The sequence below is a fragment of the Bombyx mandarina genome, chromosome 26, assembly GCF_030267445.1.
Source record: "Bombyx mandarina strain Sakado chromosome 26, ASM3026744v2".
Classification (NCBI taxonomy): domain Eukaryota; kingdom Metazoa; phylum Arthropoda; class Insecta; order Lepidoptera; family Bombycidae; genus Bombyx; species Bombyx mandarina.
The window spans coordinates 3,039,472-3,183,650 of NC_143232.1; the positions used below are offsets into that span (position 1 = coordinate 3,039,472).

General features: G+C 37.4%; 2 protein-coding genes across 2 annotated transcripts; one reads left to right on the forward strand and one right to left on the reverse strand.

Moving 5' to 3' along the window:
- Positions 1 to 7,269: 7,269 nt before the first annotated feature.
- Dopr1 (dopamine receptor-1) lies at positions 7,270 to 121,228 on the forward strand. The gene is made up of 9 exons (XM_028184779.2): positions 7,270 to 7,537; positions 79,772 to 79,910; positions 87,398 to 87,482; positions 92,935 to 93,115; positions 95,216 to 95,344; positions 104,129 to 104,374; positions 112,226 to 112,473; positions 117,402 to 117,613; positions 118,350 to 121,228. The coding sequence occupies exons 2-9, from the start codon at positions 79,881 to 79,883 to the stop codon at positions 118,443 to 118,445; spliced, it is 1,227 nt and encodes a 408-aa protein (XP_028040580.1). The 5' UTR covers positions 7,270 to 7,537; positions 79,772 to 79,880; the 3' UTR covers positions 118,446 to 121,228.
- Positions 61,875 to 62,219, reverse strand: LOC149499776 (uncharacterized). The gene has a single exon (XM_089738751.1). The coding sequence runs from the start codon at positions 62,217 to 62,219 to the stop codon at positions 61,875 to 61,877; it is 345 nt and encodes a 114-aa protein (XP_089594877.1).
- Positions 121,229 to 144,179: the final 22,951 nt, after the last annotated feature.

Consider the following 144,179-nt stretch of genomic DNA (forward strand, 5'->3'; position numbering starts at 1 on the left):
AACACTATGGGTACGGACTTCAAAAATATCCCTACCCTCATTACACTAATTGTTCTCATTCCTGTTGGAGTTTCCGCAGCAGGAAAATCCCTCCACAACTATGGTCTGAAATACTTCTAGACATGATTATGATGACATTACATTTGGATGATGTGCTTAAAGTGCAGTTGACTTTGATTCATTGAATCACCATACTTTTTTTTATTGCTTAGATGGGTGGACGAGCTCACAGCCCACCTGGTGTTAAGTGGTTACTGGAGCCCATAGACATTTACAACGTAAATGCGCCACCCATCTTGGGGTATAAGTTACAACGGCTGCCCCACCCTTCAAACCGAAACGTATTAATGCTTCACGGCAGAAATAGGCAGGGCGGTGATACCTACCCGTGCGGACTCACAAGATGTCCTACCACCAGTAAAAGTGTTTAGTTTGTTGATCCTTACGGTTCAGTTCGTTTAGACCACTATAAAACCACTATAAGCGCACGTGTAGAGGTAGTGGGAGAGAATACGGTAAGCTGTAGCTTAATCTTATGGTCACAATTCGTAGGCGCTACGATCGATTTTAAAGTTTCCTGTTGTTGCGTTTATTCTCTTCAACGTTTTGAGTAATTCATAATTTAAGTGGTTAAGGTGGTTTAATGGTGAATTACGAAACTTTTAAAAATGAAAAAAATCTTCTTTTAAGATTTGGTTCATTCCACAAAATATTCACGAGGCTTCGTGAAAGTTAAGCCAAAAATAGCAGGCCACAATCCAGTCCTTTAACAAGGATAAATCATTTTGAATCAGTAGGAGATTCTAAAGGTTATAAATGTAATCCATTATCTCAGAAAATAATTATTTTATTTTCAAATATAGGCATTTTTATCCATAATAAACCAGGCTGGTCGAATGATGAAGAATATTAGTTTTTGTCCCTTTTTAGTTTTTCCATAAAGTAAATAGACTGAATTGCTTTGTATCGAAGAGACAAAGAACTAAAATGATGTGACAGCTCTGACCTATTAACAGATATTACAGCCTTCAAAGAAAGCGTATTGTTTTTTTAATACATTTCACTTCCGTTCTCATATCTCTAACATTAAAATTTAATGAGTTTTGAAGATACCATATACTAAGGTGACCAACTATACTCATTTACTGAGTTTTGTACTCTTTTTTCGCAAACCGTACTCTTTTCAAATCCTGTACTCTGAAAGTACTCATTTGTATCATTTTATAATTTTTTTAGGTATTTTCACTAGAGAATGTTTAATTAATGGAGCAGTGAGAAGTCGCAATTTTCTGTAAAACATTACCTGCCGTCTTAACAGCCAAATTTAATATGCAAAATGAATGTTGTTCGGATGTGGCTGCATTATTAGACGAACATCCTCATTTTGCAAAAAAAAATCCACTCCGAAGAAAAATATGATTCTAAAAGAAAATAAAGAATTTATCGTTTTTTCTTAAAAAAAAATTTCACCTATGATATACTTGCAAAGTGTTACTCTTTTTGAACAAAAAAGAGTTGGTCACCTTACATATACATAAGTATACCATAATATGTTAACATGCTTAACAATAGACAATGTGAATTAAGAGCTTCAACTTCAGTCAAATGCGTGATTAAATTGAAAAGCAGCGAAACATCAAACGGTTTTTGTTCGAAGTTCACTGGTGCATATTCCCAACTTTCAGGGCTCTAGTGCTTTGAATTTTCCAATGGAACAAAGGTAGTCTCTCTGGACAATAATTTATGTGCATACATTATTTAAAACTTGCAACACTGGCGTTGACTTTGGCTTGCTCGATGCCTTTGGGTATTGTTGTTCTAATGTTCTAAGATAGATTTCGCTTCATTTAACTAATAAAAAGAGTTTTTATGTTACAGTCTAGTATCATTTTTATGATTATTTAGATATCGGTAATTTTCTGTTTTTCTATTTTTTTTTTTTTTTTATTGCCTTTGTAGGCAGACGGGCATACGGCCCACCTGATGGTGAGTGGTTACCGTCGCCCATGGACTTCAGCAATGCAAGGGGCAGAGCCAAGTCGCTGCCTACCGAAAGTGTGTGTGTGTGAAAATGTGAAAATGTATCTCCTCATGTGGTATTCTCTGTCATAAAATCGCAATCATTAAACAAGATCCTCTACTTTTATTTATTTACTATAGCCAAATTCTTGTGCTATCAATATTATATTTTTTTATACTTCTTAACAAATACCATGCAAACTTTTAGTCATTAGAAATTTTACGTCACCGATTTTTGATTACGTAATGATGTCATTTTTATCTTGTATTACCTTTTGGTATTCAGCATTCTGTCAATGTTTACCCCTGAAACGGATAGTATGATTTCTTAGTGACCGAAATAAGCGGGATTGTACGTTTTTTGAATGAGTGGTTACTGGTGGCCCAGAGACCTTTCCTGTTTCACCAGGACAGCTGGTGGGCGAGAAATTGCTCAGCCAGGAAGGGTCGAATTTGCTAACAGCTGCCCGAGCGCCTCCGAAGGAGAAACAAAGACAAAGGAGTCAGTCGCCTCTCATTACGAAAAGAAATAAGGTGGTACAATGTTGGTGGGCAAAATAAAAGTCTAATAAAAAAATCAAAAGTGAATCTTTGTTATCAGCTATCTTTACTATCTTTTGTTATCTATGAAAAGTTACTTGTGTACCAGATAGATTTTTTGATCTGTGAAATCACGACCCAACGAACACAGTGTATTTGTATTGTACCAAATATTTACATTTTTCCTTGGTTATTATTATACACTATATTTTATTGTATGCTAATCCAGGCTCCTAATTTATTTTACAAGTGGTAAGGCGTCTTGAGAGCCCATATTGGCAGGTACCACCGTCTCCCCTAATTCTGGCGTGAAGCAGTAAGGCGCTCCAGTTTCAAGGGTTAGGCGGCCGTTGTACCATAAAACTGACATTTAAAACTCATGTCTCAAGGTGGGTGGTCGCATATACGTTGTTATTGTTACGCGCTTAGGGTTCGGGATAAATAAAATTCTACCAAAGTAGAACTCTGCAAAAACTGTATTCAGCACTTAAAACAATTAAACACTTCACAAGCACTTTAAAACACTTTAAATCTCTCAATTCGCTTGTTCCGCTTCGCTTCAGGTGATCCGTTCGCTGTTTCGCTTTGAGTAGTTCCGATTACTGACTTACTGCGTGCCCTATCTACAATGCTTTAGCCGATACCTCATCCCTAAAATTATCGAGAAGATTCCACACCTCTCTAGTACTAGTTTCCGCTACCTGACAATAGATGGCGTTGTACCTTTCGAGCGTCCTAGGCGCTTCTAGATCCTTCGATATTCGTTCGACTATTCGGCGATAGATAGCGTTACTCTTACCGGCGTAACATTAATGCCTATGAGCTTCAGTAACCATTAACACCAGGTGGGCTGTTCGCTCGTCTACTTAAATAAGCAATTAAAAGAAAGCTTCAATATAAGAGAGAGAGAGAGTATTCTTTATTGTACACCAAAAAATAAATGAACAATGCGATACATTAAATACAAAAAAAAGTGAAATAGGTGATCTTATCGCTAAGAGCGATCTCTTCCAGACAACCATCAAGTGGACAAGAATCATTTGGAGCCGAATTAAAGGCGGTGTACCAATCCAATGAAATATACATACAAATACACAATGTAATATAATAACAATTATTAAAAATTAATAAAAAATATTATTATACTACATTTTCTCCGTGATTGATTAAGGAACAAACTTTCATATTTATAATAAATTTATAGCTATATTTTAGCAAATATTCTTTTGTGATATTTTTTTGATGTCAGTACTCTGAGCTCCCGAGGATATGTCCTACCACCCTGTCTATCTACGCCGCTAAGCACATGCGCTCCGATGTGAAGGTAACGACAGCAATTTAATGTTTTAATTTGTTTCTCAGCTTCGAATAATTAAATTAAAAATAGTCTTTTAAGCAAACAAGCCTCTGGGTCTGCGGTGGGACTTCGGTTCCCTCTGTATTTTGTACCGTATGTTCCATGGGGAGTGCTCTGAGGAATTGTTCGAGATGATACCAGCATCTCGTTTTTACCATCGCACCGCCCGCCACCGGAGTAGAGTTCATCCATACTACCTGGAGCCACTGCGGTCATCCACAGTGCGTTTCCAGAGATCTTTTTTGCCACGTACCATCCGGCTATGGAATGAGCTCCCCTCCACGGTGTTTCCCGAGCGCTATGACATGTCCTTCTTCAAACGAGGCTTATGGAGAGTATTGAGCGGTAGGCAGCGGCTTGGCTCTGCCCCTGGCATTGCTGAAGTCCATGGGCGACGGTAACCACTCACCATCAGGTGGGCCGTATGCCCGTCTGCCTACAAAGGCAATAAAAAAAAAAAAAAAAACAAAATAAAAGTCACAGAGCGCTTAACTTTGAAACTGAGCTGTTTGTTTACGCCACAACGTGAACTTTCACGTTTAAGTCCCGGGAAAGTGCGGGTAAGCCTTAAAATTTATATTCGAAGCAAAGTAGTAAGGTTAAGTTAGTTTAGAATTTTGAGTCGATTTAAAATTTCAAGACGCATACACTTATATAGTTGCATTGACGCTTTAAGTATTAAATTATGTATTTATTATTAATTTTTTATTCATATTGATCACTATTAGCTTAACGTTCCTAATTATTCTATTTATTTTTTATAACATTCCCTTTAATTTATAAATTTATAATATGTAACAGTTTTATTCAATTATAAAAAAAAAGAACACAATATTCCTAACCTAAAAGTACATGTTATTATCCGCAACATGCTTCGTCAGATTACAGAAATAAAGTTATCAGCAACAGGCTTCGTCAAATTAAATTATGTGTATGATAACTGTACTACTGGTAGTAGGACGTCTTGTGAGTCCGCATGGGTAGGTACTACCACCCCGCCTATTTCTGCCGTGTAGCAGTCATGCGTTTCGGTTTAAAGGACGGGACAGCCGCTGTAACTATACTGAGACCTTAGAACGTATATCTCGAGGTGGGTGGCGCATTTACGTTGTAGATGTCTATAGGCTCCAGTAACCACTTAACACCAGCTGGGCTGTGAGCTAGTCCACCCTAGAAGCAATAAAAAACTGTCGGCACTGCGATAATTTTCTTTTCTCGTGTTTGTTATTGAATATAGTTGATAGTATCTACGATACCATATCCGTAGGCTAGGCTTTAAGTTAGATGAGCTCTCCATCAACAACTTCAAATATCCAATAAATTGACTTTGAACAGTAGCTCTCTCTCTCCCAACTGGATAATTGTTTTGGGGTGAAAATTTATAATTTAAGTGCATAAAGGTCAATCGTGAAGACATTGTAATTAAATAATTACTTAAAAACAACCCTAGCTCCAGGATCGAATCGCCTAAATTCGTATTCGATCGTTTTCAATTCATGTACTGTATCTACCTAGTCAGGTCATAAATTCTGTCACATGTTTAATGTAAAATAATTGAAACAAGTTTATTCATTATGTAACCATTCATATACCAAAATGAACTTAACAAAACATAGATTCTTATGACACTAAAGTTTATTCAAAATGACCTCCGTGATTTTGAATACAGGCCTTCAATCTGCGCGGCCAGTCGTCTATCGCAGCACGAACGAGGTCCATGTCAATATCGGCGGCTGCCTTAATCAAGGATGTCTTGAGTGACTCCAAATTTGGATGAGACTTTGAGCACGCCTTTTCCTCCAAGTGTTGCCATATCTTGTAATCTAACGGATTCAAATCTGGACTGGAGGAGGGCCAGTCTTCGTGCCGGATGAAGTCGATTTTACGCGCCGCCAGCCAGTCTTGTGTGCTCTTCGCTCTATGAGCTGGCGCCGAATCTTGTTGGAATACCCAGTGCCTGTTATTGAACATGATATGAGAAACAGGTTCCACAAGGTTTGTCAGGACTGTATTTTGATACACAACTGCATTCGTTTTTACACCTTTCTCACAAAAATGTACCTCTGTTAAGCCCCAATAAGAAACTCCCAACCATACCATGAGCGAGGATGGAAAATGACCTCGTTGGACACGCGGAATACGGTTGCTCGCTTCTTCACTACTGTGTGCGTACATCTTATCATTTTGTTTGTTGTAGCTCTCTTCTTCGATAAAAATTTTTTCATCCGAAAAAAGAATTTCCCGATATTTTTTTCCCGCGTACCGCTTCAACAAAGTGCGGCATCTCTTCAGTCTCAGGTCCATTAGACGAGCATTTAAACGATGTCCTGTTTTTCTTCGATATGCCCGAAGCCCTAAATCTTCATTTAACACCCTTTTCACCGTGGTTCTGCTTAACCCCATCTGAAGGGCCAACAGTTTCTGCTTACGTTTGGGATTTCTCTGAATTCGCGCCTTCACAGCTTTTATCACTGCTGGAGTCCTAACAGACCGAGGGCGACCACTTCTTGACCTGTCATCTACACTAGAGTCTTCATTGTATCGTTTGATGGTACGATAAACGAATCTTTTGGTTATATTCATATTTTTCAGTATGTTAAAAATTTGAATTGGCGCGTAACCGCAACGATGCAACGCAATAACTGCAACACGGTCTTCTTTAAGCGTCCACTCCATATTTAAAAATGAGTACAACTTCTAAAAGTATACATTTTTATTTTCATGAACAATTCGAAATTCGAATTCAATAAACTTTTTTTGTGGCCAGCATTCTAAAAGAAAAGTTTTTACTGTGTGACAATACTTATGACCTGACTAGGTATATATTAATACGTGAAGCAAAAACTTTGTATCCCTTTTTACGAAAATTGCACGGACGGAGGAGTATGAAATTTTCCACACTTATAGAGAATATAGAGAAGAAGTGCACAATGCTAATATTTTTTTAATATAATGCATAAAAGATATAAATATAATAGATAAATAAAATAGATAAAAATATAAATATAATAAATATAATGCATTAAATCAATAAAGAAAACATTACACACACTACATAGCACGTATTTGACGCACACACGCATGCATACTATTTATTGTCAAACTTTTGCTCTTGTCTTCTGTTGTCAAATTGAGAATAGATTAAATATTGTTTGTCTCAGTTAATATTTTTTATAGTGTAGTCTTGGCGAAATTTGTGATTATAGAAGTATAAAATACAATCATAATAGCTTACTAACTTACAATTCCAATTAATTATAGTCGAATTTCGACTACTGCGGGACTTCTAGTTTAAATAATTCTTGAAGGTAGAACAGTCACTATGGGTTGAACATCGCAGAGCTGAACGCAAGTACGGGACGTGAATCCGCCCGGCAGTAGACTCTTGGGCGCCGATCGGATAGGCCACCAGTTGAGCCCGTCGAAGTTCAAGTTCGGAATTAAAAAAAAAAAAACCTACTTTCTTATCTAAACAAAAAAAAACATTATAAATAATTCTGAAAATACATTTCTCCGAAACAAACTAAGTTGAGAGCGGCTTTCGGTGAGTGAAAAAAAATTATCGAGTGAAAACTTTTGTTGTTAACTCTGAAGTTTTAAGAAGAAAGCGAAGGAGCTCAGGTAATGTTTCCGAAAAAATGTTTTTTGCGTTAATATTTAAATAGACTTAAAAGTGCTGGCGTGTTATCGGGTTGTGACTTAAAAGAATTCTTAAAAATAAACTAAAAGAATTTACGTTTTAAATTTAATTACTGTTGATAGCTAAAAATAAGCCTAAACTTTAAGAATAGTATTTATTTAGAGAGATACTAAAATACAATTTACATTCAAAAACAGTCAAAAAGCAGATAGATTTGTACAATAGGCTGTTTTATCGCTAAAAGCGATTTCTTCGAGACAACTGTTTAATTTAGAGAAATTCTGGAAAATATAAAAATATAGTAGGTATGTTATAATATATATAGTATGTATGATAATACATTATTTCATAAATTCAAGGGAGTCCGAACCTCCTCTTCCCTGAAGGTTTCAGGGCGGGAGCTAGGAACTAAATCGAGTCAAGAACTCGAGAGAAAATTATTATATAATTATTATTATATTATATAAACATTATTGTATTATTTAACTATTGACGAAACAGTCTAAGAAACATATTTGTTGTTATTATTACTTTTTCAGTTCATTTGACGTTTATAAATACCACTTAACATAAGGAGGAACGTGAGCTCATCCGCTTAGTAAAAAACAAAAAAAAGTTTGTATTTTTCAACCCAATGATAGATTTAGATGAAGGTTTTTAGAAACATTAAATGTTGAGGCTTGATTGGGACAAATAAGATTGACTAATTAAATTATTTTTGTTTATTCTCATTACAAAAGCTATTTTTAAAGGTATGATAGTTCAAGTTTTCCACCTCATTTTAACTTGAACATAGTTTTCGGCCCTCACAAGTTTATTCTTAATCATACCATACATAAATCAATTATACGACATTATTTTTAATGAAACTATTACATACTTAACTCGCTGTTAGCAGTCTACTGGCAGTTCTCTTCTAGTAATGGTGGAAAGATCAATATGTAATTTAATTATATTGTGACTTCGATATCTCAAGCCAGGTAGTGGTAGTTCCAAGTAGTTCTGACGGGCCCCGGGATCTACTTAATACCATTTTTACATTTGGGCCATTCGGAACATTAAAAAAATTATTAGCGATGTGGAATCGCTTAATTTTTTATTTTATTTTTTGCTTATATGGGTGTACGAGCTCACATCCCACCTGGTGTTAAGGGGTTTCTGGAGCCCATAGACATCTACAACTTAAATTCGCCACTCACCTTGAGATATAAGTTCTAAAGGCTCAGTATAGTTACAACGGCTGCCCTACCCATCAAACCGAAACGCATTACTGCTTCACGGCAGAAATAGGCAGGGTGGTGGTACCAAGGTGGTACATAAGCAGGATGGTGGTGGTCGCGCGGACTCACAAGACGTCCTACCACCAGTAATAAATAATAAATAAAAAAAGTCACTTTCAGCTAATTGCATATTTATCTTAAATAATGCCCCAGGGACCAAATTAAACCCACTCAAAAAGATTCATCAAAGTCCAGTGAGGTATTTAGGAAGAATTCAGCCACAATAAGACGTATAGAAGAATCGCTATGACAATTTTTTTGTGATGCTCTCTTCTTTTTCTTTTTTACAATCGCACCACCCCCTGCCATTGTAGCAAAGTTTATCCATACTACTTGGAAACGCTGTGTTCATTCGTAGGCCGTTTCCACAGATATTTTATGCCATTTTGGTTCTGGAATGAACTGCTCTAATGGGAGTCTCCCGAGCGCTAGGACGATACCTTCTTCAAACTAGATTTGCGGAGAGTTCCCGGAATAAGCAGTAGTTAGTGTCGCTTCTTGGCTCATAAATTACCAGCCTATTTTTAGATCTATTGCTCTATATTGTCACTAATTAGCATACACACAGCTTATTCTAGAAAATATACCCGGTATTGGCCTGGTCATGTTATTACATCACAATAGAAAATAACCTATGTTAAAGTATCTAGGCTATAAGCTACATATATTAAAACCCGTTCAGGCATTTTTGTGTGTTTTTTTCCTTCACCTAATCATTGGATGAAGATGAGAGAATTGCTAACACTGACTTTAGCAATGGCAGTGCTTCGCTGAATTTACCGCCGGATCCGAACTGTGAGCCACTGAGAAGATCCGGCAAGAAACTCAGTGGGTTTTGTGGTATTGTCTACCAACGAACCAAATATAAAAACTTTGATTTTGATATATTTGTAAAACAATATTAGTACAGAAGATTATTATCAAGTCCATTTGACACTTACATATTTATCTTTTATACAACTAGCTGTACCCATCCGCTTCACTGGGCATTTAAAAATAACATTATTATTCCTCACCCCCACAAAGATTTTTATCATTAACGCCCCCGCAACTGGTGTAGGGAGTCTAGCACTCATATAAATATTAGCCTATCCATTAAGTACATGTATTTTCTACATGGATACCAAGTTTCAAGTCAATCGGATGCATGGTTCAGTAGTTATAACGGAACATCCGTAAAAACCACTGTAGATTTATATATTAGTATAGATTTTAAACTACTTTTGTTCTACGATTAGATCATCCCTCTCCCTCATGTGTCATTTAGATCAGAAGATCTAAATGTCATTCATATTAAATGTCTAAATGAATAAATTTTTTGAATGTAGATCCCGGGGCCCGTCAGCACTGCATGCGTTGTAGTCTGAACGACAAAATATAGTCTGTAGTTCGATCTCATGTTATAAGCTTGGTGACGGCATTTATGTTGTGATCTGTATTTTTATATGTTTTGTATTTTTCTTCACATATTTTTTTTATATGGAATCGATTTTGTCCGTAATCTGTCGACCAGGGCGAGCTTCTTTGACATCAATATTTCCGGACTGAAAGCTCTTGAAACAACTTTGTGGTGGTTTTACTGACACTGTGCTAAATTTGTAACCGTCACAATTATGTTTGCAGTTTGCACCGCACGTTCCCTTTTTATTAATACGCTTTCATTAGCTTCATACGTACCTATATATGTAACGGAATCTTTGAACATGGTTTTGACCCCCTTCAAAACGTCGGTTTAACTCGAAATTTGGCATACTTATTATGGACCGATCACAATTCAATATTTAACAGTTTGATCCATTATCCTTACTAGGATAATCAGGATTAGCGATTTTTTGTTTTGTCTAGACCACGAAGGGAAACTTCCAGGCGCGCCGATCACCTATTTCTCAGATAAGTTACCGGCTGATTAAGATGAAATTTTTGAAAATTGAAAAAGAAAATGGAAAAAATTTAAATTCAACTATAAAATGAAAAATAAATGCACGGTATCAATAGTTATAAATATTCTGATAATATCCTGAAAAACAGCCCACGCTTTTTTTACAATAAAATTCCTTTTACTTACACTATTTTTAATTAAAATCTATTAAAACATATTTTCTTTTTTTTAGTTGGTTTTTTTTTCTATAAAAGTTTATTTTCTATAAATGCGTATTTTTTTAGTTTTTTTAAAACTTTTATTTAATGTAATAAAACTTCAAAACGTATCGAATTTCTTCGTTAAATTCACTAGTTTTGTTGAATTGAAAAATAGTATAAAATAGTGGGGAAACCTTTTGATTACTTTTTATTTGTCTATTTCACCTACGAATAAATATAGGTTTTCATCTATTTACTAGTATCAAAACGAGTCAGATATAAGCTGCACAACCGATAAGCTACAGCTTTTATTTAATAAATACGAAGAAAACTTTTTTCCCAATGTAATGAACCAAAGAAACAATTTAATACTAATAAAACAGCTAAAACCAATATTAATGAGAATTTTCTTTACCCAAAAAAAGAAACATGAGAAATATACTATTATAGTTAATCTCTATATATAAAAATGAATTGCTGTTCGTTAGTCTCGCTAAAACTAGAGAACGGCTGGACCGATTTGGCTAATTTTGGTCTTGAATTATTTGTGGAAGTCCAGAGAAGGTTTAAAAGGTAGATAAATATGAAAATGCTCGGAATTAAATAAAAATAACAACTTTGTTTTCTTTTTGACGTGTCCCCCGTCGGACAGATTCCTTTTGTTTGTTTTAAGTTTATTTTATACAAAAGTTTAAGTCTTTTATTTATCGAATGTGGCACTACGAAGTCTGCCGGGTCAGCTAGTTTATAATAAATATTATCTTTATTAATTTGAATTATGAATACAAAAGCGAGTTTGATTATTTGTTACACTTTGACATCCTAACTGCGCAATTGATAACCGTGAAATGTTGGTGCACTTGGTCAGGAGCAGAGAAAACGATATAGGATCCTCATCCAAATTTTTTTTATTGATTAGCTCACAGCCCACCTGATATTAAGTGGTTACTGAAGCCCATAGACATCTACAACGTAAATGCGCCACCCACCTTGAGAATAAGTTCTAAGGTCTCAAGTATAATTAGAAATCAGAAAATTCCGCGAGGGATCGATTTTTTTTCAGTAACCCAGGTGAAGACGCGAGTAAAAAGAGTGAGTTGTATATCTTGAACCCTATTAAGTTGCCAATAAGTTAGACAATTAATTAACGTCGTACACAGATTGGTTTTACAAAAGCTAGGTGAGCTAAGGAGATAATCTTGATAAATTAAAAAACGATACGAGTTCTTGTCACGCCAGTGTCAATGACACGGGTCAAGGCGATTTACCATTTGTTTTTGTACGAAACTAAAAAAATGATGGCTTGTCCCGGCTGTCTAACGTTCCCCGAGTATTTTATAATGTGCTTTTGATCAAAGGCATTTGACGACTCCTCAGATTTCTCGTGTTTCTTTGATCAAGATTTTTTGACATTTCGGTTCTCCGAAATCCTTGTAATGGGTTTAATTCCAACAAAACGGCGGATGACGTGATTTTGTAAACGATTTTGATTCCATATATTTAATTTCTACATGAACTATTTGACTAAATAAATTAATTTATTTTTCTTTTCTATGTGGGTAGTTTACGACTGTAAATCACAAGCTTCCACGCACGCGATGGAGCCTTATTCTTGTATTGTATTGGGTTTGATTGAAAAAACTGGATAAGAAATATTTCAATATTGTTTAGAAGCTATCAATTTATAGGTGACATACTAGTAGGCAGCGGCTTGGCTTTGCCCCTGGCATTGCTGAAGTCCATGGGCGACAGTAGCCACACGCCATCAGGCTAGCCGTGCGATTGTCTGCCAGGGAAAAAAAAAAAATTAAAAAATTAACTAACCGTGTGCCCGATGGAATTTCTCATCGACGTCATTATACTTCAAACTAATTCGGTGATTGTTGTTAACTGTGAATGGAAGAGTTAAACAGCTTCCGTCTTTCTTTCTTATTCGCTACGGAACTCTAAAAATATGCGTCATACATTTCCCAATAGCAAATGTCAAAACATCAATAAAGAAAATATTTTAAGATCTCGTAATTTAATAGAAAATCTCTATCAAACAAAATTAATGGATTTGTAATCACGTTCGCGTTCCTGCGACGCGGCAACAACGATTTTAACGTTCAAAATTAATTAACGGAATAACATAAAAGTGTTGCTAACAAAATGGAGGCAATTAAGAGGGTGTTTAACAAGAGGGCATCTTGTAATTATGTATCGTGGCATAAAGGCTTTGTTATAAAATTAACAATTAAAACGGAGACAAAATAGCGCACGAAAGACGATTTCAGTCCTTTTTAGTAGTTCGCTCCAGAGAATACATAGTTGGATGAACCAATTATGATCGTAACTCATACCGGTAGACTTTTCCAAAGTCAGTAATTTCAATATTTTTATTGCTTAGATGTGTCTATAATAATAATGATAAATAAAATAGTAAAATCATTTATTGCCTTTCACATAAAAAAAAAGAAAAAGGCAAAAGGATCTATAAGCTGTTGGCTCGCTGGAGCTTAGTGGTTATTTAATAATATTTTTTTTATATACTCGTAAATACAAATAAATGTAAAAAATACATATTTAGTTCTTTTATTTATTGAAAAAGAAAGCGAGGGAGGAAAGCTTTATTTTATACAAACGATGTTCAATTTGGTTTATGTTTTATTTATTGGACTAATTTAAATTTATAAATAGTAAATTCGTTCAAAATTCTACACAAAAATTAAATTTATATCTTCATATTCCACTTTTATACACATAATATATTTTATATTAAAGTATCTAATTAAGACTATTTTTAAGATTTAATCTTACGTTTTTTTCTTGTTTTATTTTTTCTTTTCACACACATTTACATTTCCCGACTATCCGAATACCTTACAAGTTTTTGTGGATACGGATCACTATCAGGCATACACCATCAATCGTCCACGAAAATGACAATAATACGTTCGAACCAGCGAAATTCAAAAATAAATTACTAAATTTTATTTTTTGCTGTTTCGATATTTTCCCATTACTCCTCAAATCACACCCCTAAAACGCTAGATTTTTTTTTTATTGCCCTTGTAGGCAAACGAGCATACGGCCCACCTGATGGTGAGTGGCTACCGTCGCCCATAGACTTCAGCAATGCCAGGGGCAGAGCCAAGCCGCTGCCTACCGTTTAATACTCTCCACAAGCCTCGTTTGAAGAAGGACATGTTATAGCGCTCGGGAAACACCGGCAATGACAATTTAAAAAATTTTCATTCAATCATAGTGACATATTACTACTGGTGACATTATTACTGGTGGTAGGACCTCTTGTGAGTCCGCGCGGGTAGGTACCACCACCCTGCCTATTTCTGTCGTGAAGCAGTAATGCGTTTCGGTTTGAAGGGTGGGGCAGCCGTTGTAACTATACTTGAGACCATAGAACTTGTATCTCAAGGTGGGTGGCGCATTTACGTTGTGGATGTCTATGGGCTCCAGTAACCACTTAACACTAGGTGGGCTGTGAGCTCGTCCACCCATCAAAGCAATAAAAAAAAAAAGTTTCAGTTAGATCGTTCTCAAGGTAAGAAGAAGAAAATGTCACAGAAACTAAAACGATATCATTAGGGAGGTGGTATTTGACATTCTAAGGAAAAGTTTACCCCGCGTATTGTGCGGGCTTGATCAATTTATAACAGAAAGGTCATATGTGAATTAATGCAGAACTAAAAATTATCGATTTAATATTGAAGAACCTAAATATGAATACGAATAAGAATATTTTCACCCGATTAATTATATGAATAGAATTTCAGTCCAAGGGATCTGAGGTTTTATTGAAGAACTAGCTGACCCGGCAGACTTCGTAGTGCCTCAATCGATAAATTTAATAAAAGACCTAAACTTTGTATAAAATAAACTTAAAACAAACAAAAGGAATCCGTCCGACGGGGGATACATCAAAGGAAAAACAAAATTGTTATTTTTATTTAATTCCGAGTATTTTCATATTTATCTACCTTTTAAACCTTCTCTGAACTTCCACAAATAATTCAAGACCAAAATTAGCCAAATCGGTCAAGGCGTTATCGAGTTTAAGCGAGACTAACGAACAGCAATTCATTTTTATATATATAGATACCTATGATTGACTTTGAAATGTATTCTTTCAAAATACCTACTGTTGAAATACAGTTTGGAGTAGGTACAAAAATATGTATACTAACGTTAGGTAATTTTACTAAAACGTATCCACCGTATTTCTAAAGATATTTGCATGCATGTGAGATTTTGGTTTTTCGTGTGTTATATGTATTTGGGGGACCAATTTGGTTTGGTTGTCGAATTTGAAACTAGTGATAAAGTAAACAGTAATAAAATAGTATTATTCACGTGGAGTTTTATTCCCTTCTGGGACATATAAATCATGATTTATTATGATTTATAACATTCACGAATGAAGCTATAACATCGTGTAATAAAAATTAAGCCCGAAAAATACAAATATTTTTGCGTAATTACTGGTGGTAGGTCTTGTGAGCTCACAAGGGTAGGTGCCACCACTCTGCTTATTTTGGCTGCAAAGCAGTAACACATTTCGGTTTCGGGGGTGGGGCAGCCACTGTACTGTAAAAACTGAGACCTAGAAATCATGTATAATTTTTTTTTTTTGTCTTTGTAGGCAGACAAGCATACGGCCCACCTGATGGTGAGTGGTTACCGACGCCCATGGACTTAAGCAATTCCAGGGGCAGAGCCAAGCCGCCGCCTTATTGCCCTTGTAGGCAGACGAGCATACGGCCCACCTGATGGTTAGTGGTTACCGTCGCCCATGGACTTCAGCAATGCCAGGGGCAGAGCCAATCCGCTGCCTACCGCTAAAATCGAAATTAATATCGTTGATATCTATGGGCTCCGGTAACTAATATACACCATGAAGGGTTGTGAGCTTGTCCACTCATCTAAGCAGTAGAAATAATAATTAAAACTGCTTTTGCCCATCGACATTGAGTTCCACTATTCTGCCGCTGTGTAATTAGAGGCTCTGACTTGATGACTGATTCAATCCGTGTTGTCTTTGGTCTCTGATGACAGCATGGTCAACCAAAAGTATTGTATGTAGAAAATACATTCAGAGATACGTCAGCAATACGCGTGGGAGTGATATCAATTGAGCAATTGTTTACATAACTTCTGTGGACTTTCTTGTCTAGTTTTTTGGAGCATACGATACACGTACCGTCTGGTCTTCTGATAGTTACGTCACGTCATTCACAATGTCAATACGCGGCCTACACCATTAGCAGCGTAGCAAACATTTCAAATTACGGATGGCGAAAGTATGAAATCAAACCGTTGTTCAGTAAAATACCTCTAATATATGAAAAAGAATATGATGAAGAATTCGGTTCCCTCTGTATTTTGTACCGTATGTTCCATGGGGAGTGCTCTGAGGAATTGTTCGAGATGATACCAGCATCTCGTTTTTACCATCGCACCGCCCGCCACCGGAGTAGAGTTCATCCATACTACCTGGAGCCACTGCGGTCATCCACAGTGCGTTTCCAGAGATCTTTTTTGCCACGTACTATCCGGCTATGGAATGAGTTCCCCTCCACGGCGTTTCCCGAGCGCTATGACATGTCCTACTTCAAACGAGGCTTGTGGAGAGTATTAAGCGGTAGGCAGCGGCTTGGCTCTGCCCCTGGCATTGCTGAAGTCCATGGGCGACGGTAACCACTCACGATCAGATGGGCTGTATGCCCATCTGCCTACAAAGGCAATAAAAAAAAAAAGATATTTTTGTGCTTAATAGTCTTATCGTCTGATGAAAAGTTATGGTTTCGGAACGTTTTGGAAATTACTTAGCATTAGCTGATCTGATCTAGTTTCGAAGCTTCCATTATACATATTCGTTTTCTCTTCTTCTTTTTCTCCACCTTATCCCACTAGGTGGGGTCGGCACAGCTAACTTTTCCTCTTCCATTCTCTTCTATCAGCCGTCATCTGAACACTCACTCCTCTCTATCGTCATTCACACACTCCATCCATGTCTTCTTCGGTCGACCTCTTCCCCCTCTTCTTTGCACTACCATTTCCATACATCTCCTATTGTACATATTCGTTTTCATGGTCGACTAAATAAATAGTAGGGACACAGTTTAGTAGCGTATGTAGTTTGTACATCGCTTGCATTAGTCAGTCGTACATAGCCCACCCGACACGTCAGACATTTGTGACAATATACTTTGTAAAATTTGGAACTAGCTTGTTTTATTAATAAAGGGCAGCTTACACCCGTTACCTTGCATCAGCAACCGTACATAAATTCATAATAGCTCAACTTTTTAAATAGGGATACAGCGTAAAAAAACTAGTAAATCATTTTTAAATTTTAAACACATTAGACCTTTCATGGTTTTGATATTTGAAAATCAAAATTTTAGTGTTATGCTCATAATGATAAATAATATGGAAATCATAAAACCAAAAACGTACGAAGCAAAATAGTTTCTCTCTATATAGCACGTTGAAACGGATATACTTCTTCATGTTTTCTGCCGTGAAGCAGTAATGCGTTTCGGTTTGAAGGGTGCGGCAACCGTTATCTTGTAAAAACTGAGAACTTAGAACTATATCTCAAGGTAGGTGGTGGCATTTACGTTGTAGATGTCTATGGGCTCCGGTAACCTCTTCACGCCAGGTGGGCCGTGAGCTCGTCAATCCATCTTAACAATGAAAAAAAAGAAAGATATATAATCTAATGAGGGTTGGAGTCAGGAAGGCGACTGGTCGTAAAACTCACGCCAAACCCTATGAAGCGTGATATAGGGACATGCTGTGCCGCCTCCGCATAATAACTATACTGAGATCTTAGAACTTATATCTTAAGGTGGCATTTATGTTGTAGATGTCTATGGGCTCCAGGAACCACTTAAAACCAGGTGGGCTGTGAGCTCGTCCACCCATCTAAGCAATAGAATAATAATAATAATGATGATGAAAATCTTTGTGATCATTCATGGATGAAATCCCTGGAAAGTCATAGGCTTAAAAATAATGTTTTGCCTTAGCTGAAACTTTTCTTTCAGTTTTATTTTTGTTTAGTTAATGCGTCTCAACGCTAAAAATAGCATTTTAAGATTGTGATCGAATTTCCTTTTGTACTAAACGAAAAGTTTACCTTGTTGTTTTAGCCTCCTTTGTTTATTCACTGTGATAAATATCTGATTCAGCAAACGTCTTGGGTTGAAACTGTATTTTAGGATTAAGGGGCTTCACTACCATCTCAAGAATGGTATCTTGATACACTTGTGCCGATGTTTTGATACCTTTTTCACAAAAGTATGGCCCAGTCACTCCTTCATAGCTAATACCCCACCAAACCATTACTGAAGTCGGATAGTGCCCACGTTGCACTCTGTCGACTGATTGGGAAAATTCCTTAGAGCTTTGAGCATAAATACGGTCATTTTGTTTGTTAAAATGTTGCTCAATTGTAAAAATTTTCTCATCCGTAAACAAAATTTTTCTATGACCTCCCTTTGCGTACCGCTTCGGTAGTTGTTTCGATTTTACCACCCTATTCTCTTTTAAATTATCAGTTAAGAAATGACCAGTACGTCTATTATAGGCTGCAAGTCCTAAGTTATCTTTTAAAATACGCGACATGGTTCTAGGTGCTATCTTCATCTCCTGAGTTAAAATCTTTTGCTTTTGGACAGGATTTCTTCGAATTCTTTCCCTTACTGCTTTGACCACCTTTTTCGTACGAACACTACGTGGACGGCCAGATCTTTTTCTGTCACAAACAGAGGAGGTCTCATTGCACCTATTAATAGCCCGGTACATAAACATTTTACTAATACCAAGCGTATGGAGAGTTTTAAAAATTGCATTTGGCTCCATACCTACTTTGTGTAATGCAATCACAGCGATTCGGTTCTCTTTATCACCCCACTCCATTTTAATATCGCAAAATATTGTACAATGTATTGGCGCCAAAATGAGAAAACGCAATGAGCAATCATATAAAAATGACAGATTCCAAATTCAAATGTAATATTTTGTTTATTTTTAATTGTATCATATAACGGAACGTAATTTCCGAACGTGCGACACCGCCCCCGCCGCCGCCTTACCGCCCGCTGAGACAGAGCTCTTTGAGCGCGAAAACACACGCCCTCAGCGCGCGCGACGACGACCAGTAAAATATTGCGAGTCTTAGTTTAACTGTACGATTCTCAACTCATTTTGTATTTTATGTTTTTTTTTTTTTTTTTTTTTCCTACCTATGCTGATAGCCTTGAGAGGCTATTTCAGCTTCACCCTAACGTTAGTAGGTGAGCTCGCGGGGCTCAACCGGAGAGTTGCTAACACTGACCCTAGCAAGAGCAGTGCTTCGCAGAATCTACCACCGGATCGGAAACGCGACCCACTGAGAAGATCCGGCGAGAAACTCAGTGGGCTGTGTCTATGGGTTAGTTCGCTCGTCGAGCCCTTCGTCGCAAGCGACGGGTTCGACGAGGACGGTGACCGGTGCTTGTGGTGCCTAAAAGCACCGTTAATGGATCAGGAGGATCCGTAATGACGTGCTTTGGGCGACGTCGACGGTTTACCATTCGGTCTACTGGGTCGGGTATGTAATTTCCAGCGGCTACGATGAGAGGGTTCTCATGTCGTGCCGCCTTCTCAAAATGGCGCAGCGATGCTGACTGTAGATACTTACTAAAAGAGTCGAGCTCCAGGTCGTCGTGGAGATCCACATTCCTAAGGAACCAAGGCGCTCCGACGGCTATCCTGCAGAATCGTGATTGAATAACCTGAAGGGATTTCAAGTGGGTGCGGGCTGCGTGAGCGAACACTACGCTTGCATACGTCATGACGGGGCGTATACAAGTTTTGTAGAGAGTTACCTTATTACGGAGGGACAGTTTGCTTCGACTACAAAGCATTGGATAGAGTCGTCCTAGAATAAACGCGGCGCGGTCGCGTACCGTTTTTATATGGGGACGGAATGTCATCCCTCTGTCGAGGGTGACGCCTAGATATTTGACCTTCGAGACCCACGGTATGGGCTGGCCAAAGAGAGTGATGGGATTTTATGTTAGTTATTGTGTCGCTTTTTATATTAAAACCACTTTTTTTTTTTTTTTTCCCTACCTATGATGATAGCCTTGAGAGGCTATTTCAGCTTCACCCTAACGTTTGTAGGTGAGCTCGCGGGGCTCAACCGGAGAGTTGCTAACACTGACCCTAGCAAGAGCAGTGCTTCGCAGAATCTACCACCGGATCGGAAACGCGACCCACTGAGAAGATCCGGCGAGAAACTCAGTGGGCTGTGTCTATGGGTTAGTTCGCTCGTCGAGCCCTTCGTCGCAAGCGACGGGTTCGACGAGGACGGTGACCGGTGCTTGTGGTGCCTAAAAGCACCGTTAATGGATCGGGAGGATCCGTAATGACGTGCTTTGGGCGACGTTGACGGTTTACCATTCGGTCTACTGGGTCGGGTATGTAATTTCCAGCGGCTACGATGAGAGGGTTCTCATGTCGTGCCGCCTTCTCAAAATGGCGCAGCGATGCCGACTGTAGATACTTACTAAATGAGTCGAGCTCCAGGTCATCGTGGAGATCCACATTCCTAAGGAACCATGGCGCTCCGACGGCTATCCTGCAGAATCGTGATTGAATAACCTGAAGGGATTTCAAGTGGGTGCGGACTGAGTGAGCGAACACTACGCTTGCATACGTCATGACGGGGCGTATACAAGTTTTGTAGAGAGTTACCTTATTGCGGAGGGACAGTTTGCTTCGACTACAAAGCATTGGATAGAGTCGTCCTAGTATAAACGCGGCGCGGTCGCGTACCGTTTTTATATGGGGACGGAATGTCATCCCTCTGTCGAGGGTGACGCCTAGATATTTGACCTTCGAGACCCACGGTATGGGCTGGCCAAAGAGAGTGATGGGACTAACGGCGGAGGTGTTTGCGCGCCTACTACGGAGTGGGATGCTCGAAGTGATGTTCGGAGGGCGACCCCTTTTGAAGAGCACCGCTGCGCTTTTCGTGGGGTTGATGTCAATTCGCCACTTCCGGAACCACTGTCCCATGGTGGCTACTGCGATCTGGAGTCGCCGATGAAGCAGCGACATCTTCCTACACGAGTAGTAGATAGCCGTGTCATCGGCGAAGAGCGCTAGATGGGTCTCCGGAGACCGGGGTATATCATTGATATACAAACTAAATAATAGCGGGGAGAGCGCGGAGCCTTGCGGGACTCCGGCAGTCAGTTGACGGGGACGAGAACGAGTTCCTTCTACTCGATATCGAAACGAACGGTTCGACAAGAAGTCTCGTATGATGAGCACGAGTCTGTCTGGCACTCCCATGTTGTACAAGTTTGTAAATTAAACCGTTGTGCCAGACTTTGTCGAACGCCTTCGCGATGTCGAAGAAGAGGGCGCCGGTCGGGATTTGTTTACGCCTATTTAGTCCTATCAGAATGTGCTCCGTGAGGCGGTGCACTTGTTGTACGCACGAGTGTTTTGAGCGGAATCCGAACTGTTCGTCTATGAGAATTTTGTTCGCGGTAACAAAATCCCAGAGGCGTTTCCTAAGGAGACGTTCGTAAATTTTTCCTATCGTCGAGAGGAGACTAATCGGACGGTAACTAGAAGTTTCGTTTCTCGGTTTGCCCGGCTTATGTATACCGATAACGTCCGCTTCTTTCCACACCGCGGGAAAGATGCAGTGCGTCATAGCGGCATTTAAAATTGTAGCCAACATAGGACTGGCAAAAATTTTACGCGCGGTTGTGGATGCCGTCGGAGCCTGGTGCCTTCCTAGGTTGGAGGTTGTGGATCGCGTCTCTAACTTCGTCAGTGGTAATGGGGGGTAACGCGTCCGAGGGCGGCAGGGAAGCTCTGCGCTCGACCTCCCTGTCGACTAACTCGGTGTGTTCGGGGTCCGCGTGTTGAGTGCTGGTGGTGCACTGCTCTTGCAGTGCATCGGCCAGCAGCTCAGCCTTGTCATCGTCATCGAATGCCGGTGGTTGGCCTGAAGGGTGTAAGAGGGGAGGCATAGTAGCGGTAGTTTCGGATTTGAGAGTCCTAGCTAGTCGCCAGTATGCTTGGTGGGAGGGCGCGAGTTGTTCTAAATAACTATGCCAATTATCGTTACGCGCGTCGCTTAAGCGGGAGTGGACTTCGCGTTGTAGACGACGCATCTGAATCCGGTTTGAATGCGTGGGAAGACGATCGTAGGCCCGGATTGCCGCGTTCCTAACTCTTAAGAGATTCCTAAGATCGGGGGACAGTCTGATGCGGTGGAAGCTGTCCTCCACATCGACTTCTTTTGAAGATCTAATGATCGCGGAAGAGATGTGATCGGTAATGATGTTTATGGATTCGACGGTGTCCTCGGGGGATGGATTCGAATCCGGGCCGTAAGGGAGGATTGGCGGAGCGGCGTCGGCTAGGCACGTGCCCAGCTTATTCCAATCCACCATGGTCCTCGTAACAGTGACTGGGTTGTGAGGGCGACCGAGCTGCATAACGACAGGTCGGTGGTCTGAGTCGAGCTCTGACATTGCTTCGATGGAACGCAAGCGCAGAGTTACGTTCCTAAGCAATGCCAGGTCTATAGTGCTCGGACGGAGCGCGATGTTATACGGATAACATGTTGGAGTTGGGGGACCGACTATTTCAAAGGTGAGGTCGTCTATAAACGCGTCGAGACGCCTACCGTTAACGTTTGTACGATGGCAGTTCCACCTAGTGTGGTGGCAATTTAAATCGCCTGCCAGGATGACGGAGTCTCCCATGCCGAACAGTGACTCGATGTCACTGCTCAGGAGGGGCTTGTCCGGGGGGAGATAAACGGATGCGATGACGATCGGCTGGTGTTCCGTCAGCGAGATACGGCACACTGACGCCTCGATATGTAAGAGCGAGGGAGTATCGAGAGGGACAACGTGCAGGGCCCGTCTATAGTAAATGGCAGTCCCGCCTTTCGAGGCGGTGAGTCTGTCATTCCTAACCATGACGTAGTTCGCGACTTTCGGGTCGCGACGCGAGGGCTTCAGACAGGTCTCCTGCACTAACAAGATATCTATAAGATTGTCGCGGAGGAATTCGAAAATTTGATCGCGTTGCCGCGCGAGTCCGTTAGCATTGTAGAATGCTAACGTAAGGGAACGTAAGGGAGTGCCACGCTTATGGGGGGCTTCGATGGAGACCCCGGATAAGCCGCAGACTGTCGAGAGGCATGAGATCTTCTTTTTGGCCTCCGGGGTTGGCTCCAACGCGACGAGTATCATGTTATAGGGCTGTTTGCCCCGCCCGCTGTGCATCCGGTGCACACTAACTATCGGGAGGGCCTGAGCGGTCAGATCCTCCTTAATGTAGTCTATTTCTAGCTCCTTAGGGACTCCGCGTATTACTACGTGGAGCTCGCGGTCCTCCTGAAGAGCATAGGTGTGGAAACCTATGTTCTCCTTTCGGAGGTATGCTGAGAGGGCCCTATGGTCGCCCGGCGTTGCGACCTTGATCTGAATCCCATGCGCGACGTTACGCGCATGGGTGTAGTTAATTTTATTTGCCTGAAGGGCCTGGGACACGCGATTCCACGCTGTCTTCTCTTGAAGTATCAGCGGGGGCGGGGCAGCTACTTTGGGAGCGGGCGCGGGCTTGGGACGCGGCGGTGGGGTTACGCGGCGCGCGGAGTCCGACTCCGGTGTAACTACTACTTTCGGTCGAGAGGCGGACGCGGATTTAGTCTGTTTCGTCGTGGAGCTCCGGGACTCCACGGCGCGAGTACGCTTTTTACCGCGCGTTACGGTTTGGAACCCATCCGAAGTTCCAGGCTGAGGGCTTGGCGCGGATTCGAAATCCATCTCCGATTCGGTATCGGAGCCTGAACTCGAAACGATCGAGGTCGCGACGGACGAAGCGCGCGATGACGTAAACGACGCGGGCGCGGGGGTGGGGGTAGCGCTAGGCGCTTCGTGAGTCGCATCGTCGGAACGTGCGCTCGAACTTAACGCGGCGGCGGGGGGCGCGCGGCGTGCCTCCGAGGCACGGTTGAAATACGCGGCGACGGACGCGGGGGGGGAGGGATTGCCACGGGAGACCCTATAAGCTAAGTACTCGGCCCTAATTGACGGGTACCTATCCCGGAGGAACCCGACAATGTCACTAGCACTTTCACTGACACTTTCTTCATGCTGCATTTTCGGTCTTCTTGCCCGGGGGGGGCGGCCCCGGGACTTTTGTTGAACTCGCCGAAAGGGGAGGCCCCGGATAGGATTTGTAACCCCCCTGTGCTGCAGGACAGCAAGGAGCAGGGGGGGGGGAATGCCTATGCCGTGAAAACGGCAATCGGCGGGGAAAAGGAAAGGAACCCGCTCGGGCTGTATAGTGCTACAGCAGGCAGAATCGCGAGCGGGGGTCTAGTCTTGAAAAAGACTGTTGTTTTGGGAAGGGTTAGGAAATCGCTAGCCTGTGATAGTGCCACAGGAAGCCTGATCGTAGCGATTGGTTTTGTCTTGAAAAAGACAGTTGGTAAAGGGTGGGTTCGCGGTTACAATACTTTAGCGCACAAAAATGGACTCCGAGACGCAAATCGCAAGCGACCAACGGATCGGCACGTCCGCACTACCGAATTGTAAGCACGATGTATTCACGGTCGAGCACAACTGTGAGTTCAGAGACGCAGCTCGCAAGCGGGCCACGGATCGGAAAGCACGTCCGCGCACAACCGAGTCGTGAGCGAGAATGTGAAACCTCATACCAAATCAGCGTAAACATTATTTCTATATCATCTTCGCCAACAGCCCGGAACAACGAACTCACAAAAACTCACAACAGTCCCGCCAGTCGGACTTGTAGTGTTAAAAATAGTATTTATGGCCAGACTAAGTATATTATATTGTTCATAAATGCTATGTAAGGTATATCTCAGTTTATTATTTTAATTAAGCATTTCTGTTTCAATGTAAACTGTGAATAAGACTAAGATAAGTCGACCCATTAAACATATTAATATACTAGTTTTACGCCCGTATTCGGCCGCGTGCTCGACGTTTTATATTGTGTAGGATGTAAGATAAAAAGTATATTCTTTCCCAGAACTTAAACTATTTTGATGCTAAATTTTGTCGAAAGCGGTCCAATTGTTTGCTTATGGAAATCAATATCCGTATCAGACGAACAGATTTATTTTCGTATTAATAAAATTATAAATCTAACTTCTAATCACATAAAAGAAAATTCAAAAAATCTTTTAAGTTTTCTAATTTCAATATACAGACACACCACATTCTTCTGTTTTATTATACGTATTGATTTGCTGAATGACTTAGGAGTTAAGTGGGCCAGATGTTCTTTTGACTTTGTAAGCTAATACCAAAAGAAAATGGATATTTTATTTTCTTATAAATCTTTGTCGCAATCTAATTTGTGATATCAAATTCGTTATTTTTAGTAAGCAGCTTAAGTGCCACCTAACTTTTCAAAGAAACAAAATATATTAGAGTAATTTGATAATTCTTTTAAGAGTTTTTTTGTAATACGTACCAGATTATTTGAGTTTAGTTAGATGTTTTTTTCTTAAACTATTTAAGTGATATTCACTTTATGGCGATGATAAAATAATAAGGTTAAGTTACTCAATGGATGTGGCGCACTGAGTATGAAATAGTTCGAACGAAATCGCATGCCTAAATAGCAGCACCACTGTTTCTGAAGGGTGATCTCGTGCGGACCAAGGCTCAATGAAGAAGTGTACATATAGTCATAGATGGTTTAACTTGTCGCCACGTAGACTGTCTGTTAGCCTATAAGATTCTGTCACTCATGTCATACATGATAATAATCGATCTAGCTACGATTTATTTTCAGAAATGTTGTTTTATTTACTGGTAGGACCTCTTGTGAGTCCGCACGGGTAGGTACCACCACCCCGCCTATTTCTGCCGTGAAGCAGTAATGCGTTTCGGTTTGAAGGGTGGGGCAGCCGTTGTAACTATACTTGAGAACTTAGAACTTATATCTCAAGGTGTGTGGCGCATTTGCGCTGTAGATGTCTATGGGCTCCAGTAACCACTTAACACCAGGTGGGCTGTGAGCTCGTCCACACATCTAAGCAATAAAAAAAAAAATATTCGTGTTTTCAATAATCAACTTTATCGATAATTTTGATTTTTTCTTTAAATAACCAGTTCATATTTTTTTAATTATTCTGTCGGTAAGATCCAAAAATATTATTCATATTTCATCATTTTATCAACATGTAATTCGTATTTAAATATAATTTCTAAATATCACAATTCGTCATTCAAAAAATCATTATCTAGTCATAGTAAAATATAAGAACGCGTTTAGGATGCTTGTAGGGCTGCCCCGCTTATATAGTGCATCAGCGATGGTCGTGGGTGTACGGGTAAGTTATTTTCAGACAATTTTAGGTAAAAGATGTACATCCCTGTGTTCAGGGTGCGGGGGGGTTCTGATAGCATTCTAAATTTGATTGTAAGGCGTTTGGAGTAAAAATACACGAATTTCTGCAGTGCTATGTAACTGTTTGGTGGTCTCAGCATGGTGTTATTCACTATAGCTTTCTCCGATCTGGTCAAGCAATAACGGCAGATAGCTACTGTGCCGAACTCCGTACATTGATAGCAAAGTTTGCAGTAAAACAGCTCCGATTCATGAATCGATTTCACCCTTATTGCTCCATGATAACGCGAGACCTCATACAGCACGAGAAACCGTTTTAACTCTACAGGAACTGCAATTAGAAACCATTCATCACCCTCCGTATTCGCCAAAGCTTGCTACAACGGACTACCAGTATTTTCGAGATTTGGAAAATTTTCTACGCGATAAAAAGTTTTCTTCCCAGGAGGCAGTACAAAATGCTTTCACACAGTTTGTAGTATCTAGATCATTAGAGTTCTATCGCAAAGGCATAAATGACCTTCCTGTTAGACGGCAGCAATGTATCGATAATAATGGAAGATATTTTGATTAAATAAATATTTTATGTTAAATGAATAAAAAAAGAACGAATTTCAATTTTTCAGTATAAATCGGCAATTTCATACTTTAACCCCTAATATAACATAATCAGCAATAACAGAGGCAAGCCCGCGCAAGCATTGTGGTTGAACACGACATTCGTGTTACAAGTTGCAGCATATGTCACCACAACACACCGCAGACCGCTGTCTGTTATGCTTGTTTATGATTTAGGTGCAGGACACACTAGCGGGAACTTGTGATGACACGTGAGCTTGAAAACTGACACGTATAATTTCATAATGTCGTTGCATGGAAAACATTAAGCTGAGTGAGTTAAAAATATTCCGAAAATATGTTTTTTATAGTATTTTGAATATTTAGTGGCGTGATATTTTACTGGTGGTAGGACCTCTTGTGAGTCCGCACGGGTAGGTACCACCACCCTGCTTATTTTTGCCGTGAAGCAGTAATGCGTTTCGGTTTCAAGGGTGGGGCAGCCATTGTAACTATACTTGAGACCTTAGAACTTATATCTCAAGGTGGGTGGTGCATTTACGTTGTAGATGTCTATGGGCTCCAGTAACCACTTAACACCAAGTGGGCTGTGAGCTCGTCCACCCATCTAAGCAATAAAAAAAAACACAAGAAATGCGAAAATTTCAACTGAAAATATAAGGTGCTTTTAAGGCGGCTCCTAAGCTTACAATGAAATTGTATTGTATTGTTACTGTATAATAAGATTGAAAGGCGCTCTGAATCCAAACGATCAATAATATTGCACAAAAATACGAATTGCTTAATGTTTTTGTTTTCAGTCAGCGCGTGCACTCCTTGTCAAGATAAATCAGACTGAAAAATATTGCGCAATAGTGACCCTACATGATGCAATGAAAAAGTATGGTGCCATAAAAATTAACTCAAACTTTCGTTCAATCATTGCGCAATCTTCTATATTAACCCTAAACAGTCAATAATATTGTCCAATTCCCAATATTATTGATCATCTAGACTAATTCAAAAGAAATTCACTAAATTTGGAAGAAGGTAAATAGTTTATTATATATTTTATGTTCAGAGATCAAATGAAATGTGATGTTTTACTAGAATAAACAAGAAGACGTTGGTTTATTTTTCTGTATCTGGTGGAACGGCATCTATGTGATGGGATGTAAATATGTGAATCATGTTATGATTGATGTGTTTACGGTTTGTAATTTTTATGCAAAAAGAGAAAATAAAGCGAAAGCCAACAAAAATACAAAACACATCAAGATTGATTCCTTAAGTCACACATCATTAAGAATATTTTGAAAATCCCAAAAACGGCAGCAGTCAGACCTGAATTCTGCTGTGGAAAATTCTAGGCTTCGCTCCGAAATTTTCTCTTCAATATTCTTCTTATTCTATTTTCAATATTTATAACCATTTGTGTTACTAATTCGGATTCTCTATTTACTATCTGTCTTCTTACGCTTCTACCTTCCGAGTCCACAATATCAAGATATATTTATTAATATAGCAGTTTATTTATTAATTTTGTATCTTTTTGTTTATTTTTTCTTATTAATTTATTTTATAATTGTTTATGTCTACGCTCCCCACATATGTGTAATTATTTGATGTGTTATTTTTATTAATCAAAATTTTTTATTATATTATATTATAAATGTTAAATGTTGTAACGCATGTTTTTGAGCGTAATAATTATTAATAATAGTGATGTCGTTTTGAGGTCAATTATATACATAGTAAATCGCATTTTGGTCCTCACGATACAGGCTATGCCTAGTGTGAGGATCATTGGTTAATTTTATATAATTGATGCCATCTGCGTAATCTCTCAGTTTGTTAAATATGTAAATAGTATTCTAGCTCATGATTTAAGAGTTTATGTAGTAAATAAAGAAATTATTATTATTATTATTTATTTATTTCCATATTGGTGTTTATGAGAGGAACATATTTAAAATAGTCTCAACCACAACCAACGTGTCCATTTTTTTCTTGGCATTAGGCGGGAGCAGTCGTTTGTGAACAGAAGTAAATAATTGTTTAGAAAGCCCACTTAGTTTCCCGCTGGATTTTCTCAGTGGGTTGCGATTCCTATCCGGTACTAGATTCCGCGAAGTACTGCTCTTGCTAGGGTTTTTTTTTTTTTTTTGTCAGGAGGAAATCGCCGGACTACCGCCCTTTTCTGGGGATACTGGGCGGGGTATGTCAAAGTCGAACTGACTAAAACCTCCTGTCGCTCAACAACCAACGTCCAAACCTCGCATGAGACAGAACTCATGACAAGGCAAAGGGGGGAAAGTAAAGCGTTTAGAGCGGATTCTCCCATATCACCCTCCCCCTCAATGGAAATTCTCTCAAGTTGAGCCGGTGAGTTCACTTATCAGTCCGGGCGTAACTGTAAAATCCTCTTAAGCTACCAGCGAATAGTGAGGGAAAAAAATATTTAGAAACTTTAGTATATAGTACTATTTGGGCAACCTTCCCAAATAGGTATATTGGATACTGGAAGGTTGACCATGCGATGGACCGACCAGATCAAGTCGGCAGTTGGCGGCTGTTTGCATGAGTGTACCGGGCTCACCAGAAACCGGGAGGAGAGGCCATTTCTCGTGAGGCGCATAACATCTGCCCGCAGCAATGATGCTAGATGACGACCATGACCGCTCTGAAAAGAGTGATACGACATACGAATACCTATTTAGGTTGCTAAAGACCAAGAGCTTTTACTAATCAAGTCATAAACGCTTCACATAATTTACATTTTGAACTAACAATCCGCTGATATGATTATTCAGCTGGTATGATCATAGCACGAGAGCTTTTATGTGTGTCCTAAGCTTAACGCGTTATGTGGGTCACTTCCCTTGCAAACTTTATCAATAATGTTATTGAATCGTACGATGCGAACAGGACGGGGGACCCTTGTCTACGGCACCTGCTTACTGTCATGTGAAAATAATTCTGGATATTTTATTTCTGGATTCGAGATATTGTCAAGATTGAATATTTTATTAAAGTACTGGACATTACTTTGTTGTAGGGGGCTCATTAAATCAGGCCATACGTGTTGTTAGAAATATTTCGGCATCAGATATGAAGACGAAGTCGTGTTTCTGATGATCTTTGCGATTTATTATACTATGTTGCTACTTACCTTAACGTACGAGGCTTTTTTTGTTGTTGCTTAGATGGGTGGACGAGCTCACAGCCCACCTGATGTTAAGTGGTTACTGGAGCCTATAGATATAAGTTCTAAGATCTCAGCATAGTTACAACGGCTACCCTTCAGATCGAAACGCATTACTGCTTCACGGCAGAAATAGGCAGGGCGGTGGTACCTACCTGCGCGGACTCACAGGAGGTCCTACCACCAGTAAATGAAATCGCAACCGTATTTCACAATGGCTGTCCGACCTTTCAATCCAAATGCATGACAATTTCATACATAAATACACAAGATGGCAGTTCCTACCAGAGTGGTCTACAACACACGCTGTCGCCATTAGTACATCTATTTTCCACGAACCGATTTAAATCAGCTTCAATCTTTAGCAGCTGTATTCATTAACCGAACAGCACATTTCCAAAATCAGCATCAAACTAATAAAGTGTCCATGTTTATTAACAGAACGAAAACTTTGAAGACATAATCGGTAGTTCGCTGTTAATCGCACATAGGGTATTCCAAGATAAGAATTATATATGTATAATTTTCTTTTTACTGTTGGTTTACTGGTGGCGCAGAGGCCTTTACAGTTTCACCAGGGCAGGTGGGAGTATAAAGGCTCAGCCAAGAGGGGTAGGATTTGCCAAAGTTGTCCGAGCGCTTCCAAACGAGACCCAACAACTCAAGAGTAGCCGCTTCGCGAATGAATCTACTACCGAATCAGAATCGCGACCCACTGAGAATTTCTGGCGAGAAACTCAGTGGGCTGATTTTTAGGTTAGGTAGGATAAGATAACTATAATATTATAAGTATAAGCGGTGAATCGCGTGCAAGGTACATGGTTGCGACTTCTTTTTCGGACACAACTACTTTCGCGCCCACAAATTTGGTATCGTAAGCAGAATGACGAGCTTAGTCGAAAATTCGTCGTGGAATCGCGCGTCAGATGACGTAAAGTCGGACGACGAAAACGCCCCAAATTATTTCGTTAGACATCGCTCACCGTCCGATTTATGTTCACGATCCGTCTTACCCAGAACGTCCGGTTTATTTAATCATGCCGCGTAGAGGATACGAATTTGCTCCCTGATCGCCTTTTGCTACTTATTTCACGCGATGCTTGCTATAGGGATGCGAGTTGATTTGTTTCGAATTCTAACCATTTATTTATTGTTTGGTATTCTTAGTGATTGTCACTAATAAAACCTAATAATTGATTTAGGGTACATATGTGTAGTGTTTTGTGATATATGAAATAAGAATTCGTAATTTCTGTTTTATCTTATTCTATGACTTTTTTTTTTCTCCACCTTATCCCACTAGGTGGGGTCGGCACAGCTAATTTTTCTCTTCCATTCTCTTCTATTAGCCGTCATCTCGACACTCACTCCTCTCTCTCTCATATCGTCATTCACACACTCCATCCATGTTTTCTTCCGTCGACCTCTTCCCCCTCTACCTTGCACTACCATTTCCATACATCTCCTAGTCACATGCATCTTCTCTCTACGCATCACATGTATTTTATTACATTTATTTCTATTATGTTCTCCCAACTACGGTTTTCTTTTCAGTTCATGTCTATGTCCAGTTCATGTTCGAGTCATACGATATACGAACATACAACCCAATTACTATAAAAGTCGCAGTCTGTTAGAGTCAGTTTGAGACTTGAATTAAAACTCTCAATTATTGAACAGCTGTTCCACTTGAAGCGTAGATTTAACAAGTGGGTGTATGTAACATGATATTATGTAGTTTCTCGTCTTCTTAGTTAAATACGAATTTGTTTTAGAAATCTGTCAGAAAACACATTATATTTTACGAAGCGTTCAGAAGCTAGTTTCATTAATTGAATCGTACAAATTCACGGTCATCCCTAATAGTTGTTAGCTATTCGATCTCTTTCTCAACCTCATTGACTAAATTGGCCTTTATCTCAGTCTATTAGTTTTGGTAACGTACGCTACTTGTTTCTGTAATATTAATTGAATCTTATGTTGCTGATGCTGTAATTTCTTATGTATATGTTTATTATTTTATCGAAACGAATAAAGCTTATAACAATATTTTGTGCGGGTATTAATGCTTAATTAAAAAGCTGTTCATATACATTAGTAAATTTATAGATTAAAACATGAATCTATATTTGTTTTTAAACAGTTGTGGGCTCCAGTTGGAGTTTATGATATCTATGGACTGTGCTAAATGCTTAGTGCCTGGTCTCTCCAAGTAAGCAAAGCTATCTGATTTTTCACGGGTGAAAACTATTTCTTAATAGTATACATTAAGGTGGAAAATAGATTACATGTTTTCTTAATTCCTAATCCAAAGTGTGCATAGTATCCGTTTTTTAATTCTTCAAACTCTGGCTTTGAACACACCAGTGGATCACGCAAGAAATATGCACGTCTCAGTTTTGATTTAGAATTATTTTGGTTTGTATTTATATTAAAAATACTTTCATCACACAAGTTTCTACATTCAGTAATGCTAATAAAGCCCTTAGACCAAATTGTTAAAACTTTCCAATAAAAAACAGAATTTTCACACAATTCCTTGGGCGACAAAGCAAGGAAAATGGATTAAAAAACTTTTCTCGTTCATCTCTATTGTTTTAAATTGAGCGAACTAGCATTGGATGCAACTTTGAACTCTTTTGCTACGCGATAAAGATGGAAACGCAAAGTCGGGGTCCACCTGTTCTTTTTCATTCGAACTCGCAGTGAATAATTAACAGAAAGTTTTGTTTGTGTACAATTTAACAGTGCATTGTTTTGTTTTTCAAACCTTATGAAAGAGATGTTGGCGTCTTTAAGCAGTATATTTTGATTTAAATTTTCAATAATTAAAGACAATGTTTACTACAAATTAAGTCCTGTTATTATTATCTGTATCGTCTGTATTATCTGTATCTGAATTATCTGTATCTATAGTGTATCGTCCACACATCTAAGCAATAAAAATAAAAATTTTGCCGTTCATCGAATTATGCCGTTATAAGGCACCCCTGGTGTCGTTCACTAGACTGTGAGAATTTTATTGCCCTTATAGGCAGACGAGCCTACAGTCTACCTGGTAGTGAGTGGTTACTATCACTGGTGGACGTCAACAACCTCAAGGGCAGAGCCAAGCCACTGCCAACCACTGAGTGCTTTGCGCAAGCCTCGTTTGAAGAAGAAGAGTTCATTCCAGAGCCGGATGCTACGTGGCAGAAAAGATCTCTAGAAACGTACTGTGGATGAAAGTAGTTGTTATACTTAGAATGGATGAGCTCTGCTTCGGTGATGGGCTGTACGATGATGATGAGATCATCACAAACAGTTCCTTAGAGCGCTCTCCGTGGAACATGTGGTACAAGACACAGAGAGAACCGAAGTCCCTCCGGTGACCCAAAGGTTTTAAACGATCTGTGAAAATGGTATTATCGACAATCCGAACGACCCTCTTCTGTGTGGAGACAAATAGAAGGGGCGATATTCGGGAGCCCCGGCCCAGAGGTGGAAGAAGCACTCCACACGCCGGACTTATGGTTTTTAAAGCAAAAGTCAGGCATTAAGTCGCGCTAAGTTCGCTCTGTTGCTCTCAGCATTTTTGACGGGAGCTTGGCTTTGCTCTCCAAATGGCTCCGATATTGAACATCGCTCCAAACGTTGACTCCAAGTGAGCCAAAATCCCAATACTCGAGGAAAGTTGCAGAAGTACTCCTTGGAATTGCGGTGCCATAACAAAAGAGTCCTTATTCGCAGTGAACTTACAAACCCGTGTCTTCAATAGATTGAGTTGAAATAAATTCAATTCACCCCACTCGTAGATTTACCTCAGAGCATTGTTAAGAGCACTGCCTCCCGCTCTGGAGTAAAAAAATAACGATGTATATTTAGGTTGTGATAACAAAAGGATCCAATATCGCATTTGAATCGATCCAATATCGGCCGTCTGTAGTGGTAAGCGACATGGTAATTATTCAAGGAGGTCGCAGGTTCGAATCCCGTCAAGTGATAAAATCAAAACGTGGTAAAATAACAAACTGCAGAAATAAAAATTTTGCACAAATTCAATTAATTTGGTTTTTAAAAACGAAAAAAACTATAAAACTTTTAAGGATTTTGTCATATATGAGTGACTCTTCCATAATTTTTTAAAAATATTATATGACCTAGTAAGGACCTTGTAGTAGGTAGTAGGTAGTAGGACCTTGACCAATAAGTCCTTTAAGCCAAGTCTTATTTCCTCTTAATTCTCTAAGGTATATGAAAAATTATATAAATCAAAATGAGATGAAGTTGATTAACTTCAGACTGTAATCAATTGGGATGAAATTAAAAGAAACGAGATGGATAAAATAAAGCCTCAGTGGTGGTTATTTACCGAGACTTTTTAGTGGAATTTTCGGAAGAGCTCGATCAGCTATGTCCAGCGGCTTTGCTATATTTTCCCACATTTGTGCGCATTCACAGATTCTAAGCAGTTACTAAACGAATGTTATTACGCGCTTAATCCTGAAAAAAAAAACCAAAACCACTTAATTAAGAAAAGAAAATAATTCACACAACTTCGCTCCTTACGTTCCTTTCAAAGAGTCTCCGTTGCTTTTATAAATACGTAAACCATACTTTGAGATAAAGATACGTAGCTTATTGACAGTATTTGTCAAAATCATTAAAAAAAAATTCTGTTTTTAGTCTCTGCTGTACTAAGCGTATTTATGCAAAAATATTATACAAAACAATTTACTTTATAAACATACTAATTTAAAATACCAAAATAAATTACCCTACTTAATTAACGCCCCTTATCATTCAAGGTTACCGGAAGTTTTGAGGGCAGTTGGCGTGGCTGAAATTCGTTTCAAATTAGAAGGGGCCAATTCTAGAAAAGCTCTGGTATATACAAATGTTTGAGCTCTATCTACATTATCGACAAAATGTAGATTGGCCAAAGGCTAACTTGGTGTAATAAAAAAAATTGTCTATAGTATAGTCTTGGGGAAATCTGTGTTTATAGAAGTATACTAGTCTTTGATAACAATAATAATGTTCAAACTTATAATTTCAATTAATTATAGTCGAATTTCGATTACTGCAGGACCACCAGTTGTAATAAATATATAACAATAATTCAGAACGTTTCATCACTTACTGGTGGTATGTAGAATTCTGAATCCTACCTGGAAAGGTAAGCACACATAATTTTAATTCTTGAAAATAAATACAACTACCTACATACAAACTACGGAATTCTTAGTCCTACCTAGTAGTTAGGGTAAGCACGCATAATTTTAATTCTTGAAAATAAATCTACCTACGGGAAACGTTAATTAAGTTGTTCTAGTGATTTGTGTTACGTTAAAGCTTCGAGATACATTGCCGCAAGTCAAATAGATGGCTGTGTCAATAGGATGCTTTGTTCAATGGAACTTTGTACAAGGCTAAATTTCGCGACATAGAGTTATTAGGAATTGTCTAGACGCCTTTGGGCGGTTAGCATAGCCTTGTTTGCGAACTGGTAAGACCTGACTGTGTCAAGGAGTCCTGATTCTATTCCTGATTAAGCTTAGTCTCTCTACGACGTATATTTGATATTAAGATATTAACTGTACTTGTACTGGTGGTAGGACCTCTTGTGAGTCCCCGCGGGTAGGTAACACCGCCCTGCCTATTTCTGCCGTAAAGCAGTAATGCATTTCGGTTTGAAGGGTGGGACAGCCGTTGTAACTATACTGAGACCTTAGAAATTTTATCTCAAGGTGGGTGGCGCATTTACGTTGTAGGTGTCTATGGGCTCCAGTAACCATTTAACTCCAGGTGGACTGTGAGTTCGTCTACCCATCTAAGCAATAAAAAATAATAAGTGTGATTCAGGTGCCGTTAGCTTTGGCAAAACAAAAATTCTGACTGGGAACAGTTGAGATGTTTATTATTAAAATTTATGTTTATTTATAATATCAAATTTAATTCTACTTAAAATGCTATGCAATTATGCAATTAGCAAAGATCATTAATACCAAAAATATCACATGTTAAACCTTTAAAACACTCTTATGTAAAATTAGTAAGTTTTGAGATTATACAGTTTTAATGCGAGAAGACGACATGTCAATACTGAGGTGATCTCATTTATATTCATTCAAAATCTACTGTGTTGTTTAATCTAATTTCATTTAATTCTATTCAATCATTCCATAATCAATTTCATTTACACAATCAGTTCCATTTCACTATTGATATTGGCAAACATGGTTTCCGTTTTATTTACAAACAAGCGGCCCGCTCCGGCTCCGCTCGGGTCTTTAACAAAAAATTCAACGATATTTGACGTTTTTTTATTTTTTAAATAAAAGAACACTCATTGCGGCATAACTATGATAGTTAGACATATGCTGTCACGACAATTTTTGTAAATAATAATGTATTCTACAAATTCGTGGTACATTATTTTATTCTATCATCAATAGTTTTCGCAGGGCACACGATGTAAAGAATATTTTAGGTAATTTTTTTACACCTTGGGTTACATTATTGGAGTTTTAGTAAGGATCCCTAATTTTTTTCAAAAAAGATTATAGGCTATGTCACTCGGGAATAGTGTAGCTTCTAAACAGTGAAAGAATTTTTCAATTCGGTTCAGTAGTTTCGGAGCGTATTCAATACAAACAAACAAACAAATCTTTCCTCTTTATAACATTAGTATAGATGATTTGCTGTGTGAGCTTGATCCCTTTTGCCTGTACAATGGACGAAGCAAACAAAACAAAATAGCAACAACGTGGCGATCAATTTTAATAACAATGTTTACATTTCGTTATATATTGATTATTAAATTGTTTATTTTATTCTTTGCGTCTGTCCACGTCCTAATTCTGATATCAACAGCCTTTTAATTAATAATTTAATTAACTCGTCCTACTTTGAACTGCTCGTTAACTTTGAATGTTATTTTTTAATTTATATAGTACTTAGTCAAGTTCGATACTAGAATTACGCAGCGACTAAAATTTGTTAAGCTATTTTGAATGTTCTCAATGATGTAATATAGCGTCTGTAAAAAGTTTAATTAAATTCTTTCTAGATTATTCAAATGAGCAATATATTATTTTATTTTTTTTCGCAAACTGTATCGTATTTCTAATGCCCGTAATTGATCTCCCATTAACGTCGGAGACGATCAGTCCTCGAATATCAAATATCTGACAAAGGAAATTACTGAAAAACTACCTGAGGCTCATGATGAAAAGTCAACGCCTTAAATTACAGAGGTATTCTGTACATTTAAAAAAACGTCACTTCGAATCCATTAGAATATTGTCCATACGAGTTATCGCGGGCTCAAAATTGTACGGTACCTCCTCCTCCTCCTTCAGTCGATCGCTCATTGCTGAGCATCGTGATGCGCCCGCCTGTGACCTTTTTTTGTAATTTGTAGCCACTTATGTCGGTCTGTGGCACAGTGAAGTGCGTGGCTCAGTCTCATGTCCAGACACTCAGATACTTGGTCACTCCATCTTTTTCGGCTACGACCTCTGGATCGTCTTCCATCCACTTTACCCGTCACTATGAGTCTCTCCAGGTTGTCAGAGGGTTTTCTTGCTATATGACCAAAGTATTGGAGCACTCTATATAGACATTTGGTGGATAGCCTCTGGTCAACTTTTTTGTACGGTACACTATGCTATAAATTTTGCTAGTTATATCTAATGTTCTAGTTTAGTTGTACAGGAAAAATAATATCACGAAATAACATTAGATCGTTATATATATTTTATTGCTTTGATGGGTAGACGAGCTCACAGCCCACCTGGTGTTAAGTGGTTACTGGAGCCCATAGATATCCACAACGTAAATGCGCCACCCACCTTGAGATATATATAAGTTCTAAGGTCTTAAGTATAGTTACAATGGCTGCCCCACCCTTCAAACCGAAACGCATTACTGCTTCACGGCAGAAATGGGCAGGGTGGTGTTTTTTTTTTTTTTTCCTACCTATGCTGATAGCCTTGACAGGCTATTTCATCTTACCCTAGCTTGTGTAGGTGAGCTCACGGGGCTCAAACCGGAGAATTGCTAGCACTGAACCTAGTAAGAGCAGTGCTTCGCAGAATCTACCACCGGGTCGGAAGCGCGACCCACTGAGAAGATCCGGCGAGAAACTCAGTGGGCTGTGTCTGTGGGTTAAGGGGTGGTGGTACCCACCCGCGCGGACTCACAAGAGGTCCTACCACCAGTAAATCGAATTCGAATTCACTTAAACGTTTTTGCTACGTATTAATAATTTTAAGTAATAACAGTTTTGTGTTTTCATTGTTTTGTTATTAGTTTTGTATCATGTTTAGTTGTGAGTTTAATCCACGAGTGAATTTTTTTTTTAACAACCATTAAAATTGTTAAATCCATCTTCCCAAGAAGTTATAAAAATGGTTTAATTTTTTTTTTTTCGAATCCCTTCCAATAACATTATTGTTACAGTTTTTGCGGAATTATCGGAAACATGAAAACACTTTTACGTGACGTCTTTAGAATATTGATGTGAAATTGGTACCATTTATATGAAAACGTAGAATAAAGATGCTGATAGGTATCTGGTAAAAAAAGCTTCTTTAGAAATAATATGTTAAAAAAATGGTCGATTACAAAGGTAATACGCATCATTTAAATTCATTAAAAAGGTAAACTATTTCGTATTTACATTTATCCAATTACAAGGTATTTATTATACCGTCTCAAATTAAAAACACACATTTCTAAATAGGTTTATAAATGATATAGCTTCAAGGTTAGCATGATAATATAAAATATATACGAATTGGAAGCCTTCTTCTTTTTAAATTGAAGGATGTTGTAACACCAAGGAGAATTTGCGACACCTTGAAATGTGACAAGGACAATCTTTAAAACTAGTTTATGTTAAGATTACTTGAGTTCGGAACTAAGGGATCAGGTATTAAATGGATATAATGGATTTGCGGTTGAAAGAAACAGAACGGTACTACTTTTCCGTGTGGGCATAGATGTATGATGTATCATTAATATCAGTCACTAACCCATAGCCTTTTTTTTTTTTTTTGGTCAGGAGGAAATCGCCGGACTTCCGCCCTCCCCTGGGGATGAAGGGCGGGGCATGTCGGAGTCGAACTGACTAAAACCTCCTGTCGCTCAACAACCCGCGTCCGAACCTCGCATGAGACAGAACCCATGAAAAGGCAAAGGGGGGAAAGTGAAGCGTTTAGTGCGGAGCACATCTCTCCCATCACCCTCCCCCTCGGGACGCCGGACTGGCGGTCGTCGGCGCCACGACCACCAGCCCTCTCGGTCGGCAGGCTATCCGGAGCCCGCCTAGATGGCGCCGGTTAGAATGGGTTATCCTACGGAATACCCCGCTGGGTCAGAACCAGCGTGGGTCGAGGATAGCCGGCCTTCCATCACCCGGATGCTCTTGCGTAAAACGCGTGCAGAGCAGCTTGCACGTCGTCTTCTTAGGCCCCCTTCGCCGGTCCCCAGACCGACATGTGAAGGGGACCCGAAACCCTTAGAGGGCCAGGGCTTGGGCGAGATCCGCCTCCCTGGACCCCGCCCGACGGCGGCGGGCTTGCGCGTCTCAACCCATAGCCTACTGAGTTTCTCGCCGGATCTTCTCAGCGGTTTGGGATTCCGATCCGGTGGTAGATTCTTCTAAGCACTGCTCTAGCTAGTGTTAGTGCTAGGGTTAGTGTTATTAAATTCTCTCAGGCTGAACGTGAGCTCACTTACCCGTCCGGGGGTTGCTGGAATAGCCCATTAGCCTATTAGCGCATAGGAAAGAAAAAAGTCAGTAATTAAGCAAGTCAATGGTAATAGATCTTGTGGACGAATCCCCATGCGCTAGACTGATCAGGTGAAAGACCTTACTGAAGCCCCACTTAACGAGTGCGTGCGTCAAGCCTCAGTTCGCACATTCAATTCAAATTCAAATTCAATTCCAAATCATTTATTCCAACTTAGATGTCAGCATAGCACACTTGTTGAATGTCAAAATATAAATAAAAATGTGAACTCTACCACCGTTTCCAAAAAGAGCCACACTCCTGAGAAGAACCGGCGAAACAAACTCACTATGGAAACTATGGAAAACATCTGTCAAGGCCTAAACAAACAAGAATTTCACATGACCATGACTGCTCTGCCAAGAGCAACCAACTAAGCTGATGATGATGATAACTTAAACAGATTTATTAGTGATTTTTTCTTTTGATTTTGTGATGTCACTCACGATCGGTGTTGACTCCGACAAGTGCATGTATTTCAAAATGATATTTATCGGTGCTCACAATTAATTGTCCGAGTATTTTGTTCTTTATAAAATATCTGAAACGTATTGATTTATAACAAACACTAAGGAGACTTATTACAGTTTGATGGGTTTCCTTGAAGCGATAAAGCACAACGGAGAACCGTTTTCGTGTCAACTTGATATATCGAATGGATTGTAATGGATGCTCATTTCAGTTTTGACCCTACTCCGAAAGCGAAAGGTGAAATTGATTCTATTGGATCGTTCAGGGAATTCGAATTCGGTCTGCGGTGATCAGAGCTGATGATTCCGCAAAACGCGGTTGATTCTCAATCCTACAGATGTTAACGTGACGGCTTAAAATGCAATCAAATGGTTAATGCTATGACGAAGAATATCTAAAAACTTATATATTTATAGTATTGGTAATATATGTGATAATTTACGGAATGCATTTTAAATTAGCACATTTTATCTACGTGACGTTTAAACTCATGTTATTGTACATATTAGGTCTTGTTTCACGAAATTGTAACTATATTGAGACCTTAGAACTCCTATCTAAAGGTGGGTGCTGGCATTTACGTTGTAGATGTCTATGGGCCCCAGTAACCACTTAACACCAGGTGGGCCTGTGAGCTCATCTAAACACACAATTTTCAGATTTCCCAAATTTTTTCTTGTAGGGTTAGGAGGAGTTAGTCTACATATATACATGTAGACTATCCACTTTCATTGAGCTCGAAGACCGCGAATTCACAGCTTATAAAAAGAAAATCCGAAATATATGATCATATTTTACGATTGTTGTATTACCGTATCAGCAGCTTATTACATTACACCTTTTGCTGCTAGCTTTTAAGTCTTATTTTTGAGTCACAGCTACGACAAAGCTTGCATTACCGAAGCTCTTACTCAGGCGCGTTTAAACAACAAGCAAAACCACTTCATTTCACAATCGCGTTCCGTCAAAGTCACGTTAATATATTTTTCTCGAGACAAACGTGAAGATGTTACGTCGGAAGCCTGTATCTGTTTTCCAGGTGGGTAATAAAAAATGTACTTTGTTGTTTTACAAGTAAGACTTGATTCACGTTGTTCGTGTTTTCTCTCGTTATGCAGATGTGCTGTTTATAATTTAATGCAAAAGGAATGAACGATGAAAATCTTCGAAAACATTTCGAGTAGACTTTGGTAATCTATATATTAATACGTGAAGCAAAAACTTTGTATCCCTTTTTACGAAAATTGCGCGGACGGAGGAGTATGAAATTTTCCACACTTAGAGAGAATGTAGAGAAGAAGTGCACAATGCTAATATTTTTTTTAAATAATGCATAAAAGATACATTAAATCAATAAAGAAAACATTACACACACTACATACCATGTATTTGACGCACACACGCATGCATACTATTTATTGTCAAACTTTGTTCTTGAAGTCTGTTGTGAAATTGAGAATAGATTAAATATTGTTTGTCTTTGTTAATATTTTTTAAAGTGTAGTCTTGGCGAAATTTGTGATTATAGAAGTATAAAATACAATCATAATAGTGTACAAATTTACAATTCCAATTAATTTTAGTCGAATTTCGACTACTGCGGGACCTCTAGTTACAGTAAAATGCCAATGCGTTCTTTTAAACTAAGAACAGTTTCAATTTGACGTCATTGTTATCCGACACTATTTTAGAACCTGCACTATTTCGTACTGGCATTTGCTGATATTTCGAAATAAGAGTCACGTTGATGTTGCCTATATCTATTTTGGATCTCTTAAGACTATTTTTAGCAAACAGCTCCAAGGAGGTTAAAAGGTTTTTTTTTACTTTTCCTATTTTACCAGATATCTCGCCTTCGAATGTTGTTCAAAAATTTTATTTCTCAGCAAGCAGTGTGATTTTTGTATCATCCTTATTATTTTCAGTAAGATAACAAACGTTTTCTACATTTAACTGTATAACATTATACATACATGAATTATTCATTAGCTTTGATATCGGTTGCGCGGACTTAAATATTTATCGGCGCTACAATGAAATATTCTTCGTCAAAAGCTCTCGAATGAAACATAATGGAACCGCATCGAAATTCAGGCCTCGAAGATAACCTACAAAAAGCTCCTTCAAGCTTCACAAACGCATTAAACCACGTAGCGCTAATTCCTAATTCAAATTCTGCATCAACCATTATAATTCCATTGTAGTTCATTTTTTGATAAATTATCGTAGGTACATTGAATGTCAAAAAGGTAATTCTATTGTTCCTTGGTTTTTTCTTCGGTATTCAACCGAATCGCAATTCATCGGCTTCATTAACTAGGGTGACAGTGTATTTTAAGTTACCACGGATAGTCGGGATTTATTCATTCTATTTTTACTTAACTACGGTTGACGACTTAGCAAACGATTATCGGTAATTTCTCTTGCAGCGTGGGAAGGTTTATTAGGTAGGAAGGTATAGAAGGGAATTAATGTTGCGCTATGGGAGACTTTGTTCTTGTAATCGGAAGATTTCGGTAATCGGATAAATAAATATTCTCTTATTTAATTAACAATCACAGGCTACGCATGTGCAATTTGTGTGTATAGATTAGGAATGTATGTATGTATGTTTATTTATTATTTTTTATTGTATAGATGGGTGGACGAGCTCACAGCCCACCTCGTGTTAAGTGGTTACTGAAGCCCATAGACGTCTACCACGTAAATGCGCCACCCACCTTGAGATATGAGTTCTAAGGTCTCAGTATAGTGTATATCTAAAGTAAGTTATATGTCTTTGTATTTATTACCTTGAAGTCGGCATGTCTTAGCTTATAAAGAGAATACTGTGTACTCGTATCTAGCGATGCTGCTTTGTCGGCGTTTGAATTCCGTTCACACGTACCAATATTCTAAATGAAAAATGTGGTTAATGAATGTTCGCGTGATAAAAATCATGTCTGCATTATTTGGTAATTAGTAAGGTAGTATATGACGGGTCAAATGGCCCATTTTGAACTTTTGCATTGAAAATGCACGTATCATCTTATTGCTTTTGCACATTTGACTTCAACTGGACTTTTTCTGACCAATTAATCTACAGATATTATACAATTTTTTGTTAGTTTTGTTTTTTTTTGAGTAATACTTGTCGTATACCGTTATCTACCCGTTATGGTAGATATAGGTACCAGTAAGTGTTGGTATGATTAGTGTTAACACGTTGACCATGCCATGTAGGTCATCGGTGCCCTACGCGGCGCACTGAAATAATTATGTCGATTTCTCTTACTAAGCGCCTGGATTGCCTAGCTTTGGCTTCTTTAGTTTTTTTATTATTTTTTATTGCTTAAATGGGTGGACGAGCTTACAGCCCACCTGGTGTTAAGTGGTTACCGGAGCTCATAGACATCTACCACGTAAATGCGCCACCCACCTTGAGATATAAATTCAAAAGTCTCAGTATAGTTACAACGGCTGCCCCACTCTTCAAACCGAAACGCATTACTGCTTCACGGTAGAAATAGGTAGGGTGGTGGTACCTACCCACGCGGACTCACTAGAGGTCCTACCACCAGTAAAAGATGTAGTAAAAGATGTTTGTTATTGCACATGTTTTTGTCTTTTAGGTCCCTTAAAAATAGATTCATTCTGAGTATCATTGGATTCGCCTTTCTCAGAGTCTACTAGATATTCCAGCGCCTTAGTAAGAAAATCGAAGAGAGAAATCGACATAATTACTTCAGTGCGCCACGTACTATTGCTGAGTTTGTTTCGCCGGTTCTCCTCAGGACTGTGGCTTTTTTTGGAACCGGTGGTAGAGTTAACATTGTTATTTGTATTTTAACATTCAACAAGTGTGTCATATTGACATCTAAGTTGAAATAAATGATTTTGAATTTGAATTTGAATTTGAATTAACGTGTTAAGTGGGAATCAACACTATAGATAGTCGTGTAGCTAGCGCTCATGCGTTCTTGTTTGAATGGTTCGATCTCATATCTCAAAGCGGGTTGCAGCATTCACTTATAATGTTTATGGCAATCAGTAAGCGGTTATCAATAGGGGGTTGTGAGCTCAATTATCCAAGCTATAAAAAATTAGCACAAATCCTTATAAATATCGTTCAGAAGGCTATAATGATCGTGTGCTAGCTTAGCCACTATTTCCCTTTCCGTGAGCAGACTTACTTAAGTCCCTAAATCGTAGCCCATACGACTAGAATGGGACCATTTGTTTGCGTTAAAAACAGATAGAGCACTCGGTACCAAGCCCCGTGCATACATATAGTGGTTTCATAAAACGATATTAATAGCTTGGCCGGTATTTATGTATGTAACGGTTAATATTGTTATAACTTTAATATTACAACCTGAATAGAATAAGGATGCTTGAATAAGCCGCCCAGTGCATCCGTATTGAGTTTTTGCCTATCTATTCTAGTAGCCCCGCGGGGTTACTCTAGATTCGCTGAACTAGTAGGTGAGCTCACGGGGCTCAAACCTGACGACGTTGCTAACACGAACCCTAGCAAGAGCCGTGCTTCGCATCGTATTGGAAACGCGACCCACTGAGTAGATCCGGCGAGAAACTCAGTGGGCTGTGTCTGTGGGTTAATTTACTCTTCGAGCCCTTTGTCGCAAGCGACGGGTTCGCGACAACGATGGCCGATCGTATTGAGTGATGTGATGCGGTGCTCGAATGCCGCATGCGGGTACCAATTTTTCTAATGAAATACGTACTTAACAAATGCCCACGATTAACTTCCACGGTGAAGGAATAACATCGTGTAATAAAAATCAAACCCGCTAAATTATAATTTGCGTAATTACTGGTGGTAGGACCTCTTGTGTGTCCGCATGGGTAGGTACCACCACCCCGCCTATTTCTGCCGTGAAGCATTAATGCGTTTCGGTTTGAAGGGTGGGGCAGCCGTTGTAACTATACCTTAGAACTAATATCTCACGGTGGGTGGCGCACTTACGTCGTAGATGTCTATGGGCTCCAGGAACCACTTAACACCAGGTGGGCTATGAGCTCGTCCACCTACCTAAGCAATAAAAAAAAATAAAAAAAATGGTTTTAATGGACATGCGTCTGAATAACAAGTAAGAATTCTAAGCAAGCTGCTTAAAACGAGTGTAAGAAGATATACGATAGGTTTAATTAATTACCGATCCATTTAGATTACGATGGAATAAAATACTTTTACACTTTACGAAATGTCGTATCGTATTTAGAATAACATCAGCTGACTAAAGCTAATATTTAAAAAAATGTCCTCAATCCCTTAAGTTTTTGAAGTTATACTTCTTTAGGCGCGTTATGAAAAATTGATGAGAGTGAAATTTTACGATGCGCGCGCACCGTGACACAAAATTAACAGAAATGAAGTTGCCCACTAAATCGCTCATTACAATACGACCGACGTAACTTGGCGAGTCTGAATATAGCCGCAGGTGAACTTTCGCGCATGTACACTCGTAAAAAAAGTGTTATTAGCATTCATTTTTTAACGTTAAATATTTATTATTAATTATTTAATATTGAAAAAAAAAATGAACGAAATTTCATAAAAATAAAGTATAACTTCTTACGCGCGTACATGAGTACACGCACCGTTTTTTATTTTTATATGTCGAATATAACAAAACATCAGAATCTTGATTAAGCGCTTTTATTTTTAGACTAAGCACAATTTAGGCCGCGTCTTAAAGGCTCGCGTCGAGACAAGATGTCGTTCTAATATTTAATATTCCGATTCCTTAACGAGCTCTCCCGGTAATTGAATCAGGTTGTTTGCTGGTACTACGGAGATTAATGGAAGGTCGGCCTGACAACCGGTGCCGTAAAATGTAAACATAGCTCGTTAAAAATGTTCTAAGATCCATTATAGAGACGGAAGATTTGTTCCGATGAAGACAGGTAGGGGTGCTAATGGCGGATTCGCGGCGTATTTGTTTTCATAGTAGACGGAAAATATATTATGTAGTTGTGTTTATTTATATGTGTTACGCTAATAGTGTTGTTGGCTATCGGTGTTTTCATTAAAGTTGAACTGTTTTACTGGTGGTAAGACCTCTTGTGAGTCCGCACGGGTAGGTACCACCACCCCGCCTATTTGAACCGTGAAGCAGTATTGCGTTTCGGTTTGAAGGGTTGGGCAGCCGTTGTAACTATACTGGGACCTTAGAACTTACATCTCAAGATGGGTGTCAGAATTTACGTTGTAGATGGGCTCCGGTAACCACTTAACACTAGATGGACTGTGAGCTCGTCTACCCATATATGCAAATATAAAAAATTGCATTTTAATAAAATAAAATAAAAAACATATATATGACGGAATAGGGACCGCCGTGATGTTTTTAAAAAGTGTGACGTCAGCATTACTGACGTCACGGTCATTAATTGGTTGACGAATGACTCATGTTTGGGTTTCCGAAACAAAACTTCACGAGAACTTCACGAGAACTTCGTATATTGCACGAGAAGCTTAACAACGTTACAGAGATATCCGTACAGTACAACGGCTCGGACACGAATCAATCAGTGCTAGACAGCACGGACGTATTTATGGGGCTTCGTACCCGTGAGCGTGTTGACACGTTTTAAACACGTGAGCGTGTTTACACGTTTTTCAAACACGTGAGCCTGTTTACACCTTTTTCAAACACGTGAGCGGGTTTACACGTTTTTCAAACACGTTTTAAAGTATTGAAATTACAATAAAAGGAACTGTTTAACATCAATTTCTTATCACAGAGTAATTAGTTGATGATCAGTAGGTAAATAGTCATATTTGCGCCGACATATACGTATTTTGTTAAATTACCTTATTGTGATTACTCCCGATCTACTAATATCAAGCGATCGTAGTGTGTCGTTGATAAAATTTACTTCGGACTCGTTTTCTTTACCATGAAAAATATTAAGAATTAATATCATCAAAAATATGGAGAAAAATGTTGCTAAAATCATCTATGTATTACTTGGATATTACAACATCTAAATTAAATTGAACTTATATATTATGTACAAATATGGATTTATTTGTATAATTTTCGTCAATATTATAGAACACGATTTCCTTCGTGGTAGCAATGCTGCACAAACATCTTACAACATCAATGACGTGCAGGGCCTGAACACTACAAACAAAAGCACGATTTGTTAAAACGCTTCCGACATGGAAATTTTAGCTACAAGACATTGCTTGACCTCATACGGTAGAACAAATGTTCTCTAAGCTAAAATATCCAGGGTTGAAAGTTTCGCTTCATCCACTTTACTGATCAAACCTTGCGCTGACAGACTTATACTTTTTCCAATGTTTAGAGGGCTTCTTGAGAGGCAGTACAAAATGCCTTTGAAAAGTCCATTGGCTCCCATACACCTGATTTCTTCAAAAAGAGTATTGAAAAATTACCAATATGTTGGCAGAGACGTATCGATACCATTAGTGCATCTTTTGATTCAATGAAATAAAAAAAAAAAGATGTGTGGTATCATAGGAACGAAGTTCCTTTTTATAAAAATATAAATTTAAGTTCTATTCGAAGTATAAAGAAAATAAAATTGGAGGTTTCGCAACAACCCACGGTCATTCGGTAACGTGCGAACTTATTGTGGTACACTTCATTCACGGTTGTGAGTGATAAGAGTTAGTGTATTGCGCAAACGAACGCTCTGAGATCGTGGTCAATGAATGATAAAAAATATGTTATTTTTTGTACGTTACTACAAAGTTAAGTCGTACACTGTGTGCATTACTAATTTGTACGTTATTACAAAGTTAAGCCGTACACTGTGTGCATTACTAATAAAAATCTTAGGTTACGGACGTTTTTTCCCGGTTAGGGTACCCCTCCGCATCGTCCCATAAAGAACTTCGTTCCAAAAAAAAAAATTATATATTTTTTTATTTAAGTTGCTGTTTACTAAACGGAAATTCGTAAGTGAGGATTTATTAAGATTAAAGTGGAAATTCTTCGATCGGAAATTGAATCGAGAGCTAGCTTCATGCTCATTAAGAATAATGATACAAAAATACATTTCCACTTTGTACCATTCATTCCATCTAGTGCCGGTACCAGAATCTACACTTTTGTGACCAGACTCGTTTCTTTGAGAAAATTATAATATGAAGACCGACTTAAATACAAATTCAATAAAAATATTGTAATTATTATATTCACTAAAAACTAAAAAAGTCGTGTAATTTTGCTTAATGCAAGACTTAATATATTTCTAATTATTTTGCAATTTTTACTGAATGTGGTGGAAGGAAGGAATACTGAAAGTGAAAATTTCGAGTGAATAAACTTCATCATCATCATCATCATCTCAGCCTGTCCACTGTCCACTGCTGAACATAGGCCTCTCCAAGTGATCTCCAGTGCGGCCGGTCCGTTGCCACCTGCATCCAACGTGACCTAGCGGTTTTTACCAGGTCGTCGGTCCATCTCGTAGGTGGCCATCCCACACTGCGCTTGCTAGTACGTGGTCTCCACTCGAGGATCTTTCCGCCCCATCGGCCGTCTGATCTTCGCGCTATGTGGCCTGCCTACTACCACTTCAGCGTGCTAATCCTACGGGCTATGTCAGCAACTTTGGTTCTTCTATGGATCTCCTCATTTCTGATTCGGTCTCGTAGAGAAATACCAAGCGTAGCCCTCTCCACAGCTCGCTGTGCGACACTAAGTTTCCTAAAAAGATCCCTCGTGAAGCACCACGCCTCGGAACCGTAAGTTATCACTGGTTACACGCATTCATAGAATAAACTGATTATATAATTATTATTTCCGTCTACTAGAAGAATACTCCTTTGATTTTCAAATTGTAATTTTAAAAATAGTTTCCGGTGAGAGAGAGAGAGAGAGAGTATTCTTTATTGTACACCAAAAAACAAATAAACAGTGCGATGCATTAAAACAAAAAAGTACAATTGGCGGTCTTATTACCACACTTTGCCTTTAAAGTGTACATAGAAATTGCAGAATTCGGTACGTAGAAATGATATAATAACAGCGAAATGTCAGTTAGGCGACCGCGCCTCTAATTTGACGGAGGCAAGATCCGGGATTAAATTTGCATGCAATATTCTGACCATGATGTACGTTTTGTACGTTTGAATTGTATTTTAAATTTGAATAAACCTAGAACGCGTTGTGGAATACTAAAGCAGTTGACGAACATGACATGTGACCTTTTACCATAAAGTTTCTGTCACCAAAAAACAACTGAAAGTCGATCATCGAATTTTGCTCATTTTTTAAAAGAAGAACCTCATAGGTACCATTTGAAAAAAGTTTCACTCAAAAATCTCAAACCATGAAGGTTCTATGTTAATTCGAATTACCCCTATAATCTAAAACAGAAAAATCTCGTGTTTACCTTCATCGTACCTGTAAATACGCTGTAATATGTCTTTAAAGCAAAGCAACGGAGGAATAGATTCATGGAAAGGTGGATGACGACATTCATGCTTTGATAGCCACTTAACATCAGATAGGCTGTGGCCAGAATCTCCTATAAGGCCGTATCCTCTGGTGAACAGCCGTAAACACTTCAGTCAAGGATCCTCTGATTCTGTGCCAGATATTGAATATGTTTTAGCCATGACGAATAGTCGTGATTTTAAGCTTATTTAAAGCTCTAATTAACTATGCATGTACAGATTTCAGAAAGCAGAACAAAGACGTAAAATAAATAGCTTAATGTACAAGGTGATTCATAATTTTACCCTCTACCTCGGTTGAGCTCTTATCCGAGGCTTAGATGCGCGTTGTTCACCGACATTGGGTTTTAGTCGGTCAAAAAACACACGACAGCGTGAATTGGAATTCTGTAACTTATATTATTAGCTTATGAATATAATTTTAAATAAATTAATATTATTTTTAAGTGATTATATTTTAATGGTCTCTTCACTTGTCTTTGTTTTGTGTATGGTTCTTTGCATTGCACTTTATATTTAAGTTTTTCGAGTATGCCTATATAAGCTACAATGCTAAGAAAGCAGAGCATAGGCCCTGAGAAGGAGTTTCAAGTAAAAATTAAATTCAGTGTTCTGCGATTTGTACCAATTCTGAAAAATTCATAAAGCAACAAATTGCTTTAAGTTGTTAATTTAGATGTTAGCATCTACGACAAAAATACACTTAACGAGATTTAAAATAAAATAAAAACAAAAAAGAATATAATTTTTATTATATATAAAAAGGAATAAATAGTTGAGAGTAACCTGAAAATTAAATTAGGACATGTTTAAAATTCTTCCAGCAGATCTATTCAAGAGAAAAGAGGGTATTTTTTTTCGCCATTGAATCCAACAGTCCAGAGTGGATTTCATAAGTAGATAAAAAAAATATTTTTCTAGTCGCTCGGTCGCGAGCTCGTAACGTCAACTACGTGTTACTTGGGATGCAGTCAGATATCATTGGGAGGCTGACCGCACAATTTTGGTACTCTAGTATATGGCAATGAGGTTTTTAGCTACTAATGAAATTTTTCTTTTGAATAGTTTACGTGCTTTTGGAACGTAGTTCCTTATGGGATGATCGGAGGGGTACCCTAACCGGGAAAAAACGTCCGTAACGTAAGATTTTTATTAGTAATGCACACAATGTACGACTTAACTTTGTAACAACGTACAAAAAATAACATATTTTTTATCATTCATTGACCACGATCTCAGAGCGTTCGTTTGCGCAATACACTAACTCTTAAGCAAACAACCGTGAATGAAGTTAACACAATAAGTTCGCACGTTACCGAATGACCGTGGGTTGTTGCGAAGCCTCCACTTTTATTTTCTTTATACCTCGAATAGAACTTAAAATTAATATTTTTATAATAAGGAACTTCGCTCCTACTCGTATCCGGTGTCTCACGACACTACACATCTTTTTAAATATTTTGATGATCGTGTATCAATGGCCCGGCGAGCGGTGTGTAAATAGCCTAAACTGTTATTGGGATTTCTATTTGCAGGGATTTAGAATATTATCATTAAAGTTCAAAGAACTAGGATCAAACGCAGCTATGCCCTGATGTAGTTAGTACACAGTTGTGGGAGCAGAAGGGCGATCTTGTATCTAAACTCCAAAGTTATCCTTTTGAAATATCACATACGGCTCTGTCGAAGCAGGCTCTGCCAATAGTATGAGAATGTGAATAGGCAATAAGTAGCACCGCAATAATAGCAAAATACAGCCTTAGTACAATAATACTACAAAAGGTTTATTTTAAAATATGCACAGATAAACGAAAAATCCCTTTTACAAGGCAAATGAAAGTGATCATTGCGATGCGGCTTTAGTGGTGACAGTTGTCGTTTGTTTGGGAACTACGACGAAGTGAAGATCTTCCTCCGAGCGAGTTGTTTCGATTTTATCACCCTATTCTCTTTTAAATTATCAGTTAAGAAATGACCAGTACGTCTCTAAGCGCCATAATAATTTGGAGTCCCTAAAACAATCCGTACGATTGGCAGTGAAAAATTTTCACATGGAAAGAGTGCGTGCTTCTATTGATAACTGGCCTCACCGTTTAAAGGCCTGTATTGCAGCCAATGGAGACCACTTCGAATAAGCTTTTTATACTTTAAATTGTTTTATATTTATGTATTAAACTAACACACTGTAAAAGTAATAAATGTTTTTTGCAATAGAAATATTTTTCCTTTGTCTCAGTATTTATAGCACGACTAGATATTGTTTTTTATCATGTAATATGTATTTATATGTAATTTTTACTGTATGCACTAGGTTTGTGTTCCTAGTTCTTCTTTCCTTCTGCCGGCCTACTGGAAGAGATTTCAATATTAAATAAGAAGTGCCCTTGTACTCTGTATCCTTATTGTCGTGTTTCTTCTAACAGCTGTGTGTACAAAATATATTTAAAAAAAACTCCAAACTAAAATACAAACGGACACAAAAAACATTTATCTTTAGTAATGGCAGCTGTAGTAGTACCAATATAAAATCTTCTTATACGTATTTAGATAATGAACAATGAATTTAAGCATGAAACAATATTCAATCCAAAAACACAGTTCGATCAAGCGACTTTTTTTGGAAATGTTTTAAAAACTTTGAATTCCGTTATATTATGTGTACCATATATCTCAAATTAAGATAAACGAGCCGTGAAAAAAGGAGACTCAAACATTTTTACGTTTCATTTAAATGCGTGAAGGTTCCGAGTAAATACCACATTAAAACAATCCGAATACGAACGTCGGTTCTCCGTAAATTCATATAGGGTTTTTTACAGAGTACAGTATAGGAATTTAGTGACTGTAATTCTGTTCCCGTATTAGAATTTACTGTATGATTCTGATGAGAAAATAGTTGTGGGGTATAAGAGAGTCTACAATTTGTAGATGTAGACTACTGTAGAATCATATTTGTTTGTTTGTTTGAAATTTTGGTGTCGTCGTGGCCTAAAGGATAAGACGTCCGGTACATTCGTGTTGTGCGATGCACCGGTGTTCGAATCTCAGGCGGGTCCCAATTTTTCTAATGAAATACGTACTCAACAAACGTTCACGATTGACTTCCACGGTGAAGGAATAGCATCGTGTAATAAAAATCATACCCGCAAAATTATAATTTGCGTAATTACTGGTGGTAGGACCTCTTGTGCATCCGCGGTGATAGGTACCACCATCCTGCATATTTAGGCCGTGAAGCAGTAATGCGTTTCGGTTTGAAGGGTGGGGCTGCCGTTGTAACTATACTGAGACCTTAGAACTTCTATCTCAAGGTGTGTGGCGTATTTACGTTGTAGGTGTCTATGGGCTCCAGTAACCACTTAACACCAGGTGGGCTGTGAGCTCGGCCACCCACCGAAGCAATAAAAAAAAAGTTATATTTATTTTTCAGAACACGTGATACATTCGCTTAATGCCCTAGAAGAAACTATTATGATAACACTAAATAGATACACCCATTAAAGTCTAGAAAGCCGTGGCTTAGTTTTATCGACTCAACCACGAATAGCTTTATGACTCTTCATATTACTAATGGATGGCTTGCTTCCACGATAAATAGTTTTAGTACTGATTTTGCTGCTACAATAAATCGTTATGATCGTAGCTGCGGTATATAAATCATGATAGATCGATCGGTTGAAACTAATTTTGAAATAAATACACGAAGGTAATTGAGTACATTCAAAAGTATAGTATATTCAAAAGTGGTTGGTTGGAAGAAAGTATCAGTTGAATGAAATAAATGAAATGTATTCAACTGATAATTATTTTTAATAAATGTATCTTTCTTGTTTGATTGGTTATGTTAATTTTACGTATGTTTCAATGATACTATGTACACGTATGGACTTGTTGTTGTCTGAAATAAAATAAATCATTCATTCATTCATTCAAATTACTTCGTTTCTTTTTCTTTCTGTTAGAACGGGCTCCTGATAGCAGCAATTTGCAGGAAATAAAAAATACACAGGTGTATATAATTTAAATAAGTCGTCGTGCCCTAAGCGATAAGACGCCTGGTATACCCATACATAGTGATGCGACTATGCCCCGGTTCCAATCCCGAAGACAGGTATAGATTAAAAAGAAAACATTTCATGAAAACAAAAAAAATCTTCTGCGATCTTGTACATAAAGTCGTGTGAAAAAAAAAACTCTTTTAATTTGTCTTCTTTCTATCTTTAATTTCAATTTTTTAATTTCTCTATTTTCTTTTTTACTGTCTTTTAATTTGTCTAATTACTGTTAGTGATTTTTGAATAGGTTCTAATTCAGAAAATTAGGTGTTTCGCTCGCTGCATCTGCTAATGGGGCTGCTAAGATAGTAAAGCTAATATTTTTGCACTTGAAGTTCAAAAAAATAGCATCTGATACTTAAATCCCATTGTTAGAATGGCACGACATTATAATGAGTTGGCCAGTGGCAACACTGATCTTGATATATTTGATTTTTTATTTATGAATATTGTAAATTAGTTAAACATATTCTCAAATAATGAATATTGTCCAGTTAATGATACATTAGATTTAATTTAATTAGATAGTAACTTACATAGGTGTGTAAGTGTGTGTACGTGCGGTTGTGTGTGTGCGTGCGGTTGTGTGTGTGTGTGAGCGTATGTGTGTATGTATATACATATATATATATATATATACACAAAATATTTAGGCATCTGTTCAGATGTAATTTTTTTTTCTGTATGCCCCTGTTTAGAATTGCAATCCAGATTATTATGTTAAATATTTAAACTTATAATTTCTAGGGTTGTAATTTGTTTTATGCATCAATAAAAAAAAGCGCGTATTACTAGACCGATGGTTATAACGTAGCACTGTGAGGGTGTTAAACAACAAACAACAGCTGTTTGTGTTCTATGTTAGCATATCGTCGCTTGAAAGGCAAACGTGACTAAGCGACAATAACTGCTTTGTACATAAATGATAGGTAATAACCATATTCGATGCGCAAAAAAATATATTTCTAGGTCTATTAAAATCATTCCAATCCTACAACTAGATTCTACTACAGCTAGATTCATTAAAATACATTTTGTTTTCAAGTATTTCAACTTTAAATTAGTCTACTGTAAAGTTCACGCACTGTTGCTTAGTCACGTTTCTCTTTCAAGCGTCGATATGTAAAAGTTAGCCTAGATGGGTACTGCGTAATTCTCTGATGCGTTCTTATTTTAAAGATGAAACAATCATAATATCATTTAGGTCGTGATCCTCACGTGAAAAGAGCTATAGCAATTAGAACACTCATTAATATTTGTTCACAGTTTTATTTATTTCTTTTTTTTTACCTATTGTATATATATTTTTTTACTATTAAATCCAAATACAATAAAGGTTACTAAAGCATATTTCTTAATAAACACCCGGAAGGTACATATATATGTTTTCTTTTTAGCATGACCGACTCTCGTATGCAAAATATTTTTGCCTAACGTCTGAAAAGTAATTGAGGCGAAACCTCTCTGTAACGAGTTCCAATTAAAATTGTAATTAGCCGTCTAACGTTCTGGAAAATTGCTGTCGCTTGTCTCAAAAATTAAAACCCAAGGCTTAGTCAAGCTTATGCCGTGTCCCACAAATGTGAGCTTAGAATTAATTAGATTAGGACTAATTTCTTTGCATGCTTAGATTGTTTATGTTGATTTTTTAGCTTAGTTACCGGAGTCCACAGATATCTACAAAGTAAATGCCGCTGCCCACCTTGAGACATGCTAAGATCTTAGGTTTTACAGTAAAATAGTTGCCGTTCTCTTCAAACTGAAATACATTACTGCTTAAGGCAGAAGGCAAACACACACCAACATTATCATTATTACTGAATAACGCAAATTATAATTTTGAGTGTTTCATTTTTATTACACGATGTTATTCCTTAACCGCGGATTTCAATCGTGAACATTTGTTAAGTACGTATTTTACTAGAAAAATTGGAAGCTGCCCGCGGGATTCGAACACTGTTGCATCGCTTGATAGGAATGTACCGGGCGTCTTATCTTTTAGACCACAATGACTTCAATTATCATGATGTCAGAATTTTTAGATTAGTACAAGTTCATTAGTAGTTAATTAAAAGCATTTTAATTTAAACTTGGTATGTGTATTTAGAATTTTTTATTATTATAATTTTTTTATCTAATACTAGCTGACCCGGCAGACTTCGTAGTGCCTCAATCGATAGATAAAAGACCCAAATTTTTTATAAAATAAACTTAAAACAAATAAAAAGAATCCGTCCTACAGGGACACATCAAAGGTAAAACAAAATTGTTATTTTTATTTATTTCCGAGCATTTTCATATTTTTTTTACATTTTAAACCTTCTCTGGACGTCCACAAATAATTCAAGACCAAAATTAGCCAAATCGGTCCAGCCGTTCTCGAGTTTTAGCGATACTAACGAACAGCAATTCATTTTTATATATACAGATTCCATATTTTATCTAAGCTAATATAGTCAGTCAGCTTTGAATGAAATTTAATTTCCCAATCGAGAGATACCGCTTGACTATGAAATTTAATGTAGTTTAAAAACATTAAGAACGTTTTACAAAGTGTTGTAGTAGATAGCAGTTTGAAAGAATGCTAATCAAAATTTCTTGCGTGTGCAGTTTTCTTATACTATAAGTTCGCAAACGGAAGATCTTCAACCGAGCGAGTTAAATTTCTCGGTAGACCGACGGTCCGAATATTGTTGTACGGAACTTGTATATATGCAAATTTATCTAGAAAATGTCATTAGCGAGATTCGGGCATCTGTCTAATCTAATATTGTGTTCTATGATGGCTACCTACCCGCTAAAAATAAAAAAATATAAAAACATCCACATACTTATTTTACCGGATTATCTCGGCGTCATACATCTATTAATTTTATTAAATCAGAAGCGTATCTTGATTATCATTGATTGAAAGTGATACTTGTGCTTCCCAAAGTAAAAAACAAAAAAAATAAAATCACTGCTAAGCCTTCCAAAATGTTTGTCCAATTATATTCAATAAAGGAGTTTATATGCATCTTTGAGGGTAAGAATCCAAGCGACCTTTGTAATTTGATAAACTTTTCATACCTCGTCCTGGTTCGTAACCCGAATTTTAATTATCTAATTCCATTTATTAAGGTTAGCTGAATACCGGAATACCGTTTTTGATTATGCGAGGTAGTTAATGAATAATAATTTTGCTGTGATATTTTAATTCAATTTCGTGTTTCGCGTGAGTTGTTTTGGTAATCACTCATTGGAACATACTTAGCTGGAACTTACCTACTTCATTCACAAAACGATTATGAGTAATCATCAGAGTTATGTATTTTAATTTGGTCATGTGCTCATTTTCTTCTACGACATAATATTATATATAGGGATCAAGACAACTACACGCTCTTCCTAAAAATACCCATATTTTGGCGTAAGCTTCAGTTCGACAATATTTACCTCATCCAGTTTTTGCAACTTCAAAACTATACAAATTTTTACCGACGACTAATCTTCAAATAAAAATCAAATTGTTTCCCACAAACAAAAGCAGAAAATAATACCTCAACTTTTAACGGCGCGTTCTTAAATGGGGCTTGCCAGTGAAAGAAAACAAATTCCCAGAGTGGAAAATAAGTTCAAAGCGTCCCGTGTGCTTGGGCGAGAAAATTCAGTGGAATGGAAAGAGTTTCCACTACAGTGACCGCGTGGGCTTTACCTATGGTTCTCATTCAGCGTATGCTAAAATTATAATTTGCTCTTGCGTCTGCGTCTGATGATTACGCTACGCGTGTGCGTTGATGCGGCTTCAAAAGATCTTTTGGTATCAATGGCATTGAATACTTCAATGATATTGTGTCGAACAATTTATTGATTTGCCAATTTCGTGAATGCTCATAATATATCATACAGAATAATGGTTAAGTATAAAACAATTTAACTTCAATCAATGACTGGCCTTTGTATATGCTGGGTAGGTAATGTTTAAAATTGGCTTTATGATAGTGATGGTAGCTAGGAATAGTAATAATAATAGCTAATCGAAATATGTGCAATTTGATCATAAATAAACCATACGCCATTAAACCATCATCTATACATATAAAAATGAAATCCGTTTTCCGTTGTCACGACATAACATGAAAACGGCTTGACCGATTTGGCTTATTTTTTTTTGTAGTTTTCTAATACTCTGTACAAGGTTCTTACGGAAACAAATATTAAGAAAATCTCTCAGAAATATTGAAAAATATACATTTAATTTTGCATATTTATTTGTGAACTATTCCACGCGGACGAAGTCGTGGGCAAAAGCTGGTTCTATATATTTCAAAAACGAAGCAGCCATTAAAAAGAACAATTGAGAGTTCAACCTTGTGTTTCAAAGCATTCACTTTGTAACCATTAAACCACCACCGCTAAGCTTAAAGGTGCTCTAAGCGGGTAGTTAAGCTCACAGTGAGTTTAACTACACGCTTAGAACAAAATTTTTAGTGGTATCGGAAATTTATTGAAAATTTCGCAATACTTTCAATTCGTGTTTTCAAATTCGAAGTCCAATGGTACAAAAGCTCTACTATATTAGCCTAAAAATCGTATTTGCAAACCGGACAGAATCGTTATTTCGACGGAAACCTTCACGTCACAATACTCGACGTAAAAAGATTTAGCTTTTCTTTTATTTTTCCGGATTTTCTCTTTAGAGAATAAAATGTATATATTCGTTTCTCGATTGCGTATTTTGACGTTTCGTGGGCAGTTCACCTATTTTTAATACGCTTTTATTAGCTTCAGACGTATGTATGTATGTATGTTTGTAACGGAATCTTTGAACATGATTTTGAACCCCTTCAAAACGTCAGATTAACTCGAAATTTGGTATATTTATTAGGGATCGATGACAACTCAATGTTTAAAAAAATTTAAGAAAAATAATAATAAAAAAAATGAAATTCGCCTAAAAAATGAAAAATAAATAATAGTTTAAAAAAACTAACAAAATACCCTTTTATAGAAAATCCAATTAAAATATTGAAAATAAAATTTAATAAATTTATTTTTTGTTTTTAGTTATATTTTGTTAATTTTTTTTAAACTTTTATTTATTTTTCTTGCTTAGATAGGTGGACGAGCTCACAGTCCACCTGGTGTTAAGTGGTTACTGGAGCCAATAGACATCTACAACGTAAATGCGCCACCCACCTTGAGATATAAGTTCTAAGGTCTCAGTATAGTTACAACGACTGCCTCACCCTTCAAACCGAAACCCATGACTGCTTCACGGCAGAAATAGGCAAAGTGGTGGTACCTGCCGGTGCGGAGTCACAACGGTTCCTACGGCTACTTATCTCAAAAATAAGTAACAAAAGTTTGTTGTCGTTTTCTCAAAATTATCAAATTGTATCATATCCCCTTTATCCACTCATGCCTTCAATTGTAACTTTTAATGATAATTAATCCCCGTAAGAGATAATCAATTGGTTTGAGACATAGATTATAAATAGGCTACTAATTGCAGACTAGACCAGACTACTAATAGTAGTTTGGATTTCTTGTAGGATCTTATTATGAGCTAAACGCTAAGTCTATCTATCGATCATGTCGTTTCAAAGACGGCAGCTGTCGTACAATAGAGTTGAGCGTTCAATTCACGTTTCAAACTTAGCCATTCAAGCCGGCATTCACATTGTTATGTTTATGGACCACGGTGACTTAACATCAGGAGACGCGAAAGCTCATTCTGCCCGTCTAGAACAAAAGCGAAAAATAGCAGACATTGGAGTTAAACAGTAAAAATGTAGGTTGAAAAATATTAAACTACATTACATTACATAATTATTCATAACGTATTGCCTCAGCATTGTATTTTCTAAGTTACCCAAGAATGTTCTCGATTTTCTTACGATAAAAAAAATTGCTTTTAAATGTACCGGTTCAAACTTTTTTTAAATGTACCGGTTCAAACTTTTCTCCAGTTTCGCTCTTAGATTCTCTATACGTTTTTGTTTTGCTATACTGAATAAACCAAGCCAATCTGAAGATTAATTTAGTTGACTTTGATGACCGGAACATCAGTGGAATGTTTTAATTAGGACAGTTTCCATAAAGTCTGTAATGCTCGTATCTACCGGAGAGGAATCTCCGTCGATTAAGGTAAGCCTTGACTATTTAAGGGGCGATTTCCACAATCCAAATTGCCTGTTCAGTCTGGGGAATGGATTACATTAATAATTTGGTTAGTGCTAATCTTGAAGATTTTGTTCTGCTCATTTTGTTTTTGGTGAAATTTTATTTTTCCTAAATGCATTACTGAAATTTAAGTGTAGCACTATCTTAGTAGCTTGTCTTGTTTATCACTATAAGTACATAGAAACCACTGATTTATTATTATACTTGTAAAAAATCAGGACATTACAGAGATTACTTTTAATTTTTACGTCTTATTATAAATCACAAAAGAACTATCATTAAAAATGTTTCTCTTTTTCTATTTACAAATTATTTTGTTTGCAATCTTATCTTTATGTACGCCAAGAACCATTTCATCACGTTTCTTTTATCAGAAATCCATCTCTTATCTCTCTTCTTATCTCTCTCAACTACTCGAAAATGAGTTATAAATGTATCGCTATATAAAATATGCCGAAAATATAGAAGAAGAAATGATGTTGTTTTTAAATATAGGAGGGCGGCACTGAAAATTTCGGGAATTAACGAAGTGACACAACATTACTATTTAAAAATGTATTTATGTTGCTTTTCGAAGTATTCTCCGCGAAATTTGACACATTTTTCCATACGATGGAACCAATCATTGAAGCAACCATTCGGAAGTTGGGGTCTCCAAAATGGCCGTTTTGTAGGCGTCCACAGCTTCTTCAGGTGATGAAAATCTCTGTCCACGTAATTTATTCTTTATTTTAGGGAAAGTATAGAAATCATTAGGGCTTAGGTCGGGGCTGTACGGCGGATGGTCTAATAATTCTATGTTTTCTTGCTCTAAAAACTCTTTTGTTCTGTGCGCGGTGTGAGAACTCGCATTGTCGTGATGGAGAATGATGCGGCGGTTGCAGTTCTCTTTACGGAGTTCAGAAACGACCTGTGGCAAACAAATGCTAGCATACCATTCTGCATTAACCGTTCTTTGTCCCTTAAGAGGAATAGTCGTAACGTGGCCGGTTTTGGAGACAAACGTGGCCACCATTTTTTTTGCAACACTCCGTGAACGAACAATTTTTGTTGGCTTTAACTCATTTTCGAACACCTAAACTCGTGACTGGTTTTTTTTTTCGGGTTCGTACGCGTATATCCAGGATTCGTCACCTGATACAATGTTGTATACAGCATTTGAGGATCCTGCGTGGAATCTTTCGAGAGTTCTGACGCACCAAGTAACGCGAGACGCTTTTTGCTCTTCACAGAGCGAATGCGGTATCCATCGGGAAAACAACTTTTTTACACCTAATTGTTCATGCAAGATTATTTGTGTTTGACTCATTCCAATGTCTAAAGTTGCCTGAATTTCGCGGTATGTCACATGTCGATCTTCCTCAATCAGCTTACGCACAGCATCAACGTTTTCTTGGGTGACTGCAGTTTTTGGACGACCTTGACGGCTCAGCAAACCAGCGATAAATTGTGGTTTTGGATGGGGCTTCATCACCAAATGCAGAAATGATTAAGTCAACACACTGTTTTTGTGTTAAACCACTTCGAAAGTCATAATAAATCATCGCTCTTGAATTTTCTCGAGTCAATTCCATTTTCTCAACGACTAAACAAGTTTGACCAAACCTCGTGACAAGACCGAGAATCTTTTTTTAAATAAATAAATGGTATTCGATTTTTAAAACCAAGGAGTTTTCAATTAAAAATATTTTAATATGACAAGAACAGTGGAAATATTCCATTCCCGATACTTTTAGCGCAGCCTAGTAGAAGAAGAAATTATGGTGTCATTGACCAATAGTACTTATTTAGATAAGTAGTTCTCAAATGATCAAGTGTGTATTGAAGTACTCAATGATATAAAATATACAACAATCTCTCTTCCCAGCTATTTATCCCACATGGTGGTGAGGTCAGCTTTCCTTACTTTATTCCTCCACTTTGCTCTGTCTTCTAAATCCTCGTCAGCAACTTTGCATTCCCTTTTGTCCTTTAGCACTACATCCTTCCACCTTGTCTTGGGTCTACCTCTAGGTCTCTGACCGGGGAGGTCGTGCAGTAGAACCAAATTTCTGACATAGTCAGGTGGCTTCGTTTTTACGTGACCATACCATCTCTGCCTACTCTCCTGCATCTTGTCGGCGATGCCCCGTACACCTAGGCTTCCACGCACGTACTCGTTGCGGATTTTATCGAGCCTAGTCACGCTGCATGTCCACCTCAGCATCTTCATTTCAGCAACTTGAATGGTATGCACGTTCCTACAATTCTAGATACAACAATTAAACTAAAACTTTTGTTAATAGTATTGATAATAATCAAGGCTTGATTATGTGTTATGCAAATGTAAAATACAAAAAGATAGGTAGAGATAATAAAGGCAATATACAACCTACACTCATTTCTCCCCTGAGTGAACCCAAAAGCCAAAAATGTTGGTTTAGTAACATAGTAATTCAGACATGACCCGGGCTCTCACGAAGCTATTTACTAAACTGTATCCCCGATATGCCGAACCAAAGTCGTTTCTCACTTATTTTTATGCTCGAACAGAATTACTTTCACGAAGAAAAGCCGGAATATAAGTAAATGTGAAAATAATAATGCCCCGAGGAGTTTTTGGGATCAACTGATAAGAAGGCTTACGCAGACGCGCGTCTTGGGAGTTCATGTGAAACTTGTTCAAATGGTATTGTTCTATGAATTTTTATACGAGCCACAAATTCGAAACTACTTTAGCTCAAATAGATATATAAAATTAAACATTAGAGCTTAAACGATTGGTTTAATATATGTAGGATTTGTAAAAATTGAACGTTTGAAAAGAGTGTGAAACGGAGCGTTAAGATATGAGTCAGAAAAAACGGTAAGCAAGGGAAAAGAGAATGACGTAGAAAAGAAAGATGGCCAAGACGGTTAAAATGAGCAAGGCGTAATAAAAGTGTTAATTAATTTTTAATTATTATAACAAAGAAGATTTGAATTTGAAGATTTGAGAAAACATGATGCGCCGACACCAGGTGAATGGGAGAAGAGCAGGATAATGATGAATAAAGAAGATTTGAGAAAAGAAGCATAAAAGTGTGAAGAGTAAAAGTTAACTGCGGGATTATTTTATGTGTCACGATCCCAATTCTACATATTATTATATAAATGATATGTTTTTGATTTAGCAAAGTTTTGCCGTAGTGCTGTGAACAAATAAAAAAAAATATTAGTTATACTTTCATTTATACTTTATAATTACATGATTAATTGATTCAAAACTGAAATATTAGTACAAAATAGTAACATACGTGAATATTAAGTATCATTTAAAATAAATGCGTTATTAATCGTCATTGTAAACTCTACAAACCTTATCCAAGCTTTATTAACGGTTCGTTTATTACTTCAATACTCATAAACAACTACGAACCGCTTGTTTGACCACTGCAGTCGGTGTCTGTAATTGTGTTAGCATTTAATGTGTGATCAGCGTATGTGCTACTTGTAATTGTTCTGATGTTATAACATGTCGGTACCATATTTATAAAATAAAAGTAATAAACATTATTTTCATTTAATTACTCTAGCAGATTAAATCAATAAAAAAGCTACACAATTTAAATTTACTTTAATTCAACTTTATTACAATGAAAATAAAATATACATTTCGTCACAAAACAGACATTAAAAGCTTTCAAGTCTGTCGAATACTGCGTGTCCTGCAGCATTTAACAGTTTTTTGGGAGTCATAGAGAAATTATCAGAAACGTATTATGAAAGGATCTTTATATTAATAGGTTGGGGAAAAGTTCTTTCGAATTATAGTATGTATGAACTTGTAATAAAATCTCTTTGGCTATACTATTTGTATCTGGCTGGTTTTGGTATCATTAAACGTTAAAACTTTAAAGAATATAATTCCAATTTCAAATCAGGAAAATGTGTGATTTTTATTTATTTTTCGTACTCTCAAGATGAGTGAATCTAATGAAGAAATTCGATACATTTTAAAATTTTCCTACAAAAAAGGTAAAAAGCAACGCAAGCTGCGAAAAAAATTTGAAATGTTTATGGACCTAGTGCAATGTCTGTCTGTCTGTTTAACCCTATTACGGATAAAATGAATGCCATTTTTGAAAAAGTGGAGCAAGATCGGTTACGACGTCGGTAAAGAACTGGGAATTGAACACAAAACAGTTATAGCGCATTTGAAAAAAACTGGGTACACAAAAAAGCTCGATATTTGGGTACCTCTCGAGCTCACTGAAAGAAACCTAATGAACCGTGCACTCATTTGTGATTCTTTGTTACGACGTAATGAAACTGAACCATTTTTTAAGAAGCTGATAACTGTTGATGAAAAGTGGACCACGTACAACAAGAACCTGCGAAAAAGGACGTGGTCAAAGGCCGGGTAGGCTTCACAGACTGTGGCAAAACCCGGGTTAACTCGCAACAAGGTGATGCTGTGTGTGTGGTGGGACTGGAAGGGCATTATTCATTATAAGCTGTTACCATTAGGCAGGACCATCGATTCTGAACTCTACTGCGAACAACTGATGAGATTAAAGCAAGAAATTGAGAGAAAGTGGCCGGAATTAATCAACAGAAGGGGTGTGGTTTTTCATCATGATAACGCTAAACTTCACACATCTTTAGCCACTCAGCAAAAATTAAGAGAGCTTGGTTGGGAGGTGTTAATGCATCCGCCGTACATTCCTGACCTTGCACCCTCAGATTTCAACTTGTTTCGGTCTCTTCAGAATCTTTCGCCAGCGCGATGAGCGCGTTGGGCTATGCCTAGCGTTGCCAGACACAGAAACGAAGAATATTTGGACTGCATTGTCATTGATGATGAGAAATAGATTATGTTTAGTAATCGTGAGCGGTCGTCGTGTCAGTTCAGTGGGTTGGCAAAGCCCCAAACGAAAAATTATCCCTAAAAATGCTCACTGTTTGGTGGTCTAGTGCCGATATAATTTGTCAGTGTTTTTATTAAACTTTATCAGTATTGCTGCGGACGTGTACTGCGATGACACAATGATAGAGAAGCTTGCGAATATCCGGTCAGCTTTGATTAATCGCACGTCCTCGCTGTTCTTACAGGACATTGCTTGATACGACACAGCAAATGGTATCTAAGCTACAAGAGCCAATATTGGAAGTTTTGCGTCATCCACTGTATTCACCAGACCTTGCGCTCCTTTTCGCCCAGACTTCTACTTTTTCCAAAATTTGAACCATTATGTTGGTGATACGTAGCAAAATATTCAATATCCAACAGCTCGTACAAATTGCATTTGAAGAGTTTGTTGACTTCCATACACCTCGCTTCTCCAAAAAGGGCATTAAAAAAGGTCCAGCGCAAATTGGCACAAAAATATTTTTTTAAATCACTATATTTTTCTAACTGTATAGATTTCTAAAGCACAAAAACCTCAAATTCAACAGAAGAATTATTCGTTTCACAGTAAATACATTTGAAGGCTCAGTATACGTTTGTATTTACTTTGAGTACAACCAATCAATCAAACAGATGCGCACAACACAATCCAATTTGTATTTATAAGAGAATATGTTCGTTTCTATTCATATTCATGTCACTCCTTTTTAATGTATTACAGACTTTAATTTCGTAAGGCGTAAATTTGTTTAACTCCAATAAATTAAATACACTTTTTTTATTATTGCTTATTGTATTCTTCTATGCTTGCGTTGTGGCCATCATACAATACAAGATATTTGAATGCCTGAATCTCGCTTATGACATTTTCAAGATAAGCTTGCACATGTAGAAGTTCTGAACAACAACATTTGGACCGTCGGTCTACCGAGCAATATCACCCGTTCAGTGGAAGATCTTCCTAACGTCGTATATCCCTACAGCGTTATTCACAATAAAGTGAATCTTAGTGTATGGTTCTGAGATATGGACCATTTATACGTTTCGGTTCATCTGTGAAAGCTGCCGATGATATTCACGATGTAGTTTTTAGTTTCCTAACCTATCTATCTATCAGCCCACAGACATCCACTGCTGGACATAAGCCTCCCTCAAACCTCGCCACAACGATCGGTCCTGCGCTGTTTGCATCCAGCGGATCCCCACGAACTTCAATGGGTCGTCGGTTTACATTATATGAGGCCTATCCACGCTAATCTAAACTTCCATATTAATATTATGAATAAGTAAGTGTAGTGGGCTATCATAGAACGCAAGATGCCGAGATGGGAGATGCCTGAATCTCACTAAAGATTTTTCAAGATGAGTATTATATTACATACAAGTTCCGAACAAATAAGATTCGGACCGTCAGTTTATCGAACTATTTCACCTGATCGTGGGAAGATCTTCCCTTTGTCATTATTACACACAAGTTAGTAATTCTGTCTGGCTGATATGTTGTACTGACATAATGTAAAGCAGCAGAAACAGGCAGGCTGCTGGTACCTACCCGTGCGGACTCGCAAGACGTTCTACCATCAGTAAAAACAAACAAGTTACAAATTACTGACTTTAAGAGAAAATGAGCTTCTCTGCTTAGTTAATCATACTCAATGGCTCACATTCTGTAGTCCATTGTATTTACGCCAGGGCTTTGGGCTGACAAGGGATTAGTTCAGACTGCCAATTTAATCGTTTTGTTTGCAAACAGTAGACAGTAGCTTGTTTATACAGTAGAGAATAGCTTGGCTTTGATTTTAGAGTGGCTGAAAAGCGATGCTAATTACTCACTAATGCTAATCACTCAAGGTGAGATTTGTCTGTTAAAATGGTAGCGGAAATCACAGAGCTGCTGTCGTAGCCTTTTAAGCCGGGGTCCATTATTGCCTAGCGGGAGTAATAGGTAGGAAAGGGGTATCGACCGGTGCGGGCTTATGTATTTTTAACATATGCAAATATGCAATATTAAACACCCCGACAAAGAACAAAAAAAAACCTCAAAACAAACCAAAAATATCACACAAATATTTGCCTGATGTGGTAATCGAACCCGTGACTCTTAGCATAGCAGACAGAGGCGCTAATTAATGCTCCATCGAGTCAGTGATAAGTAACACCAGGAATGCGAATTCTGTTTATTTAGGCTAATGCAGATTTTAACTTGATGTGTTCACGAACTCACCTTCAACCAATTCGTTGTATAAACTACATTTTGCTTAAATATTTTTAATTGCATAAAAATTATGTCCTACCAATTATTTTTTAGTATCGTAGGATAAACGATGTTTTATTATATACTAGCTTTTGCCCGCGACTTCGTCCGCGTGAAATAGTACGGAATGCTAAAGTAAGCATAACGTAAAATATTACCCGCCTCTTCATTTACGTGGAAAGTGAAAATATTTTTGAATAATAGAATGCTAAGGAGCTATTAAAATCACGCTTTTTAACCGACTTCAAAAGGAGAAGTTATCAATTCGGCCGCATTGGTCTTAGCGTGATGTTACGTAGCTTATAGTCTTCTTCAATAAATGGGCTATCTGACATTGAAAGAATTTTTCAAATCGGACCAGTAGTTCCTGAGATTAGCGGGTTCAAACAAACAAACAAACTCTTCGGCTTTATAATATTAAGTATATATTAAAAAACATGCCTTTTTTAAATTCAAGAAATAAATATTTTAGTTATTCATCTAAATAACATAAAACAATATTCATAGCACTAAATTTTCGAAAGCGAATAACAAAATACAGACTTTATCTTTGTTTATTATAAAAACAACAAAGTTGGTTCGTTACAGGAAACTGTAGCAGATTTTTCCCTTAACTAATGACTACTATGAAATGCTTTATTTGCAGAACAAGAAAAAACTTCGTTTGTTTTATATTTGTTTTGAAAAGAACTTCTCTCGTTTTCCATTAAGTACCATTTTTAGTATATCTGATTTTATTTTGAACTAAAAACCTATAAAGAATAAACAAATAGGCAAAGACAAATCAGTTAAACTTCCACTTCATTTCTGGGCGTTAAGTGCTTTTATTATTATTTAGTACTATTTATTTAACAGCAACTTTACAAATGACATGTCAAATGAATTCTAATCTTACGGTGAGAGGTATTATGGTCGGATTTCGATCATTTGGACAGCTTGGAGATTACATATTACAACATTATATTCGGTGTTAATGATCCCAGTTTTGTTGAAACGGGTCTCTGAATCCCCTCCAATAATGTGCGGAATATATCAGCCACCGCCTATTTCAGGCAATCACACAGAAGTCCTGTCATATTGAAAAATAAAAAAAGAATTGGTGTCGTGGGACACCGGACGAAGTTCCTTATTATAAAAATATTGATTTTAAGTTCTATTCGAGGTATAACGAAAATAATTATTCGGGTATACACTTTTTATTATGATTTTTTTACTGATAAAAAAAAAAACTACTTTACAAAGTTATCAACTTCATTTTATTCACAATGATTTATAAAAAATATATAATAAAAACATGTAATTTTGTGTACGTTATTACAAAGTTAAGTCGTACACTGTGCGCATTACTAAAAAATCTTACGTTACGGACGTTTTTTCACGGTTACGGTACCCCCCCGCATCGTCCCATAAGGAACTTCGTTCCAAAAAACAATAGCGTTCTCTAAAAGCACATTTTCCACGGAAATACGAACATAAGCTTTGTCATTATGCCATTAAGACATTGCACTTGATACCAATGCAAATTTAAAAGTAAAATGACTTCGGAGTCAAACTATACATCGATAAATGCGATACGGAATGAATTATTTGTTGATACTATAATATATAAGTATATTAACACCAGTATCTAACATTATAGCGTTAAAAGTCGGCTGTCTTCACGTTCCATTCCACGAACTCGCAAAAAATGATCACACTAAAATGACAATGTTTTGCGCTTACTCCGACTAATAGTTTGACCCCATTTTCCTTCAGTTCCTATGTGGTGTATCTATTTTTTTACTGATTGATTGTGTATGCTTTTATGTATACCGCATTAACCGAAAAACAAAATTAACGAACATGCACTCAACACAAAAATATGTACAATGATCTGTCTTGTCGCTAAAAGATTACAAGAACTATAAAATCCAAAAGATGCGTTATTAATGTTTTAGCGGTACGCCACGACTGGGCATCGGTGGTGTTAAACAATCACCACTAGATGGGTCGTATGCATAACTGCCTACAAGAACAATAAAAAAAATAGAATTAAAATGTTACACGAATAAAAAAATAATTTATTACTTTAATAATGTACAAATACTCAATAATATTTACCCGAATTCAGTGTACTTACATACTACAACAATCTTTCTACTCTTTAGAATTATTATATTCGCTTAGTGACTATCTAAAAGAGGATGTTTTAAGCGATAGCCATACATACCTTGTGAAATTTTATGGTTTGATAGTATATTTTTATTTTCTGCACTGACTCGGAGGCACCGTAATTCTTGGCACCGTGGTCTTAACAGTTCGACCGACGATCGTGGGTTTGATTTCCAGATTGAGCCAACACTAGTATGACGAACCGTTTTGTTTACCTACTCTTTACCTGGGTCTATCTGTTTGAATTTATTATTGTTTTTTTTTTATATTTTTAAACGCACTTAGGCATGTTAAGAGTCTCTGGTTCCCATGGTAAAGGTAATTCTAGTCTAGGACCAGTGTGCTTAGTGCGAGTTTTCTAATGTTCTCGATAGTGTAAAAGTAAAAATTTATAGGGTGTGGAACTTTTTTTTTATAGCTTAGATGGTTGGACGAGCTAACAGATCACCCGGTGTTACTGGAGCCCATAGACATCTACAACGCACATTTGCCACCCACCTTGAGATATAGGTTTTATGGTCTCAAGTATAGTTACATACGTTCGCCTACGTTTGCCACTAGGGGCGCTGTTCCAACTCCATACAAATTTGAGTTAACTTTTACGCTATCGAGAACGTTAAAAACTCGCACACAGGTGACCGTGCGCGATTTATTAATTGATTTATTTATTAATAAATTACTTTATGAGTGTTCCCTACGCTATACAGTTCATACGTTTCTCTTTAAGGGCCCTTGTTAGGTTTGATATGTACTTCATAAGGTTCAGAAGTTTATGTGTATCTTCGAATGAAGTACTCTGCTCCGATATTGACTGATATAAGGAGGCTTTGAGTATAGGTATTAAGTATTTCAAGTTGATATTTATTTGAAGTCAGCTTGGATAATGAGTAGACAAAATCTCTATGCCCGGCATGCAAACAAATTGTTAGACGGGTAAGCGAGCTTATATGTAAGACCTATAAAGACCGTACTATCTCCCTTTTTATTTACTAACAATAAGTTTTCAAATCAGAGGTTTATCACTTAGTTAATTATCATTAGTAGTAAGATAGACTTGGGCACGATCTATCGATTTTTGGGTGTTTCATGAAACAATAGATAACATAACGTTAATTCCGTAACCCAACTTGAGACATACATAAGTTTGGATTTTTAATAATATTGTATGAAGACAGTTCCGCCTAAGTCTTAAAAACGGTAGTTACATAGTTCACGAAAAGAATTTCTGCGCTCTTTGAAATGGTTTATTAATGGTAGGACGTCTTGCGAGTCCGCACGGGTAGATACCACCACCCTGCCTATTTCTGCCGTAAAGCAGTAATGCGTTTCGGTTTGAAGGGTGGGCCGTTATACTGTAGAAACTGAGATCTTAGAACTATACCTGAAGGTAGGTGGCGGCATTTGCGTTGCAGATGTCTATGGGTTCCGGTAACCACTTCACACCAGGTGGGCCGTGAGCTCGTCCATCCATAAAAGCAATAAAAAAAATCGGTTGACTGTAAAGTCGGTTTACTGACGATAGTTGAACGTGACAACGTCATAAGAAAATACTGATGGAATGGTTTCATTTTTCAAAAGAAAATTTTAATTTTATTTGTTTGATAGATATTTTGTATGGACAATTGACACCACATTCATTCTTCACTGAACTTCATACTTGACGATGTATTATTGTATAGCAGCTGTCCACGCGAATGCAACGCTCACTCAAGTAGGAGAGAGACACATGTCGAACGCTGCCGAACACGGAGGCCGATTGTGCCTCTTTATCGCTCGTTGCGCGCTCTTGCTTGCACTTCAAGCCTTAAATGGAACGCCTCAGAGCGAGGTAACGCCGCATGAGTCATGTTTTTTCGGGCGTGCAGCCAGCTCCATCGAATTACAAGACGTTGTCACGTCAAAAAGTTATTAGTGCAAGAAGGTGCATATTAGTGCATTAGTGCAGTTTAATCATGACATTCTCGGGAGGCGTCTTCAGTCTCACGCCGAATCTCTCATGTAATTTAAGTGAAACATCTAAAACTAAAACAAGAAATAAAATCACACGTTAAATAGTTAACCTAAGCTAAAACTCAGAAGTAGAGATACACTATAGACCGATTGATATGAAAATGTCAATGGACTTATGCATGCACCATCTATGACATTATTTTCTCAAAACTACTGTTGAATAAAGACAGCTTACTGTATGAAATAAAATGAATTTTAAAAATGAACTAGCCAAAGACCTACTTTCCTATAAATTACACAGCCCATAAAACACAAATCAATACAGGACATTTTTATATTGAGTGCCTACATATTACCAGAAGAAAAAATCGATATTCCCCTTAGAAACTTGAAGAGTCTAAGCAATTTGCGATGAGTATGACCAAACACTTGTGACGTTAATATGGGCTTTGAGCTATTATAGCGTGTTTGGCGAAGTATAGAACCTCAGTGGGGATTCGTATTTCTGCGACAAATCGATTTAATAGAATCGATTTGTTCTAGAACATGATAACTACATACATGAAATAGCTTATTGAGTTTTCTTAGAGCGTTATACGGATGGGATCATCTCGAATAAATTCTCAGAGCAATCTTTGTGGGACATAAATATGATACATAGATTAATACATAGCTTTACTACTTACTTTATTAATTAATCTTAAAACTAGTTGTGAGTTTTCCTGAAATTTGTCAATAGAATTAATGAAATTGTAAATGATATAAAAATTGCTACTTAAAAAAATAGGGAGGTTGATGATAGTACCTTATGCGAGCCCACTATTTACCGTGCATTAAGCTTTGGAGGAAAAAAATGAAAAATACATTTGATCTTAGTAAGCTGTCTATTTAAATAAAATGTTATCAATAAAATTAACAAAGAAATTTCATAAACTATCAACAAATATCTCACTATGAGTATACAAAGTGAATAGTCACCATTAGCATTGGTCAGTTGACAGCACTCCAGCCATTTCCTTTAAAGCCCTTACGTAGAGACACCCAGATTTATTTCTAAGCTTATACTTATCTATATTACAGTAAAAGAGTTTAGGACATAAAATTAACAATTCGGAAACAGTGATGTCACTTATCGATTTTAAATGTCCTGGGGAGTAACTGTATCTAATTATAATTGGATTCATCGGTATACGTAAGTTGTGGGGAAATCCTAGGTTTTCTAACGTATTTTGTGTCTAATTTTGTTGTGTTGTTATTAGTAATAACCACTACCTACATTGAGACTGGAGATCTAAGTCTGGAATGTATTGTGCGTATCGTATTAGCAGTTGTTATACCGTCAAAAAGAAACGTGGCTATATCGACGAATAGAGGAGTTCAAATCAATGTTTATGTAGCCCATTGAGACATGGCTTGAATCAATTGCAAATGAGATTGAATTCTCATTTACCTTGCACGACCACGATGGCTGCGGAGAGAATTTAGCAAACCATTCGTATCGATCCAACCTAAGTTACAGCTTTACGTAGTTGGGGGCAAAAAGTGAACTGATGTATTGCTGTATTCAGTATCCATAGAAATCATCAATCGTGATGATTGAAACTTCAGAATTCTTAGCAAAGGTGAGTTCGAAGTGATCGGAGAAAACGGATCGTCTTACGTAATTAAATCAATGCTAAACAATAGCAAGCCCTTTATTTAAATCTCCGTTGAAGATACTGCTACTCGCGCTTGGTCTCACAAAGATAAAAGCCTTTGATGTTTCCTATAACGGTCCTTCCTCTATATGCTGACGACATGCGTCGTCATTTGGCAAATCTTAGAAGTAATGATGGGGGATTGAAATTATGCCATTCAAACTAAGAATGTGTTGCCATCAACGAGCTTAGTAGCAATTGTTTTCGGTGGCATTGATTATAAGGTAAAGAAATCATAGTTCCAAAGCGAAAGGTATTTACAGATACTTTGTATTCACGACTTCTCGTGTGTTATAAGGATTTGGTACATAAATGTTTATGAGTCTAACGTTGGTGACCTATAAGTACGGTTAATAATGGGGTAATCGTCGGGAAGCATTTTAGGGTGGTTTTCTGGTCATTAACTTGTCTAACACACCTGGCCTGGAATTAAGCATTATATAATAAAGGTGTTCAACTACTACCTGTTCATAGATTTAAGAAAACTGTCAAGGAACGTTTGTGCAACAAGGCATATTATAAAGTTAAGGATTTTTTACTAGATGGCACTACGTGGGAATGAGGTGTTCGCTCCTGGCCTTTTCATTTTTCATTATTATTATTATTTATTTGAATTGTATTTTTTTGACTTGTTTTTTTGTATACTGTAAATATGTTTTCTTGTTTAAAAAAAAAGAAAATAGTTGAGAAAATACAAAAAAAAAAAAGCCCGCTGAGTTTGTTTCGCCGGTTCTTCTCAGGACTGTGGCTTTTTTTGGAACCGGTGGTAGAGTTAACATTTTCTTTTACATTTTGACATTCAACAAGTGTGTTTTTGATGACATCCAAGTTGAAATAAATGATTTTGAATTTGAATTTGAATTTGAATTTGTGTAATTATCTCATAATATTTTGGACTCATTACAACTTCATTTATTGAAACTGCACGTTCTATTGTTGATGAAACAAAATTGTTTTTTATTGCTTAAACGTTTGAATGAATTCCCGTCCATCCAAGCGGTTACAAGTCACCAATACATTTGACGATATCAATGTCGCCACCAATTTTTAGGGATTACGTCACATTATGAATTTTATTGTTTAACGACTGACCCAATCTTTAAACTGGAACACATGATTTGCTTTGCGGCAGAATTAGGTAGGTTCTATTTACTGCAGGCTCACAACCCTCCTTGCTATTGGCAAAAACTGTAAAGATGTATCACACAATACTTATATAGTTAGAAATCTTTGGCAAATCTTTTTTATTTCTCACAAATTCACACCCGGGATTTCAAATCGACTTTTTTTTTTTCAATTATCGGCGGTTTCTACACCTGGCATCTCGCATATGGATTATTAACGTACAAAACTTTCGCCTTTCGAATTCGAGTGCGAAGGTATTAGATGGATTTGAGCCTTCGCCTTTGTAGTTCCGTTATAAGAATTCCTTTGTATTTGCGTCTGAGGACTTTTTTCTTATATGTAGGTATCATTTTAGTATACTTGATTTTTTATTTCGCGATCCATCTGGCGGTAGATGGACACTGAAACTTATAATGCCGCCAACCGTTTTGAGAGACAACGATCCGGTAGTAGATTCTGCGAAGCACTGCTCTTACTAGGGTCAGTGTTAGCAACTCTCCGGTTGAGCCCCGCGAGCTCACCTACAAACGTTAGGGCGAAGCTGAAATAGCCTCTCAAGGCTATCAGCATAGTTAGTAAAAAAAAAAAAATTAGAGATCAATCCATAGTCTCTCAAAGTTTCACGGCTGTCAAACTGTAATGCTTGAAAGAAATAAGCAGGATAGTGGTTGTAACGGTAAGCGTTACACCAACCGGTAGCCACAGTGGGAGTATGAGATCTAATAAAAAAAATATTCCCAGGGCGCCTTTTAAAATAAAGAAAATTAAGTGCAGTCACAACAAAAACATATATTAAATTAAAACACACAATAATACAATAAAAGGAAATTAATATATAAAAAGTGGCCTAAAGCCAAAGGATAAGACGTCCGGTGCATTCGTATGAAGCGATGCACCGGTGTTCGAATCCGAGGTGGGTACCAATTTTTCTAATGAAATACATACTCAACAAACGTTCACGATTGACTTCCACGGTAAAGGAATAACATCGTGTAATAAAAACCAAACCCGCAAAATTATAATTTGCGTAATCACTGGTGGTAGGACCTCTTGGGAGTCCGCACGGGTAGGTACCACCACCCCGCCTATTTCCGCCGTGAAGCAGGAATGCGTTTCGGTTCGAAGAGTGGGGAAGCCGTTGTAACTGTACTAAGACCTTATATCTCAAGGTGGGTGGCGCATTTACGTTGTAGATTTCTATGGGCTCCAGTAACCACTTAACATCAGGTGGGCTGTGAGCTCGTCCATCCATCTAAGCAATAAAAATAAAAACTTAAGCTACTTAAACTAGTTTGTTAGGCAAGGTTTATTACAAAATTAGATGAGGGTAAACAGCACGAATGTTCTGCGGCGAAAAATATTACAGTAAAAAGTTATACGTATCTTTTGTTAAATTACGGTGATTCAGAAGTCTAGGATCCTCGGGTCTAGTGACGATACTCCATTACCTTATGTCAGTCAGAAAGTATTAGCAACAGATTGTGATTCCGGGAAATACAAAAATCTCGATTGACGGACTATTAGAACCCGATATCATAAATCGGGCACTTATAATTAACTTGAATTTTATATTCGTAAACAGTTAACTATGAGCGTAGCTTACTTTCCACTATTTGGCGTGGCTTCTTAATGAGTAGCTCCTTTTTTTTTCCCCTACCTATGCTGATAGCCTTGAGAGGCTATTTCAGCTTCACCCTAACGTTTGTAGGTGAGCTCACGGGGCTCAACCGGAGAGTTGCTAACACAGACCCTATCAAGAGCAGTGCTTCGCAGAATCTACGACCGGATCGGAAACGCGACCCACTGAGAAGATCCGGCGAGAAACTCAGTGGGCTGCGTCTATGGGTTAGTTCGCTCGTCGAGCCCTTCGTCGCAAGCGACGGGTTCGACGAGGACGGTGACTGGTGCTTGTGGTGCCTAAAAGCACCGTTAATGGGAGTGGCTCCTAGCGTATGCATGCCTATTTAAATAAATACGAACAAAAGATGTTCCGATGGAGAAGGCACGCGCTAGAATCACTTAAAGCAATTCATGTGTCGCATTAAAATTATGTAAATTAACAATAGGTACGGTGTTACATGGTAACTCACCTTGCGACCTAAGAAGTAAAAATTATTACCGATTTTATTTATGTACACAAATATAAGCGTATTCTAAAGACGAGCAGCGTAAAACAGTCTAGAGCGCTCATAAAATCATAAGATATAGACCCGGGGGAATTCATAACCGCCTATGGATACAGGCCTTAACTCTTATGATATATGAGGAGTAGGTTTTATTCGTGCCGTTCTATGATGGGTTCCTAGCACAAACATTTTAAAGTAACTGGTCGTATTTTTAGCCGACTGCAAAAAAGGGGAGGTTCTCAATTTGACTGTATTTTTTTTATGTTTGTTACCTCATAACTTTTGACTGGGTGAATCGATTTTGATGATTCTTTTTTATTAGAAACCTGACGCTTCCCGTGTGTTCCCAATTTAGTCCAATTCTGACAATGGTATCCGTGAGGAAACCATATAAGTCGTAAAGGGGAATGCCCACTCTCCAGTGTGCTAGGCCCAAGGTGGACATCAAATATAACTATAAAAATGGATTGATTCAAATTCTTAAATGTATTAGACATCTAAAAAATATATTGAAATTGACGCCACTATTATAAAAAATATAATAAAAATAAAAACTCGTTTTGAGGTTAATTTTCTATACAAATACTTCAAAAACTTTTCTTTTTTTAATGTTTAATAATCCTTAATAATCCTAATGTATTTTTATCCAATTGTAGTTATTAAGGTATAAAAAACATACATACTTCTTTAAATATCTATATTTTCTTCATCTTCATACACAATTAGTAAATCATCTAAAAATAGCGCAGGAGAGCTTATACACGGTTTTAAATCTCGGTCAGGTTAAAACCACAATTCACACATTGTTTTTCAGTTGTAGTATGAAACGTTATTGATAAAAGCAAAATAAATCGAAGAAAAATCAAAACACATCCATTTTGAACGCAAGCACAAGCAGCAAGCGAAGTGTCAGTCAGTCAGATTAAAATCAGTGTTGTCAGTATAAAGAAAAATAATTACATGAAATTCATATATCGATCATTTTTTTTAAATAACCGATAATTGATTTATTTCTTAATCCTTTTTTTAGGAGTACACATTATTTTTTATTTTTTATGTTTTTGTTTTTGTTGTACATATTTAAATAACAATACAAGTTAGGTTTTTTTTTATTGCTTAATTGGATGGACGATCTCACAGCCACCCTGGTGTTAAGTGGTTATTGGAGCCCACAAACATCGCTGAGTCGGCTGTTGCCGAACGTCGGGGGGCCTGACGTGGTGGTGCGCCGCCTCTACACGGGGGTGGTGCGGTCGATGGCACTGTACGGGGCTCCCGTGTGGTGCCACGCCCTGACCCGCGACAACGTTGCGGCGTTGCGACGTCTGCAGCGCGCGATTGCGGTCAGGGCGGTTCGTGGATACCGCACCGTCTCGTTCGAGGCGGCGTGCGTGCTAGCTGGGACGCCTCCCTGGGACCTGGAAGCGGAGGCGCTCGCTGCGGATTACGCGTGGCGATGCGATCTCCGCTCCAGGGGGGAGCCGCGTCCTGGCGCGGCGGAAGTTCGAGCGCGGAAGCTTCAATCTCGGCGTGCCGTGCTCGAGGCGTGGTCTCGCCGCCTGGCGGACCCCGCCTACGGGCGACGGACCGTCAAGGCGATCCGCCCGGTCCTCTCGGACTGGGTGAATCGCGACCGAGGACGTCTCACCTTCCGGGCGACGCAGGTGCTCACGGGACACGGCTGTTTCGGTCGCTACCTGCACCTCGTCGCCCGGAGGGAGCCGACGCCGAAGTGCCACCACTGCAGTGGCTGCAACGAGGACACGGCGGAGCACACGCTCGCGTACTGCCCCGCTTTCGCGGAGCAGCGCCGCGTCCTCGTTGCAAAAATAGGACCGGACTTGTCGCTTCCGACCGTCGTGGCTACGATGCTCGGCAGCGACGAGTCCTGGCAGGCGATGCTCGACTTCTGCGAGTCCACCATCTCGCAGAAGGAGGTGGCGGAACGGGAGAGGGAGAGCTCTTCTTCCCTCTCGGCGCCGTGCCGCCGCCGTCGGGCAGTCTCCTCCCGGTGATGGTCACGGGGCGACCTAAGGGGGTTGAGGCTGCGCCGCACGCTACCGTCACTCTAGCGCGCTGGCACCAGCAGGACGGGACGGCGCGTCGGCGGCTGCGGACTGCGATGCGATCCGCATTTTCGTCGTCGCTGTCGTCGCCGAACATACTGTTGAAGAGCAACCCGGTCGGCGGTGTATCGCGTTCCGACCCGGCAGGCTGGTTCTGGCCCAGCGGGGTATCCCGGAACACCAGCGGCACCGCCCGGGCGGCCTGGTAGGGCCGCCGTACCGCGGAGACTGACGTCGTTGGTCGTCGACTATCGCCTCGACGACCCGTCGGTCGGGCGTCCTCGGGGTGGCGCCGCGTGTCTGGTTGTAGTGTTGACCGCAGGAACCCCCCTACTCTGAACGGGTTCTGACCCCGGACGGAGATCGGACGTCGGGTGTAAGAGTGCAGGGGAGTCGTTTAGTGGGTGGGCCCTAAAATCCTTGGGCCCGCGATCTGCTCTCAACACCTGCAGATCGTTGAGTCTCACATACCCCGCGCGCCCCCTAGGCGCGGGGACCTCGTAGGAGGTTCGGCCCACGGCCCGAGAAAAAAAAAAAAAAAAAAGTGTGTGTGTCCGCTCCGACGCACGACTGGAGTTTACTGGATATAAAAAATTAAACGAAACAATACGAGAAATAGTTCTATATTACGACAACACGATACACTACAGATTATTAACAAATTAACGAGACACAAAACAAACGACTAACAAATATATGAAAATACAATAATGAGAGAAACGCGCGATCAGTACGAGGCTTTGTGGCGGACTGCCGGCGCAGCAGCCCGGCGCGCATTTCGTGTGACATGCGCATAACGCATTTCGTGTGACATGCTAGTACGATTTTGGTCCCCATAATTTTCATACCGCGGGCCTATATATGTAAATCGATTCTAAAGGAGTAAACTCCAAAAAAAGCCCACAAACATCTACAACGTAAATGCGAAACCCACCTTGAGATATAAGTTCTAAGGTCTCAAGTATAGTAACAAGTTAAAGTCCAATGGGTATGTCTTTGTTGTTATTTTATGTGCTTAAAATCGATTAAAATCGATTGATTAATGATAATACTTAAAATGATTTATTTATATGTTTTTTTATATACTTAAAATGTTTACTTAATACGTAAAAGGTTTTGATGCTGGCAATATTTTTCCCGCAAAAATAAAAACCTTGTTTTTTTCAACAGAGTTACTTTTTTTAAACTACTTATTGTAAACTGTAGTGGCGCTTATTTGGAAGAAAGTAAATGTATATTTATTTATGACAAAATTAATGCACTAAGTATTTTTTCTCTAATCTATTGTCCGCTTTGGGCCTGAAATGGGCATTCCCCTTTGCATTAAATACGTGCGCGACAAATAGATGAATAACTCAATAACTCAATATCACGCCAACCGATTTCGATGATTATTGTTTTTAGTGTATATTAATTTGTTTTGGAATATCTTTTTTTTCTATTTGCAGTCGGTTTTTGTTAAAGCATGTCTATTTACAAATTATTTATATAAGATTTACATGATTTTACTTTTCTTTTGCCTCAGATATGTGAGAAAAGGGCAATGGCCTTACTACAGATCGCATGGCGTTGTAAGCTGACAATCGACACTAAAATCCGAGTCGAGATGAACTGGAGCACTGAAGCATTTTAAAATGGAGTTCGCCTCCACCTTAGCTACGAATGTGAGTATAGCTGCATTATTGTATTGCAGCGACGTAATCGTGTCTAATAGAAATTGTTCACGAAAAAATCCGCCTTATTTACGTAACTATTGTCATTTTTTAAACTTTTATTGCCCGTGTAGGCAGACGAGCATATAGATCACCTGATGGCGAGCGGTTACCGTCGCCCATGGATTTCAGCAATGCTAGGGGTAGAGCCAAGCCGCTGCCTACCGTTAAGTACTCTCCACAAGCCTCGTCGTCTCTAGTCAATGAGCAAACTCGATCGATCTAAAAGCAAACTAGACCCAAAGCTTCAATTTATTTCAAGTTATCATATTTATGTGTGATTAATATTTGGCTGTTTTGTGTATTGACCTAGTATAGCACCACTTCATCTCTTACGCGTACCTTACACTATGTTCATTGTTTTTGGTGTATTACATAACCATTTTGCGATAGCCAACTAGCATTTACTACGTGGTAGGCCCTATTATCAGTCCAAAAGAATAGGTACCAAATATAGGAATAAGTCCAAAGGAATAGAATAGGTGAAATATGGGGGAACAACGGATAATTAATATTTGGGGTATATACGACAAAAGGAAGATCTTCCACCGAGCGGTTAAAATTGCTCGGTAGACCGACGATCCAAATATGCTTTTTCATACCTAAACTGATGGCCTTGAGAGGCCATTTCAGTGTAAACCTAACAAGTAGGTGAGCTCACGGGGCTCAAACCTGAAAACGTTGCTGTCACTAACCCTAGCAAGAGCGGCGATTCGCAGAATCTACCACCGGAAGGGTTCGACGAGAACGATGACCGGTGCTTAGGGTACATAAAAGCGCCGTTTGTGGATCGGGAGGATCCGAAAACCAAATATTCTTGTTTGGAACTTATATATGTAGAATAGGGATCGCAGCACATAAATAAAACTTCCACTGTTCCAAAATCATCTTTTATAATAATAATAATAATAAATTAACACTTTTCTTACGTCTTGCTCATTTTTCAACCGGCCTCGCTATCTTCCTTTTCTCCGTCATTCTGTCTGTCATTCTCTTCTTTCTTCTTTCCATTTTCTCTCACTCACATCTTAACGTTCAATTCCATACTCTTTTCATACGTTCCGTTCTTACCAATCCTACTTAAATATTATTATGTAGGTTTATCTTGAAAACTTTATAGGCCAGATTCAGGCATCTGTCAAATATCTTGTGTCCTACGATGGCTACCGCCAAAAATACAACTGAGTCTACGTCCTCATATCTCAAAGTGGGTGTCTCAAGGTTGCATACCTATTGTGATAAGTAGATGATTCGGTACCGGTCAAAATCAAGTGGACAGTAAGCTTGTTCACCCATACACGCAAAAAAACATGGCTCGTTAGCAGGTTAAATAAACAACTAAAGGTTTTTAATCGCAAACTCAACGCCACCTTCAAGTTATAGTCCGATCGATCATAACACGTCAGGAACGAATTCTTTCATCGGCCGGACTATAAATAACAAAAACTGCTTAACAAAAACACCAACCTGAAAATTAATTAGAAAATCAATAGCGTTTGTAATATAAAACTGAGATATAGAACTCATGTCTCAAGATGAGGGATGGCATTTACTTTGTTGATGTTTTCGACACCGGTAACCACTTGTATTTATGTATGTGTGTGTGTCTGTATGTATTTATATATGTATGTATCTATGTACGTATGTATGTATGAGGAAGTAAGAGGCTGCAAAGAGGCCTAAACGGTATTCAGGCAGCGACAGCGAGTCATTGTTACTATTTCTATATATACAGTGATAATCGCGGTGCCGTCCGATTTCGATTTTTCGTGTTTTATAATTTAAACAGTATCATTCAAACATTTCGAGTTCACATTAAAATTGTTTCAGCTAGAAAATAACAAATCGAATGATTCTTCAAAAAGATCTTTATTAAAGAAAAATAAACTGTATCAATATTACATAGCACAATAAATTTGTAAGAACACTAAGCACGCTTCGAAAGTTCTAGGAAGAGAAAAGTGTCATTATTGCATAAATTGAATCGAAAGAAGTATTTGTTCGGTCTTCAATAGAATATAACTATTTTTCTCTCTACATATCTTTTGAGTGTTTTATCGAGTTCCGAAGTAATTGAGTGTAAGAATCTAATATATGAAACTGTTATATCGATCGTAGTATTAATATTACTTTGATGTGAATATTGTTACACGCTGGGTTTCGGGATAAATAAAACTTTGACGGAAGTACAGATTAAAACTCTATTAAACACTTAAAACACTTAAGGAGCACTTTAAAATTCTCAATTCACTTCTTCCACTTCGCTTCAGCTGATCCGTTCGCTGTTTCGCTTCGAGTAGATCCGATTACTAACCGCCTTCATGTAATCTCTGCGACGCTTTTATAGTCGATGCGACTTCTCTACAATTATCGAGAGCATTCCCGGCAAGACCATTCGTTTCGATATGTGTTTCCGCTATTTGATAATAGATGGCGTTACGCTTCCCGAGCGTTCTCGATATTACTAGTTCTTTTAATATTCGTTTCTGCTATTCGACTACAGATAGCGTTACAATATGTTAGATTTTGTTTAAATAAATAATAAATATTACACATAAATGAAAAATTACAAAGTTTTTTTTTTAAAAGTCCGAAGATGCATGTAAAAACGGATAGTGGTAAAGCATATATGTAAGTACCTGGCAATTTTAAACGAGAGATTCATTTTTAATCCTCTTAAATGCGATTATTTTTTTATTACCTACCCCTTTTGACCTCTGAAGAGGTTTAGGGAGATGTAGGATAAAGGAAGATAATAATAATAAAAAATGGCTGGTTAGTGTGAATTGCTTGCAGTTTTATTATTTTCTAATTTTATTTTATATAGTTCACATTATTATAACTTTGTATATATTTGTAATTAATAATTTTTTTAAAAGCATTTTATCATAAATAGGCCTAAAAAATAGGGAGTTTGTTTGCATAAGTTCGGTAGGACTACGACAAATAGAGCTGCTGGCGACACATAGTGTAGCAATGGGCATGTTTCCGATTCTCATGAGGACGAGAAATGTTGAATTGACCTTGAACCTTGACCTTGAGTAACGCCATCTATCGCCGAATAGTCGAAGGAATATCGAAGGATCTAGTAGAATCTAGAACGTTTGAGAGGTACGACGCCATCTATTTTCAGATAGCGGAAACACACATCGAAGGTACTCGACTTGTAAGGAATGTTCTCGACGATTCTAGGGATGTCGTATCGACTATAAAAGCATTGCAGAGATGGCATGCAGTCAATTAGTCATCGGAACTACTCGAAGCGAAATAGCGAACGGATCACCTGAAGCGAAGCGGAAGAAGTGAATTAAGAATTTTAAAGTGTTCTGTGAATGTTGTAAGTGCTAATACAGTTTTAATTTGTACTTTGGTGGAACTTTTCTTTTATCCCGAGCCCCGGCGCATAACACTATCATGAACCTTAGACTCAATGAAAATAATTAAAACTTACCAGCTTTACTAAAATGTAGAAAAATAAAATGTAAATTAGTAATTTTTTTTATATAACAAGCAACAGGTACTAACAAACAAATAAGTTGACGATGGTTATCACATTTACTGATATTTTGTAATAAATCATGCAATATTATGAAAATATCCATGTATTAGATGCGCAACAAGTAAATTGCTTTTCACTAAGCATGTTCTTAGTATAATGCGAGTCGGTTAATGCAAAACGATTCTAATGTTTTCGATATAATGTCTATCAATTATTTTGACCTTTTTTCTACCTTTTTTTTTTTTTGTTTTATTCTAATAATAATATCATTGAATAGTTACTGAAATGCGGCCATACGGTATCTTGTTCTACGTTTTTTTTTTGGTTTATTCTAATAATAATATCGTTGAATAGTTATTGAAATGCGGCCATCTTGTGTTACTTAAGGGATGTACACTAATATTAGCTAAAATGATGAGGTTTTTTTCAACAAAGATAGACAGATGAAAGCACAATAAGTGCTTTAGCCCATGGAAATGTTTGAAGACATGTAGGTACCACATTACTCACTTTCGAATAAAATTGACATTCATAACAGCATCGTGGCGAGCTCAGTAGGACCAGGATTGGTTGTTTCATAGACGGGGTGTGCGTAAACAACATCAGCTACGCAGACGATATGGTGCTGCTGAGCGCGTCTATCTGTGGCCTAAGGCAACTTGTTTCTTTGTGTGAGGGATACGCCAAATCACACGGTTTGGTGTACAACTGTAAAAAGTCGGAGATCATGGTCTTTGAGACCAGGGGTGGGACGCATGATAAAATACCTCCCGTAGTACTCAACGGAACGCCATTGACAAGAGTTTATAAATTTAAATATCTCGGCCATGTGTTGACCCCTGATCTCAAAGATGATGAAGATATTGAACGAGAGCGGAGAGCGTTGTCGGTTAGAGCAAACATGATAGCTAGCAGGTTTGCACGGTGTTCACTTAAAGTCAAGGTCACCCTCTTTAGGGCCTACTGTACTAACTTTTACACGTGCAGCTTGTGGGCTGGATATACTCAAAGATCGTACAATGCTCTCCGTGTTCAATACAATAACGCGTTTAGGGTGCTGGTGGTGCTGCCCCGCTTTTGTAGCGCATCAGGGATGTTTGCAGACGCGCACATAGATTGTTTTTACGCTACCATGCGTAAGAGGTGTGCATCTCTGGTAAACAGAGTGAGGGCCAGCTCCAACAGTATCCTGAGCATGATCGCAAGCAGGCTGGACTGTATATACATGGGTCGCTGTGGTGCCATCTCCCATGGGATGTTACCACAGTAATTCATTATGATCTAAATATAACTACTAACATAGGTCAAGTTTTATTAACAATTTATATGAGTCATGGATACTTGAAATAAAAACATTATTATTATTATTATTATTATAGCTAAATAGGACAGTTTTAGATATTTATACGAACTCCTAATACGTCCATTCGTAATAACGCAAAGTTTTAGTTTTATTTCTTGACCCTCAAAGTTGTCCTAGAAAAAGTTCTGGCTAAGAGTTTATGATTAGATTGAATGAAATGAATATTGTTATTGTTAATTTATGTTGAGGCAATACATCTCCAGTATAATATTCATAGAATATAAATAAACCTAATATGTATGTAAGGTGGGTGGCGCATTTACGTTGTAGATGCCTATGTGCTCCAGTAACCACTTAACACCAAGTTGGCTGTGAGCTCGTCCATCCATCTAAGCAATAATATACATAATATATATTTTAGAAACACTTTTTTAGAAAAAATATATCTATTGGTGTGGCAAAGCTTATTATTTTATTGCTTAGATGGTTACTGTAGCCCATAGACATCTACAACGTAAATGCGCCACCCACCTTGAGATATAATTTTTAAAGGTCTCAGTATAGTTACAACGGCTACCCCACCCTTCAAACTGACACGCATTACTGCTTTACGGCAGAAATAGGCAGGGTGGAGGGTACCTACCCGCGCGGACTCAAAATAGCTCCTACCACCACAATAGGATCACCAAATATTAGGATACCTACCTATATTATAAAATATTGTGCCTACTTTTTTGCTATTATCTAACCTCACTAATACTAATATTTGTTAAACAGATGCTGATCTATGATTTTGAAATGACATCGTCATGTTTTATCGCCATTATTATTATACACAAATCTAACAAATCTCTTTTTATAAAGACCAATATCTAAAACATCAAACGTCCCATAATCGAGGGAAAAGACTAGTACATTAGTGTCCTTTTTGTACCTATCAGCTATAAATACTGTACTGTTGTATCTAGTGCTTGTGCTCTAATATCATTGGTATTATAATTATGATAATTTACTAATTTCCTTATACTGTATTTTAGTTGTTGTCATCGTGCAGATAGAAAGGATTAAATAATTATTACAATTGTACAAATTGTAATATAATTTTGACGGCTGCCAGTAAATCCAGGTATTTGCGCATTAAATCACGGAGCACACGGCTTTGTTCAAAATACGGATCTCGGATTGACATGAATAAGCCTCTCGGATACCACCGATCTGTATTACGTTACATACAGTTTTAAATCCCTTTTATTTTTTCCTACTTATGCTGATACTCTTGAGAGGCTATTTCAGCTTCTCCTTGACGTGTAGGTGAGCTCACGGGGCTCAAGCCGGGAGTGTTGCTAACACTGGCCCTAGCAAGAACAGTGCTTGGCGGAATCTACCACTGGGTTGGAAACGCTACTCACTGAGAAGATCCGGCGAGAAATCCAGTAGGCTGTGTCCTATGGGATAATTCACTCATAATTCCCATGCATTTATCACGAAATTATGGGATGATATAATTAATTGGGAACATCGTTCGTGTATATTTTTTTAAATGGAAACATATTTTAAGTTCAGTATTTAATATGCACAATGCTGTGTACCATACATTAATTTAATTAAACATGACAATGTTATTATTGTAGGCGAATTTAATGTTCACGTTTGGTTGAGCCCAATATTTAATCGCCTCATTGGTTTAGCGGAATAAATTTATCATTAACAATTTTTTGCATGCGGGCTACTTCTTCTGTTGTATTTTATCTCATCTATAAATAAATAGTTTGGCTTATGACTATTGAGTTTAGAATGTATATACTATAGTGACGGATATATGTAAATTGTTTCGGAACGGATAAATAGCTCGATAAATCAACATTCATTCAACATTGAATGCTATTCGGAACGTGTCCGAATTGAACCTACCCTCCTATCTTGTAAACGTCGTTCAGTGCAATTCAGATTTTAGCCAAATTTCATCAATTCTAAGATAGCGGTACCGGTTTGATAGCTACCGCTACACATCGCGTCGAACTTATAAAACAATAAGACCGGATTTAGGAAAGCTAAATTGGGAAATATACTACGGTTGAGTTGTATATGGATAATGAGAATGTAGCTGGCGAATAATCATCCGTATTGAATGAGAAATGAAAACGTTTTTGTCCAAAAACAGAGCTTACGTGTAAACTTATGTACTGTCTAGCTGCTGCTATTATTTATTCCTTTGACTTATGCATGGTCTAGGAGATGTATAGAAATAATAGTGCAAGGTAGAGGGAAAAGAGGTCGACCGAAGAAGACATGGATGGAGTGTGTGAATGACGATATGAGAGAGAGAGGAGTAAGTGTTGAGATGACGGGTAATAGAAGAGAATGGAAGAGAAAAATTAGCTGTGCCAACCCCACCTAGTGGGATAAGGTGGAGAAAAAGAAGAGACTCATGCATGGTCTAAGGATCGGTTTGGTCTGTTAAGAACTATATACACCTTAAGTCTCAAGCTTAGCTTCATTGTGAAACTAACAACCTATTTGCCAAATGGAGTGAACACATCCCAAAAGAGGAATATCATTAGCTAAATAATATATACCTATTTAATATGCTATGTGGTATTTTAAACATCATTTATGATGAAATTAATGTACACTTAGGTGGAGTTCCTGCTTAACGACACGACGGTGGAGTATGAAGACAACGATCCAGATGCCGTCACGCTACTCTCCATATTACTTGTTGGTAAGATTTTTCATAGACATTTCCTAGATTAAGTGTTGAAATTTAACTTTTTTTTTTATTGATTAGATGGGTAGACGAGCTCACAGCCCACCCGGTGTTAAGTGGTTACTGGAGCCCATAGACAACTGCAGCGTAAATGCGCCACCCACAGTAACGCAGTAATGCATTCGGGTTCGAAGGGTGGGGCAGCCGTTGTACTGTAAAAACGGAGACCTTAGTACTCAGTCTCAAGGTAGGTGGCGGCATTTACGTTGTCTATGGGCTCCAGTAACCATTTAATATCAGGTAGGCCGTGAGCTCTACCCACCTAAGTAGAAAAAAATGTAATTAATTATGCAATTAATATAGGTGTCTATTATTGATACACGAGAGCATGTTTAAAAAAAAATACATATGCTCTATTTTTGCATTTACAATGTACAACAATATCTTACCACGGTACCGGTACGAATGTGAGCTATAGACGTGGACTCCTTTGATGTTAATATGGTTCAACGATTGCGGAAATTCCTGTTGACGTGTGCTCCTGAGGCCTGTTTTGAACAATTCGGCCATTCAAGTTAGTATTAATCATAGAAAAACGTTCAGTGCAAACGACAGGGCGAGCGAGATTACTTCCACATATTCCTAATATTTAGTGTAGCAAGTGGTATTTTATACTTGCGACATATCTTTTAACTGACGTAGATGGAAGTATAAGGAAAGGAATAAGGGAAGATGTTCCAAAATTCAAATGATTTTAGTTCGAAATTTTTTAATTTTTTTAATGCATAGAGGAGTGGACGAGCTCACAGCCCAACTGGTGTTAAGTGGTTACTTGGCCCATAGACATCTACAACGTAAATGCGCCACCCACCTTGAGATATAAGTTCTAAAGTCTCAGTATAGTTACAACGGCTGCCTCACCCTTCAAATCGAAACGCATTACTGCTTCACGGCAGAAATAAGCGGTACCCGCGCGGACCCACAAGACGTCCCCTACCACCAGTAATTAGGTACGAAAATTGTAATTTTGCGGGCTTGCTTCTTATTACACGATGTTATTCCTTCACCGTGGAAGTCAACCGTGAATTTTTTTAAGTACGTATTCATTAGAAAAATTGAATGGATAAAAGCTCTGAATACTGTTATTTGGAACTTGTTGATATGTAAACCTTATATATCTTAAATATATTGTTCGTGAAAATGCGTCATAATGGTTTTATTTTCAGCGAAAGGCAGAGTAGCTTGATACGATTTTTATTACACGATGTTATTCCTGCATTGTGGAAGTCGTTCGTGTACTTGTATTTCTTTACAAAATTTTGTGCCTGCCACATTTGAATCATCTTTAAACACTACTGTAGTATCGCTTGAAACGAGGGCACTGGACGTCGTATCACTTAGGTTACGGCAACTTCAAACTGCTACGGATATTGGCATTCCATAGCTGACATGACACTACTGTTCATCCAAAAATTTTAGACCCTTTTTCGGGTGGAGAGCCGAACCTTATGCGAGGCTTCATCCCCTAAGGGGTATGTGGGCTTTGACGGTCTGCTGATGCTTAGAGCAGACTGCCGGTCCAAGAATGCTTAAGGACCCCTTGCATTCTGTCACCCGACGTCCGATCTCCGCCCGGGGTCAGAACCTAAGCAGAGTAAGAGGTTCCCGCGGTCAACACTACAACCAAACTAGCGGCGTCGAGACGATAGTCGACGACTCTATTTCGGCCGTCTCGGTTTGGCAGCCCCAGGTAGTGCCGCTGGTGTTCCAAAATACCCCGCTGAGAGATTTTAGACCTAAGGCCTATGCAATTAAGACATATGTGTTAGTTGCATAGTAACGGCTTTTTCGCTCTTTAGCCCGAGCACATGATTTCTTGAGCTCATAATCAGACAATATGTTAATATCCGGACCATTAGTGCTAAAGATAGGAATTAGAGATCCGAGAAGTAAGTAGCCTTTTATTTCGAAATGTTGGAATAACTATCTAATTTATTTATTTATTTATACTTTATTTCAGTTTTTTTAAACCATACCATTTTGTTAGTAAGAATTACTTAAAATCTATATTAGTAACTTAAAAAAATTTACAAATAAATATGTATCATTAATACATTTTATATCATTACATTTTTTTCCCTTTCAAGTGCCTGCTGCAAAGGCTTATTAATCAGCAGTCCCTCGATCTTGCTCGGTATGCTTTTCAGAAGACTGTTGCCACCGTCTCTAACTCGACGGAATACTGAGGCACTTCTCTTCCGCATTATTGCAAAGAAGTCATCGGTGTGAGATGTCACAAACATTGTGGATGCACTACAAAAGCGTGGCAGTGACAACATCATCCTATAGGCAATATTATATTGAACACGCAGGGCATTATAAGCTCTCCGCGTATAAGTAGTCCACAGACTACTGGCGTAAAAATTCTGGCAAATAAATTTAAATAAACTAAATATATTTCTGTAATACACAATTTATCTATGATGACTGGTAACTCTTATCCACTTTTCCGCAATTTAGCAATGTAATTTCGCTGGCTCGTCGAGATTCACTTGGAGTCGGAATGCAAACATGTCTGCCACGAGTCATATATCATTTTGAGTCATGTTGACGTTTCCACCACGTCTTACACGTAGCTTGAATCGATTTATCTTCACCGCTTTCGGAGCACGTTCGTGAGCTAATCTCAAATGATATTCAATTATTAATGTAGAAGCTTATCATTATGATTTTCGTACGTAAACATCTTATTTAGGAGCAGATTTTTTAGCATTAAATTTTTAAATAATTCTGATACTATCACCGATGTGTTTTTAAGCCGTATTTATAATAAATAAAATTAATATTATATATATTTTAATGGGACACGCTAAAATTTATTGCGTGTCCCCCCGGTGTCGGTTTGAGCCAAAACTAGGTGGTACCTCCAATATGAATGGGCGTAGGTAGACGTTTCTGATAAATTAAACAAATCATATCATTAATAATGCAGTCCTTAAATTGTTCAAGTATTTATTTACGTAGTTCAGTTACATAAATAATTTTACTATAATAATCTTAGTATTATTTATCAGGAGTGTTTGAGTACGAAATAGCCTACACAATTATTGTTTACCCGAACGAAATTGGAATGCGGAAGACCCAAAAATAACAAATAGGAATGTGAATGAAAGAAGAAGATGACTATAAAAACAAAGGGCTACGAAATTCTGGTCTCTGTGATAAACGTGACATTTATAAAACATCCCTACTTGTTGAAGGGACTCGCGCTACGCCATCTTAAAAAACAACATCGTGGAGTAAAAATCAACTTGACGATATTGAAAACTCGTAATAGCTAGTTACCCTACTGGGCCCATTTAGGGTCAGTAGAAGTTTTTTTTTTCAAACCGAAAGCATTACTGCTTCAGGGTACCGTGGAAATCAATCGTGAACATATGTTGAGTACGTATTTCATTAGAAAAATTGGTACCCGCCTGAGATTCGAACACCGGTGCATCGCTCAACACGAATGCACCGGACGTCTTATCCGTTAGGCCACGACGACTTCAAAAGTGGGGAGGCAAAATTTACGTTATAGATGTCAATGGGTTCCGGTAACCACTAAACATCAGGTGGATCCTGAGCTCGTACACCCATCAAGATACAAATATTCGTTCTCTCCATTCCTATATTTGTATAATTTGCTGAGTTTGGTGCGGTGCCAAACCACACGGATTTTACTGGCCTAGATTGAGATAACACTAAATAAACAGAAGTTGTTAAAACCATTACTGAAATCGAAGATCGTATTGGATCTTTGACAAGATAAAACACATAAATTTTGGTAATCTAAATTTTTGCTAAGTTTCTTAATTTGAAAATGTTGTTACAACTGCAGATGATACAGGAATCTTGCTTCAAGAGATTCTTGCTTTAAACAAGTTGTCAAAAAAAGTCGTTGCGTCAAAGGCTCGTGACGTTGCTAGCATCCATAAAAATCGGTGACCATTCATCATCGTCTGGCTTCTCTGCCTCGAAAATAAATAAATAATTATTAAAACATAGTTAATTCTTTAAGAAAATTAACTGAAATAATGGAATAATAATATCAAAACGTAATAGTGCTTTAAATATATTTACGTCTCGCGAAAACCGAAGGAAATGCTGCTATATATCACCTCACTTGTCAAGATGAGTGGTATTTTCACCTAATAGCGTTCATGAGCTATGGTAACTGATAAATATCGTGTGGACGTATGCTTATCTATTATACGATATGAAAAATGCCCGCGTAACATGGGAATTTTATTAACCGACTTCAAAAAAGGAGGAGGTTCTCAATTCGGCTGTATTTTTTTTTTATATATTTGTTAACTCATAACTTTTGACTGGCTGAATCGATTTTAATGATTCTTTTTTTATTAGAAAGCTGGTATCCATGAGAAAACCAAATAAGTCTATAATTTGCATTAAGTACGTGCGCGACAAATAGATGAATAACTCAATAACTCAATATCACGCCAACCGATTTCGATGATTATTGTTTTTAGTGTATAATAATTTGTTTTGGAATATCTTTTTTTTTTCGTATATGAAGTCGGTTTTTGTTAAAGCATGTCTATTTACAATTGTTTGTAGGCAGTCGTCGTGGCTTGAACAAAGTACTGTGATATGCATAGACAGTCGTCATAGCTTGAACAAAGTAGGTATTCTGGTGTTATACTAGTACCAAGCATTACAACTAATTCGGTTTTAAAATCCCGAACGCACGTATCAGGTTTTCGAATTAATTACGTAAATAATTTCCATGATGAAAGAATGGCATCGTGTAAATAAAAGTTAAACTGAGACGTTGACTTCAAGGTTTTATACTACGCAAATTATAATATGCGTAATTATTGGAGGTAGGACGTCTTGTGAGTCCGCACGGGTAGGTACCACCACCCTGCCTATTTCTGCCGTGAAGCAGTAATGCGTTTCGGCTTAAATTTTGGGCAGCCATTGTACTCTAAAAACTGAGATCTTAGAACTCATATCTTAAGGTAGATGGCGGTTTTTACGTTGTAGATATGTATAGGCTCCCGTAACTACTTAACATCAGCTAGGCCGTGAGCTCGTCCACCCACCTGAGCAATAATAAAAAAATGCGTGGTCGGATACACGTTGTGATGTTTGGTAACCACTTGACGCCAACTGGGTCGTGAAAAGGCTTAGGAACAAATAAATAATAGTTTGTGATAGGTAATCGCTTCTTTGTTCCACCGAGTAAATTTTCTATATGTAACTGCTTTGTTTCCTTATTCCTATTACTGCTCATATTTCTGAATATGTATTCAGGTTGCGATGTTTGGTTACCACTTGACGCCAACTGGGTCGCGAAAAGGTTTACCCAAGGAATGAATAGATAATAGTTTGCGATAACCGCCTCTTTGTTGCACCGAGCCCATTTTCTCTGTCTCTAACTGTTTTTTTTTTTCCTTCAAAGGTATATTCCTATCACTGCTCATATTTCTGAGTGTGGCTGGCAATATTCTGGTCTGCATAGCTATCTACACAGACCGGGGCCTGCGGAGGATCGGGAATCTGTTCCTGGCATCCTTGGCGATAGCTGACATGTTGGTTGCTGCTGCCGTTATGACATTTGCTGGAGTCAATGATTTATTAGGGTAAGTAATGAAATTGTCTTCATTTTAAGCTAAATTATAACGAACATGTTGATAGTCTTTACATACTACTCTGTAAAGAAAGTACCGGGAAAAGGTCAATAATACACAAAATGTTAGTGATGTAGTGATAGTAGTGGTGATAGTAGTTATGAATAATCCAGTCATCAAAATATTTTTAAACGCTTTTTTCCAAAATTGAATTGTATTCTCGCCGTGAATCCTCCTTTATGTCTCCGACCGAGTAAAAACGGGTGTTACTAAATGGTAATTTAAGTTTAGGAAAAGAGAGAAGTCGGCTGGAACCATATCTCTTCAATAAAGAAGTAATTGTTGAGATTTATCTAAAAAAATCGTTCACAATAATAATGGTCTTCTTCTAAGGCGCATTATCGTGGTGCAAAATCGAAAAATTTTGTATCCTCAAATTTGACCTTTTTATCGAATTTTGCCTCTTACACGCTGCATAACGGTCAAATAATATTCTTTATTTACCGTTTGGCCTTCCTCCGAGGATTCTCGCGAAACAAAAAAGTTCGACTGCTATATCTTTCAAACTTGACCGAAGATTTTCAGTCACTATTTCCTTCACTTTTGTAATGTTAACTTCAACTGTAGACATCGATGGCCTACTTGCTAGAGCGAGAACAATCTTTCATCACATTATGACGGCTTTTGTTAAAAAGCTTCGCTTTGTATCATTCATAAGCACGTGTTTTTTTACAAAATAGATTCACTGTAAGTCTGCTGTAGCATTTTCAGTGACTCCGACATGAAATTACATTGGCGATGCAAAATTTAAGACAAAAGCTTTGTTCGTTTTTACCCATTATGAAAAACGCAATTCACGCTAGATAATAATATGTTATAACTAAAAACAGTACTACTACAATATATAAGCCAAATAACAGATGCAACTCTAACTCTGCGCCAAAATGGAAAACAGCTATGCCAATCTATCAACAACAAAAAAAACATTTTCAAGTTATAAACAAATCGTCCATTCCCAATACTTTTTGACTGACTTTTACAGCGTTATATTTGGAAATAGTATTAGGGGCCATGAACGTTTCTAATAAAAAAATGCAATTTTTACAATTTCCTACGAAATTCAGTGACAGACTTTTAATTCTTTTATGAGTAACTCTTATTTAAACTGAATATTAAAATACGTATTTGCTCTAAACTACACGAAACTCTATACGACTCGAATATGGCTGTAAAAGTAAATTTAGTTTACTCGTAAAAAGATCTGACCTTTTTATCCCAGTTTATCACAATTTCACTAAATGCCAAATGTGTTCGTATAAAGAATTTCCTCCGTTAAATCTGTGATTTTTGGCCTTTTATCGGTCCCTTATATTATGTCACATTACCTTCTGGTCTGTCCTTGAGTTACATAATCGGAAGGATAAATATCTTGAATTCGGAATTCACATTATACAACTTAGCGATGTCTTAATCTATGTATTGAGATTATCCTGAAAGGCCTCTTGATTATTTAAAGTTGCTAATTTAAGTGTGCTTATATTATGTAGTAGATGTATATTTTACGTTCATACACGAAAGCGGACCCAGGTTTAAAACTAAGAATGCTTTCATTATTCTAATCTCCACAATAACTTAGGGGTATTCACGAGTGATGATATTATGATATTGTTAACGACATGAAAATGGAATTGTTGGTGAGGGGTAATTGTGCCAATCTGGAGATTGCCACCATACTGCCAATTCTAAATTATAGATTTGTCGCGAAGTAGTTATAGAATTTGTAGCGTGGGTAGGCCTCTCACAAGATGGACCGGCGACCTATTGAGGTTCGCGGGGATCCGCTGAAGGCTATGTCCTGCAGTGGACGTCTCTGGGCTAGAATAGAAAAATAGTTTAAAATTCTAGTTTCACACGTGAGTCAGAGGTTTACCGGTACAATTGACATCTTAATCTCACGTATCATGGTGGGTTTAGTGTTCGAATTATTCTGCTAATACAGAGTTACTACTTCTTGCAAAAATGCTAGAAACAGACCTGTGGTAAAAAAAATATACAAATAATATATTAATTGTATGCTTTGCAAATTAATATGGTGATTCATTATTTCTTTAGGTATTGGGTATTCGGCGAGCAATTTTGCGATACATGGGTGGCGTGCGACGTCATGTGCTCAACTGCTTCCATATTGAATCTGTGTGCGATCTCACTAGATCGATACATTCACATCAAAGATCCGCTAAGGTAAGTGAAACTTTAGTAACATACATTTTGTTAGAGCTACTTTCTTAGGCTTTCATCAGTTCAGTTGTCCGGGACCTTGAAATCTGTAAACGATTGGAAACATCAGAATTTGTAAAATGAAAAAAACAATGCCGAAATCAAACAGTAAATATAAATGTCCTTTTCAGTCTGTGTGTCACAGAAAGTGAGCGAATAAAATCCATAATCTCCCACACCTATCTAGTAGCTTTATTTAAACAACTTTTCACAACAACTTTTCTAAGCGCGCATGTATCATTTACGCTATTATTACCTATCGTCGTCCTCGTCGAACTCGTCGATTATGACGATGAGTTCGACGAGTGAAGTTTTAAACCATAGGCACAGCCTACTGAGTTTCTCGTCGGATCTTCTCAGTGGGTCGTGATTCCGATCCAGTGGTAGATCCTGCGAAGCACTGCTCTTGCTAGGGTTAGCGTTAACAAATTCTCCCAGGTTGAGCCCGTAATCTCACCTACCCGTCCGGGCGTTGCTGAAATAGCTTCTTATTCTTTTTTTTTTATTGCTTAGGTGGGTGGACGAGCTCACAGCCCACCTGGTGTTAAGTGGTTACTGGAGCTCATAGACATTTACGACGTAAATGCACCACCCACCTTGATATATCAGTTCTAAGGTTTCAGTATAGTTACAACGGCTGCCCCGCCCTTCAAACCGAAACGCATTACTGCTTCACGGCAGAAATAGGCAGGGTGGTGGTACCTACCTGCGCAGACAAGAGGTCCTACCACCACTAAATAGGTAGCTACCAGTAATGCTACCAGCAAATAGGTAGGAAAAAATGCTATTATAGAATAGATAGACATTGGCCCATCCGAGCACGACCTCGACCCATAAATCCATTATTATTTTAGTATCACTTCAATAATAAGTTATCTAACTTACCAAACTGATTAGACTCTAAAAGCTTGTAGCCAGGATTGACTAAATTGATACAATAATCTTTAGCTAAACTCGAGTTTAATGTAGAAACGCAAACAGCATCCCATCACAAACACTTCACCTAAAACTCTATTTATTAATAAAAACATCTCTCTTAAGACATCAAAGAGATCTGAGTACAGCAAAATTTAAGTCTTTTGAGACCGGCTAAATCCTTGTTTTAACTTTAAGCTCGGGAGCCTAGACGAATGTTTAATCGCCTTAAATTTTGTACTTCAACTCGGATTTCCTTTGGACTCTGCTCTTCAATGATAGCAATAGCATGTTCACTACAAAATGGTGTGTTATATTATTATGTTTATATGTTTTTTTTATTATTCGATGAATAGAATGATGCTATATTATGGTGTGCTTGCTATGTGTGACGCTTATGATGTAATAAGAAACAACTATTAGACAATATATATACAACTATTAAATTTTATAGCTATAACATTTCTAAATTAATGCTTAACTACCGAAAACCGGTGACAGCTTACTAACTAACAGTTAACTTTTAATGGTAGGAAGCACATTTGCTCTGCCCCTTTGCCCCATTGCTGACGTCCATAGGCAACGATAACCACTCATCATCAGGTGGGCCGTGTGCTCGTCTGCCTGCCAGGGCAATGAAATAGCTACTAACGGTAGTACCTTTGTTATGTTTGTGGATCGGTTTTTCATAATTTTGGAAATAATTATTTATTTATCGTATTCAAAAAAAAATATTAAAAAGTCTTTCTTGGCAGCTCTTGTTAATGATAAATTAGATAATTTTATTAAACGGCACCACTAGACCTACTAAAGAAAGAAAGACAGTGACAACTTAGAGAAATTGATGGTCACTGGAAAGGTCGAGGGCAAGCGACTTAGAGGCAGGAACCCGACCCGTTGGACGGACCAGATTCGTGCAGCCCTGGATACCACAGTGCACGATGCTCTGCACTCAGCTGCAGATAGGAACAGCTGGCGGTGCACTATAAAAAACAATCTGTTTCAAGGCCATGACCACGACCCTCAGTAATGAGGAAACCGACGCAAGGAGGAGGAGACCTACTAAAAATTATTCTTGCTTTGAAGTTAGCTAATTTTGAAGCTTAATTAACTCCTATCTCCAACGAGATCTTATTGAAAAAAAAAATATCGTCACTAGTCCCAGTTTAATTAGCTCCACTATTGAATCATTTACATTTCACATTATTTTTAATATCGATCTGACTTTCGTTAATGATATTCATTAAAAAGGAATAGTTTTATTCTCTCTGACTAGAACTAGCTTAGTGAAATTATGGTAGGTTATAAATTTCATATAAACGTTCATTTTATTCCTCTACAATCTCAAAACACTTCTCAACAGTCAATCTAGTTCCGCAATCTGCGGACATTACAGCATAAATGAAAACACTCATCTTAAGAAGTCGAAGAACGAGTTCGAAGTCTTTGTTGAATTGTGTCAGGACTAATCTTCAAAGTGAAGTCTGTGAACGTTTGAAACGGACAAAATTGTGGTATCCACTCTGACTCAAAGAACTCAGTACCGCCAGCAACGTTTTGTATAAGTATCTTTTTTACTACACGATGCTGTCCATTTATCTTGCGTCATTCATCATGATATATGAGCACGTGTTAGATGCATATTTGCTATATATATGCTATATTGGCATGATTCGATACGAGTACATTAAACGTCTTAAATTTTAGGTCACAACTATTTCTGGATCATTTTTTGTAGTTAGGTTTTTTTTTTTTTTTTAGGTAGGTACGTGTTTACTAAGCAACTTGGCTTCACCCTGTATGGAGTTGGCAGAGTGGTCGTGGTCAACACTTCCGTTCACTATAAAGAGTATAACCTGTATGTTAATAACGGCTTTAAACTAATAGTTTATCTACTTACCCTACTTGTTTATTACCTACTTTCGCTTTTGGGAATTATTTGTTAAACAATTTGTATAGCAAGCTAATTTAATTAGTGCTTGGTGTACTTTCAATGTCATTCCGACTTAATTGTGTTCGCGCATTTTTTGTAGCCCTTACAAATAAATGATGAGCTTCTGACCGCCCAATAAATTTGGTCAAGACTGTTTACTATCAATAAAATAAGACACTAGTAGATCAAATAAAATAAAACAATAAACCTCTGACTGTAACCTGCGGTCGTATAATTTAGTATCGAGATATCGTCGAGAGATCAGCGTTTTTGGCCGTTTTTATAGATTTCGAGCCTCGGTAACACACTGCTCGGTCATTAGGTCATGATGGTTACGTGAAAAATGTTTTATATGAAATACTAAATTGAATTTGGATACGTCATTGCTTTAGATTCAAAGTGCCAGGTTGAGAGATGAATAACTTAGCAATCCATGGAATCACAGTGCGTGTGCTGGATTCATCGTGTTGATGAGAGTGGAATTGGGAGCATGCCACTGGTCTTACGACCTTAGTGTAGTTTTAAGAATAGTTAGACAGTTTTTCAAGTGTTAATTTTAATATACAGGTTTGTGACCTAGTTAGTATTCTTCGATTTGACAAAGCCTTTGTTATCAAAAACACGATAGACCGCTAAATGTTATTTATTTCCACAGACGTGATTGAAAATTCATAAGTAAATAGAAGCTTAACATTAAATTTCTTTGTGGAGCTATTTTACAGTATAATTATTTTCTCCAATAAATATTTGCGCGAACTTTAGAATATCATCAGGCTATTCAACTCCGCTAGTTAGATCAGGTGGCCTTCAGTCATTCACTTCAGGTCATTAGGTCATTTAAGACCGGTTGTACTCATCAGTCTGTGATTCAGATTCAGATTTATAAACGAAATATAAGAAAGATAAAAAGATATAACACAAACGAAAACCATTCACAATAATTTCAGTCAAATAATGCAGCATATGAACTTGATACCGCATTTAGCATGCAAATTAATTTGTCGTTTAATACTGGATATCCTCTTGGCCATTGTGAATGAATTGGAACCGCTGTTGTCGAGCGTTGATAGGTATCGTAAATGAATATTTGTATTTGCGGATAATGGTAATTAAGATAACGTTTGCCAAATACTCATGATTAATAAAGCCAAAGCCGATTACATATTGTTGAGGGTTTCAAATTATTTTTACCAACTGGTTTTATAATACGTTTGGCTACGAGGTATTAATTAGATAAATCGTACTTCTCAATCATTTAGGATTTACATCTCTGGTCCGGTCTCTAGGAACTGAAACAAATCTAACTGAGATTGTAAACTTGATGATTCAACTTTTTTCACTATCTGCTTGGTGAAATTAAGTAAAATTAAGATACTTTTGGAATCTTCCAAGTTTAAGACTCTGAGGCTTCAGGTGGCGCACTGGGCTTTAATAGAATTTAGGACGCTTAAATAAAAGCGAATGAGGAAGCCTGATACCCACCTATCAAAGAGAGCACTGACCTGAAAATTGTCTGGCAAAAGGAAGAGAGGCCGCCCCAGAACAACTTGGAGTCGCTCGGTGGAGCAGGAGCTAGGGGTCTTGGGCACGACGTGGGAGGAGCTAGAACAGACTGCCCAAGATCGATGTAAATGGAAAGATTTGATTCGAGCCATACACCCCAGCAGAGGGTAATAGGAAAGAACAAATAATAAAATGTTTATTTTATGTAAAAATGTGCAACCTTTTTTGTTATGGCGGCGATCATGGCCTCTTGGATTTTTTAGATGCACATGCGCGTGATGCAATAAAAGGTTTTGCCACAAGTATTTTGCCATCGCGATCGTTCTTCGACTATGCGCTTTACTTCGGGCCAAGCTAGCCCAATTATCTTTATCTCCGCTACTACAGTGCACTACCAGGTCTGTTTGAGACCTGGACTTTTAGCTTGCCTCGGGCGTCCACTCTATGACTTACCTCGGAATATATTGATCTTAAACAGACTTGACGGTCACCTGAAAATTCTAATGTCTACTGTCTGAGAGTAGTTTAAAATTTTAAAATTGGGACTAAAATCCAAATAGGAAAGAAATAATTAGGTCCGCTACAAATTTTGATGTGGTAAAGTCACAGGGGTGAAAACTATTTCAAACCAGTTCCGATAATTTAGTAACTGTAACTGATATGTTAAAATTTAAGCATGACCTTTGTTTGTTTGAGTTAAATTTGCGTGGAACATCTGGATCAATCGAAAGGCTTTGGTGCTCTGTATGTTTTACTGTATGTGATAGCGATAGTGGGAAGGGTATCACAGAGTTAATCTTGAAAAAGTTTATCTTACAGCAAGCATGCATGCATCACATGACCTTCAGGTGTAGAATTAACATTTCGAAAAGCTATTCCCATGCGATAGTCAAGCGAAATAAAAAAAGAAGATCGAATTTCATTTAAATAAAACTCACTAGCAGCTAATACGAGAATCAGAATACGAACTCACATCTCAACGAGCCACTCACAAATTCAACAATCATTTTCAATTTCGGTAGAATAACTCTTAAAGCTCTCTTAAGGCAGTCGTCGGATTGAAGGATCGCGTTGTCAAGATAATAACATAAAACTGACATGGAGAATCCTTTGTTATTCGTCATTGAGGGAGCGTCAGACCGCGAATATCCATCTTGCTTAGGGTGGAATTCAATGAATTTTCATATCCCTAATAGGCGAGCCATAAAACATTTTACAAGACAGGGAGATTCTTAATACACCGTTGGCGTGAAGTGTATTATTTTGTCGTAAAAAAATAAAAAAATCTCTTTTTTAATACAATTTAAACAAAAACTCAAGAATGGTCGGTAGCTTGCCGAAATCCTTCTTTAGGCCATAAGTCTGTAGCGGGCTTAGAGTATTATAGAGCATAATATATTTGTCAAATGCCGGACGTCCACTGACTATATTTACAAAATTGGTTTGCATGTAAACAAGTAAACGTAGGTCTATCAATTTCACCAGCTCGGTAAATGATCGTCTCTTTGTCCTTAACCCCCAAAAGTCAAATGACACCCTGTGATAAATTGACAAAACAACATAAATCAGTAGTTACCTTGAGAGATGAGCTCGAAGTCAGAATTGTCTTATACAACGTATTACTCCATCCTTCAAACCGAAACATATGATTGTTTCCCGGTACCTGCCCGTGCGACAAGACTTCTGGAAATGATTCACTTTGAGAAAATTTAAACAGCAAGTCAAGAATTATTTCGAACAGACGATTTGACGTAGTTGCCCGGTAGATTCCCGCAAAAAATCTAAAATGGACCTAATAGTAGGTAGGCAGCGGCTGGGCTCGGTAGGCAGCGGCTTGCCTCTGCCCCTGGCATTGCTGAAGTCCACGGGCGACGGTAACCACTCACCATCAGGTGGGCCGTATGCTCATCTGCCTATAAGGGCAATAAAAAAATTCTAATAATGACTTGATGTCTTTATAACATTGACGCTATTGCTTAGTAATAGCTATGAAGATTCCGATGCAGTGACGATCTAAACAGTTTTCATTTGACTGAATAAGTAAGACTGAACGAAGCAAATAAATTGAACGCTCCAAAATTCACCTTTGTCTATGATGACCACTTAACAATATTTCAGTTCGTTGGAAATTCACCTCGTAGCATACGCAATAAGGTCATAAATAACCATTCCATCCTATTACTAATAAATAGCGCCACATTTTAAATATATCTATATGTACGTCTAAGGCTTAGTATTTAACTTAGTATTATAGTTTAATAGCAATGTGATTCTGGTTTTTACTGGTGGTAGGATTTCTTGTGAGTCCGCACGGGTAGGTACCACCACCCTGCCTATTTCTGCCGTGAAGCAGTAATGAGTTTCGGTTTGAAGGGTAGGGCAGCCGTTGTAACTATACTTGAGACCTTAGAACTTATATCTCAGGGTGGGTGGCGCATTTACGTTGTAGATGTCTATGGGCATCAGTAACGCTCACGCGGCCTGTACACAGATTAACTTTCTCCAGGTCGTCCAATCCCGTTTCTGTAGGATAGCCGTCGGAGCACCGCGGTATTTGAAAAATGTAGATCCTCTTATCACAGCCGCCGTTAATTACTTATGCGACGGCGACGGGGCAACGCCAAGCCGCCGTCGCCCGAAACAGGTCTTGTAGGATCCCCCCACCCTCGGATTCCTTCGCGGTGCTTTTAGCAGGCTCAAGCACCGGTCACCGTCCTCGTGGATTACGACGTAGAGCAAATTCTCTCAGGTTCAGCCCTTGAGTTCACCTACCCGTACGGGCGTTGCTGAAATAGCCTCTTAGGCAGAGTAAAAAAGAAGGAATTTTATCAGTTATTTTAGACAGCTACCTTGAAAAATGAGGATTCAATTCATAAAAAATACTCCCTTGAATTTCGTCAATCAGTAACGCAATAGGATAAAGAAAAGCAGAATAGAAGGTAGTTCCTGAAATTCAGATAAGCGCTTTTGGAAACCGTTTAAAATGCTTACCTAAAATACCTCTTTTTTTTTGGTCAGGGGGAAATCGCCGGACTCCCACCCTACATCGGGAATAGCGGGCGGGGTATGTCGGAGTCGAACCGACTAAAACCTCCTGTCGTTCAACAACCCACGTCCGAACCTCTCATGAGACAGAACTCATGAAAAGAAAAAGGGGAGAGAGTGAAGCGTTTAGGGGCATCACCCTCGGGACGCCGGACCGGTGGACCTAAAATGTCTAAGATGAACGCATTATTTCTATTATACATAATTATGACTATGTGGGTCTTTCATTTTATCGCTAGCCGCGCCTCTCATAGCGGAAACCACGCACTGATATTTAAATGGCGTTTTGACAAACTAATATTTTCTGAACAAGACCTGTAGAGTATAAATATGTATATAAAATGTATTCAAATTATTATTATCAACGTAATGAATGATGTTAATCTTCAGTTTAATCGATCCATCTGTTTGCCGACATTTTTTTTACCATAATGAGGTGACAGAATATGAATTATTACACTACTTATTCATATATGTACATTGTTGAATAGGTTGACTTATGTATGTTTATTTTCTGATGACAAGTCGGGTTAAACTGAAGGTTATTTGAGATAGGGACCGGTTTTAAGTATTAAAAATGATATAACTTTCACTCGTGTTTTAAACATCGTAATTGTTGTTTAAGCTATGTGCAAATGTGTGATTTTCATTCTATATTACATATTTGGCTTTCAAAGACGAAACATGGATATATCAGGACAATGTTTGGAATATTTCTATTTCAAAACGGAAACACAATTTCGGTTTTTATCAAGATCATTTGACACACATGAATTTCATAACAAATAATTTAATTGAAACTGCTTCTAAACTAATATTGAAATATCGGGTTTAGATTATCCATTATCCATATTATTATGTAGTAATAAATATATACATTTTATTCACTATTAACTAGAAATGATATAATTTTTTTATATACCGTATGAGTAAAATTTCTCTGATCACTTAAAATTAGCTTTAGTTAGGTAAAAAAATGTTTTATGTGTTTGTTTGCTTTGAACAAGTTTTGTCCTAAAAAGGAAATTGAGGGACATGCATTGTCACATACTCGATTTTAGTTTTAATAATCAAATGAACTCCTTTTTTTCCTAAGCTGATAGCCTTGAGAGGCTATATCAGCGTTACCCTAGCGTGTAGGTGAGCTCTCGGGGCTCAAACCGGAGCTGTTGCTTACATTGGCCCTACCAAAAGCAGTGCTTCACAGAATCTACCACCGGATCGGAAACGCGACTCACTGAGAAGATCCGGCGAGAAACTCAGTGGGCTGTGTTTATGGGCGTATTTTTGTAGCCATCAACAATTTAAGCTAAGCTTTAGTTGCTTATTAATTTTTTTTAATTTGTCAACAGATACGGCCGCTGGGTGACGCGTCGTGTTGCGATCACGACAATCGCAATGATATGGCTATTAGCTGCCCTAGTTAGCTTTCTGCCAATTTCTCTGGGACTTCACCGACCCGACGAGGAGGCTTTAGCGACACAAAGACCCCCTAAGTACCCGACCTGCGCGTTAGTGCTCACACCGACGTACGCGGTCGTTTCAAGCTGTATATCATTTATACTGCCTTGCATTGTGATGATCAGTATTTACTGCCGGTAAGCTTTACTTGAAATAATTTGAAGAAAAATACCCCGCTACATTTGTGTATCTATATATATAAAAATGAATTGCTGTTTGTTAGTTTCGCTAAAACTCGAGAACGGCTGGACCGATTTGGCTAATTTTGGTCTTGAATTATTTGTGGAAGTCCAGAGAAGGTAAATAAATATGAAAATGCTAGGAATTAAATAAAAATAACAATTTTGTTTTCCTTTGATGTGTCCCCTTGATGTGTCTTTTATTTATCGATTGAGGCACTACAAAGTCTGCCGGGTCAGCTAGTATTTTAATAATTATAAATATATTTCATAATATGTCGGAAAAGCCACAATTATTAAAACCATCGTCAGACATTGTAGGGATGAAATAGAGTGATCGAAATAGGAGAAATATTGAGTACACCAATTACGTTTGTAGTCTTAGAATAATTTAGAAATCTTCACGTGACGTTAGCAAGCGAAAACGAATGACAGTTCTTAGGACGGAGGCACCTCTCTTCATGAAGGCTGGTTGGTAAATGTGTAATGACGTCTATGCGCCTCCATCGGCTAGGCTCTGTCGTAACACGAAGTTAGCCGAGTTCCGACGATACCGCAATCGTGCTGCCATCTCTCGGGAATCGTGCTGCGTTTCGTTTAGCTACCATACTAATGACAGTCTCCGACATTTATATATAAATATTATTGAGCTGGAGTAGTATGCCACCGAGCTATATATACCGTTGGCAAGGAATACCATGATACCGAAATAATTAAGGGTGAGACCGATATATTAGTATTCATTATGATATTCGTAATACAGCTTGTATTCGTGTATCGGTAATCCGTCGAATTCTGATATGCTAATATTCCGTATTCACTTATTCATATTATTAGCCAACTCACATCGGTAGGGTTGTATCTATCCACAGAACACTGTTACTTCTAGCGAAGTATCTATCACACGAAAATATACTGGCATACGCCGTACGTGTCTCGCGGATATTATCACATTCATAACAATACTGCATGCGCTAAGAGTAAGTGAGATAAACTATATGTTTATATACTGAGCAATGAAAATAAGTACATATAGCTTTGAGTTTAAGGACTATTTTGTATTGCACTTTTTACATGTCAAAGATGCTAGTGGGAATTTTTAAATGCATTACTTTTTAATGTTTGAACCTTCATTTCTTGATTCAGCTAAAGATTCTAATCAAGGCAAAATACAACATTTTTACATTTATTGGGATAAAATCGGGGAGCTTTATTTTTATTTTATTTTCTGTTCCCTTAGAATTAGTTGGTTTTAAAACGATGATTTGCAAAACGGAAGTAGGTAGTTGACATTGTTTACCAATTTCATAAATTAAAATATTTCTACACAAAACGTAATACGGCCAGAACTAAATTAAGTATTTTTACGTAATAAATTATGATGACCATATTTTTGCGGTGGTATTTAATTATCTTCTAAGAACTTATAGTATAAATAATAGTTTGATTTTTGAATCGAAATGACTTTCTAAGCATTCTAAACAAACGGTTCGTGGATTATAATATTATAACTGTTGTTTACCTACTAGCCACCTCAGTACCGTGTGAGAGGATTTTTTCAAAATCTCGTAAACTCATTTCTGACCGACGTACCAGTCTTTCGGTAGAAAAAGTAAAAAAGCTGATATTTTTATGCACCAATAAGAAATAAATAATATTACTAACTTGTTGTTTATATAAATGTACAATGTTGACCAAATTCTGATTTAATAATAATATTAATTTTAATGTACATAATATTACTTGTAAAATATTTAGTATGAAGTCAAATTCAACCTAGATACAATATACTATTTATATTATTAATAACTAATTTATGTGTATTATCTATGATTATCAACTTATTTCACGAATACCGTATTTAGGTTTAACTCGTTTACCCGTTTTATCGAAGTATATTAAGATATCAGGATATTCACGTATTAGTTAAGGTATTTATAATATTTACATAATGAATATATTAGTATTCGCTAATATATTGACAAATGACAATGAATATTGACAAATATCGGTATTAACCCATCTTTAGAAATAATTATAATGTCGAACAATAGTCAAAAATAGAGAAAATTTGTAACAACGAAGTAAATTCTATTTATTATTGGATATTTCGAATATTTTTCTATATTTTTATATGAAAGGCGATTGCATGCAGCAGAGATGCGAATGTTGCGATGGATGTGTGGAGTAACGAGAATGAATAGAATACGGAATGAATATGTTAGAGGAAGTCTGAAAGTGGCACCTGTGACAGAGAAGCTGAGAAGTGCGCGCTTGGAATGGTATGGACATGTGATGTGACGAGATGAGGTTGGTAAGAAAATGTTAACTATGAATGTGGAAGGATATAGAGGAAGAGGTAGACCTAAGAAGAAATGGATGGATTGCTTGAAAGACGATATGGGTAAGAGGGGAGTCAGCGAAGGAGAAAACATGTTGCGCCGACCCCAGGTGACTGGGAGAAGGGCAGGATAATGATGATTTCGAATATATTTCTAGTAGCCGAATGAATAAAATACCACTGTATTGGCCTAAAATATGAAAAATAAAATCTCAACATATTTTAAAATTTGTGTTTGAAACTATTAACCAATTCAAATCGGAGCACTCGCCTAAGCTAAGCAAGTCAAATATTTTAACGAAATAATCTCTGAACACACTGTGTTCAAGAAAATAATTTCCCTCTCTTATCAATTAGACTTCGTAATTTGGGTAGCGAATTTTAACAAAATCGTCAAACAAGCTTTAACAAGTTCTACACAGATATTTAACTCAGACTTACCTATATGAACACGTGTCATTTATCTTTCGTTAGTGATTTAAAATAATTAGGTTCATCTTAGAACTTGGCTTTTGATGGAAGACAGAGAAACGGATGAAAGTTTGATGTAGCTTTCTTGGTAAAATTTTAATTGCCATATTACATTTACAAAGGGTGAATGTGTTAGGCGAATATTGTTATTGTTAGGCTTTTATTGTTAACCCTTATGTTTAAATGTAACACATTGGTTGCGCTGGTTTGCAACTGTTAGTTTTTGGTTTCTGAAGATAGTAACATTTAATTTGGTTTGCAAATCCTGTCCCATCCCTCTCCCGCACATTACCTACCGACGCGTGCGAGCGAGATCGCGTGGCGACATCCACAAAAAGAAGAAAGTGTGAAGGTTGAAATACCGCGCGCGCTACGTGTCTCTGCTGTATTTTATACGTAAACTAGCTATACCCGGCCGCTTCGCTGGGTATTTAAAATTAACATTATTATTTCTCACCCCCACAAGGATTCTCATCATTAACGCCCCCGCAACTGGTGTAGGGAGACCAACACTCATATAAATATTAGTTTATCCATTAAGTACATGTATTTTCTACATGGATACCAAGTTTCAAGTCAATCGGATGCATGGTTCAGTAGTTATAACGGAACATCCGTAAAAACCACTGTAGATTTATATATTAGTATAGATAAGTGAAATTGTTGGTGTACCTCATCGCCTATCGGTACGAGCCTGCAGTGAGGACTACATACAAATACATACATATCTCACAAATCTCACTGCATTTTTAGATCTCATTACAGTCTGCTCTATAATAAGATTACCTTTTCTGCGTAGTTTGTTTAACGTACTTAACACCCTTTTCAAATGAGGATGAAACACAACACTTTAGACTACAAAAAAAAAAAACCGATTTCATGAAAATAATATGAGAATTTTATCCATAAAATAGAAGTCAATTAAATATGCATTATTAAGGATATATTAAAAAGTAATGGTCTGATCTTGGTAAATTGAAATGAGAGCACATAAGAAGCACCAGCTATTGAACAATGAATATCAGTTCATCTAGAAAAAACTTCTGAGGTAGCACGCGTAAAAGATACAGTTGAATTGAGAATCTCCTCCTTCTTTGAAGTCTGCTTAAATAGATTGCATTTTAAATAAACCAATATCTCTAAACTAACCAATATCATTTATCAGATGAGTCGTCACAACTTCCGTTCACGTGTGTGAATAAACAAAAAGCCACCCAAAATAAATCCTTGCGCAATGGATAGTTCAAATTCCCCGCTTCAATTAATGCAATCATTTAATGTCATAAGCGGTTTAGAAGCTGAATGTTAATTAATCAACGTCAGCTTAATCCCAACAGAATCGTTCTAAGCCGGTAGAACGCTGATGGATCTGTCTATCGTGCTGCTAAGTTTTTCAGAATGCGAACCGGCAAATTGTGTTCTAACTTTGTTACGGAACCGGGTAAACCGACCGCGCTATCCGGTTACCTTGTGCTTGCAATATAGAATAATGCTTTAGTTATGCTAAGCTGTTGTGATATCCAAACCTATCTGAATAGCCGTTCACTATTATGGTAAGCGTCTCGTGAGGAGCAACCGTACACATTTATTACCGTGGCACCATATATAGAGACGATATCAGCAACTAATAACCCTTGACACATTAGGTAGGAAGCTACTGCCCGGGCAGTGAGATTTACTCCTTAGCCTCCTTCTCCGTTCCGCGCCCCCCAAAGAATGCACAAGGATCCGTTTTTCTTCTGGTGCTTTTACCTCAATATCTTGCTATTTCAGATGGTCTGGAATCTAAAGGTATATCTATTATCTATTATTTCTATTATCTATATATATAAAAATGAATTGCTGTTTGTTAGTCTCGCTAAAACTCGAGAACGGCTGGATCGATTTGGCTAATTTTGATATTGAATTATTTGTGGAAGCCCAGAGAAGGTTTAAAATGTAGATAAATATGAAAATGCTCGCAATTAAATAAAGCTTAGGTCTTTTATTTATCGATTAAGGCACTACGAAGTCTGTCGGGTCAGCTAGTCTATTAAAATAATCAAGTAACCTAGCATAATAACCGGTGGTAATAATAAGTTCATTATTTCATATACCGAAGAAGAAAAGCTATTGCAGTGTGAAATGTTTACGACTTAAACACGCATACGTACTGTTTAAGCGTGCTGTATGGTTGCATAAATATTAAAATATAAATAATTACATATTTCTACAAATAAAATCGCAAATACTTTATTAAGTCTAGGCTACATTATTAACTGGCGCAATTCATATGCATTTCGTGTTAAGTTAATATCCGGTAAATTTTAAGGGTAATTGCGCGCACGAAGTATCACTGGTGGTAGGACCTTATCACTGGTGGTAGGACCTCTTGTGAGTCCGCACGGGTAGGTACCACCACCCCGCCTATTTCTGCCGTGAAGCAGTAATGCGTTTCGGTTTGAAGGGTGGGGCAGCCGTTGTAACTATACTGAGACCCTGGAACTTATATCTCAAGGTGGGTGGCGCATTTACATTGTAGATGTCTATGGGCTCCAGTAACCACTTAACACCTGATGGGCTGTGAACGAAATCGTTTGAAGCGCGCTATTCGTTCGCGTTATTGGAAACGCATAACTGGAAAACGGGATCATTTATTGAATAACAATGGGTGGTGATAGATTAAAAATTACCAAAACCCTTCGAATAACACTCGGAACTAAAATTAGAATTAACTAGCGACCCGCCCTCGCTTCGCTTCGGAAACATTAAAACACACATGACACCATAAAAAAAAAAAAAATTAAAAAAAGTAGCCTATGTTCATCAGGGACAATGTCGGCTTCTAATGGAAAAATAATTTTTCAAATCGGTCCAGTAGTTTCGGAGCCTATTCGAAACAAACAAACAAACAAATCTTTCCTCTTTATAATATTAGTATAGATAATATTAATATAGATAATACAGGTGACCGTGGTCTTTATTATAATATATTAAGGCAAATCAATGAAATGAATTGGACTAAGTATACGTGAAAACTTATTAACTGAACCGGACGTCCTTAATTAATGATGAAACTTACGCTAAACCTTTCATTAGAGAGAGAGAGAGAGAGAGAGAGTATAGTTATTTGCACACCAAATCACAGCATTGATAAACAGTCAAGAGGCTGTACAATAGGCGGTCTTATCGGTAAAAGCGATCTCTTCTTGAAAAAGATACAGGAGGTATATTGGTACGAGGTATATTGCGAAGTACTATTATTAAGATTACTTAAATTAGGTATAATAAAAGCTTGTTAAAAACATTAATTTTTGTAGTATCCAACTAAAATGAAAATTCATCATAATTCTAACGATCACCAAATGCTTTTATATCTATTTTATTACTCAAACTATTTTATTATCTCTACATATAAACCTCCGAACGAATGTAATCTTGCAAAATGGATGAGTACTTTAAATTTTGCACATTAAGAAGTTATTATTTGAAGTGACAATGTAAGCTTGAATTTACACAATTCGGATAGTCATTAATATTTTAAATCAGAAAATTCTTTAGATAAAATCATTTGATCCGCTCGAGAGATCCTAGTCACGTCCAGATTCAGCTTTCCATATACTTCCTAATATTCCTCCGGTAGTAATATAATATAATAATTATCTACTAATGACTATCCTATTTCATTGCAATATATCTTAAGGAAACTGCAACAAGTTTTACAAGTGGCTCAACTCGTAATAGTTATGTTATAACCACGGACCATACCTGCAGAGATAAATAGATAATATTTGATCTTATTGAAAACTCTTGCGCCAATTGTTATTTAAAATCTTTATGGTATCCTACTAATGGCTCAGTATTATATCCCATAAATCAGCTCGCTGAGTTTCTCGCCTGATCTTCTCAGCGGGTCGCGATTCCGATCCGGTTGTAGATTCATTCGCGAAGCAGCTGCTCTTGAGTTGTTAGGTCTCCTTCGGAGGCGCTCGGGTAGCTGTTAGCAAATCCCACCCCTCCTGGCTGAGCCTTTGCTCGCCCACCTGTCCTGGTGAAACTGGAAAGGCCTCCGGGCCAACAGTAATTCTTCAATCTTAAAAAAAGAAGGTATTATATATGTATGTAGGATATGATATAACTACAAATCCACTGAATCTTTTTTAAAGTAATGAATAATTTGAATTTGATTTGAAAAAAACATATTTTTATGGATAGATACGAGAACGTGCTCGTGGATCACCTGATATTAAGTGGTAACCAGTTCTCATACTGTTTCGCAAAGAAAATGCCCTGTCTATTTTGGTGGCACCCATGCGCGCTCACAAAACGTCCTACCACCATTGAATTTATTCTATACCAGCTGACCCGGCAGAATTCGTAGTGCCTCAATCTCTAAATAAAAGACCTAAACATTTTTGTAAAAAAAACTTAAAACAAACAAAAGGAATCCGTCCGACGGGGACACAAATCAAAGTAAAAACAAAATTGTTATTTTTATTTAATTCCGAGTATTTTCATATTTATCTACCTTATAATCCTTCTCTGGACTTCGATAAATAATTCAAGATCAAAATTAGCCAAATCGGTCCCACCGTTCTCGAGTTTTAGCGAGACTAACAACAGCAATTCATCTTTATAATATAGATTATTTTATATTCTAATTCTATATTATCGAATCTATATTATTATATAAAATAATCGGGTATTACTGTCCTTCTTGTCTTTCTTTTGTTTTTAATTTTTTATTATTATTAATAGTAGGTATTGTTAAATCTCTATTGATATATTAATGTAATGCATGCTGTGATTGCCTCTAATTAGAGTTGCAGTTATCAATTACTCTATACATGTCAATGTTATTTTATGTTTTACTGTAAACCCTGTCGGTAATCCATAAATAAATAAATATTGAATTCTATATTATTTTATTTATTTAGTGAAACACGAGTTGAATAATTTCTAGGTTTTCATAGTGTTGAATATTGTATTTTATTAAAAGCACTTTATTTTTTTCTTAGGCTCTACTGCTACGCCCAGAAACACGTTAAATCGATTCGGGCGGTAACCCGAACGGTTCAAATGCCGGACAATAGAACCAAATCGGTCCGGACCCGCGTCCACACGCACGTTCACTCGTCACCGTACCACGTGTCCGACCACAAGGCTGCCATCACGGTGGGCATCATCATGGGCGTCTTCCTCCTCTGCTGGGTTCCGTTCTTCTGCGTGAATATCGTCGCTGCTTTCTGCAAGACCTGCATCCCTGGTGAGTATCACTATATAGTATAAAACAAAGTCGCTTTCTCTGCCCATATATCCCTATCTTTAAAACTACGCAACGGATTTTGGTGCGTTTTTTTTTAATGGATAGAATAATTGAAGGGGAATTTATAATAACATCATTAAATAGTGGAGAAATCAATAATAAATAACAGTTTCCGAAGCGAAGCAAGGGCGGGTCGCTAATTAATTATATAAGCAAATCACCTGAACATTTACATAGGCCATGCGGTAAGGATGAAATGTGAAATATAAGGATAGATTGTCAAAACAAAAAAAAAAACCAGCGTCGATGTAACGAAAATGTGCGAAAGAGATAGTGAGATAGTCCAACTAGGAAATGTTCGTTGTCTTTAAAACATTCATTATAAAAAATTAATGTTATGTCATTCTAATAATAATTTGAATTATATTTGTTGGGTAATGTTAATTAACATTTTATTGCGAGTAAATATAGAACACATTTCTTTTATTTATTTATTTATTTTATTTTCAAAAAAAGGGCTTAACTAGTGTTAAGTTTTTTCCAGAGCTCATATGCATTATCTTCTTCTTCTTCATCGTTCCCTCACTACTGAGAATCGCGACCAGATGTGACTTTCCTCCATAGTGATCGGTCATGGGTGGCAAGGACCGCATAGCAGCTAGTACCAATCGCTTTCTTAACCAGACTTAACTCTGACCATCAGGCTGGTGTCTTGCCTTCGATGCTACCCAAAATACCAATATGCGTATACCCATCTTATATTCGTACAAAAACCTGATTGGCAGCTAACTATGAGCAAATGTGATCTTTCAGGAGACCACCACCAAGAATTAGTTAGAATATCTCACACAAAGAAAGATACTACTTACATTAGATTAATGTTACAAAAAACTTATATTTTTTTTCTATTTTTTTATTGCTTAGATGGGTGGACAAGCTCACAACCCACTTGGTGTTAAGTGGTTACTGGAGTCCATAGACGTCTACAACGAAAATGTCGCCACCCACCTTGAGATATGAGTTCTAAGGTCTCAGTATAGTTACAACACCCTTCAAACCGAATCGCATTACTGCTTTACGGCAGAAATAGGCGGGGTGGTGATACCTACCCGTGCACATTCACAAGAGGTCCTACCACCAGTAATATCCAAGGCAAGATTTAATAAATATTTCGATATAAATCAACACGCACCATTGAACGGATTTTTTCTAACTACCTTCTAGAATCACCAGCATAGCTGCGCCTAAATAATGGTTTTCATCAAAACTCGAGAATGTATACGTGACCTGCCGATATGAATATTGATGAATTCCAGGTCGCTCTCGAACTCAATAGAAATATTTTCGCAAATTATCGCACTGATAAGAGCAAGCAATGTACATCGATATGTTTTTTTTTTTGTAATAAAATTTATGTTATTTTTTTAAATTGCATTAGATTTCATTGTTTTTAATTACGAGAACCCATTGCAACGCATTAATAATTACGAGAACACATTGCAACATGAGACATGAATATAGGTATATAGGTATATAGGTAGGTGTATACGGTGTACCACCGCCCTGCCTATTTCTGCCGTGAAGCAGTAATGCGTTTCGATTTGAAGGCTAGGGCAGCCGTTGTAACTATACTGAGATCTTAGAACTTATATTTCAAGGTGGGTGGCGCATTTACGTTGTAGATGTCTGTGGGCTCCAGTAACTACTTAACACCAGGTGGGCTGTGAGCTCGACCAAGCATCTAAGCAATAAAAAAAAAAAAAAGCGCAGCTTGAGACATGAGTTCGAAGTCCAAATTGTATTGTATAAGGTCCTGTACCATGGTTTGACTTACAATCTGTATCAACAATAATTAGAATTCCACTACTGCCAGGTACGAAGGCAACAAACTTATTTTAGTCACGACGATTTGTAAGCCAACTTTGAACAAACAAAATCTAGATTTAACATGATCCTAATAATAGTAAATATAATATGGTGATAAGTATGTTTGTATAGAAAAACCTTTAGTATTTATTACAGAAAACACAATTAATTATTTTATTGCTTAATCATTCTAGTAGAGTATTCAATATCATTATAAAACAACATTTAAAGCCTTTAATCTCTGTTTAGATTAATATTTTTAACAGTATTATTATATAACTCAAAACTCAACTACTCTCTTCACTAAATGAAAGACAGTAGAGTGATTTCGTCTAAGACAAAATCTTTTTTTTAATACCAACCTTTTTTTAAAAGGTACTAAAGGCTTTTCTTTATATGTCAATAACTTAATCTGGTAATATTACTATTACTACCAAGCTAATTTCTATTCAAGAGTAAAGTGTAAAATAATCATTATTCTAGTTAAAACAGATTCGATTTGAGCTTTTATCGAGTTATCGGTATCCGCATACAATAACTTAAGCTCTAAGCTCTTTGGTTCTTCTGCACGAAAAAGAAATTGTACTCGAGAAATAAGTCTTCCAATTTTTATACAAGATTTTAAAAGAAAGGTTAGGAGTCTTGCAAAGGTTGGTGTGTGAAGTAATTTGTTTGAAAGCTTCAAATTAAGCTTTTATATAAAGTCTGGAACTTGCATAAAAGCTCTTACAAAAAAAACACATGTAAGTACTCGGGTTTTTACTTCTTTCGAATTGCAAAACGTTATACAGCTTTTAACTTAGTTAATGGAACTTTAGAACGGTATACTTATCTTTCATTGTGATTTTGACAGAAAGCTATTTAGAAGAAATGGTTTAAGTTAATTGATGAATTTCAAGCACTAAAGTCATTTTGTTTCAAATAAGGCTCTTAGGCAAGAGATAAGGGCCACGAACGGCATTCTCTATCGGTTTCCGCATCCCAAACTTAAAACTGACGTTAGGTTCCAGGCTGGCATATCGGAAAACATTTCTTAGAATATCAAAATAGTACCTTACTGGTGGTAGGACCTCTTGTGAGTCCGCGCGGGCAGGTACCACCGCCCTGCCTATTTCTGCCGTGAAGCAGTGATGCGTTTCGGCTTGAAGGGTGGGGCAGCCGTTGTAACTATACTGAGATCTTAGAACTTACATCTCAAGGTGGGTGGCGCATTTACGTTGTAAATATCTATGGGCTCCAGTAACCACTTAACATCAGGTGGGCTATGAGCTCGTCCACCCATCTCAGCAATACATAAAAAAAAAAGTTCCTCCCTTTTCGATTTTGTAATATTATACATCATATTCCCCCCTACCCCCTTACTTTGTTACATATATATTTACGTATAGGGGTGTTAGAGCATGCTGTACGCAGGTTGTACTGCCTGAATGCCAATGAAGATAGTACGTGTTTCTGTTTCAAAGACAAAACAGCTATTGTACAAATGCACCTATTGACACAGCCCACTGAGTTTCTCGCCGGACCTTCTCAGTGAGTCGTGTTTCCGATCCTGTGGTAGATTCTGCAAATACTGCTCTTGCTAGGGCCAGTGTTAGCAACACCTCCGGTTTGAGCCCCAAGAGCTTAGGTTAAGGCTGGTATAGCCTCTCAATGCTATCAGCATAGGTAGGGAAAAAAATGCACTTACGACCTCAATTGCCCTCTCAAAGTAGCCTATGTAAAGTCAATAGCCTTCGGAAAACCGAGCTGGGCGGATTTTATTAAAAAAACTAACGTAATTAGTTTAATGCTCAAATACAAGTAAAACAGATTCGTGACTTTGTATTGAAATAAAAAATCGTAAAGTATTTTCTTAGTTGATAAAAATAGTGAAATACAGCTAAACAATAAGTGATAATTTCAAAACGAGAGCTTCTATCACTTCATATTTATTGATTGAAATCGAAATGACAGCTCTTAATATAAATGTCACGTTTAAGAAGTTTATTTAGTAGTACGAATTCCTACTCAACACTAATTCATTAAAGAGTAATCATTCATCATTATCAGTCACAGTTATTATTTATTTACTGCGTAGACTGGTCATAAGTATACTGATTAAGGATGCTATCTCTTTATTTAGTAATGAACATACGTAGAGTATGTATTTCATAAGGCAAAATGGTACTTGTCTACGGAAATTTGAATCATCGGTCGATACGTCTACGCCGGGCGTCTTATGCCTTTGACCACGACAACTTTACGTTTTAATCACTGTTGTACATAGTCTGACAGTGTCAATTGTCCGTTTATCTATACTAATAAATAAACCTACAGTGGTTTTAACGGATGTTCCGTTATAACTACTGAACCATGAATCCGATAGACTTGAAACTTGGTATCCGTGTAGAAAATACATGTAGTTAATGGATAGACTAATATTTATATGAGTGTTGGACTCCCTACACCAGTTGCGGGGGCGTTAGTGATGAGAATCTTTGTGGGGGTGAGAAATAATAATGTTAATTTGAAATGCCCAGCGAAGCGGACGGGTACAGCTAGTAAGATTATAATGCTGTATTGTATAGTTTTTAAGAACAAATTTTTAAATAATTTTGTTCATTTCAGTTTAATGCGTTCGTTAAAAAATAAACGGTTATCCGAACATATCAAAGTTCTAATTTTTTTTAAACAATTTGTTTTTTAGCGTTTTTTTTCGGGAATATATTTATTTAATAGCCACATTGTACAGTCTAAACGTAATTTCGAAATTATCTCAGATTTTGTGTGCACACAAAATAACAAGCCCGATGTAATTAATCCTTCTAAGCCCAGAAAAATGTTAATTAATTTCAACAAGTCAAAAATCCTCATATACCAGCAATACCCGTCAGGTAAAGTGGCGATTATTAGTCAAAAATTTTAAGTTTGTTGTTAGGTTTTCTAATCTGCTCTCAATAAAATTCCTCTCATATGATCAATACTATAAAATATTCAAAGTTAACCAACAATTTCAATTCAGCTTGTGTTTACATAAAGAAGTCTACTAAGAGAATTAGTTTTGATGAGCATTCCTTTTCCAGATCTAGCCTTCAAGATATTGACGTGGCTGGGATACTCCAACTCGGCCTTCAACCCTATCATCTACTCGATATTCAACACTGAATTCAGGGAGGCCTTCAAGAAAATCCTCACATCGAGGTATCCACCTTGTTGCGGCTATCAAACAGTCAGAGCGAACACGCCGACGAGAAACGACAACTTCGTCACAGATTACGGAACTAAGACATTAGTGGTGAGTCTGTGAAGACGCTTCTGTAATGTTTTTAAGTATACTTTGGCTATTTGTAGATCATCTCATTTGTGTTTAGTTCGTATGTGTATGTGCGTAGCTTAAGAACGATTTTTGTTATTGTTAAGCTGAGTAAGTAGTTTAATAAGATTAATGAATGTTACCTTCAGTAAATTCCTTGATGAAATATTATATAGTAAGTAGCTTTTGCCCGTGGAATATTTACTTTGGCATAACGCTAAATTTTACCCGCCACTTCATTTACGTAGAAAGTTAAAATATTTTTGAATAATAGAATGTTAAGGAGAAGGAGATATTTAAGGTACCTAAATCACGCTTTTTAACCGACTCCAAAAGAGGAAGTTATCCCCAAAAAACTCCGATTTTGCAACATTCTTTATTGGTGCTCCGTTTGTATTGGTCTTAGCGTGATTTATATAATTCAATAAAATTCTTCAATAAATGGGCTATCTAACACTGAAAGATTTTTTCAAATCGGACCGGTAGCTCCTGAGATTAGCGCGTTCAAACAAACAAACTCTTCAGCTTTATAATCTTATTTATATAGTAATACTGTCAATTTTATTTTCGAGATAATTTCGGAACTTTAATATTGCTATCTATTCGCAAGTTGTTGTGGAAATATTTTTTTTAGGTGCTAAAGTTTTTTTTTTCGCTTATCAATTCATGCAAAATATACTGCTATATTTAACGCAATTTAAGATGAGCCGCATTTCAGGTACGCCGAAGCGGCTCCTTAGGTCTTTCAGGAGTAGACCCCACCCCTAGATCCTCAGCGGAATCGGTAAGACCACTACGGGAATACCACATCTGACAAGAAGAGAACGGTAGCAACAACGTGCTACTGGACAAGAGTGATGTAGTTTAGTTACGTAGAAATAAAATCTTAGTTGCATTTAAATAATCTATCTAACTATCTATACGACATTTTGGGACATTTCGTGGTAGCCCGCTCAACAATCGAAAAAAAACAACTTATTTTCTAACACATGTGATTTTCAAATAATGATAAAAGCAATTCTAATGAGCTAAATGATGCTATACTATATAATGTCGTTTGTAAATATAATTCATAAAAAACTATTTGGCGAGTGTTAATCGTGAAAAAGCAACATTGAAATATTGACTAAGATTTAGATGATATTTTAATCAAATCAAATGTACCGTACAGATTCTTTAGTGGGCTTTATTTAGGATCTCTTAAATTTCGACTTCAAAAGAGTTTATTGTAAGATTGAATGTGAGCTACAACCAAAAGTAGTCAAGAAAATAAAGAACATTTTGTCCGAAGTGAAATAAAGTATGAATTTAATTTCACGAAAGCCACTTTTTCTTTTCATATTGAGATTCAGTGAGATTTAATGTTTTTTTTTTTGTTTCACGCTAAAGTAAACTACCGCCGGTGTGAAGATAAGTTATACCTTTGTTCAGTAAGTTAATGACTAGAATTTTTTACCTTGAAAAAATCTTATCATATTGTTATGATTTATCAAAAGAAGGAAAGATACGCTACACGATAATATGTAAAAATAATTAGTTTAGTATTTGAATTGAACAGAGCACTAAAGCTTAAAGCACTAAAGTTTCAACTGTAAATAAAAAATTGTTATTTTCGAGTAATTTTTTATAGGAAAAAAAATCATCACTAAATACTCTATACAAGAGGTTAATGACACGTTTTTCTAAACAGTTACCATTACCATCGATACCACAGTTTGACATTGATGAATACGCAGCAAACTCCTTGATCTAAATGGAACTTAACAATACGTGCGAATAATAATATCTAATAAAAAAGCTATGCCAAAAATAAGTGATAAGTATAGCTTTCAGTTCCGAGAATGGTCCAGGATCATCCTAAAAATGAAAGTTTTTTTTTTATAATTATTTCAAACGCAATTTATATTTTGCCAGATTTCTTTTTTTTTTGCTAAAAGATTTTATTGCCACAGTCTACAACATATAAAAGTCCATAAAAACAACTTTTCGATGTATTTTTTTGTTCACTTAAAATAAGTATAATAGCATGTATATGTACTAAATTTAGTGATTATTTAGTATAAAAGACAATTCAATGGGGAAAAGCGCTAATGAACATTATTAATTAAAATTAAAGAAATATTGTATGATAAGAAGCTGTTTATATGAACATATTTAAAATTATTCAATAATTTATCTTATAACATATCAAAGTGTTTTAAACATTTGTTATAAAATTTGTAGATTCTAATTTTATTGTAAATATGAGAACGATATTAATCGAACATATTGTTAAATGTTATATTAAAGATATAAAAATGAAATGTATAAAAATATAGAAAACTGCATACCTAATAGAATAAGAAAATATACAATATCATAGAATTTGGTTTCATCTGCAGTAGCTTTAGATTAGCATATCACAAAGGCTTTATGTATTAGACGAACAACGGTTTAAGTAGTTTCAAATATATTTTTTTAAAGGAATAATTCATTTAAAAAGCATCCAAAACGTATTTTCCTCTGTAAGTACAAAATAAAGTAGCCATTTCTTATTAGTTTATCTATATATTAATACGTGAAGTAAAAACTTTGTATCCCTTTTTACGAAAATTGCGGGGACGGAGGAGTATGAAATTTTGCACACTTATAGAGAATATAGAGAAGAAGTGCACAATGCTAATATTTTTTTAAAAAAATGCATAAAAGATACATTAAATCAATAAAGAAAACATTACACACACTACATACTACATATTTGACGCACACACACATGCATACTATTTATTGTCAAACTTTTGTTGTCAAATTGAGAATAGATTAAATATTGTTTGTTTTGTTATTATTTTTTATAGTGTAGTCTTGGCGAAATTTGTGATTATAGAAGTAAAAATACAATCATAATAGTGTACAAACTTACAATTCCAATTAATTATAGTCGAATTTCGACTACTGCGGGACCTCTAGTAAATGTAATTTTATCTGTGACCAGCCACTTGAAAAATTCACTAACCCCCTATAAAATCTTAATTAATAACCAGCTCTAGATACTAACCAATAAAAAAATCTGCTATCTCTCTTAAAATATATTTTTAGAGATAAAACATTAAATAGATATAAACAGACAGACAAGGCGAAACTAATAAAACATGTATGAAAGTAATAATTCTAATATTATGAATGAATTTCTTCTACCTTGTCTCTAAGAACGAAATAATTAGTATTATTTATTAATGCCAGAATCGAGGGCTTTGGTGAAAACCAGAGTAAAAAACATTGAGGAGAAACTCTGCTCTGAGATAGTTATTATTTCTTTTCTTAGATGGGTGGACGAGCCATCTGGTGTTAAGTGGTTACTGGAGTCTACAGACATCTACAACGGAAATGCGCCACCCACTTTGAGATATAAGTTCTAAGTTCTCAACATAGTTAGTTGCAATGACTGCCCCACCCTTCAAACCGAAATGCTTTACTGCTTCACGGCAGAAATAGGCAGGGTGTGGTACCTACCCGTGCGGATTCACAAGACGTCCTACCACTAGTATGTCGCGATGAAATTACAGCTTTACTCTCCTACATTTAAGTAATATAATGGTGTGATCACCTGTCCGTAATGCTCACGAGAACACCGTGACTGTTAGAAACAGATTTAAAATGGTCGCCGTGGTCGAAATCGTCTAAGGAGAGTAGTAGCAGTACTGCCTAGTACCTACTAGTCATTAGTATTATATTCCTAGGGAATGACAATTTAAACATGTAATTAATTTAAAAATAATATAAACACGTAGGTCATGGCTTGAATAAATTTAACATTTAAGATAAATGTGAATGAAACACTTGAATCTCACAAGTCATGCTTGATCTTATGACATTTTTCCATTTTTAATAACAGAGTCTAAGTTTTATTACGTCAAAATACTAGTCTCTGTGTTGATTACGCGTTGAACATTCGTGTTTTGAATATAGAATTTTAATATTTTCATTTTAATTAGCTGGCTTCGATATGAATACGAAAGCAATTAAAATTTTCGTCTTAATAAGTTAGGGATTTAATTATATCCAAAAATAAATGCATAAATTACCCAATGAATATGATGTAGCAATTTAATATTTAAAATATCAGATTATAATTATAAGGTATACTATACAAATACAGTCAAAAAACTTTGAACGAAATTGTGTATAAAATTTTATGCTGTAAATATATTAATTTATAGGCTGCGCAAAAGGAATTTCCAATTAGTATTTTAAAGTCTTAGACAGATTTCAATATGTATTTAATTGTGTAGCCCCGTATGAAATAGTACGTAAGTTTAGACATAGCAACTTGAAATTAAATTTAACAAAATCGGCGAATACGCAATTCGATTACTGGCCAAACACGATATAATATGTAGTATTGTTACGCGCTGGGGTTCGGGCTATATAAAAATTTCACCAAAGTACAACTAAAAACTGTATTCAACACTTAGAACACTTAAACACTTCACAAACACTTTAAATCATCCCTACAACGCTTTTATAGCCGATACCTCATCCCTAGAATCATCGAGAATATTCCACACATCTCTAGTCGTAGTTCCCGCTATCTGACAATAGATGGCGCTGCAATTATCGAGCATTCTGGATCCTTCGATATTCGTTTGACTATTCGGCGATAGATGGCGTTACTCTTACCGGCGTAACAGTATAATAATATGCATTGTTTTTGAAACGGCTATTCAATTTTAATATTCATAATAATCTCAACGTTACAAGCATAAAGTCTGATTTAGTTCTTTTTAAATCGCTTTATGTACCTAGTTTTTGTGTGTGTTTTTTTAATATCCAGATACTTTCCTATAAGTGGTCGCGTATATTACATACGCTAACGTTATCACATGACAAATTCTATAAAAAAAAAACAAAATTCATTCAAACAAACATCTGATAATTTTCCTCCTATATCGAGTAACTTCATTAGTAAGTAAAAATTAATTGGTATTATAGATTTCTTATTTAAAAAAAAAGAAACTTCTTCCACCATCTTCTATAAACTTATTGAATTGTACTGTTATATACTTATAATATGTATTATAGTAGGATAATAATTATTAAATATTGCGGGTTATCTGTAACTTCTTGTTTCTTTTAAAAACTGTAAAAATTTCTAGATCAGTGTTACGTTTTTAATTGTAACAAACTACAGAACAAAGTAAATATGTAGGCGGTATATGTAGGCTATGATAGAAAAGTTCTATGGAGTGCCAACAACAACTGTACTAAGTTTTATAAATTTCGCATGAATGAGCTATGGACGCATCGAGAACAATGGTAAATTAGAAGAGTTATATTTCAATTAAAACTACTTCTACTTGTTAAAGTAAAAAGTAGTTTTAATTTTGTCTATGTACCTAAAAAATATACTCTTTTATTTATATAATAATATGTGGGAACGGAATGTATGGATAAATGACAGATGTGGAGCATGACTGAGTGAGAGAGATAGGAGATGTCGTGTTAGAAGGTAAGAGAGACGCCGAATGAATGTTTGACATAAGGTTTTCTTTTAAGCGAGAGGAAGAATGAGGGTAGTTGCCCAACGCAATGGAAGACAGACGTGATGTAACTCCGAAGAAGTAAGACGTGTATATTTTATTGACTGGCTAATAATAATAATAATAATAAGGACGGAATCAAAATCACTAATGATAAAAATAAGGACGGAATCAAACTAACTAAGGACGGAAAATAATAATAATAAGGACGGAATCAAAGTAACTAAGGACGGAAAATTATAATAATAAGCGTCCTTGAATAATACACACGATCCATAAAATATTGAAGAAATGATTTAAATGGACTGGTAAAGTACCGAATAAATTGATAATCGAAAACACATTATGCTAAATCTTGGGGATTAAAATATAAATCTTGGTAAATCTTCCCATGTCCAGCAGTGGATATCTAAAGGCTAATGATGTTGTACAGTAAAAGATAGAGAGCATGCTCTGTCTCTTTCCTGCCATTGAGAGTTAGCACTCATATTTACGGAATTTAGAAATATAGGTTCTCTATCCACCCCACCTTTGACGTCATTGCTCGAAATAGTTCCGTCTCTGTCTAGCATGAAATTAAAAAGCTTATAAATTTCTAAATGGACTGTAACCGCTATGTAAGTTTAACTTTTAGGAGGAAACAATAGATAATGTCTTAACATACAATACGATACACTATTACTGGTAGTAGCAGCATTTTAGTAAATTTAAACATCTAAAATATCTATTAATCAAGAATTGTCGATTTTGTACTTTTAAGATATATTGTTACTTTAAAAAGCATTGTAATGTTTCACATACTATTAAATATTGCTATTAGGTATTCAGGGTAGGATTTATGTAAGCAGTGTTCTTATTGTCCAATAGTTTCCAAAGACAGAAAATGAGGCCCATGGCATCATTGACACAATTAGTCTATTTGGACAAAAACATTAAAACCAAAGAAATTGTATAAAACTAACTCTTTACTACAATTCGTTTTCAAATACTTTTCCTTCCTTGTCACGAGAAGTATTAATTTTTAGTTTGTAAGTCTTCATTCATAGGATTGTATTAGATAATAACATTGTTAATTCTCATTTGTCTGTGTAAATAAATGTTTCCTATGATCTCATTAATGTACTCTTGGCTCTCTCCGAGGGTCGCCAACGCTGTTTCGGATTTAAGAGTTTCTAGTCAAAATAAACTGTTTAAATGTATAGAAATCTTTTATTTATTAACTCTTCATAAACGACATGAAATATCAACATTAATAAATAATAGTTTAAAAATACAAACAAAATACGCTTTTATAGAAAATTCAACTAAAAAATAGAAAATAAATTTTGATAAAATTGAAAGCCTATTTTGTTTTTTTTATTGCTTGGGTGGTTGGACGATCTCACAACCCACCTGGTGTTAAGTGGTTACTGGAGCCCATGGACATCTACAACGTAAATGCGCCACCCACCTTGAGATATAAGTTCTAAGATCTCAGTATAGTTACAACGGCTGCTCCACCCTTCAAACCGAAACGCATTACTGCTTCACGGCAGAAATAGGCAGGGCGGTGGTACCTACCCGCGCGGACTCACAAGAGGTCCTACCACCAGAAAAAATGAATTGTCATCGGTCCTTAATAAGTACATACTAACATACATACGTCTGAAGCTAATAAAAGCGTATTAAAAAAAGAGTGTCTTTTCATAAGGAAGCAAATTAATCATTCGACGATCTACATAGATCCGACTGTATCTTAGGTTCTAATTATAAGCATTGATACGAACATCAACAATTGTCACCTTAAAACATTAATAATATCATTAATATTTATATTGTAACTAGCGACCCGCCCTCGCTTCGCTTCGGAAACATTAAAACACACATGAAACCAAAAAAATAAAATAAAATAAAAATTAAAAAAAGTAGCCTATGTTCATCAGGGACAATGTCGGCTTCTAATGGAAAAAGAATTTTTCAAATCGGTCCAGTAGTTTCGGAGCCTATTCGAAACAAACAAACAAACAAACAAATCTTTCCTCTTTATAATATTAGTATAGACAACAAAGAAGCAACAACTAATGCAAGCTGTCAGGCAAGTAGACATGCAGAATTCACATCACTTTCAATTAGCGTTTTTTTTCCCCTACCTATTCTAATAGCCTTGAGAAGGGCTAGGTGAGCTCACGGGGCTCAAATCGGGAGTGTTGCTAGCACTGGCCCTAACTAGAGCAGCGCTTCGCAGAATCTACCACCGGATCGGAAACGCGACCCACTGAGAAGATCCGGCGAGAAACTCAGTGGGCTGAACTTGCGTAGTAAACTATAGCTATTACTACAATGGTCCCGCATTATCAAAGTTTTCTAACTGACGTATGTATATGAATGAAAATTATCAGGATTCATCCGTGTTAAGTGTTTGTGGGTACCCTTAGATTGGCTTAGAACAATAACGTAAATTACCCCGTGACTTTCAAGCACAAGTCTACGTTGAATCAATATACATAATTCTTTTGAAATCTGCTTCAAACTGACCTTAATAAACTGGGTAGTAATACCGAGGTCTATTCACATTAAATTTGAGAATCAAATTACCCGCGAAAACGTTGTTTCACCTATGCATTAAGTTACATTCCCAAAGCCAGCCAAAATGTTTCACCTACAAAGGCGGCGCTAATTTAAAACAAGTTTGATCTTCTTTTGTCTCTTTCGGTCATTCGGCCTCAAATTAGGATTCCCTGTGCTATGAGGAACAGCGACTATGTCAGTCTTATATACGTTAATTATATACGTTTAAAAATATATATAAATAATATATATAGATAATAAGCACCCAGATGGAGAGTAAACGAAGATGTTCATCACGCGAATGTTTTCCCGTTGTGGGAATCGAAGCCACGACCTACGGCGCTACAGTCAGGAGCTGACTACTGCACTACTGAGTCATGTTGTTTTATTACCATAGCATTATTTTATCCGTAGGAAATTTTAGCAATTAACTTATTTTTAATGGCAAATTTTATTTATTCTATAACGAAAACAGTAATTAAACAAATTTTATTCTTCAAAAATTCTAATTTGACGAATGGTTAGGAGCCTCAATATAATTTAAACAGGCATTTCTAGTTCTACAGCCTTCTGAGATTACTTACTTTTATTCTCGTGTCCAGCGGTGTCACCATCGGTGTTCACCATCGGAAACCTTTTGGGGGTAACGCCAGGTTGGCGTTTAAAATACTGGAGCTTCTTAACAGAGCGAAGTGGTTCTTCACGCTCTGATCACGACTAATGCTTTACAAAGCACAGGCTCAGAAATCTATGAGCCAAAGCTCCCAAATACATACTAGCAACAACTATTTGACTCCTACAGAAGAGGCCCATTTGAATTGTCGCTAATCCTCTCTTACAACGTACTTAAGGCTCTGAAAAGTTTTCCGTGGTTGCTCGCTGTTTTTCAAGCGCTGTGACGTAACGTTATTAAAATAAGGTTGAAAAATAAACGCGAATGATAAAAGCGTCTTGGCTATGTGCTTCTGGCATTGTTGATGTCCATGGGCGTCAGTAATCCCATCGATTCGGGCAACGTTACGATTTATGATGGCGACCGTGTGACGTTTGCATTGGCTAAAGCAACAATATTTTTTATTTATATAAAAAACTAATTTTAGTCATCACTTTTGAACATTACTTTCTCTTTTATAACCATAATGGAATTCGTTTTAAGTAATTTTTATTAGAAACTAGCTGATCCGGCATACTTCGTAGTGCCTCAATCGGTAAATAAAAGACCTAAACTTTTGTATAAAATAAACTTAAAACAAACAAAAGGAATTCGTCCTACGGTGGACACATCAAAGGGAAAACAAAATTGTTATTTTTATTTAAATCCGAGCATTTTCATATTTATCTCTACCTTTTAAACCTTCTCTGGACTTCCACAAATAATTCAAGACCAAAATTAGCCAAATCGATCCAGTCGTTCTCGAGTTTTAGTGAGACATATTTTTTTTATTGCTTAGCTGGGTGGACGAGCTCACAGCCCACCTGGTGTTAAGTGGTTACTGGAGCCCATAGACATCTACAAAGTAAATGCGCTACCCACCTTGAGCTATAAGTTCTAAGGTCTCAATTATAGTTACAACAGCTGCTCCTCGCTTCAAACCGAAACGTATTACTGTTGCCTGCAGAAATCGACAGGGTGGTGGTACCTACCCGCGCAGACTCTCAATAGGTCCTACCACCAGTAACTAACAGCAATACATTTTTATATATATAGATACTAAACGTATTTTATTTTATTTTCAATACAAAAATGTCATGATGTTTTTTCGTGTCAGTCCAAACCCATATATCCAATTAATATGTTACGCTGGAGCATATTCGTAGCGTAAAAGCATTTTTAATTAAAAACAAATTCTTCGAGCAATAAATAACTTTGGCTTTATTTACGTCCATTTCGTATTATTTTATTCCTTTTGCGGAATACTCACGAGGCTCGTGTATGAAATATGAATGGGAATTTCAAATGTGGAATTTCACGCGCGACTTTCACGTGTGACATTTTTGAGTTTGCGAATTTTTGGATTGCAGATTTTTATGTTGTTGTTACCGCGGATTTTAATTTTCTATTTGCTGAATTATTTGTTGAGCATACGATGAGAAATATTTTCTTGCTTATTGTGATGTTTGCGATACATTCGAAAAATGCTGCTATATTCTAAAGCAGTTTTTACATTTGTCTTCCCAAATACTTTGGCGGAAGCGTCCCGGACTTAACTGGAGGTGGGACGTTTTATAAATATGTTTAGGTAGATTGCCGTTATCCCGTCAATTTCTGCGGCAAATGTGTCCACATGGTTTTAAGTGGTAACCGGACTCCATTAATAACGTAAATGAGTGTGAGCGTAAACGCATGAGTTCTAAGTGTCAGTCTTACAGTACAATGGTTGCCCCATCCTTCAATACAAAACGGATTGCTGCAGAAATAGGCAGAGTGGTGGTAATTACCTGTGCGGGATTACAATATTTTTTCGAGGCAACTCGCAAAACTTCCAACTGTAGGTCTTGTGGCTTGGAGACGGTCTGTTGATTGAGGTTGCTTAACCTGTTGTTGTCGTGTAGAAGCAGCGGCGACGAATGACTAACCAAAGCTGCCTAGAGATTCGCAAGCTTCTCAATCATTGTATCTAGATCATACATTACACATTCGTAATAATGCTGGTGCCATTTGGTAAGAACCTGTGATGAATTATGCCGATACTAGACCATTAAACAGTGACCACGACTATTTGGTTTGGGCTATTGCCTAAGTGCTATAATAGAGTTTAACCAACATGATGACCGTTTATGAAAATAAAAAATAAAAAAACTATTGGCACTCTGGAATAACCACGGTAAAGCTATTGCATAGCATTTTTTATGAACTTATGCAATTATAATTAAAAAATAATAATTAATTATTAAAACAATAATAAAATAAGACCAGGCTATATTTATAAACATTAACAAAAGCAAAACATTAACTGTCCCCTTCACACTCATAAGCTAGACCACGCGAGAGAGAGATGGGCAGACTTTTCATGATGCGCATGCAGTGCAACGTCACGCCGCGCGCTTATTCACAAACACTACCCAAGTGCAACGTGTGAATGTGTTGAACACGAGCTACGTGGTAGGCGGAATGAGGATGCTAGGTTTTGTTTTCGTTACGGAATTTCTTGATTCGGTCGCCGAGCTCAAAGCCCGCGATAAAAGCTATGCAATAGCTTAAAACTATTTTCCATCGCAATTAGCAATACGGTTCGAAATCCCTTTCTTTTAATTATATTAAGCAAAACAAGGCATACCTTGATCGCTTGTGGTGAAATTCGACGAACTATGAAGTCATCGTGGCCTAAAGAGTAAGACGTCCGGTGCATTCGTAGCATTGCAACGGTGTTCGAATCGCGCAGGCAGGTATCAATTTTTCTAATGAAATACGTACTTAACAAACGTTCACGATTGACTTCCACGGGTAATAATAATTAAACCTGCAAAATTATAAATTGCATAATTATCGGTGGTAGGATGTCTTGTGAGTCCTCACAGGTAAGTAACATCACCCTGCCTACTTCTGCCGTGAAACAGTAATGTGTTTCGGCTTGAAGGGTGGGGCAGCCATTGCATTGTAAAAACGGAGACCTTAAAAGACCTTATATCTCAACGAAGGTGGCGGCATTTACATTGTAGATGTCTATGGGCTCTGGCAACCACTTAATAACGTACGGTCCACCCACTTAAGCAATAAAAAAAACTCGTGTATGTAACATGAGTCATTATGTAAATGACTCGTATTTTTATCGTGTCCATATTTATGGAAAATGTGCGAATGTAGTAAAAACAAAACAACAATCATAATAAAGAAATGGCTGAGTTTGAAAATATATGTGCCATATTTTTAAAATAAAACTCATTTTAATTTAAATATCATTGCCAGTCATGCATAAATTCTTCATAGATAAAGAAAGCTAATAGAGCACTTATGTATATAGCTCCAACACGTTCATACACAATGATACATACACTATTAATGTATTTATGCAATATCATTTACCATTTTGTATTACTCATACGTTGTATATTTATGTACTTGAGTCGTTTTTTACGAGTGTTTTATTCACGTCGTAAAGAATACAGCTCGCCTCACTCATTCACTTGGGCTCGCTGCTGATATGTTTCCAAGTTTGGTATTTTACTGAATACCTGTAATTCTAATATGATTTTGGTGGTTGAAATAAAAAAAATTTACCGAAATATCAAAAAACTCTACTATCATGTGACGTCATCATTGCTTCACGAGGTGGATTATAATATTAATAAACTAATTTAACTGAAAATATTAGGAAGTTAATTTATCGAAATGTCGTCGTCCGTGAATTAGAAATTTTTAGGCAGCGGCTTGGCTCTGCCCCTGGCATTGCTGACGTCCATGAGCGACGGTAACCACTTACCATCAGGTGGGCCGTATGCTCGTCTGCCTACAAAGGCAATAAAAAAAAATGAAGTATTTGAAGCATTGAAAATGTTTTTTTTTTTTTTTTATAACAACTAAGAGGCAAACGAGCAAGACGGGTCACCTGATGGTAAGTGATTCACCGCCGCCCACGGTCACCAGCGTTTACGCCAGTGCGTTGCCTACCCTTCAGGTAAGAATATGCTCTTTTCTTGAATAACCCAATGTCGCAGTTGTTGGGGAAGACCGCTGATGGCAACGAATTCCAGAGATTTACTGTGCGTGGCAGAAAACTGTTTTTAAAGCGCATTGTAGTGGAACGCCAACCATCCAGATGGTGCGGATGATAGTTCCGGCGAGACGATCGGTTGCGAAAATCAGCGGCTTCTATTAAATTGAACAACTCCTCGAAATAATATATATAATCACAAAAAAACCACAAGATTAAATTGTTAAAGTCATTTTGATTGTTACACGCGCTATCACTAAATGCCGTTGAAAAAGCTGAAATATTTGTAAATTAGAAATTAAACAAGAAATCTATTATCGTAGAAAGGTCGCAGCATTGTATCCGTTGTCGCAGTGAGATACTACGCAAGATGAATTCGTATTAGTAGCATTTATATCACGACGCAGTTTATTTTCCGTGCAAAAAAGTCTTTTTTACCACTGAATAGATAAACTTGTGAATAAAACTAATTTTTAAATTATTTACTCGATACTCAATGCCAGTATAACTTCTAATATATTGTAGTCACGTAGTAAACCTCAGGAAAACAACCGCGAGATTTGATTTCGAGTCACTTTGTTGGTATTAATCATTTTAAAACTTAAAACGCTGTAGGCACAAACATTTTAAAACCAAATGAAGACGGTAAACAAGAGATTTGTATGCCAACATTCTTTAGGTGAAAGTATTTTGTGTTAGAATGCTTGAATTCAAAAAAAAAATTCCAAACTTCTCCCCGTCTGTAACTTCTTACCAAGAAATTCCATTTTCCAAAACGCTCCCGTCTCTAATTTAAAGTTTGTTTTTTTAAGCACATAGACATGCACAAACACAGTTGCACCTAGTGTTTATCGTGAAATTTTGTAATTTTTTCTTCTATTATAATTTAATTTATCTGTTCGCTCTATTATATTCTTTGATATTATTGTTACGACAACTTATATTTTAATTTATGTAGTGAATAATGAATTTAATGAATTGATCAGATAAATACATAGATTTTTACTGGTCAGATAAACGCGAACCAGAACCAGAACTGGTTTTGATTTGGAGGTTGGGACAAGAAGAATTGTGCAATACACTTGAGACTTGATCCTCATGTTTCAAGATAATAGCATTCACCATCGCACCGCCCGCCACCGGAGTAGAGTTCATCCATACTACCTGGAGCCACTGCGGTCATCCACAGTGCGTTTCCTTTTTTGCCACGTACCATCCGACTATGGAATGAGCTCCCTTCACGGTGTTTCCCGAGCGCTATGACATGCCCTTCTTCAAACGAGGCTTGTGGAGATTATTAAGCGGTAGGCAGCGGCTCGGCTCTGCCCATGGCATTGCTGAAGTCCATGGGCAACGGTAACTGGGCAACCATCAGGTGGGCCGTGTACTCGTCTGCCTACAAGGGCAATAAAAAAAAATTAATAATTATTCACGTTCTGATGATGTCTATTTGCAGTTTTAATAGCCTATTATATACTAAACAAGAAACGAAAACAAAAACTTTTGCATCCTGACTTTTAAATAACATTTAATGAAAGAAGAAAGAAATTTAACATAGATAAAAGAAAACGAACAAACATTTTTAAATGAAATTCTAAATAAAGTTCTAAATGCAAAAATTTAAGTCACCCTCGGTTCAGTATCGACATCCTAAAGGTTAAATTCCACTAAGAATTCCACTTTAACAATCACGTCGCGTCCTTAATTTGTAACAAGCCGGAATTCTCTATAAGGACAATCATCCATATTATTTCCACAGTAAATATCAAAAGATATTGTTACGGTCCAAAGGCGGAATGCGATTTATTAGGTTTCTTTGTAAATTAATATAACTTTTTTGTTGTGAATTTCAGTTACGCCGGCAGTGTGTCCGCATTTTGGACTATTTATTATCCCGTAATATAGGTGACCGGCAAGAAGTGGATGAGGAGAGCCGCAGACCGGGCTCAGTGGTGTAGATTGGGAGAGGCCTATGTCCAGCAGTGGACGACTGTGGGCTGTTGATGATGATGATGATGATAAGCTCGGTAATTTCCCCAATCACAAATCAGGGATGGATACAGTTCCTGCCCAGCAAGGTATCCCAAATCTCCGATGTACGTTCCATTATCATCATCATTATCAACCTATTATAGCCCACTGTTGGATGTACGTCTTGGATTCAACAATATATATGAGTTTTTATTGGTGGTAGGACTTCTTGTGAGTCCGCACGAGTATACCACCGCCCAACCTATTTCTGCCGTGAAGCAGTAATGCATTTCGGTGTTCGGCGAGACCTCACAACTTATGTCTCAAAGTGGGTGGCATATTTACGTTGTAGATGTCTATGGGCTCCAGTCACCAGTTAATACCGTGTGAGCTGTGAGCTCGTCCACCCATCTAGGCAATAAAAAAAGTGCATATGGAACCCATAATACAGGGAATCTTAATTTGGGACCGGACGACCGTGCGTGATTCGTTCCCAGTTACTTATTATTATTTATTTAATTATTCTCATAACCAAATTGTTGAACGTCAATATTTTTATGATCGTATACATATATAGGTACTTTCCAATTATACCGCTAGCACTAAAAAGGTTAGATAAAGAAAATCTAAGACAGTAATAAAAGTTTCGTTGTATCACGAAAATTGTCAAGTTTGGACACAATACAATTACGAGACCATTAGCAGCTCAGCGTGGTGTCTGAGTAGAAATTAGCTCATTAATTCGGCCAATTAATTGAACAAGTAGCCAGACGTCAGCTGAAACAAACGTGCATTGTCTTAACAAAATCTATATATTAATACGTGAAGCAAAAACTTTGTATCCCTTTTTACGAAAATTGCGCGGACGGAGGAGTATGAAATTTTCCACACTTATAGAGAATATAGAGAAGAAGTGGACAATGCTAATATATTTTTTAAATAATGCATAAAAGATACATTAAATCAATAAAGAAAGCATTACACACACTACATACCATGTATTTGACGCACACACGCATGCATACTATTTATTGTCAAACTTTTGTTCTTGGCGTCTGTTGTCAAATTGAGAATAGATTAAATATTGTTTGCCTTTGTTAATATTTTTTATAGTGTAGTCTTGGTGAAATTTGTGATTATAGAAGTATTAAATACAATCATAATACAAACTTACAATTCCAATGACTTATAGTCGAATTTCGACTACTGTGGGACCTCTAGTACTCATAATTTTATAAAACTAAAAACAGGTATCTTATATTTTGACGTATTCGAGAATGAAACACTCCAAGCGATCATAGGATCGGTGTGCCAGATTACGTATTATACGATAATATTTTTCCGTTATAAAATGGTTCCAAGCACTCTTTACACTTCTGGTAAGCGGCCGGCGGCTTGGCTTATTAGATAATTAGGATATCCAATATTAACTTGACTTCACCAATATATATAAATACTAGCTGACCCGGCAAACGTTGTTTTGCCATATAAATTATTTCTAGGAAAGATAAATAACCTATATAACAACTGCAGGCTGGCTTGATTTGTGGATCTAAACCACCCAGGGCGCCACCCAAATGCATAAAAAAAAACATTCAAATCGGTCCAGCCGTTTAGAAGGAGTTCAGTGACCAACACGCACAGAAGTAATATATATATATATAAAAAAGATAGGAATTCCAATCCCATAGACACAGCCCAGCGAGTTTCTCGCCGGACCTTCTAGGACGGCTCTTGCTAGGGTCAGTGTTAGCATCACTCCGGCTTGAGCCCCGTAAGGTCACCTACTAGCTAAGGTTAAAATAGCCTCTCAAGACTATCAACTTAGGTAGGAAAAAAAACACAAATATCTCGTAAAGCATATTTCAATGTGATTGTCATAACCGAACAAGGTGAAATATAAAACGCTTTTAACTAAAATACTTTATCGGGATCTCGCGACGTCGCCGTCGTCCATTATATGACAAACTCATTCCGTCGGCACATTTTAAGGTAAATTCCATTAATATTGATTTGACGCCTTCCGTCCTCGGGCGAGCTGACACGTATCCCCTACCATTGTTAAATCGAAAATTCAGCAGTTTAATAGGTTTGTGATATTATTTTTTATTCGTTTTCGTGAAATCGGTACGCAGCGGGAGGTTCGATTCGGTATGACTTGGGTATGCCCACGCCTTTAGTAACATCCATGAGCGACGCTAACCAGTAACCATTAAATGAGCCGTATCCTCGTATCCTACTAGAGAAAAAAAAAAATTTTTTTGTACGCTATTACAAAGTTAAGTCGTTCACTGTGTGCTTTACTAATAAAAATCTTACGTTACGGACGGTTTTTCCCGGTTAGGGTATCCCTCCGCATCGTCCCATAAGGAACTTCGTTCCAAAAACCCTGGTTGTTATTAGACGACTACTCAGAAAAGCAGTGTAGCGCTTTAAGATTTACGTATGTATGTGAGTCCTCCATAGCTTTGAAATTACTGAACAAATTTGGATATAAAGGGAAATGTTAGAACGCATATATTATTCAAAGTGACACTAGTTATATTCTTATGGTATGGCTTTTGCGCGAGGCAGTCGTATTTTTTTATATGGAATATTATTGATTTCATTTGTTTTGGTGTTATTGTTGTTATAGATCGATGTTGTTACGGGAAGAAGATTAAGACTAGTCTGATATAATATGTAGATTAGTTACCGAAACCAAAAGATAAATTAATTGTGCTGTTTTCTTTAAAACATAAAAGAGATCTCAATTTATATTGTGCAAATGTTTTTTTTTCAATCTAAAACACTAACATACTTGGCGTTGGTACCTATAATACTATAGTGAAACGTCCGTGAACATGCCTTGTTATATATTATAAATATTAAAGCGACGAAGCACACCGATGTCAGGCTTTTGTTAAATACGAAATTATATGTAGTACATATATGTACTTATACATATATCCTAAACATTATTTTCCGTTTCAGTGATTCCGTCACCCAGATATCCGTATGCGAATTGAAAACGAAAATCAAATTATCTGTCGGCTGTGGGAATTATCGTGAGGCAGAATGCAAGACGTGTGAATATTAATTAAAGTCAAAATGAAAGCGACCCACGAATAGTAAATAGGTTATCCATAAATTTGGTTCGCCTTCCGAGTTCAATCTAACCGTGTATGGTTTGTGTTTAGGGAATCATTTGTATTTAGGGAAAACGATAAAGGGAAGTTTTTTTTTATTGCCCTTGTAAGCAGACGAGCATATTATTATGACCCACCTGATGGTGAGCGGTTACTGTCTCCAATGGACTTCAGCAATGCCAGTGGCAGAGCCAAGCCGCTGCCTACCGTACTCCCCACAAGCCTAGTCAGAAGAAGGCTTTTAAATGGCTTAGACGAGTGTATAGTACGCCTGGCGTTAAGGAATCCTTAGACATCAACAATGTCGCCACTAATTTTCACATATGAGTTTGAAGTTTCAGTTTATAGTGGTGTGATTTCGTTGTCTTTCAAGCCGCATTACTGCTTCAGGACAGAAATGAGCAGGGTGATGGTGCCTACCCATGCGGACTCACAAGAAGCCCCGCCACCATTAATTACGCAAATTAGAATATTTTCATGTTTGATTTGTATTACATGATGTTATTTCTTCATCGTTTTAGTGTTACTGGTGAACTTATGCTAAGTATTTCTCGGTTGACTAATGTTCTGAATGCTATGTCTAAACTGTACAAGCAAGACATTGAAGCTTATCTTTAAAAATCTTATTACGATTTTTAATTTAACCAGATTTCTTATATTCGTTATGAAAACACTTATATTCTATTTTTAAACAGATAAGTAGGTACGTATACGTTATAAATGTAGTCTTACCAGAAATTATATTTAGTATTTCTTTTACTTACACCGAAAGAAGAGAGAGAGAGAGAGCATACTCTATTGCACACCAAAACAGATAACATCAGAAAACAGTCAACAAGCAGATACGTTGTAAAATAAGCGGTCTAATCGCTAAAAGCGATCTCTTCCAGACAACTGTTCAATTACCCGAAATTCTGGACAGATAAAGATACAGCAGGCATGTTGCGGTGTACTATTAACAATACATTATTAAAGAAAATACACACATACAATAAATATATATAAAGAAGCTTAGAGAAAATTAATTTATTGTATACAGATTGCATTTTACAAAAGTAGGAAGCTTCTATCGATACGTTTTTAACAAAGCAACGTGGCACAAGACTGTCTCAATCCTCGGGGATGTGATGAAAGAAACCTCCAAAGTTTCTATTTGAAATTAATCATGGTATCGTAGCTTAGAAGAAATTCTACAGTTTCTTATACAGTTTGATGGTTTATATAGGTATGAATGCTCATGATGAATGTGCGTATTCTATTAGATGTTTTTTTTTTAAATATATACTACTAGCTGACCTGGCAAACTTTGTAGTGCCTCAATCGATAAATAAAAGACCTAAACTTTTGTATAAAATAAACTTAAAACAAATAAAAGGGATCCGTCCGACGGGGGATACATCAAAGGAAAAATAAAGTTATTTTTATTTAATTCCGACCATTTTCATAGTAATTTACATTTTTAACCTTCTCTTCTCTCTCTCGAAATTAGCCAAATCGGTCCAGCCGTTCTCGAGTTTCAGCGAGACTAACAAACAGCAATTCATTTTTATATAGTACTAGCTGACCCGGCAAACATTGTTTTGCCATATATAAGATTTCTAGGGAATTTCTAATGTAGAAAAAAAAATATATTTTTTTAAGTGTGTAAGGATATGGTAAATGAGTGAAAGAGGTATGTAGTGCTGTGAACGATGAGGGAATATATAATAAAAATAACAAAACCTCATTCAACCACATAATACCTCAATATAACAAAAAAAAATGTCCAAATAAAAAAAAAATGTTATGGGTGGACAACCCTAATCACTTAGGGGTATGAAAAATAGATAGTAGCCGATTCTCAGGCTTACTGAATATGCATAAAAAATTTCATGAGAATCGGTCGAGCGGTTTCGGAGGAGTATGGGAACGAACATTGTGACACGAGATTTTTTTATATTAGATATAGAATAGATTTTACTGTTCAATTATGCTCAGTTGTTTTCCACCCTGTCGCAAAAATAGGCAATTCATTTGCGTAATATATTTAACCATTCTGTTAACATAAAATCGTAAATATTGTCTTTTACATGCATACTATTTCTTTTTCAATAACATTTAAATTGGCAGCTCCTTCTAAAATTACATTTATGCTGATTCTGAAAACTTTTTTGTTTCTCTAGGGCAAGTATTAGAAGAAGATGAAAATTTACAAATTTAAAAGATAATTTCACATATACAAAAGTTGATATATGTATAAGTTCTGAACAATAATCTTGTCCGTCGGTGTAACTAGAATAAATATAACCCTAATATAGATTTCTAAGTAATGTATGAAAGATCTTCTTTTCTCCATACTTAAAAAAATCAAAATAATTTACCATCTTTCATTTACATTACATTTATTAAATCACCCGCCAGCAATTTAAAACATTCACGTGCTTGAAAATTCGGCCTAAAGGATGCGTTGCTAATCGACATAAAGTCTGATTGTTATTGTGAGCGGTGCTTCATTAATTTAGAAGTCAAGATTTGATTTATTTTAATTATCTCTGTGAATATTACTAGTGGTACAAAGCGCAACTTTTTTCTATAGCGTATCTTTTTCAGAATTTCAGGAAGAGATCGCTTTTAGCGCTTGAACTAGCTATTATACGAATTACACCTATCTGTTCATTGATTTTCAATGCTAATTATATTTTTGTGTACAATAAAGACCGTCTCTCCTGAATGAGAATGATTTGTTATAAATTTTGCGAGCATTTGTTTTTTTTTAACTCACGCTTGCAACCGATACTTATTGCCATGATCTAATAAAGCACAGCGTGTTGCATTGCTACTGTCGGTTCCGAAAGCAGGTTACGTCGGATAATAATGACGAACTTTCAACGAAAAAAGATCGTTACGTATCGAGTCTTGAATTAGGGATTTCTCACGGGAAAGGCATTTGGCATCAATGAGCCACACTCGTTCTCTAGCTCACATTATTCTCGAACCTTATATAGTTGGTGTCAGCCTAGAATAACACTACTTCATCTGTTCACGCAGTTGTGCTAAAATACCACTGCGAGATTCACTGACGAATAGGCACCATCCTTATCTGAGTATCACCAGCATACTGCGATTATCAATAGGGGCTATAAGCCCACAAGGGTAGATACGTTCGTCCCGCTTATCAGCTCTGCCTATACAAGTTACGTAGACTTGCAAAACATGGCGTTGCTTTCCGAAACATGGTGTTGCTTTTCAACAGGTAGCGTTGCTTTCCAACACGTTGAATAGATTTGGCACACGTGACGTAGATTTAATTTTGTCACACGTGACGCAGGCTTGCAACACGTGTCGTTGCTCTCCAGCACGTGGCGATGCTTGGCCACACGAGATGTAGCCTTGCTACATATGTACACGTGGCGTTGCTTTCCAACAAGATGCGTAGTTTTGCTACACGTGACGTGGCTTTAAAAATGGTTTGCGAAGATTTGCAGCACGTGTCGTTGCCTTCCAATACGTGGTATTGTTTATTATATGAGATGTAGCCTTGCTATACGTGTCGGGGATTTTCAACAAGTTGCGTAGATTTGCAACATGTAGCGTGGCTTTTCAACTCGTGGCGTTGGTTTTCAACAAGTTGCACAGCCTTGCCACACGTTGCGTGGCTTTTCAAGTTGCGTAGATTTACTTACCAAACGAAACAAATGCAACATTCGAATCTGTTAGGGTGCGCTTTAACAATTGATCTCCTTGGTGAAAACATCCAAAATAATCTAATTCCAAACAGTCGTAGTTAAAATAACGATGATTTAGCAATGGAACTGTTAAATAATCTAACGATAAAAGTTCTAAAATTACCACCAAAATTTAACCAAAATTGTTCTCATTGTTTAGTAAAATAGCATCCAACACAAAGCAACTTCCTGGTATCTATATCCCGCATTGTACCTAGCTAAATAAGCTTAATTAATTTCTTTGTTTATATGAAAGACAAGAATCAACAGGAATACAATGTTTAATTACAATTTTGGAGGAGAGCACCGAAATTACGGTGTAACTTTAATTCTTTGCAACAATATACCTGTATAGCTGCATGTATAATTTTTCTGAACAAAAATTTGTTCAATACCAATTAGATAAAAGACTAGCGAGCTCATAATATACGAGAAAATACTTGCATTTTTTTTTGTTATATATCGTTTTTCGATATCTGTTTCAGATTGTATTTTTGTTGTAAATAGCATAAAATACTATTTCCAACTTTCGATAGGCATTATGGTGATTACATATGGCCAATAGCGCATAGTCAATTCAAGACCTTAAAGATGGAATTCGTGCAGTTCTCGGGGACATACAGTAGCAAATGTCCGAATCTGTGATGGAATTTTTATGAAAAGAATGATTATGGCTTTTTATTTATTTATTGCTTAGATGGATGGAAGAGCTCACAGCTCACCTGGTGTTAAGTGGTTACTGGAGCCCGTAGACATCTACAACGTAAATGCGCCACCCACCTTGAGATATAAGTTCTAAGATCTCAGTATAGTTACAACGGCTACCCCACCCTTCTAACCGAAACGCATTACTGCTTCATGGCGGAAATAGGCGGGATGGTGGTACCTACCCGTGCGGACTCACAAGAGGTCCTACCACCGGTAAAAGCTCAGCGAGTGTAGCCAAGCCAGAGGCTACAGAGGTTATTTGGATGATATTAGTTTTCTATTATTAATGACATATCCTCTTCTTTACAAGTGAACTAAGATCCGATGATTTCACTCAAAATTCATTTTTTTTACAAATCAAAATGGAACCACTTGGATTGGAAGACCCTACAGAATAAATTTCCTCCAAAGAAAACGTTCATTTATAAAATACTAGCGACCCGCCGTCGCTTCACTTCGGAAACATTAAAACACACATGAAACCAAAAAAAATAAATTAAAAGAAAAATTTAAAAAAGTAGCCTATGTTCATCAGGGACAATGTCGGCTTCTAATGGAAAAAGAATTTTTCAAATCGGTCCAGTAGTTTCGGAGCCTATTCGAAACAAACAAACAAACAAATCTTTCCTCTTTATAATATTATAGTATATAGTATAGAAGTATAGAAGTATAGAAGTATAGAAAACCAAGACACGCGTAACAAGTTAAGTGTATCACAAAAGTTCTCGACCGTCTGTTACACACGACTTAGACGGAAAGTATAACACTATTAGGCACTGGTCAAGAATACACAACTTTTGGGGCTAATACCTACTTATTTACGTGTTTACACTAGTTGTATGTAGCTACTGTATTATCATGTCGATGATTAAGTAATTACAAGTTTTTTTATTCAGTTCTAAATATACTTTGATCTGTTTTTTTTATTTCTTGTTCTTTCTAATTCTAGTTAGTTCTATACCAGCTGCCGCGGTCGGTGTTTCATAGTGACTCATAGAATTATGTCACAGAAGGCAAGAAGAAATGGATAGTATTTGTATGCATTGAATTTCTAGAATATTCCTAATCTATGATAATATTATTAGAAAAACTAGGTAATACATATTTTGTATAACGAGATTACAGTATATTTTACACATAACAAAGCTATTAAATATCTGTAATTGTTGTGGGTCAGAGAAAAAAGTTACATAACTGTAACTAATTGCCACAGGAATAATGAGCTAAGTTTTTCTTGTGAAGTGTGACGTCACAATGTAAATGTTGCTGTAAGTGTTGCTACTGACTTTGAAACATTAATTTAAGTTTACCGGTTCTCCCATCCTGGAGCGTAGTGACGTCACAACGCGAATATAGCTACCGACCTTGTAACATTAATTTAAGTATATCGGCTCTCCCAACTTTCGGATCAGAACTTCGCCGCAGTACTAGCGACACGCCCTCGCTTCGCTTCGGAAACTGTAATTTATTATTGATTTCTCCGCTATTTAATGGATGTTATTATACAGATAACCTTCTTCTTCAACCACTCTATCAATAAAAAAAAACCGCATCAAAATCCGTTGCGTAGCTTTAAAGATTTAAGCATACATAGGGACAGATATAGAGACAGTGAAAGCGACTTTGTTTTATACTATGTAGTGATTATTGTAACTACTCACACGCGTATCTATAAAATTTGGTTAGTCTATTCGCCGGTCACTATATCTCGCTACTCGCTATCAAGTTACACACGACTGAAATAAGTGATTCGTTAATTCATCAAGTTGTCAGTCGTGACGTGAAATGTGGTCGCCACACAATGAACACTCTGGTCACGTTTAGTTAATTACCTCTCCCTGTCTCAGCTTATTGCATTTTGAAATATCCCTGGTTGGATCGAATGTGTCGGCGTCAACGAATGCGGTTCTATTATATTGGATTATTCGATTGCAAATATACTCCGAAAATATATTAAAAGAAAAATCTTTTGAAGTGAAACTTCTTTAGGCGCATGGGTGCAAGCAAGAAGGGTCGTCGTACCCCCTTTCGGGGGCACGGAACGGGCCTCGGGGCAATCCCCACTGCCCGGGACGAAGCTCCCTGCCACATAGGGCAGGGGTGATATGGATGCAGGACGAGATGGGAGGGGACTGTTTGCAGCGTGCTCGGCACACTCACATCGACAAAATAAATAAATACTTAAATATAATACGATGGGCTTGTTGTTTTCCTGGGTGGAGTGATGCCCGCGGAGGAGTCGCCCCGGCGCCGGCTGCTGTCCTCTGCTTGATTTTTTTTTTTTTTTTTTTTTTTTTTTTTTTTTTTTTTTTTTTTTTTTTTTTTTTTTTTTTTTTTTCTCTAACTACTAACTATAAACTAACTACTAACTAACTAACTAACTAACTATACACTATATACAAAGCAGGGCAGCAGTCAGCAACTAAACCGGGGCCCGCCACCGGCCCCATGCCGCGGCCCCACCTCTACAAGTCAGAGGGGGAGCCGCGGCACTAGTTTGGCGCTCACCCGCTAAGGGCTCCCCAGAAGGGGAAGACCGTCGCGGGGAGGGACCGACGTAAATCACTCCCCTTAAGGGGGAGTGGTCCACCCAAACGGGCGGTAGAAATGGGTCCCCATAAGGGGGCACCCCAACAGTGTGGGGGGAGATGAAGAGTGTGGACAGCTCAGTCCCATGGGGGCACTCATTATGAGCACTCCCATATCACTCCGGTTAAGCCGACTATCTTACCATAGCCGGGGGTTCCAGTAGCTCCCTTGGTAGCGCCTGACCATCAGGTGGTCTGGCGTGCAAGGGAGCTATATTGTGGAGATGCTCGTGGGGTCCACCGTCAGCCCGCTCGTACATATTACGAGCTAGCCTCCGGATGAACTCCTCGAGCGACTCCACATCTAGATCCCGGGCGATTACGTCATTTCTGACGTAACGCCCTGCTCCGACTATCGTGCGAAGAGCCAGATTCTGCTGGGCCTGCAACTTCACCCGCATGATCTGCGGGATGAGGTGATACCAGGCCGCAGCTGCGTACGTGATACGGGAACGAACATACGTCTTGTAAATGCCGAGTCTAGTCCTGGTCGGCAACCTGGAGGCCAACACCGGCCGGAGGAGAAACCTCGCATAGCGGGCGGCCGCCAACGCCGACTTGGCGTGGGCGGTCATCCTCAAACTCCGGTCGATATTGACTCCCAGGTATCGGACACTGGGCCTAAACTCGACATTGACTCCACGGAGACTGAGCTGTCCTGGGACGGCTCTTGTGCGGACCGGACCGAAGAGGATAGCCGCGGTCTTCCCCACGTTGACCGCGACCCTCCATCGGTCCAGCCACTGGGGCAGTAGGTCCAACAGCCTCTGCATCCTCGAAATGGCCGCAGAGGGGAAATTAGAGGACGAGAAGTAGGCGCTGTCGTCGGCAAACAGCGCCAACTTCACGTCGGCTTCCCACGCTTGGAGGTTGCCCTCAAGCGTGGGAATGTCGTTGGTGTAGAGAGCGTAGAGGACTGGTGCCAGGACGCTTCCCTGGGGAACTCCGGCCGTGACTGGGCGCACCGACGACTTTGCGCCCTCGACCGCGACAAGGAAGGATCTTCCCTCCAGGTACGACCCCAGCAGTCGCACATAGGCGTGCTGGAGGTCCGTGTTCTGCAACAGCTTGTAGATCAGTCCCGCATGCCAGACACGGTCGAAGGCCTTCTCGATATCGAGAAAGACTGCGGCCGTGTACTGGCGCGCGTTGGACCGATCCGCCAAGTGGTGCATAACGCGGACCAATTGCAGCGTTGTCGAGTGACCGCTGCGAAACCCGAATTGCTCGGGTCTGAGAAGGATGTGCGGCGACACCCTTCTCAGCAGCAGCCGCTCGAACAACTTGCCCATATGCGACAGCAGAGTGATCGGACGATAACTGGAGGGATTTCTCCTATCCTTGCCGGGTTTGGGCAGGGCAATAACCTTGCCCAATTTCCAAGTTCCCGGGAAGTGTCCTGTGGACAGAATGGAATTGAACAGTCGTGTCATGAATGACACGACCGTTTCGGGGAAGTGGAAAAATGCGAGGGAGGGAATACCGTCCTCGCCCGGCGCCTTGCGCCTCTTCATCCGCTTGATGGAGAGGCGCAATTCACTGGGAGTGATGAAATCACCATCTCCCAACGGTGGCACCGGGGAGGAGAGTAGGCTTGCTACGCTCTCTTCCACCGATTGGTGGAATGCGGCCTCTGAGGGTGCAGAGTTATTTGGAGCGAACTGCCGCTCCAGCATTACGGCCAGGACATCGGCGCGGGCCTGAGCCGAGAAGCATCGGTTGCCCCTCTCGTCC

Excerpts from the sequence above, each read along its gene's own strand:
- LOC149499776 (XM_089738751.1), bottom strand. The coding sequence starts at position 62,219 with ATGAAGATGCTGAGGTGGACATGCAGCGTGACTAGGCTCGATAAAATC.
- Dopr1 (XM_028184779.2), top strand. The coding sequence starts at position 79,881 with ATGGAGTTCGCCTCCACCTTAGCTACGAAT. Across the intron at positions 93,116-95,215 it reads GGAGTCAATGATTTATTAGG|GTATTGGGTATTCGGCGAGC; the intron begins GTAAGTAATGAA and ends TTATTTCTTTAG. Across the intron at positions 112,474-117,401 it reads CTGCAAGACCTGCATCCCTG|ATCTAGCCTTCAAGATATTG; the intron begins GTGAGTATCACT and ends TTCCTTTTCCAG.